This window comes from Watersipora subatra, chromosome 4 (genome assembly GCF_963576615.1).
Source record: "Watersipora subatra chromosome 4, tzWatSuba1.1, whole genome shotgun sequence".
In the NCBI taxonomy this organism is placed as follows: domain Eukaryota; kingdom Metazoa; phylum Bryozoa; class Gymnolaemata; order Cheilostomatida; family Watersiporidae; genus Watersipora; species Watersipora subatra.
Window position 1 is genome coordinate 10,245,259 of NC_088711.1, and position 144,179 is coordinate 10,389,437.

Genomic DNA, 144,179 nt, shown 5'->3' on the forward strand with positions numbered 1-144,179 from the left:
AATATAAATGATATATTACATCATATATTAAATGTTTTACAATATTGTTTGTATTGATAGACAGCAACTTGAATGCTTTAGCAATATGTTATCGAAAAGTTGGGTGCGATAACAAATAACCATTTTTATGGTAGGACTAGTTCTTATTATGTGTATTAGGCTATATTAAATAAAGTTTTACAAAACCTGGTGGCGAAAGCAAATGACATGGTAATAATGTGTAGCCCAGAGTATTATGTTATGTTAGTTGACAGTGTAAGTAGTTGGCTTTATAACATCAACAATACTTTGTGTTTGTCAGTGACTTGTGCCAAGGCATGATGAACGATTACAAAATGTTTTATGAGGAAAAATAGTCCTTGTTAGAGTAAAGCTGTCGGTCTACCCGGTAGTCAGTTTCACAAACTGCAAAGAATGCTGCTGTTACACCTCTTTTAACCCCGCGGTATCTAGACTCTGTAAATTAAAGAGAATCTTCAATGTTTTACTTCAATTTACATCAATTTTCACCGGTGTTTAATAATATAAAAACAAAAGCTGCAATTTCATATTTTTAGACGAGTTTTTATGTGCAATATAGTGACATATTACAATGTTTTAAGCTTGCTAGCTCTGGTGATCTTTACAAGTTACCACTTCAAATTTGAAGGAAACTAAATAAAAATGACTCCCAGGTCACATGACTTGTTGCTAACCAATCAAATTTACTATCATTGTGTAGCTAACAGATAACTCTTTCTGCTCTATGTGAAAGTTTTCCACATGAATGCATATTTATGGTAGGGCAACTCTACCAAACTTGTTATGTATGCGGTACATGGCGTACTGCCGGGTCAAGGTCGTGGGTTTAGATAGTCGTCTCATCTATTGGTATTGCGAGCCCAAGTTTAATTGTGAAATATTGTCAACAATAGCCAAAATATATTTCCTTCTTAAATATCATATTATTGACATTGTTTGTCAAGCACTCACTAAAATTTAAAAACTTGTGGCTAGGAAAATGATTAGCAACATGCACGAGTTTGAACCTTAGAATTGTGCTGCGCAGGCTTCCAAGATCACTGGAGTTCCTATCGGAGTACATTGCGACCGACTTACCTGTATCTATGGACCATCCAGCCTTGAGGGGCTCATTAGTGATGTTGCCAGGTCTGTGTGACACGTACGGCCACAATCTGCCTACAGTTCCACCAAAGCATAACCTTTCAGAACATTATCCTTACACTCATGACGTTCCTGCTGCCTACATACACGTAGGTTCCACTTATCCTAGCTTATTTTGTACAAACAGCGTAAGATTAGATAACGAGAATTTTATTGTGTTTCATGAAAGTTTGAAATAAATGGTTCTTAGAGCTATGTATTTGAACGAGCGTTCACGTAAGTTCACCAAACAGTGATAAAATACAATTGCTGTAAATCCTCGTGTATAACCGTACCTGTGAACTTAAAATTCTGTTCAGAAGTTTGGGGTGCGGCTTATACACAAAGTCTAAAAATGATATTTATAAACTTCTCACTTTGTTTGGGGTTAAGGTACTGTCATGCAAGAAATGTGATGGTACATATAATAAAATAATAATAACATCTCCAGCACTTGTACTGACGTAATGAGGTCACTAGTCATGGTTTCTGTCATGTGACATCTCCAGCACTGGTCATGGTCTCTGTCTTGGGACATCTCCAGCACTGGTCATGGTGTCTGTCATGTGACATCTCCAGCACTGGTCATGGTGTCTGTCATGTGACATCTCCAGCACTGGTCATGGTCTCTGTCATGTGACATCTCCAGCACTGGTCATGGTCACTGTCATGTGACATCTCCAGCACTGGTCATGGTGTCTGTCATGTGACATCTCCAGCACTGGTCAGGGTCTCTGTCATGTGACATCTCTAGCACTGGTCATGGTGTCTGTCATGTGACATCTCCAGCACTGGTCATGGTCTCTGTCATGTGACATCTCTAGCACTGGTCATGGTCTCAGTCATGTGACATCTCTAGCACTGGTCATGGTGTCTGTCATGTGACATCTCCAGCACTGGTCAGGGTCTCTGTCATGTGACATCTCCAGCACTGGTCATGGTCTCTGTCCTGTGACATCTCCAGCACTGGTCAGGGTCTCTGTCATGTGGCATCTCCAGCACTGGTCATGGTCACTGTCATGTGACATCCCTAGCACTGGTCATGGTCTCTGTCATGTGACATCTCTAGCACTGGTCATGGTCACTGTCATGTGACATCCCTAGCACTGGTCATGGTCTCTGTCATGTGACATCTCTAGCACTGGTCATGGTCACTGTCATGTGACATCTCTAGCACTGGTCATGGTCACTGTCATGTGTCATCCCTAGCACTGGTCATGGTCTCTGTCATGTGACATCTCTAGCACTGGTCATGGTCTCTGTCCCGTGACATCTCCAGCACTGGTCATGGTGTTTGTCATGTGACATCTCCAGCACTGGTCATGGTGTCTGTCATGTGACATCTCCAGCACTGGTCATGGTCTCTGTCATGTGACATCTCTAGCGCTGGATTCCATTCCTTGGATTGCTTTTCATCAATGAAAAAATTGCAGCAGCATTTCGGTCGGTAGTTTCCAAAGCTACATTCACAACTTTAAATTTAAATGCGCCATCGTATTGTGCCCTTCTCAATGACGTGTGTTATAAAATGTGCTCACTGATTTGGTAATTTTTGCTGTAGAGTAATTTGCTGAAGGTGTACTGCATCCCCCGCAAAAGTGAGAACACTCATTGGTCGATTGCCACTTAAACCAGCCAATGCAAACGCGTGACGATCGACAAACAGAGAGTAGATTTGGCGAATAACTCAAGTGGCTAGGTTAAATTAAATGTGTTAAATAAATGGAAAAATGGCGGGTACAGCTTATACACACTGTACACACGTACATGTAATAGACAAAACAACCTTCAAAGTTCAGGGTGAGGGTTATACATGGTAGCCTATATGTGATGATTTACGCTATGTGATACACAAAGCTGTCTGCTCTTTTCTTAATGTTGTTTCATTTGTATGAGTAAACAACTCTTTATTTTGTGGATAGTGCTGAACAATCGCTCATGATATAGTGGTTACATTAGTTAACTGAACAGTTACCTAAATCTGTTGGAAATGGTTCACGGTAAAGTTTAACATTATTAGTTTTCTATTCTATACTGTATTATAACTAATCCATTTAATCCATTATGTTGTTTTTATCAATACACCATGTAACATAACCACTTATTCAGCGACTCCTACAGCTAACCAACTAATGTATGTATTGAAGCCGATTGAAGTTGACATACGACTCTCAGATTCATTATAAGCTGTGACACAACTCGTTCTTCTGCCTTATGGCCGTTCCTTATTGATTTTATGCCTGCTTGTAGAAACCAAAGAAGTACACTCATCCATATTATGTGAGTAACCATCTAAACTTTTATAGTGAATACTGGTCGAAAACTTCAAATTAAACGCCATGGCGCTCTATTTTTCAACTCTCATTCTCTAGTGGTGGTCAATTTGAGATGGCGTTCAAATAAAGGCTGGCATTGCATTTTTCAAAAATCATCTAAACTTTAATAAGTGAATGTTAGTCTAAACTAATTATGTGATAATATTACTTGCAGTCTCTCCAGTGTAGTCGCTTTCATTTTGCTAAAATTGATTTCCAACCTGAAGTATTCTAGCAGTAGTCGTGTGCCTGCCAGGAACGATTAAAGAGGATGTCAGGGTGGACGTGCAACCATACGGGTACAGAAGTGCGTGTCGGCTGCAGATCTGGAGAGACTGTGCATAGATATACAATCAGCAAGCAAAGAAACAAAGGTGACATAAGAGATGAGATCGTAGAGTTGGAAAGACTAATTAAAGGTCAGTTACCTAATTTGATAGAGCCATCGGTTTTTCAGCCTTGTTAGTGCAGTACAGAAACCTCAGCGAGCAGCAATATTATTTTAATTGCTTTTTAATAAGACAGTTGCTGCAGAAGTTAAGTAATGGCCTTGGCCTCAAAGTACTATTTGAATCAACTAAACTAATAGCCATTAAGATGGAGTGAATCAGGGTCTACTAATTATGTCCTTAATCTAAATATATGGTATGCCGTAACAATTTACACAAATATAAATCCATTTGTGAGTTTTTCCTGAGACCACTAACAGCGCTGAACTTTGAGTAACAAAGTCTCACAATGACTTCTAGCTACTTCTTAAAACGGAAGTCATGCTCCTAATTCAAACACTAAATTGGAGGGCGTTTAAATGTAAATGTATTGCTCAGTTGTTTAAGATTCCCACTTTATCATTTGCAAAAAAATTTAAATTTAGTTTGTTTGATCAGTTAGTAAATTTGATTAACAATAATTGCTGCCAGGTATCTAGTTATGTGATTAGTCCAATAACACACTGCTAGCTGACAGTGAGTTGTGTTTGTCACTTCTTATGCATCACGTTGTCCTTTCAGGACTCTCTACGGACTGGAGCACCAACAGTGTGGCGCTCTATCAAAATGAAATAAATGATTTACAGCGAAAGGTTAAATACACCTTATCTCTAACCTCTCCGCTACCGGGCGAGTCGGAAGTATTTGATCCGGTTAGTTATTCTCTGCTTTAATGGAACAACTGCCCTTTGAATTTTAACACTTTGCTATAATCGGGTTTTATAATAAGCTAAGCTATTTGAGCATATATTTATTTTAGTGAGCTTGTCCTCATGTGGATGTATTGTTAGGCTGGAATAGTTGTGTTGTTAGACTGGGCTGAGGGAGTTCTGCAAGGAGTATGATACGGCACTGCAGGCTCTTGTTGAAAGACACCGTCAGTGCATGGTGGAGCTGGATAAACTCGAAGAAATGCAAGCACTACATGACACTGCCAAACAGCATTGAGGTAATAAATAGCTCTATGAATAGCTTTATGGTGAGTTGTGACTGGTCAGTAAACCTATCGCAATATTTCCTGGAACCATATTTGTTCAGAGTGGAGCGAGTAATCGCAACCTCTTACTCAGGAAAGAACCCAACTTCAGTGTTTTTGTGTTACGCTAGGATTTAGCACAGAAGATTAGCTGTCAATTATGTTTGGTTGTCACAACTGAGTTATGGTAGTTGATAGAAACAGTATGTGTTGCTGACATAGAGTTTTTTGTTATGAGCTTTTGCTATTCATTATTAAAAGTCTTTGTTATACTAAAATATCAGTGACAGACATGTGTCTTATTAATGGCTTACACTTGAATAGTAGCATAGGTACAGGAGAAGCTAGCTCATTATGTGGTGCATTCAGATAGTTCAAAGACTCAATGCTCATCTGTATAGACAGATACTTTGCACACCCTTCACCATAATTCTCTCTTCTCAACACTTTATTTCATTAATTATTTTAATTTCATTATCAAGGTTTATTCCCTCTCGGCTGCATTTAAGGCACTTTATCAAGGGCACTTCATCTAGGGCACTACATCTAGGGCACTTCATCTAGGGCACTACATCTAGGGCACTACATCTAGGGCACTTCATCGCGGGCACTTCATCTAGGGCACTTCATCTAGGGCACTTTATCTAGGGCACTTCATCTAGGGCACTTCATCTAGGGCACTACATCTAGGGTACTTCATCTAGGGCACTTTATTCAGAGCATTTCATCCAAGGCACTTCATCTAGGGCACTTCATCTAGGGCACTTCTTCTAGGGCACTTCATTTAGGGCACTTCATTTAGGGCACTACATCTAGGGCACTTCATCTTGGGCACTTCATCTAGGGCACTTCATCTAGGGCACTACATCTAGGGCACTTCATCTAGGGCACTTCATTTAGGGCACTTCATCTAAGGCACTTCATCTTAAGCAGTTCACCTAGGGCACTTCATCTCAGGCACTTCATCTTAGGCACTTCATCCATATTACTACTGGGCACCCTCAGGATGCGATACTCTGATATATGATTTTCTCACCTTACGTTGTGGAACGTAATGACTTTTTTCATCTCACCATATGAATCTTTTTTTACTATACGAATTCAACAAAATTTTCGCTCGAGTTTAAAATTGTCAGTCAGTGGGCTTATTATGTACATCAAAATAGCAAAGAAACCGAAAAGCTGTTTGCCAAAAATATTTTCGCAACGCCTGAAGGAGACACGATGACCGATTTCTTTCAGTTCAGCAATTCTCGTGCGTAAGATAGTAATATTTCCCTTCAAAACCAGTAGCAAAGTTGGAGTTGCAATCCCTTGGTACCTAAGGTTTAGTGGTCAGACAACTTCCTTTAACCTGCTAACAAAAATCCACTTCATTACGAAAACGGCAACGTTTAAAGGTTGACTTGCAAAAAAATTCGCATTACAGTTATTTGGTATCAACAGATTCACTATGTTTTACTTTGCTGTGTTGCCGGTGCCAAATATGTAGAAGTGTGATTACAAGCTTTTAAAAGCTAAAAAATGAACAGTTAATCGCAACCACACGAGACCGCCGTAGTTTTCAATCTCTTTCCAAAACGGCTCAAATGGGGCGTAGTTGTACAAGATGGCTTCTGTTTACACTTTTACGCAACCTCGTTCGTAGAAATATTTTCACAAATATTCTTCACGCATTCAATAAAACCGTCTATTGTACTTACGCGTCTGTTTTATCGTCATTGTAATGTTGTCTTTGTTATTATACGTACATGTATGTCTGTCTTGAAGGTAAGAACTTTTTATGGTACGTAGTACTAATCATAGACATTGTAACGTTACGTTTTAATGCAGATCATAACCAATATAATAGGCAACTATAGTTACTAAGGTTAACACACTATTTTGTTACTATTTTTCAGTATGTACAGCACTTACATAAAATTTTGCCGATTTTCACCAAAGGATGTTTGCATTCTTTAGTTACTGTGGTTTCTATAGCTCTACTTACGGTTTTTTTACCATACGATGCCAACTCTGGAGCGGATCAATATCGTATACTGAGGGTGCACTGTATATACTATACTTGCCCTTCACCTCCACCATAACTTTCTCTCCTACTCACCACTCTCATCTATGTTGATATATGTTCATTATGTTGAATAAAACAAATGTATAAAGTTCGAGGCCATTGTAGCATGAGTACAAGGACAATGCTGTACACAATGTCACCATGCATAATATATTTGCAGATAATTGTACAAAAATAACATTAGCACCAACTGTGGCAATTGCACAGTAAAATATAGTGTATAGTTGAGACTTGAGGAGTGGAAGTGGAGCATAAGGTACTCAGTAGATTTGCAGATGCTGTCATATACTCGATACCTACAGCATAAAACAGTATATAACAGCATATAACAGTATATAACAGCGTAAAACAGCATATAACAGCGTATAACAGACATTTAGTTTTTTGTACAGACAAGTCTGACATGTTTAGATGACAACACCATTTCTACAGGTAGGAAAATACAATTACCTGTTGTTCCCAATATAACTTTATTTTCTGCGCAGTTATACAGTTTACCCTAACTCTTTTATACTAATTGCTGGCTGACAGTACTGTACAGATCTCAGAGCTACCTACCTTTAATGGTGATTTACCACCAGAAGACTTGCTTCTAGATGTCGTGTTGGCTCTAGCTGTCGAGTCGGTTTTCCTCTTGGAATATTCGGCGTAGAATGAATTGTTTACCGGACTAGACTTGGGAGGTGAAAGTTTATCATGCGTAGAGAAACCGTTAACTAAAGGAGAATCGTTATTTGCAAAGCTTAACTGCGACTTTGCTGAGTGGGTTTTGTCGACAACAGCATTTCTTTGCCAAGTGTTGACAATTCTAGCAGGAGGTCGTTGATCCATACGCTTATATACTGCTGCAGCCTTAACCCAAGGGTCTTGACTGTTTGTATTCTGATCACTACTGTTACTAATGTCAGTGTTTGCCTTAGTCAGAGAATTTGTATTTCGGGAAGAATGTCGGTTGGGCGGCATTGCCTTGTTTGACGGTCTACCCGGTGCTGCAATCGTACCATAGTCTGAGTAGTGGTTCGTCTCATTGCCATGAACAAAGTGTGCATTACCGGACTGGTCATAGAGGATGTTCTCATAGCTGCAGCTCAAAAGTTTCTGGGCTCTTTCCAGACGTGTCGGTGCTGCGGTTTGTTTATGCCTACATATATTAACATCTTTATTAAGGTTTTCATTTAACTATAAAAAGACTAAAGTCTCTGCAATTTTTAGACCTCAAAAAACATCCATAGAATGAGCATCTAATTAAAGGGATAATTAGTTTCTAGATGAAGGTTTCTAAATGCACCTTTATCAAGTCGTGGTTGATGTTCTAAAAGTAAACATCTGGTATGTCGTGTTAGAGATTTAAATGCTTTTATTAATTTGTATGAAGCATTTGAGGCAAGCGCAGCAGTCTGGCAAAGCCAAGGGAAAGATCTGAGATAATACAACAGCTTAACACTAAGATCTAGGGATACGCACATCTACATCACTGCTATGCAAGATAGCGTCTCTATTTGGTTTAAAAAATTGCATGTTGTCTTGTAAGTATATCTTTATATCATCAACTTGTATTTTTTATAATATTTTATAATTCAACGTAACACAAACAAATGCATAAGTTTCAAGAAGCAGTGTTGCTAAAATCGACAACTTCATGATAATTCAGTGTATGCAGATAACTTACCCAGCTGACTTGAAATGACTGGAAATTGTCTTCTCATACGTGTCACCGGGAGAAATCCTCTCTTCATCGTTTGCCTTCAACCTGTTGAAAATATTAGTACAGTAGTAGTATTACTAGCCCACTCACTACGCTGGCTCCAAACACGATGCATAAGCTGAAATAAGAGTGCGTATCGAGAATTATTAGTTTAGTATGTTCTGCGCTCACCCATCTTATTCAGCTGACCTCTAAGGTGTACGCCTTTTACATTAGTAGCACCATCAGTCGTACAGAAGACAAGAAACTAAATATTATAAATAAACTGTATTTAAATTTCAACCCTTACACTATTCGCCATAGCTACAGCAGACAACATACAACCAGCACCAACTATAATTTCAGCAACAGCAAATAAAAACATTTATGTGTCCAGCAAGTTTAATAGGGGAATTCATTTCATAAACAACCGTTATGTCTTTTTACATCAAAACATAAATGTACTGGCTAGCATGCCATGCTCGGTTGGAAAGTTGTACCTCAAGTCCCAATGAGCTGTTTAACCAGTTTTTACTGAGATATTTAAGTCATCATGGGATTTGGTATGGGCGACAGTTGAGTATACACAATAATAGATGATGGCTGCAGAAACATGTAGATATACCTGATTGTTGTGTAACCAATTTGTCGAAGCTGCTTATTGGAGAGACCGTTGGTGTCTATCAGGCCAAAGTTAATATGTGATGCCATGTCATGTGAAATATTCCTTTTTGCAAAATTGTCTCTATAATCATAAAGGTGTAAGCAGTTAGCTTTTTCTCCCATCCCCTTCATTATTAAGTGTAGCTCTAATGTTAAGGTTGTAACATTGTTTTAAACAAATTTATGTCAACATTTGTAAGTAACAGTACTTCAACAAGAGAGAATCAACAAGGAAAAGTACTTATCCAATTTGATTATCGAGTTTAGTTTTGCAAGCATGCAATTCCAGATAGAAAGGTGCAAAAGAGCTACTGTGAGACCAATGCCGATGTATTATTGCACCATCATATGCCTCAGTGAGCACATGCACTATAAATAATTAAATGTCTGCAATTGTAAAGTACAAGTTAGCTTTTTCTCTGACATTTATTTCAAATAAAGTTGTAAGGTGAAGGTAGAAGCCGATGCAATATCATGTACAGTCGACACAATTTAGTATCGCAGTCAAAAGTCAGGTCTTATGATTAGTGAAACTTCATAAGGGAAGATAACTTCCTCTAAATTTAATCCTTTTTCCTACATATTACTGTATTAGCTGTTAATTAATATCTAGTTCAATAGCTTACTATGTTATCATGGGACAATATAGGTATACAGTGACATTCAATGCAAACAGATAGCCTATGCGCTCATCAACAATGAAAGGAATTGTTAACCGATAAGTTATATTCTAGTAACATCTTACAATTGATGCCAACTGTTTAACCATGATGAATTCATAACATGCTTTGATTGTCAAAACTAAATTGGATGCTCAATGTACTTGCCATAAAAATATGAGGAGGAAGAGCGGAACTAGGATTTATACACCAATAACTTTCTGCCAAACTATGGACAGAAAATTATTGTCTCAAAGTAAGCCGTGACAGCACGAAAGTGCCCTTACATCATAAAGCAATTGCTAATTACCTAAACTATACAAAAAGTAGTTTTTATAAGGGGTATGTTTAATAACATGTGCGCCTCTCACTAAATACCGGAATTAAAAATACCAGATTAGATTCAAATGTTCCTTAATTCTATGACATTAATTAGCTGTTGTATCTCATAATCGGGATATTTGCAAATTGAGGGTGGTTCCCATATCAGCCATGGCAACCCTGTAAAATTTGCACAGCAAAACAACGTAGCAAGAGGCTCGACAGCTTGCATTCCACTTAACGGCGATTAAATGGTTGAACTGCTATGGAAAGTCAAGATTGCTTCAAATATTGCGATTCTCAACAGAAGACAGAAGTCGATGTGTAGTTACCATATCGCCTGAGATAACCCAGTTCAGAGGATTTCGAAAAGACTTTGTCTGTGGTTCACTTGCAAAAATTAAGCTGCTATCAACTGTTGCAATCACTGCCAGCAGTTAACATCGGTATCCTGAGGGAAAGTTCCCCTTTCATCAGGATAGCTCGATGTTGCTTGCGGCTGATTTGGGAACCAGCCTTTATCGTGCTACAGCAGCTGTGATATAGCATGGAATACAAGTGTGGCCTTGCATATAGTGCAAGCGATGGTATTGTGCATTACATGATCACAATAAGCATGTTTATGCTCTGTTCTAACCTAATCTGCCTACTAGTTAGAGATCTTTGATTAGGAAAGGCAAATAGAAGTACTTACCGATAGCGTCTGTGCATACCAGAAGGAAGTACATCACTTAGAGGAGTAGAGACCTCAGAGCAGACTGACCTACAACAAGTGTCAAAAGCTTCAGCCATTTCTACCATCACTACAAAGGATTGGCTGTATTGCCAATAAACAAACCGAAATTCAAAAACAGGAAATACTCTCAATGACTTTAGATGAAGTAAGCTAACAATTGATTGGCTGTCAAACTATCAAACTGCTGATTAGATCCTTAGTCATGCCAAGCTCAGGTTTTATGCTAGCAGTTTAGTGGTTAATAGTTCAGAATATACTTACTTTTTAATGACTATATAGAGGTGATTTGCCAAAATGAGCTTGAACGTACATTTAAGCCTGATTTACACTTTTGTCACATTCATAAATAAATCATTTATTTATGAATGTGCCTTATGGTGCCTTTTAACACATCAGCGATGAAAAATGATAAGCATCATCTCAAATGCTTGAACGACAGCAAGAGAGATGGTAGGTGTAGGATAGGAATATGGACCGAGTTACGCTGAATGGTAAGACGCGTTCGTCACTCACCCTTCTCTCAAGGTCATGTCGTATCGGTTTCCCCTCCTCCTCCTGTGTGACACAGATTCTCCATCACTCGCGCTATCATAGCCCCTCTGATACCTGGTAATTAAACTTAGGATATAAGCAGACAACCTTTGCTTATCTTTTAAAGTAGACAATAGGTCTACAGAAAAAGAGGAGTCTTACCGGCGACGCCTTCTCCTAGACATTCCAGAACGTTCACTTTCATTGTCCGACTCTCTTCTATTGTACCTGTAACCAAGCAAATACTCAGCAACAGCATTTCAAGTCAGCCTCAAGCTTGCAAACCATTATATGATGATGTAACACATTCAGTTTCCAAATGTAAAGTTGGATTCTGACAACTGATGTAAGCTCTTGTACCACAGACAAATCTCTTGTAAGGTTCACCTTGATAGACATGTATTAGCTGGCTGCTGATGCATATTTGCTGAGGGACAACTTTACTGTTTTTAAACAAACATGAGTATTCTTGGTAGCTATCAGCTGCTTGCAGACTATTTTAGTCGTTCATGTCCGAAAGTACAGGTTTAAAATAAGTTAGTTTAAACATAAATTTAAAATAAGTTTTATTAAGTCTTATTCAAGCAGGTGTAGAGGAAATAAAAACTTAGCTTTTTATTGTTTGATATTAAATTATTACCAATAAAGTAATTACAAAAAACCATTAGGCAAACCTTTTCAAAGCTTAAAACAAAATGGCAATTTTTAAATTAATGGTCTGTAACGAAATCTATGCGAATTGTGTGTGCATCAACAATATTGAAAACCAAGTTAGTTAGAAGTGTGACACAGCATGACGAGCAGAGAGCTTAAGAGTCGTTTCCTCTTTCACAGAACAAAATGACTTCAGCTTGTGATGCACATATATGTGTAATAAATGCTTGAGCACAAATACTGCAAACCGATCATAGTGTATAACAATACTTTGATAGCTTGGAGCAATGTGATGAACAAAGACCACGCAGCATAATATAACCAGCCATGTTTCTAGCAATATATTACCCGTAGTAGTGAGACGGCTCATGGGAATCTTCATTCTCTACTGCTTTGTTGCTGTATAAAAATAATGCGCCTTGCACACTTATACTAATAATGGATATCTACTAATGCTTCGAAGAAATTGTCTTCTCATTTTGTGTGATAAGTGTCTTCCTTTTTCCTGAGTGGTAGCGAGTTTGTCATAAAATTAATGTATCTTCTGCGTCCTTCTCTATACCGTACACGCAAGATCAAAACTGTGAACACCAAATTCTGCGCACTAACTACCTACTCTGCACAACTACTCGACATTCAACAGCCTCTCATCATTTCTCAGCTGTCCAGGCACAAAAGCATATCTATAGACCCACATTAATGAACATTAATACTCAAACAAGAGGTGAAATTATGTCATCCTGCCTTAAACTATCGCTTGAACAGACACCAAAAACAGTAAGCCACAGGAGTTATAAAAATGTGAACAATTATTCGAAATAAAAAATTGTCAATAATCGTGCGCATCTGCTCCGTCTGAATAACAGTGACAAACAAAGGCAACGAATTACAATGAGGGGTGATGCACCCGATGATCAGTTTTGACGATGGGAAGTTCAATGGATGTATAGTCGGCATGTAGCACTTGATTACACCCACAGCTAAGCTGTTCAACAACAAAAACATGGCTTGAATATAGACAATGACAGGTTAATCTTTGCTTTGTCACCATAGTCCTATATTCCGCATAACTGTTGACAAACATATTGTCAAATTTAAGGATTAGAGATAATTAGGGTCTTTAGATTAAAACAACTCAGGTATTAGCGGAAGAACAAAAAACCAGGTAAAAACAGAAGTGATGTGTAAAGTTAAAAGTTAAATAATCAAGACTGTTTGACCTTGAAATGAAAAGAAAGTCTGGAAGGAGAGCAAGTGTTAGAGTCATGCAGAAAGCATTACAAGGAGCGCCATTAGCTAACATAAAGAAGGTGTGTATCTGCCTACCTCCTTTTTGTGTATAAGCTCTCTACTTCACTTCCGCTATCATTCCAGCCCATCTTTGATGGAAATTTCATCTTTTCACTTCTGACAGATCTGGGAGAATCTTTACCAGATGTGTACAAGCCTCTGCCAAATACAAACAGCTGATTGTGTCAGAGCAGAGGCTAAAAACTTATGCTGCACCAACTTATGATATAGCCTGTAATTCCACATGTGTGTGGAATTTTACGTAAGCATAGGTTTCCACCTGACTATACTTCTATTGCATAATTCCACATGCGTGTGACAATAGTGACATACGACAAGGTTTTGACTGACAAGTATTTCACTATTGCAATGTTGAAAACTTATTTCTCAGTTGAAGAAGTACATGATAAGATGACCATAATCTAGTTGATATTTCCACGCCTAGTGTGATACATGCAGATGCTAGCACTAAAAATTAAATAAAAAGTAAACAATTTCTTTCTTTCATCTTTATAAATTTTTTAATAGCTGCCTACCAACTAGTCAAAATCTGTAAAAATTTCAACTGATCATTAGACATAATCAATTGATTAAATTAGCTTTTTATTTCTCTTTACAAATGTGTTTCCTTAGTGAATCAATATATTTACCTACCGTATAACATGTGTCATGATCATTATTAAACGTCAATATTTCTCCAATTTCATATTGCTTAAGCGTATGTACAAGTTGTAGACTAATACATAGTAAATGAGCTAATTTAGTCAGGTTTCAACTCTTGACAATGTCTCTCACTGATACAATGCAGACATATGTCACCGTGATATACAAACCATCATGCAACTTTTACCAATCAATAAATTTATTGGATTTGGAGTTAAATGAGACATCTTAGATCAAATTCTTAGGAATTCATTTAGACAGTCACCCGATATGGGATACACACATCAAATAAGCAATGTATAGTATCTATGTCAGGCCTGATTTGTAGACAATCTAAATTTTTACCCAGAAGTATTATGAAACTAATATACATGTCCAACGCATTTATTAACTCTAAAATTAGTTACTAGAGTCATGAGGAAATGCTCCATTTTGTTATTTAAAAAAATACTAATATCACAAAAACGTCTGATACACATATTTAATAAACCACCAGTGACTTCATCTCGGTCCCTGTTTGTTCAGCTGTCTGTGTTGCCTGTTAATAAACTTTATTAGTATAAAATTCTCTTAATAGCTCATTCAAAGTTTTACTCAAGTGATGACAAAACAAAAAAAGATTTACACTTTAACACCAGATTTTTAGAAACCAGTTTACCTTTACCATTATTTTATACTGCTTCAGCGCAAAAAAATCGAATACAGAGTACCATCACAATGAAACAGTCTTACAATAGACCTATGCAAAACCTCTGCATTTACTAGTTTTAGAGTTAATGTTAAAAGCCATTTATTTGTCAAGCCTAGATTAATCTAGACCTGCTGTTTGAGTGTGCCAATTCCTGTGGATCCAGCGCCTCGACTAGTTGCAGTGCTACTGCGCACACGGGCCTCATCATGCCTTAACAAGTAGGAACTAAGCTTTCATTTATTTTGTTTAACTTAATCAATATTATAACTATATCTTCATTTTGATTAATGTTATATTTCTACCGATTGATGAAATAAAATACACACACACACCACACAAACCAATTAATTAATATAAAATATAGCCTAAGCTATGCAAACGTATTAGCCTACCTTTGAGATAGCCAAGACGGGTCAGCCTCAGGCACATATTCTAGCCCAAAGCTATTTGATAAACTTTTTAAATGACTAGATTGGGTCTGACTGATGGAATGTTCAGAGATCGTCTGTTGGCGTTTACTACTTGCTGACAGAAGCGCTGTCATCGATGCCGGGAGGCTATCACTTGCAGCACAGGTAGGCTGAGTAGGAAGAGGTGTGACAACTATCAAATACATAGCAAGCACTAAGCATCATTTTTTTCAATTTTTAATGGTCAGCCACAAAGAGTTCAGGTCAGTAGAATAACGTTTCACGCTCAGATCAATAGAGCTAAATTTAATTTCGTACAAGTACAGTCAAACCTTGATTTTACATACAAAATTTTCAACATTTGACATAAAATTGAAGCAAATATTAGACTCAACTATGCAATATCATCTGTTAGATTCTACGCTGTTCATATAATATTAATCAGCGAGTTATACCTTTTTTTTATAATTTTAAAACCAAGGGTCCCAGAAAAACTATTGCCACTAGTATTCGTGGTAAAAAAAGAAGTAATAAGACTTTTTTGAGATTAAAACAAAAAGCTACAGACAACCTTTTGGTTTTAATTCTTGAGAAAAAAGTGAAAGTGCTGCGAAGCAAAGAAAGCGAACAAAAATAATTAAATTAAATAAACCAAAAACATCAAATATAAAAAAAACTAGAAATAAGTTACCAAACAAAGTTTATGTAGTTTTAATTCGTTTTTTATTTCTATCAACACCTCTACCTAAGCACAGTTCATCCCCTGTATCATCAAGGCTAACGGAGAGATGACAATAAAAACCTTTTTATAGATTATTATGTTATCAGTTTAATTTTTACATACAATTTTATTTTCTAGCAGTTCTGCATAATGCATTATTGTAATGTTATATACAATATATCTGAAGAATTTATTATCAAGTTTTTGGATTGTAGAACGAATAAAATAGTATACAGTGTATTTATAAAAGAATATCTGTTTATACAACTAGCAAGTTTTGTCATCCAAAAAACCTTGAAATGCCATATGTCAAGGTTAGATTCTATTTAAAGAAAGACCGACTATCAGGTCAATTAGAAGTTACATTGTTACAAAGTATTATATTTACTGTGTAGTTGTTCTAGTTTGTCTATATCTACTACTAGCAATAACCAGGATTTCTTTCAGAGGCTGATTCTCAGGAACCGAATGGAGTTTGGAAACTAAATATTGTAGAGAACTATGGGAAGGCTCAGAGGACATGGGTGTGAAGTTTGCATGAAATCAGCCAAAAAATGTGAAAACGTATATTGTTTCCACAGACTAACAGACAGACACACACAATTACGAAGGGGATTTATTAATATTGATTACATTGACTGTGATAGTAAACCAATTCACTTACTAATAAGTAAATCCTTATTATAATAAGAGCCGTGTCCATCCACCTGTTTGATGCCACACTTAGAGGTAAGGAAAAAATAGCGCATCACATGGGAATCAAACTCGTATTTTCAACTTCATGGACCAACACACTAGCCACTGCCCCGCGCAGCCACTTGGCAACATTTTGGAATAATTATGTATACGTATTAATAATAGTCATTAGACTCATTGCACATCATGATCTCTGAAGATGCACAGGACAGAAAGCGCGCGCTGATGTTAATTTAAAGAAGATACATGTAAATATCTATTAAGATCTCAAGGCTGGTTGGCTTCAGTACTTTTTAAGTTAGCCTACAGTTTCCAGAATTTGTTCATGTTCACCATCATCTGACGCAGATATAGTATCCATCAGCCCGAACATTTTGCAACTTTTTTCCTACTAGCTTTTTCTAATCTTTATGCCTGTAAAAGCCCACCATCTTCGTTGCAATGCTAGTGCGCGACATCGAGGCAATGTTATCCAAGGTGAGCGAGCGAGCTCACCTGCGATATGATTGGGCACAGAAGGGGAAGTACTGATATCGGTAGCTTTGCTTCGTCTCCGCTCTTGTCGCTGACTTCTAGTGCGCGTGACGGTCTGAGAAGTGCTTTCAGGAGCGGAGAGAGCCAACTCCTTTTCCGTCCTGCCACTGTCATGACATTATAAAACAGGCATTATGTCTTAGATTATACTGTTGCAGCAATGACAATGGTGACAATGAAAAGATGTTTCTCCTAACAGCACGCATGAATGTGAGAAAGCATGACATTCATGGATTAGAGAAATGCTTATAGAATCAATTAAAATACATTCGTGACAGAAACCATTGCTTCTGCGCGCGAGCAAACAAACATCCAAACAGACAGTATTTATGAGTTTGCTCTATGTTAACAGTTTTGCATCTGCAAGAAGAAGAATAAAAGAATGCCGAATCCTCCGTGAAATGAAAAGCGGTTGATTAGAAATGCTTTCCACCAAGTAAGTGAACAGCAAACCTTGCTTCAGTCTCCCAGCTAGCTAAATAGATATACAAACTAACTCAGTAAGTGCACAACCACAGAGTGGACTCAAGAAATATTTGTATTTTTTTATATATATTTATATATTATTTACATATTCTATATAACATTATCTTTACTATAATTTTTACTATAATAAGAGCCGTGCTCATCCGTCTGTCCAAAGCCAGTCTAAGAGCATTAGGAAAAAAGATTGCATTGCATGTGAATTGAACATGCATCTTTGGATTCACAGCCAAGTGCACTACCATCTGCACCACTCAAACACCTTTTCTACACCCAACAATAATTGTGGACATAGTTATTACACATGACGATATCTCCCCCTCCCAATCATGATACTGGTATAATAATTATGCAGGTAAAAGTCAAGTATGTTGTTGCTTATAGCTAAACATGTGAACACTGGTACGAAGAAACAATCTTACATGCTACTGACTGGGCACTTATCGAGCAAGCTGGCCAAATTTCTGTGTCCATGAGGTTTACCAGAAACTTTTAGCTGATTACTACCAGCTATTGCTTAATATTACATTCTTGAAATACAAAGAAAAGAAACTGGTATATGTATCCTTACCTGTATCTGAACTTGGAACCAAAGTGGAACAAATCACTGAAGACTTTGCTAGTTAGCTCCACCTGCGCAAGACGGAAAAATGCGTGGTGCTCGATACAGCACTTCCAGAAGCTCTTACACGACTCCTTCGTCTCAAAGAAAAAGTAATAGCTCATCTCATTCCCCTGCAATACCATGATATCTCTGGATCAAAATTGTATACCCAATACATATGTCGGTTTGTCTATGTGTTGCAACATACCAACATTAAATGTATGAACAATGGACAACACAGAGAGATTAGTGCACCCGGGTCAGTGATCCACAGGCTAGGGTTCATGTCTCGTAACATGTGACAGTAAGAGCATCGAAACATCACTCCTGTGCTACATTTGTACCTTGCCATGCTGTGAGCATGGCAAGTAGGCATTTTTCTTTTCTGATGCTGCTAATACTAAGTGTTAGGCCTGTATAAAACAGTTGACCAGTTCTCCAAAGATTGCAATGCAATGGGCCATACTAGAATGTTTAATAAAAAGCATTATGGTCTAATTAAATAAACTAAATTTGCCTAAGAATTATGCGCTAGCACAAAATATTTGAACACACTGCATAAAAAAGTGACAAAACAAATCAAGATAAAGCATTGATGGAGTGATTAAATTCAGATAGAATATTTAAATTCTCTTTTAAAATTACTAGCAGCATACTGTCTTAGTCTAATGACTGGTGTGACGTTAGATGCAGCGACAGTGCAAACTTAATAACAAATATATTAAAATATTGTTAATAAAATTAAATACTTATCTTTGAGGGAATATGAAGACTACAATGCAATTATATTCATCAGAAGTTTGTGTACTTACCTTTTTATCTTGAACTTTTAAGGTAATTCTTTTGCCTTTAAATGTGATGTCATTTATCCTTGGCCTAAAGTATATACATTGTAATTGTGTATAAATTGGCTAAGAACAGAAGTGAATCAAATAATAAACATACTACAGATAGCTGATCTTAGAGCATCAATTATAAAGGGTAGACAGAGAGTCAGGAAGTCAACATATAACTAGTAATACCTACCAGAAATAGAGGTTGACTTTAGCCTTCTGTCTATAAATAACCACACCGGATGGAGTGAGACCTATGTAATATTCTGCATCTCCCGCACCCTGTAATCGTCAGGAAATGGTCATGAATTTATTCTATCTTTTTAAGCTATACATAAGGTTTTACTAAAGGCAGTTAGCCTCTAACTGGTAGTAAATGGTAAGCCTCGAGTCTCTCTATGATTCAAGTAAGTAGTACACCTCAAGTCTTTCTAAGATTCAAGTAAGTGGTACACATCAAGTCTCTCTAAGAGTTAAGTGGTACACACCAAGTCTCTATAAGACTCATGTTAAGGAGTTCTATAAGAGGATTGGGTATTTCTTAAGCACCAACTATACCATAATATCATAGAAATTCAGGTAACCTATTTATAGAATAAACCACATCAGCATCCATACTAGTGAATGCTAAAAACAAAGTGCTGTCTGGATAGTCCATTTAAATTGCTACAGAACTTAAGGCAGCACAATTGTGGTTGCGTCAAATTTGAGTTGATTTTAAAAGAAAGTCTTTTTTTGTCTATCAGTTGATATGTTGTTTGTTGTGTTAGGCGATCTCATTGTCAAGATATTTGAAAGTTAAAATGCCTTTACAGAGCATTCATTGATGTTTTGTGTGATGGAACTTCGCCAGTAAAAATGTGGTACCGTGACTGGGTGGAGGTCGACTCCATACATTTCCTGCCACTTCATCTTATCCAAGTACATGTACTCGCATGTCGAGGGATGCAGGCCTCTACAACAGAACACCTCTGTGTTTATTATGATGCAGACTTATATGGTGAAATGTATGTAGTATGGTGTTATCCAATAGGCTTGTATTTACTCACATATTGTGCAAATATGTATCTAACCATACAAAGTTGAGCAGACGCATACAAATGTGTTTGTAGGGAACTATTACAGGCATTTAATACCGGAGTTTGCTCCTAATTTCACATTAGCAACTTGGATGTTTGTAGAAAAGTTTGCTGCATGGACTGAGTCAGTTACCACCAACATTGGTATGGGCAGGCCATATGCATGTACTAATATTTCTGAAAATTATGGTTTATAAATAAATTTCATCTTTTTTGTATTAATAGGCTAATCATGACAACAGAATTTCATGGTCTTATTGCTTGATAAAATAAAATAAAAATTATTTAAGAAGTGATGCCTTCCTGACACCACCAATTGACTTAATATTCAGCCTGATGAATGCTGGTCAGGGACTTGTTCCTATCAGGTACATAAGAGGTACAAGAGGTACTTTTTTCAAATGAAACCAAAGACTTCTAACCATGAATGGTTAAGTATTCTCACAGCATGCATCTGGTACTGTTAGTACTCACATCAACTTCTGGTGATTCAAAGCAATCGCTTGCTCCAGCTCCTCAGACTGATGTGGGACTAGCCTTAGTTCTGATACATACCCTAATGTGTGAGCCTCGGGGCTGTAGTCACCCAACTCGGCTGCAATCCATACAAAATATTAGCTAATCAGAGGCCATTTAAATTAAGAACCATGCAGCGTATTCAGATCTTTTTATAGATAGTAGGATGAATAATGAAGCAGCTAAGACTCACACTGAATGACAAGAGAGCAGAGTTCTACCAGGTGATCAAATGCCAGTGTAATCCTTCCATTTAGCACGTCGCGTTTAAGTTGAAGGAAGAACTGGTACCTGCAGAACAAGAGATTAGATCTTGCCAAAACTTTAACATTACGAATTTATGTCATGCAGTCTTCACAGTATGCACTAGAGAAGTATTCCTGCAAGGATCAGGTGTTAGCATCGTAGAGACAAAACCATGAGCAGGTTTTAGTAGCTGTAGATGTTTTAGCAGTTGTTGATATGTTTAGTACAGACAACCAATAGCAGTATAGAAAGATTGTATGAACCTGCATTCATAGCCCTAGTCCCTTTTCGTGTGCCATGTTCATGGCTTGTTGAAAAAGAGAAAGTAAGCGTTACAACTGGAGCGTGTTTTGATTTAAAAAAAACCTCATTTTCCAAATTACAATTTCTATAGATGACTACATTACCACATTGAAAATATTTGATCGCGCTATACATGATTTGCTGTGTATGTTGTAGATGTTTGTACCAACAAATACTAGTATATCTTTGATGGGCTACTACACTAACACAATTCTGTACTCACATACTTTTATCAACTAACCTTGGCTGACAGCAAGTAATAAGATTGGCCATGATCAAAAGTCAAAACATATTACCTTGTAATTTCCTCTTTAAGTTTGCAAGGGTCTGTGGCATAGAACTTGACACCGAAGTAAAGCTTCACTGGATTGGTATGAAGGCCGTAGCCTGTAAGACAGCATGCAGTCAGTTTGAATGGATTTAGACCAAGTTTACAGGATGCATGATAATTCACTAATATTATTGGGAAATACTTGAGTGATCCCTTAGCGAAGGTCACGGCTGTGAGGCTAAATCATTGAGGTAGTGAATAGACTAACGACGTGAAGGAAGACGCTTGTGAATGAATAGATATCAACTTACGCTTTATTTCTCTCATCAACGCTTTCTGTAAATCCAACCAATGCTGCAACAATAGACAAAAATAGATTTCTATTAATTGTAATTGTTTGCAGGAAATGAGCGATTAGCAGTGGTGATGATTCGGTATGAGACCTCCTACGGGCCACTTCATAAAGTCCTTATATAAAGTTCTAAAGATTAACTAGCATAAAAACAATTCTCAGCCAATAGCGACAGACGACATGCATTCTTCTTGAAACAAGATACATTCAGGCATAACAGCATATTTAACAACTAAATAATAATATTACTTATACTAGTAGGCAGTAGGTAGCCCGGCGATGCCTGGGATTTCTTTCATTATCAATCAGATAGTTTGCAGGTAGGTTTTTAAGCGGCTGGTTCATAGGAACTAGATGGAGTTTAGAAACCAAATATTTTAACAGCCTGGCAGAAGAGACAGATGATATGCATGTGAAGTTTGGTAGAGATCGGCCAAAAATGTGAAAACGCTATGCGTTTTCACATTTTTGGCCGATCTCCACATAAACCATGGAGTTTATTAATATAGATGAGCAAATAAAAATTTTACCCTCATAATTCCTCCTAGTAAATTAAGCGATAAGAAAATGTTTTAAAGCTGTTTTTCATTCTCATCAGATTAAGAAAATGATTTGAATGCACAGTAAGAACTCATGAGTTCCCCCTTGCTTTAATGGCCTTCTACGATACTAGATATCTTCAGGTCAGCTGACCTCCTAGGCCAACATTTAGTATGCTTTATCGAATATATTGCGGCATGGTGCAACCAGGTGCTGTGTGACACATCGCCATCATTACTAGAGCTTTAAACGCTGCACACTGGTTCACAGCGAGGCAGCGTAAGCAATAAACGAGTGGCACATTTCCCAATACTTTGCATCAACACGCAGTCTATGGAAAGGCTCTCCATACTGAGGGCTGATTTATTGATTATTTTGATGAGCTGTAAAACTTGCACCAAGATAGCTAAAACATTTAGCTTTACACCCCAATTTACTATGACCATGCACTCTCGTAAGGGTTTACTCATAATACACAAACACAGGCACATCAAACTAGTGACCACTCAAATTAGCAGTGCTGCAGGTGTTAATCTGGTGATGTCATCGGGTCAAAAACTGCAGGTGTTAAACTGGTGATGTCATCGGGTCAAAAACTCACCGATATCTTGGTCTGTCCCAAGAGCCTTAGCCCGAAATAATCTGTCTCTGAGATGTTAAGATATTTGCAAACCTCATCCAACAGTACTTGACCTTTGCTGTGTTTCTGCAATGCCAGAAAATATATATTTAGGAAACACATCTAATCATTGTATTAGAACAGAGTTGTTCGACCAGGTAAGTCGATTAGCCTGTGAACTCTTTATTCCGCTGCCTTGAAAGATTAACATCAAAGCTCACCAATTATAGGTATTTGGCAGTATTTTAGACACTATTGACTTTTGCCTTAGTGTAAAAAGTTTGTGAAAAAAACTTAAAACATATGAACACTACAACTAGAACTAGATGATTAAAAGGAGGCAGCAGACCTACAATGTGCCATAATATTATTACAGGATCCTATATGCTACATTTTGTTACATAAAACACGAGAAGTCACGAATGGTACAACAAAATGCTAATTAGAAATTGTTTCTCCTGCCAACCTTGACTCGTATATTGTAAGACGTGTCATCCAGCAGAGCCACTTGGCAGGATATGGTTCCTTTTTTCCCAGTTCCTTCTTGGCTGAAACAGCTCAGAGTTACCATGATAACGTGTGTGCCCACTAGATGTTGAATTCTCTTCGCTAGACAATCTGTAGCAACCAATCATAAACCCTCTAAGCTAATGCGTAGGCCAAACACTGTTTATGGCTTTCATATGCAGCGCATACATGTATAAATCAGCACCTAGCCCGAGGACAATATTAGCTATGCTATTCTCTAATGATATAAATTTCTTTAAATTCAAAAGGAGAAGATAGTAGAGGGCGAGGAAGCATTAAATATTTATGTAGGTGTTTGCAGGTTAATGACTATATTTAAAATAGCTATAATAAGCACACAAAATTTAGAACTCATATCTATATGTAATCAAAGCAAACTTGGCACTAAGGCTAGGTTAAAGAAACACAGCTACACCTGAAGTATTATCAGATGGTTGAGTGCAAAGAGCATGTCTTTACCCGAGGGAACACAGTAGTGGGCCAAAGCTATGACCAACTGCTAGGTTTGATGAGTAGCTATTGTGTCTACACTAAGCTAGGAGAAGATCGTAATTATCTCCCAGTTTGTTCCAACAGCACCACCTGAGAAGTTGTTATCGGACTTTAACAGAGGTACTCGCATGTGACAAGGATATTGAATGACAGGCGACAATATTCTAACAGAATTGAAAAATCAAAAAAATCAATTTTTGTGCTATGGCCAAGCTCTGCTAGAGGTATTGCAACAATAAAGCATTAATGATAAAATATCACATTATGTATGAATGACTAAAAACGACTTGGCTCAATCAAGCCAGAAGTGACAATACAAGCAGGTACTTGTGTAAAATGTCAAGTAGGTAATATAAACATCAGCGAAAGAAGGAGCTCACAAATACCACTCGAGGTAAGATTATGTCAGCACTTTAGGCTGACAAGCAAGTCAAAAAGTGTCAGAATGGTTAGCGATACTCGAGGTCTGCGCAGGCAAGATAGTATACCATTACTCACCTGTTCTACAACTTAGACAGGCGCAGCAGGTAAAACTACACTCGAGGTAGAGCTGAACTTGAATTGAACTTGCAGGTAGAACTGCACTCTTTTCAGCTTTATAATGATGACCAATTTCGATTACCCCAAACACTACCTCAACCCGCTAATGGACTGTTAATTTTAGTGGAGAGGATAGCGGATAATACACCGACATTAGCAGCTAGCTGTTTGTCACAAGATTGAGCTTTGGTAAACATAATTAACATCAACAAAAGTGGTTTTATTTGAACAGCACCGCAGTCAAAACATCACATTTGTGATGCTCAATTAAACCTACCTGCATGCATTTGTATTGTTTATTACCAAACTGATGTGAGCATTCTAAACATGACTTTACCAAAGAGCATACTTTTAAATAAGTTGGCAGTTGCTAGCTCGGATCTGCTAAGTTCGCACCTTTTTAAATAATGAACGGATTCAAATGGTTACACATTAATTCTCAAGTCTCAGCTGTGACCACACAGGCTACTCATAATGTTATCATTTTGGTTTCGAACTTTTTGTCGTGGGTAAAGCTGTAGACAGCTAGATTTCGTACACTTTACTTAACAAGATGATGGCAATGCTTAACAGGCTCAGTAAACTTCACACGAATGTCCAACATTACACAGAGCTATTTGAACAGCCCAATTCAATATAACTTACCTTCAAATATGGATGAACATTTGCAAACTTGCTACCAGTTGGGCTGCATGCAACAGCAAACCTTTGCATCCATGTCCATATTTTCAGCAAGCGTGAAACAATCACTCTGTAAACTGCATGCGTTGGCACAAGCTGGATAATTAATGGAAGCAAAAAATACAATAGCTCGCATTCACCTCGCGTATCAATAATTCACACATTGAACAAAAGAGCACAACTACCTATTTCTTTTGTGATGTTTTAGATTGGTGTTGTTTATAGGATTAAGGCAGCTGATATGCACTAGCTTTTACTATTCGCTAAGCCTTGATAAAGTTTCAGCGGAATTATTGCTGCTACTCCAAAACTACTGGATGATCTTTGAAGTTGTCCCTTCAATTAATACTTCATAACCATTCAAGAACAACGAATCTTATTGTCCACCTCACATCACACTATTCCACAGTCTGATTTTCATAAAGATATCATTTAGAAGAATATCATGATATCTACACTGTAACTCAGAAAACTATGTCAAATCTTTCAGCTGTTCATTACTCTTGTTACAGTCTGTACTGCTTGGATCAATGTTAGATCAATCATAGGTTAAAATAAACGTTATAAACGTTAGACCCTATATCTTAAAGTTCAATAAATCCTATTATTCCATTGCTTACAATGTAAGCAAACACCCTTTTCATTTTCCATTATCTATATATATGTTTGACTCTGATTACCCGTGAGTATGTATGCCCTCTATAGAAACTAATTTCTTGATAATAGAATGATCTGAAATTCTGCTTATGGTTTTTTTATACTCCCTAAGGTTTTACGTACAAGATAATTTTGAGTTCACCACCCGTAAGAGATGTTAATACCGAAAAAGACATTTTTGGAAATGAAAATGATGATAAGTACGATTTCATGAAGAGATGACTAAAATGTTAACCAATATGGGATTTGAATACATAACACTCACCTTATTAAAGTGATACTCTAACCGACCGAGCTAATCAGCCAGCATCTGAGGCTTCAAAATCATTCTACCAATCAGAGATGAAAATTATCTATTTATATCTTTGCTTATTGTATTTGTTTCAAGAATAAAATAGAATAAAAGAATAAAATTCAATGTATATTTTTCCTCCCTGGCAATGCTGGGCAGGTCTGTTTGTTATTATTACATTAGTCTAATGAGAATCTAGCAGCAGATGCAAAAAGCTATAACTCAGGGTTTAAAATGAACACATTGAAATGTTATGTTAGTTACACAGAACATACAAGAAATATTCTTTAGATACAAACAGAAAACAACTCCCAATATTGGTGCCAGTGCCCAGTTCACTTTTAAAATCACTGTCGTCACCTTTTTTCAAGTTGATAACCAAAACAACCTCTTTCTTCACATTCTTTATTTTAATACGAACATCTATTCTGGCGGCACTTGGTTGCGTTAAAAACCTGAAACTTGCTCAGCTTGAACTTCTGCTAATCAAAGGCATGACTCAACCAGCGACCTTCACAAACTTGTTAAGTTATTAGTGATGTTTGGGAGCATTGCTGATTACTACGCGAGGAGTGACAGGCGTCTTAAGTTTTTAGGGCTACACTTCTTTAACTGAAAATAGACCGAGATTGTTTTTAACAATCTCTGTCAGTCACAGACTTGGAAACTGATTTGCTGTCAGTGTGTCATGGCATTTGATTGCTGTTTTTCATGTTGTCATATCTTCAATAATTAGCAAGTTTATAAGGTCTCAAGGCATATCTAAAACTTTCAACAACAAGCATAAGATTTGCATTTTTGTGTTGAATGCTATTGCTAATCCATGGTAGGAGTTGTCTACACAACAATCATAACCTCAACAAATACATTCGCCTTTTTAACACATATTTATTGGGTATGTTACATACAATTAATTAAATGTGTATCGCTATTTATTCCTGGTTCATACGATGAAGATGAAAGCCAAGCAATGTTTAAATGTCTTATTACACAGTGAACTCAGGAAAGAATAATCTTATTTCATATTATATACTATATTCCCGTAGATGAATATAAAACTACATATCATTACCTAATAGTAAATGTGAGGAATGTATATCAATATCTTTAACCAGTTTTAGTCACTTGATGACACTATAAAGGAGTGTGTGAGATGCTCAAGGCTAAATGTGCATCCATGAGAGAATGAAATTTGTGAGTATTAGTTCTATGGGTTCCGCACAAGGTCAAGGCAGTCAACAACATCTCTAGACGTGTAAATGCTACTCATCAGAGATTACTTGCATTGCTCCCACGTAATTGATAATATAGTATACATGACAACTCAAAGATTATCCATTCAATTCTAGCATTAGTAGTATAAACCAACTTTCATTATGAAGACTGAGCAATCAAAAGGTAGCCACTATCAGTATTTGTCATCTGTGATCATCAAACAGTGCTTAAATATCTCAGATGCCTATTGGTAGCAGAAATAGCAAAACAAGCTGCAGGTAGAGTCAAAAAGAATATTTTTGTATAGCTAGTCATTTGAGATTCCATCCACATCCATTTTTACCCTTTTTGTTTTCGGCGCCTCCGGTAGATCTTGCTCATGTTTCAAATCAAATACTTCAAATTCGCTCTCATCTTTAGGCATGAGAGCGGAAAGGTAGGACAAAGCTGATGGCTTGCAAGCTATCAGAGGAAATGCTGCATTGATGGGATTATCCCTGTCATCGCAGTAGTAATCAGTGTCTCCTGTTTTAGCTACAAACTTAGTCAAAGCATTTTCTGTATTTTTCCGCTGCGCAGACGCCTTTTCCCTGACTAACTGGTAGTCGGTGGTCGGGTGTCGCTGGGCAACTGTCTGAATGTAAGTGTGCTTATCGGGAAAACTAGGAAGATTTTCATGAACATACGTCGGCTGAACAGTGCTGCTGTTTACCGCTAGAGGTTTTAACCTCTGAGTGTCGGTCTCGTTAGCAGGCGTCTGCACGGGATAACTTCTCCGTAAAACTGAATCAGCGAATGGCCGAAGACCTTGTAATGATATTCCTGAATCTATGAGAGCCAGACTCAGGTCACAAACCATAACCTGCAGAAAAAAACAACCTCGTGATAATTGATTGATTCCAAATAATGATATATACATTATTAAATCTTAAGCCATCTTTATTTTGTATTTCATACACATTCATCCGTAGTGAATAAGTCATCGACTGCAATCTTTTTACTCGAGTGCAGATTGCCAATCATAAAGCATGGCAATCTTAGAAAATTTTACTTGCACTCATAGCCAATGAATTTTGTTGCCAACAAAAACCAGTGTTTTCAAACATTTACTGTAAAACACCAGCACAATGATCACTAATCATCTGTCTTCTATGAGAGAAACTTGGCGTTTATAAAATGGTCAAACCTCAACATGAGATGTTAATTTAATTCGTACCTTCTACAGTATTACATGTAGCATAATACAAATATATTATATAAAAATGTGTGAGAAAAACTAAACACAAAAACCTAAATTATATGTAAAGCTAAATTAATTGAAAACTAATAAAATGCATTTATTGTTACTCTATCTTAGAGACATCTGAGTGGAAGTGTAGGCTCAGCACACCTAGGGTCAGCGGTAGAGTGATAAAAATATGACGTGTGACTTACTTGAACTATATATAATTTAAATAACCATAATTATTATATTTTAACATTTCTCCTAGTTTTTACCAATGTTCACCTGTTTAGAGATTTTGGCCCTTGTATGTTAAAAACCATTTTATAACTATGTCGAGTAGAATATTTGCCCAAATTTTACGTTATGTCGAAAAATTTCATCTGTAGAGGTGATACAAGCGGAGGATTGACTCTACAAGACTGGTGACTCACATAGTACATTCCCCATAATGAGTAACATCTACCGTAGCATCAAACATTTGTAGGCACAGCAGTCTTGATTAAAGACCACTGCCTCTTCTCACTAGACATGTGATTAATTTTTGCCTAACTACACAAGCTGAGATTCAGGCAATCCAGACAGTTTGGAGTTGTGGTATCAAGCTTTCAATTCATAGGTAAATTATTAGAGCACGAAAAGAAATGATGGTGATAGCTCCACACCTGAATAGATTCAAGACCAACATGATGCAAATAGTCAAATTAGTAATGCACCGATTATGAGCAAATTATTACAGGAGGCTTTTCAATAAATGTAGATGTACAATTGCAGACAAGTTGGAGGGTTTATTATAGCTGCGTCAAACCATCATAACTTTATACCACAGAGACACAGATTGCTTAAATGAGTTAGCCCTAATGGTGCTGGTTGTGTTATGTTGCAGCGCAAGTGAATATTATGATATTGATAGAGTAAATATTTCACTGCAATGTAGAACATAATTAATGAGGTTAAAATAACAATTAACTACTTTATTAGTTTTTGAACAAACCAATGCTTTTTGTTAGGATGCTAGTAGGATGTTACAACCCTACTAATAGGCTACAGCAGTTAAGTGCTAAAATACACAGGCTAATTATCTTCATCTTATGTCTGAGAAGGTAACTCCAAATTGAATGATTGGCCTGACATATCAAACAGTTTTACAATGTGTCACAAATAGCGTTAACTTCGATGATAAAAAATTCCACTAAAAAGCAGCATGCTCTCATTATGCCTTGCTGTCCTGCGCATACACCACCTGTTATACTGTTCAAAAAATGACTAAAAACATGAAAATACTAAATAGAGCCACATTCAATGCATGACAAGCTTTAAAACCTGACGACGCTGTAAAATCTATAGATATTACACAATGCCTCACATGTCAAACATTAAATCTTGCACTCATAACAGCATCACATTGATTATTGACCTTCTGTGGGAGACAGAATGTACGAATCACAGCATTGTACAAACAAGTTTCGTTTAAATGTTACGCAGGTAGAAATCCCAAAAAAAAACTTTTGTTGTGGCACGAAAAAACCAAGAGCTAATACTTATAACAAGTAGTCATCCCATCTAAGACTATCACTGAAATGATGCTGAATTTTTTAGAGGTTGACACCTAAGCGCTTACTAACCTGTGATCTGTTTGCCACCTCTGAATGGTGTTTGGCAGATTTACCAATTTGAGAAATGAAGCTCTGAACCATCTCAAGGAGTGACTCCAGCGCGAGAGGATCTACTGCTGAGTAGCCGCCAGCACGGATAATAGCAGCTACCGAACTGCTCATTGCTACTCGATAAGGACTTGTATCCTTGGATCCCATGATAATCTGCTCACCTCACCACCTACACGAAATGGCCAGCGTTTACAATTGAGCCTGTTGTTGCACTTTTTACATATTGCTAAGTCTTTGTATAATTAGTTTAGTTACTTCGGAACTGGTGATAACATTCACTAAGATATCAGCACTGAAACCAGCTCCCGGAAGCTGGGGTGATACTTAATACACAATCATCGGTTAGCAATTTTTCTCTTTTAGTTTTACTTTTAAACAGCAATAGTACTATTATTGTATTATTTGTATAGTATTTGTGCAATCCTTTTCGTCATAATTGACTAACTCTGATAGATGAGAGAAGGCCAAGATATTATACAGGTTACAAAAAGACAAAAACCTGTTTTGTTAGTATCGAACTCTCAATTTTGCTATTACTGTTAAAAAAACTACTACAAACATGCATTTCGTTCCTATTGCTGCTGATAAATAAGGTACTGTAGTTTTTTTTCGTCTTACACCAATATTCCAAACACTTTAGCTAAAAAAAGTAGCATCGGAAGGCTTGGATATATCTTAAGAATACGACGGCTCCAAATGAAAGAATGATAGTCAAATACTCTTTGCAGAGATGTTAGAAGTTTAATGATTAAGTACAGATCAACATTTCCCAAAAAAAAAGCTTTAAAAATGTATGGACAACTACGTCACTGTTTGTCAATATTTACAAAATTAATAGACTGCTTTTCAAGCAAGTAATGATTACATACATGAAGTCAAATTTAAGAACATATCAAGTCTGAAATAAGACATTAAACCAGTTGTCTTCCATAAAAAACCGTGCATGAAAGCCTGCAAGTTTGAATGAGGAAGTTCTAAAGTTACACACAATAGTAAGAATAAAACCGATGAAAGCCTGGCCACCTGTTGGCCACCAGATGTGGCCACCTGTTAAGCATCATAGAAGTTGGAAGAGGCTGGAGAGGCTAATGCATTATGAAATAGAAAGCTGAAATGATACATGATTCAAAGCAAAGTGAAGAATGATAAATATTGAGGAAGAAATATGGCCGAAGTTTGGAAGAATCCTGCAAGCAGAGGACACTTACATTGCATTCTCATCAGCTTACGACGAGATAGTAGATGATTGTACAAGGACAACAATGACCACAAAATCAGCAGCTTGTGATAAGCCGACATCAATTTTTGCGAACTCCAGAAGCTACCACCAAAGTTTTCTACCAAGGATCATATGCAAAATGAGGAGCTGCTCAGCTGAGAGCTAAACATGATCAGCGGTATTGCTGAACCTCAGGCCAAACATATCATAGTGCACTATTAAACATATGAAACACTATTATTACACTAACGGTGACAAAGAGTGTTTTACAAGGTCAGAGGTAATTCAGGGGTCATACTGATCAGTATATAAATAAGGAATATGTATGTTAATTTTAGGGTACTGTAACATTCGATGTATATTCTACGCATCGGCGCCTTCCAATTCTACTAATCACGTGGCTCTCATTATAATATTATGTGTTAGCTTTATCAGCTTTGTATAATATTATGTGTTAGCTTTATCAGCTTTGTATAATATTATGTGTTAGCTTTATCAGCTTTTGTTATGTGTTAGCTTTATCAGCTTTGTTATAAGTTAGCTTTATCAACTTTGTTCAAAACTACGTGTCTTATACTAAAACTTTCTTTTCTGGTCCAGACCTGCGAACAATACACTGCGTTTCAATTCTCCAAACAATATTCCTTACTTGAGCAACTTATAACCAACATATTACACGGTGTCAGGAGTGGGATGTTTCACTGAGCTGGCGATCCCATATCCTTTCTCAATGTGTTGCGTTGGTTAAGTAGAGCCATGTAGATGTCTCCAACCGCCTTGGACGTCTTCTCATGCAGGCGTTTGGCTGTCTGAACAGATTTCTCTGCAAGTCCATTGCTGGATGCGTGGTAAGGGCTAGCTAGATCTTATGTGTTCAATATTCCATGCTCGCATGAACTTTCTGAGCTCCTCTGAACTGTACGGCTGACCACAATCTGATATTAGAGTCACTGGTCTACCAAATCTTGCGAAATGGGCTTTCAGTTTCTTAATCAGGGTCGCTGCAGAGGTGTCGCGAAGTGTGTCAATTTAATACCAGCCTGAGAATGAGTCTACAGTCACCAAATACGTAATCGATCTCCAGTAGAACATGTCAGTGGCTACGATGCTCCACGGTTGCGACGGTACAGGATACGATAGTAACGGTTCTCTCGGCTGGTGATTTCTGGATGTCTGACATATACTGCAGAGAGCTAGTGCTTTGTCGATGTCACTACTCCTGCCTGGCCAGAATACTATGTCGTTGGCACGTCGCTTGATTGCTTCGATGCCAATATGTCCTCGATGGAGCTGCTGGATATAGTCGCCTTTAAGCAATTGAGGTACATTAGCACGATCACCTCTGTAAACTACACCATTCTCAACAACGAGTTCATCACGAAATGCGAAATACGGCTTGATATCTTTGGCTACACTGGCCTCCTTTCTGGGCCATCCAGTCAGTATGAGTTCACTTATCATACTGAATACGGGACCACTGGTTGTGGCTTGCTGTAGCTCTAGATACTTCTGGTCGGTTATCGGCGTTACGGCGAGTACGTCAAAGTCTATGTGTTCGTTATTGTCATTGTCCGGTAAATAGGCGCGAGACATTGTATCAGCGAGGTATTGTGTCTTGCTCTTCCTGTATATGATGTTTAGATGATACGGCTTCAGCTGTAGTAACATACTCTGAAGTCTCCTAGGTGCTGCGGATGACAGCTTATTCATAATCGATACGAGCGGCTGATGGTCGGTTTCTACGTAAAGTCTCTGAACACATATTCTCTGAATCGGTAACAGGCGAATCTTATGGCCAGCAGTTCTTATTCTATCTGAAAGTAGTGTTTCTCGGTATCCGTCATAGCTCGGGAGGCAAAACTGAAAACTCTGTTGTCCTAAAGGCAGGCTGCCCCCAGCCCAGATTGCGAGGCATCGCAGATAAGTGTTACTGGCTTATTGACGTCGTAATAGGTAGGAGTCGTTGCGTTAGCGATCTCGTCTTTTATGGCTTTCAGCGCTTGTGCCTGCTGTGCCTCCCAGGTCCATGCTGTGTCTTTACGGGGTAGGTCGTTTAGTACGACAGTCTTCTCGCTCAGGTGCGGTATAAACTTGGCGAGATACTTGACCATGCCTATGAATCTCTGTAGTTCTTCTACATTAGTTGGGCTTGGCATGTCGGTGATTGCCTTGACCTTAGCAGGGTCAGGTTTCAGTCCCTGATCGGTTAGTACGTGCCCTACATATCGGACTTCTGTCGTTTTATACTTGCATTTACACGGCGACAGTTTGAGGTTTATCTCCTGCAGTCGTGGCATTACTCTCCTGACGTTGGAGTCGTGTTCATCCTCAGTCTTACCAGCTATAAGAATATCATCCATTATTATTTGGCACGGATAGTCGGTCAGCGGCTGTTCTATAGCGCGCTGATATACGTCTGAGGACAAGCAGAGTCCCATCGGCATACACAGATATCGGTATCTGCCAAACGGTGTACCAAACGTGGTAAGGTATGACGAGCTCTCTTCTAGTGGTATATGGTAGAAAGCTTCTTTCGCGTCGACTACAGTAAAGTGCTTAGCTCCAGATATGTTTGCTGCTACCTGTTCGATTGTCTTAAGTGGGTGATGAGGTCGTTTGATAGCCTTGTTCAGGTCACCCGGGTCGATACAGATATGTACGTCGTTACTGTCCTTGCCGGTTACTTCGAGTGCGGATACCCAGTCGGTAGGTTCGGTTACCTTGGTGATAATACCGCGATCCTCTAGTCGGTTTAGAGCTGCTTCTACTTTGTCACGTAGAGGCGCTGGTACAGAGTAGACAGGTCAAATGACTGGTGCTACTTCTAGATCTATCGTTATCTTGTAGTTACATGGCAGTGTACCTAGTTTGCCATCAAACAACTCTGGATAGTCTTCTAGTAGCTTGGCTGGAGCCTGCGGCTTTTGCTCTACTTCGAATACTTCCTGACTAAGTGTTACAAGTCCTAATCGTATACTATCACTAAGTCTTAGTAGGCATCTGGGGTCGCTATCGACTAGTTTGAATCGCAATTTCGACTGAGGGTGCGGTATAACTACGGATCCTACAGTCACTGTCTGAGCACCTCTAAAGCCTAATAGCGTGCTAGTACGTGATCGGTCGATTTTACTGTGTAGTCCTATACGGCGTACTTGATCGAGCGAAATTACATTTACTTTTGCACCTGTGTCAATCTTAACCTCTAGCGAGGTGTCATTGACAGTAAAATGAGTTTGTATGTCTCCACGATTGTTACACGGCAGTGATACTGTTTCGATACGGAAATCTTCGTGATACGATTCTGTGAGTTAATCTACAGTTCCTGGCTGCTTTGCACCTGACCTGCACAGTTTTGCATAGTGATTGAGTTTACCACAATTGTTACATTTATGACCATACGCTGGACACTGTTTCGGTGAGTGCCGTTTCCCACAGTTACGGCATGACGATGTGCTATGACTACTTGCAGTTCTGGGTCGTGTTGACGATTTAGCATGATTACTACTACAGCTAGTGTTACTGTTACTCAGTCATTGCGTATACAATTTGCGTTTTACTACGTCTACGATCGATTTACTGAATTCGGCTGCATTCTGCTCTGAAAACTCGTATATCTGACAAGTTTGTATAGATTTGGCTAGTGTTAGGTCACTGTTTCTGAGTAGTTGCTTACGTACATTATCATTACGGATACCGGATACAATTCTGTCGCGTAATAACTCATCTTGCAAGTCTCCAGAATCACATTGCGCAGCTTTAGTTCTAATGTCTGCTAAGAAAGTTTGGAACGGCTCACCTTCTTTTTGGCTGCGTGCATTGAATCAATAGCCTTCTAAAATGACATTGGTGATCGGCCTGCAGATCTCTCTCAACTTTCGCTTTAAAGTTGCTACCTGCTCCCTGGTTTCTTGAGGTACAGCTACAATGCCATGCTCCGCATCTTCTGCTATTGCTTCATTGTACGTGAATGACCGTTTTCTTTCTATCGCTTCTGGCCCTGCCAGGTTAAGCAGCATATACGCCCTGGCAGCCTCTGGTTTGTCACTATATATGGCATTGGCATAAATGTCATATTCTTGCTCAAATATCCTCCAGTTTTCGAACACATTTCCCTCGAACGATAGGGGCTGTGGCCTCCTCAGTCCACTGTCCATAACTGACTAGTAGGCAGACTCTTGACACCATGTAATGAAGACGTCCAAGGCGGTTGGAGACATCTACATGGCTCTACTTAACCAACACAACACGTCGAGAAAGGATATGGGCTCGCCAGCTCAGAGAAACATATCCCGCCCAACTCGCATACCGATACCGACCGCGAGACGCTCCTACGACCCACAATCATGGACTCTGAGGCAGTGCAACATAAGCTGTCACAAGAGCGTGCTCGTCAGAAACCATACGCTGATCACTCTGTTGTTACACTCCTGACACTCACACCAGGTGATACCATGCGTATGCAGACCGACCAAGGCTTCTGTGACACCACCGCGACTATCGTTGAAACAGCCAATCCCCGATCGTATGTTGTGCAGCAGAACGACAAAACATACAGACGTAACCGTTGCCACCTGCTACACGTACCGACTCCTGCTGACAACCATGTTGCTGATACTGTGGTTCCGCCACCACCTACTATGTCTACCACCTCAGATTACAAGCCAGGTGACTCGCCAGCTCGCTCGACACCCGCCGCCGCAACTTACACTCCTGTGACAGTGACTAGATCAGGACGTGCAGTTGTTAAACCAATTCAATATCACGACTAGGGAAATGATGTAACATTCGATGTATATTCTACGCATCAGCACCTTCTAACTTTACTAATCACGTGGCTCTCATTATAATATTATGTGTTAGCTTTATCAGCTTTGTATAATATTATGTGTTAGTTTTAACAGCTTTGTTATGTGTTAGCTTTATCAGCTTTGTTCAAAACTACGTGTCTTATACTAAAACTTTCTTTTCTGGTCCAGACCTGCGAACAATACACTGCGTTTCAATTCTCCAAACAATATTCCTTACTTGAGCAACTTATAACCAACATATTACAGGTACTGAAATATTAACATTATTTTATTTTAAAAAATAAAACCATTCACATCTTCAAGTGCAAGACTAACAACAAGCTCCAAAACGTCTCATCTCGTTGCACATCACCCTACATGCTATACGTGTATTTTTTTACAGCAAAATGCATATTTGTTCAGACCATGTCTATTGATCTTGTATCATTTAATAATCTATACCCATAAAACTTCCGAGTTGAATACTTTCAAAGACTGCAAACTCTCCAATAAAGTTGGGTCACGCTTTATTGTAATTTTGCGAATTGATGTGTCCCTAAACCTGCACAACTTCACCTTTTGTCCGTACATACATACAATAAAGCAATTTTTAAAAAATTTTCAGATGGATTCAAGAAGAGCCGTATAGCTTCACAAACTAGGTTCGTAAAACTATACGGCTATGGGTTCAAGAAGTATAGACGAATCATGTAATCACGGTAGTCAATAATGTTTTGGTGATAACTTTGGCAACATTGCGAATGCTAAAAAGATAAAACCGAAAGCTACCTATTGTACATTTTTTGTTAGGAAAGTCGCCGCCAAAAATCGTTTAGAAGACAACAAGTAAAACAAGCGTAAAATTAACGCCCACAGAATAATTAACCATCATTTGATCAAACACGTGACCCGAGTAAACCTCAGTCAGTTCGATCTGCGCAGGGGTCCAGGCTTCATTTGTTGTATAACATCTCAACATCGAATAACATCTAAACATCAACGAAATACCAAGTGCCGGAACTTTGAACTAGTAAGCACAATATTGTTAAATATCAGAGTTAGTGTAATATTTAGAAGAAAGGTAGGATCTCACGCAAACTTTTGCTTGCGTTTTCGTAATTCATTTCCTCGAGAACAGCTGAGTGTTACTCTATTAGGCTAGTATTAGCTTGCTTAGTTTGCAAGTTTCTCACACCGGCTTTTTCTCAGCCAAAATCCATAGGGACAAAAGCTAATGGAACTCAACAAAACTATATTTTGAAGAAGTTTAAAAGAAAAATTTTCTTCCCTATCCTTGGTAATCTTTAGTTAAGTGTCGGACTGGTTAACTTTAATCTCGTGTGTTCATCATTTTTTAGGACTTAATTTAATAAGCCAATGAAGCTTAAGTTAACTTGTTTAAAGTAAGAGCGTACGTAATCTTTAAAATGGCTAGCTAGGTAAAATAATTCATGATTAGTCAAGCAACTGTGGTTAATGCCCAGACGGCTTCTTGTCAATGTAGAATGTATTGCCTATATAGAATGTACAGCCTATTTCAATGCTTACATTACGTCAAGCTTGATGCAATGACTTTGTGTTAGACTATGTACATGGACTATTGAGTTGCGTTTCGATTTGAATAAAAGTACTAGTACTACTTTATGCCTGTCAGGTATGGTCACCGCACGCAAAAGGCTTAACTGACAAATTAGAAACAATTCAAAGACGGGGGGTTCGATGGATTTTCAGACTCGGACCTATGGATAGTGTCACAGAGTGCATGCGTGTAAATAACATCCAGGAACTAAAAGATAGAAGAGAAGATTTGGATTTGAAATTTTTAAAAAGAATTGAGTTTGGTCTATACGAACTAGACCTCAATAACTATATCTCTTTTAACCCATCCCACCAAACCCGTCATGGAGTAGTCCACCCACATTTTAGGATAGACCAATATAAGCACTCTTTTTATAATAGAATGGCACCGAATGTTGTGGGTCAGGGCGTTGACGACTCCCTCAGTTTTTAATACGATCTTGGTGTTGCAACAAATTAGGTTTTAGCGTTCTTATCAATCATTTTATCTCAAATTTTATGTTCATATAATGCCCTCGGGCGTATTGGACAGATTCGAATATATATATATATATATATATATACTAGTGATCTGTTGCTTACTGAGTGTTTGATAAACATACCACAGTCAAGTGTTTTCAACCGGTACTCCTGGATTTGTGTTGGCACCTTTACGTCTACCGTTCTTTTATGCGTATAATTTGTCAGCTCGTTCTACCTTTAAATGTTGTCCGCAAACAAAAATGCTCTACAACACTGGTGGTAAGGTAGCCATACCAGAAGATTACCTCACTAATTTCAAGCTTTTGGCTAAGTAGAGCATTAATTCACAGAAGTTATAGAAAGAGGGTAGAAACACTACTTTATGTATTATTAACTATTACTTCAGCTGAAGATTTTAGTAGGAATAATAGAGAATTGTGTTCGTGGTTTAAGAAAACTCCATTGGAAAATAGTCGTCGCCTTAGCACACATTTTAACATAGAAATTAAATGACATATTTTATTGCTATAGCTATTATATTTTCAAAATTTTACTCATACAAATGCGTTACTGGCTCTATACCTGTTCTTAAGTCTAGATCAAAAACCGTCAATCAGCATGTATATATATATATATAAATAATAGTTTTTTTAAAGTTATTGGGAATGTAAATATCTGGCTAAAATATAAATTTTTTGAGCCCGTGGAGGGATATATGACGGGGTGCTTAGGGAAACATAAAATAACACTTTTTAAAGGTCTTTTTTCGTACTCTGATATATGCCAAACTAAAGTTAGCTGTGTATTTTATAGCCTGGCTCATGTGTGGTGGGACATTTCATTCGAGTTGACTGCCATTTTTGTGGCTGCCTATACAGCAACTTAAATAAGTTCTGGGCCTATATAGAAAAGTATAAAAAATTGTTTTGCTTTGCTATTGTCAAGCCCCAACCAAGGAAATTCTATTTTTCGTTGTCACAGTATTTAAGTAGGCCTACTGTATGTCTGATGAAAACTGCTATTGAATAGTAGAAAGCTTTTGTCCAAATTTCAAATATATTGAATTAATACGATATGGCTTATTGCAACAAGCAATGGCAAAGTTTAGACATGGAAACAATTTGGTTTGGGTGAGAAATCCATAGCTGTTTAATCAGTAATGCATGTGGTTTTCTTGACTAATATCTAGTTATTTTGAAACTTGGGTTTATTCTGATTTACAATGCCTTGTAGCCATGTTGTTTAGGTCTTCAAGTTTGTTATGCTTTTCAATAATTGAAGTATTGTTTGTTTTAGGCCTCATGTTGTTGCTGTTAATGCTGTGCGCTGCTGCAAGCGCGAGTAGCAATGTAACATTGAGTTTAGAGGGTACTCTTGTTAAAGCAGAACTCGCTCCTCATTCACCCACAGACCTTTTCATACAGCACACTAATACTAACTACTCGGACTTCTATGTTCCTCAGTGTCACGCTAGAAAGTACAACTTCACTTTAGCCACTGGATCTACTAAAGAGACAAGTTCTTCAGTTGGTAATGACATCTTTAACAGCGACTCCTCGATGACACTCATCAATGATGTGAATAATGAATCTATTCCTGTCTACTGCGTATACACGTCGTATAACATCTCAGGTATGGCTTCACTGAATAGATGTTATACTAACTAACCTTTGGTTTGCGAAGTTTTACGTTTGTTGTCTACTGATGACTGCAGGTTTTTTGTCTTTTGCTATTCATAGATATTATAAGCCACACAACACGGACACTTGAACATTGCTTGTTCATGGCCTGTACGACCTTTATTGTGGTAATCCAATGAAATGCCTCGATATCATTACAAGGCAAATGTTTTCCATTGTATAGGAATTCTGATGGTATTTTGCAGCTCCTGTCCCTGGAGGCTGCAACCTAGAGTTTAACTTTGAAAATGATCCAAACATACATAGTTGGTATGATGGCTTCCGTTTGTGGCTGGAATTTCAATACGCTAGTGTGAAAAGGCTCGAGTGTGATGACCAAAAGGGATGGGATTACCTGACTTATTCCGTCTATGCTATATACCTTCAGGTTAGTATTGCGACATACATCTACGGATTAGTCGTGTAAATGTTGGTTGGTATGAGATAACATAATGTAAATGATATATTGATATGAAAATCCAAGCTGAGCTTAGGTTGGTCTGAGCTCGCTATCAACTTGAAAAAATGTTTCTATCTTTCTATGTTTCTATGTTTCTAAATCTTGAAAAAACTATTTACTGTACATTTCTATTTTGGATATTTTTGATAAAATGACAAGTCATTGCTAAAATACTCTTCGTTGTTGCTTCATTATGTTGGAAATAATAATTTGCTATATTATACACATTAATTGCTCCTGAGGCTTTCTCAAATATATATCTGTTGGTCAATTCTTTGGAATGAGCTGAATAGTTGCTGGAGCTCTTTACATATGTTAGAGTGAACTTTTCCTTTTTTAGGTTGCTGGCGACCAGGATACAAATTTTTCAGATATGCTCAGGGATGTCATCACACCTGCTGGTATCGAGAGCAAAGGAACTAAGGTACACACACGCCAGTATATTAGAGATCATTTACACACTAAGACATAAGCATTTGATTGCTAGCCAGTTAGCAGATCTGTGGATAAGCTTTTGACTAAATAAATATTGTGTGCTAAGGAGCCATTCTTAAACTTCGAGTATACTAAATGACTGACACTGAGTTATTCTCACTGTAAATTGCCGAACCATACGCTTGATGTTGTTTTCTATCACATAGTAGTGTCGCTGAGTTTGCTGTTTTCTCATGCCTCTATAATCATATGCCTTCAACCATGATAATAGATAACAATGGCTTGTGACACGAGTGCGTTTTGGAACTGTCATGTAATTGTCTTGGGCAATATCGTAGTCTCTGTTAGTACCAATATCACTATTGTGCCTATGAATGATGAGGCAGTCTGTATTAGAGGATCTGATCCTAGTATCCGTATTAACACTGAGATTGATTATTTGGATGGGTGTCGGCTGAGCATTTTTAAATCGATCTGAAACCTCCGATAATTTCTGAGCTATTTAACAAATCCTCTATTATTCAGGGTAACATTATCCTAGCTGACCACACTAAGAAATGTAATACATTGAGAGCTATTTATTATCTCTCAAATGTCAATATTGAATGAATAACAAACATGCCGACAAATTTCGCGAAGAATTTTTACGTTTCAGTCAGAATGGAAATAACAGGTATTGCAGTTGTCTCTTGCAATGATAAAATTCATTGCAATCGATAATGGACTGTTATGGACTATGAATGCATTGTTATATTTCTTTTTATTCACATGCATCACAAAGTTAAATTACCTTTATATATTATATTTCTTTTGAATTTCAACAAATATATACATATTTCATTTTTTTATTCTGTAATAATAGAAGCATACAACGATGCAACACAAAAGGGTGGGATCAATACTGAAGGCAAAAAACTTAGAGAGAATTGATAGATTGGATTGGTATCCGGATCAGCTCTTGCATTTCAAATTGTGGCATATCTAGTTAAAATACCATGAATAATTTAGTTCATCTAAAGCCTAAACAGCAGTTGGCCTCTTTCAATTTTTTATTTTTATAGAATAGTCACCCATCTCATTGTTTCGTTTTCATTGCTTTCCAATACAATGTAAAAAAAGTGGAACAGCCTGCCAGCCTTTTACATTTATCCTATGGTGTTATTGCGTTGTCAATACTGGCTATTTTCGGTCTATATCTAGATAATAGAACACACCCAGGCACAGTCGAACAAGCCCGCCCTTGTGGTCACCTCCTACCCAGACCAGGGTGTCTTTATAGCAGTTATCGTCGAAGATAAGTTGACCGGTCACAAGTCAGCCTATGTTCCACGAGTCTCATATGGCTGTGACATTGATAGACACACTTCAGGGCATCCGTGTCAAGGTATAGCCAACATACCAGTTTCCAGTCATGACATAAGATCATGTGGTGACATATTATTGTAGCGAATCATGCGTGTAGGAAATGAAAATATTTGTGAGTCATGAATATATATTAGTAATGCTCCGGCTGTGCCCTTTGTGTCCCTGTTATTCAGATTTAGCTTGGCTGTAAATATCGTCGCTTGTTGCTGAGGAAGTTTTTGACTCGTTTATTGGTTATCTTTTTATTGTGTGTTTCTAATAGACCTGACATCATGTGGAAAATATAGCCCTAATTCCGGTAGATAGACCATAAAAAGTTTATTGGTACAATGGCAGTGCAATGACTGAGTGACAGCCCAAATACCACAAAATCTCTATTTGAACGCCATGGCTCTCGATTTTCCAATCCTTCTCTTATAGTGGCTTTCAAATTAAGGTGGCTTTCAAATTAAGGTGGCTTTCAAATAAAGGTGGCTTTCAAATAAAGATGGCTTTCAAATAAAGGTGGCTTTCATTTAGAGATTTTACAGTATCTCTTTCATGTAATTGAAGGCCAGATAGGTCATTTTAAAATCATCCTTCTGCCAAAACTTTCCGATTGCCTCGTCGGTTTGAACCCATATTTATGTCAATGTTACCTGCTATGGCACTTCATTCTTAGTAAGCTTTCAGTCTACTATTGTAGTTCAGTGGTACTACTACTTGCTGGCAGCCGTGATCACTGTTGCTGGCCTTTTCATCACCTTCCTTGGACACAGATTCTTCGCATATGAACTTTTTATAATGGGATTTCTAACTGGACTGCTTTGCGGCTTTATAGGACTGCTTGCTGCTCGGGTGTCAGTCATAGGTAAGAAGTGTCTGTTTGTGTCAGTCATAGGTAGAAAGGGTCTGTTTATGTCAGTCATAGGTAAGAAGTGTCTGTTTGTGTCAGTCATAGGTAAGAAGTGTCTGTTTGTATCAGTCATAGGTAAGAAGTGTCTGTTTGTGTCAGTCATAGGTAAGAAGTGTCTGTTTGTGTCAGTCATATGTAAGAAGTGTCTGTTCGTGTCAGTCATAGGTAAGAAGTGTCTGTTTGTGTCAGTCATAGGTAAGAAGTGTCTGTTTGTGTCAGTCATAGGTTAGAAGTGTCTGTTTGTGTCAGTCATAGGTAGGAAGGGTCTGTTTATGTCAGTCATAGGTAAGAAGTGTCTGTTTGTGTCAGTCATAGGTAAGAAGTGTCTGTTTGTATCAGTGATAGGTAGGAAGTGTCTGTTTGTGTCGGTCATAGATAAGTGTCTGTTTGTGTCAGTCATAGGTAGGAAGTGTCTGTTTGTGTCAGTTATAGGTAGGAAGTGTCTGTTTGTGTCAGTGATAGATAGGAAGTGTCTGTTTGTATCGGTCATAGGTAAGAAGTGTCTGTTTGTGTCAGTCATAGGTAAGAAGTGTCTGTTTGTGTCAGTCATAGGTAGGAAGGGTCTGTTTATGTCAGTCATAGGTAAGAAGTGTCTGTTTGTGTCAGTCATAGGTAGGAAGTGTCTGTTTGTGTCAGTCATAGGTAGGAAGTGTCTGTTTTTATCGGTCATAGATAAGAAGTCTCTCTTTATGTCAGTCATAGGTAAGAAATGTCTGTTTATGTCAGTCATAGGTAAGAAGTGTCTGTTTGTGTCAGTCACAGTTAGGAAGTGTCTGTTTGTGTCAGTCATAGGTAAGAAGTGGCTGTTTGTGTCAGTCATAGGTAGGAAGTGTCTGTTTGTGTCAGTTATAGGTAGGTAGTGTCTGTTTGTTTCGGTGATAGGTAGGTAGTGTCTGTTTGTGTCAGTCATAGGTAAGAAGTGTCTGTTTGTGTCAGTCATAGGTAAGAAGTGTCTGTTTGTGTCGGTCATAGGTAGGAAGTGTCTGTTTGTATCGGTCATAGGTAAGAAGTGTCTGTTTGTATCGGTCATAGGTAAGAAGTGTCTGTCTGTGTCAGTCATAGGTAGGAAGTGTCTGTTTGTGTCAGTCATAGGTAAGAAGTGTCTGTTTGTATCGGTCATAGGTAAGAAGTGTCTGTCTGTGTCAGTCATAGGTAGGAAGTGTCTGTTTGTATAGGTCATAGGTAAGAAGTGTCTGTTTGTGTCAGTCATAGGTAAGAAGTGTCTGTTTATGTCAGTCATAGGTAAGAAGTGTCTGTTTGTGTCAGTCATATGTAGGAAGTATCTGTTTGTTTCAGTCATAGGTAGGAAGCGTCTGTTTTTATCGGTCATAGATAAGAAGTCTCTCTTTATGTCAGTCATAGGTAAGAAATGTCTGTTTATGTCAGTCATAGGTAAGAAGTGTCTGTTTGTGTCAGTCACAGGTAAGAAGTGTCTTTTTGTGTCAGTCATAGGTAAGAAGTGTCTGTTTGTGTCGGTCATAGGTAGGAAGTGTCTGTATGTATCGGTCATAGGTAAGAAGTGTCTGTTTGTGTCAGTCATAGGTAGGAAGTGTCTGTTTGTGTCAGTCATAGGTAAGAAGTGTATGTTTGTGTCAGTCATAGGTAGGAAGTGTCTGTTTGTGTCAGTCATAGGTAAGAAGTGGCTGTTTGTGTCAGTCATAGGTAGGAAGTGTCTGTTTGTGTCAGTTATAGGCAGGTAGTGTCTGTTTGTTTCGGTGATAGGTAGGTAGTGTCTGTTTGTGTCAGTCATAGGTAAGAAGTGTCTGTTTGTGTCAGTCATAGGTAGGAAGTGTCTGTTTTTATCGGTCATAGATAAGAAGTCTCTCTTTATGTCAGTCATAGGTAAGAAATGTCTGTTTATGTCAGTCATAGGTAAGAAGTCTCTGTTTGTGTCAGTCATAGGTAAGAAGTGTCTGTTTGTGTCGGTCATAGGTAGGAAGTGTCTGTTTGTATCGGTCATAGGTAAGAAGTTTCTGTTTGTATCGGTCATAGGTAAGAAGTGTCTGTTTGTGTCAGTCATAGGTAGGAAGTGTCTGTTTGTGTCAGTCATAGGTTAGAAGTGTACCTCTACACTTGAAGTTGCACTACCATCCCTCACTTTGTTTTACAAGGTTTGAAGTTAATTCAAACAAAATTACTTCGATATGATTTTTCAACCACCTAATTGTAATTGTCAGCTATGGCTAACTAAAATTTATTGTGGTAAGTTAATAACATTATTCCTCAAGTTTTCGTTCCATTGTTTATTACATGTTCATTCTTCTTTGTGAGAAAGTCATATTCTTTGCTATGTGCACGGAGTTCTTTCGATCAAGCTCGGAAAAGGCTTAGTGTGGCTGACATCGTTTTTTGTTATAAACTTAACAGGTTTGGCCGGTGGTTCCACACTAATTGGTCTAGCTTTTGGACTTTTGTGGGCTCTGCTTTGGCAGTGTGCTGGTGTGGTGCTTCTTTGTCTGATACTGCCAGCAGCCAATGGTGGATTCCTGATCGCCTCAATAATCACTTATTCTCCACTTGGTGAGTCACTTACATTATTAGCTTTAATAATACACCTATTTATCACTGAGTGTGCAAGTATTATTCACTAGCTAATCCTCCATTGAAGGTTGGAGATGACACGTTGAGTTCGCTTCAATCTTTTTTGTTTGAAAGATTCGTTATTCAACTAAATAGCTGATCAAAATGAATAATTTTTGAAGTTATTAGCTGATGACTGAAAATTTGGAGTTTTTGATTAATGACCGCTGGTTATAGCTTTCTGGAGATAAAGATATTGTTACCTCTATTTATTGTAGCATTACTTCTTACCTTCTCCATTGTTAGTGGTAATGCTACGTCATATATAGGAACCAGAGGTACTCGCTGCTTGACCTGTGCATAACTGTAATAGTCACTGTCACACAGTACTACCACATTTAATCATTGATGTCATCGTCATTCCATCCAGTTCTTCGCTTGAGTAGTGTTTGAGTAGCGCCTATTGTTCGTAATAACTTATCTATACATATGTATTTGGCTTCATTTGTTTGCTTGTATGTCCTCTATAGAAACCAAGTTTGTAACAGAATGGTCTGAAGTTTTGCATGTGGTTTTCTTTGATACTCCCGTCAGTTTGACGTTGCCCCCAAACGATTTTGGGTCGTTAGGACCATGAAGATGTTTTTGTGAATGAAAATGATGTTAAGAACCATTTCGTAAAGACTCAACTAAAAAGTTGGGCCAATTCAGGGTTTAGGTCCATGATTCTCAGCTTATTAAACTCGGGCTTTAACCGACTGAGCTGATTGGCCACCTTCCAAAGCTTCAGATTAATTGTGCCAATCAAAGGTAAAGATTACGTATTTATATCTTTGTTTTGTTTATTTGGTTGAAAATTACTAGAATGAAAATTAAATATTCGAGTTGTATTTTTCATCCGGGTATGTCTGCTTGTAAGCATTATGCGACCATTTATAGATGTACTAACCGAATGACCGGCGTTGCACGGGAAATAAAATAATTACCCAATGAATTCGAGTAACTTATCTCATAAGCTAGTAGATGAAATCTTTATTAAAACAATAGCCATGTTTGGAGACATCTTAACTATCGTTGCGTTACGTAAGGCGAAACGATCAAACGAGCTAGTTGAATATCTCAAGCGCATTAAGCATGGGTATTTTAACCGAAGTAATGAATGTTTTCGCTATTATTGATTGCTAACTATTATTGATGGGCAAACTTGCCCCTGCCAGAATTGAAGGTTCTGAGATCAAATCCTAAGTAGAGCGGATTTTTTTTCTCTAAAACTTTATTGTTGTAACTGGACACATGAACAGACTAACAAACAAAAGACAAATATTGAGATTTATATATAGATTGTTCACAACCTCATGCCAGCTACAATGTTATTCACAACCAGCTTCAGGTTGTGTCAGAAACTTCAATGTTTTATAGATAAATAATTCTCTGTTGCAGTGAATATTAAGATGTTCGACAGCTGGGAGTTATGGCTCATAGGCGCAGCTATTATGGTTTTTACATTTCTGGCCATAGTGATCTGGAGTAAAAAGGTATCTTCGTCAGCTTAAGACCTTTTTTCTAGGTTCTGTCTATTGCTGTAGGCAAATGATCATAATTAGGAGTAACTTATGTCACTTCTGATAAATTGGTCTCACGACCTTGACTTTTTAATTGGCAGGTAAATATTGTAATCTGTTCATTCCTGGGAGCATACGCCATAATAGCTACAATATCGGTGTACTGTGGGGCCTCCTTGCACCATATTGTAATAGAAACAGTGAGGAGAGCTTCTGTCAAAGAGTACAGTGACAGTGTCTTCTCAGCCCCCTTCAGTGTGGTTGGTGAGTTGAATATGTATGTCAAAGACCTTTTCACAGACTGATTCGATATGTTACACCACTGCAAGCTTATCTGTGAGCATAAGACATAACATTCAAGCGGTAGCTGTGCATCATATCTTAGTACATATACAAATTGTGCTTTCTGGAGATATGAGGGTCACAATTTCAGTATCATTTAATTAACTTAATCTTTCTTAAATTTACTGCCAGATATTGTGGAACTGCGTTGCATTAGTTAAAATAAATTGTGCCTGGATGTCTGATGGAATTCTAAGAAGAAATTGAAGGCAGCATGAAATAAATGCAGGGCAGCATCAGTGGCAGATTTTGCAATGTTCAAAAACTTCATGTATGCTTTTTCATTGACCTCTTAACAAGCAATATTGTTCTTGTACAGTGAGCACCAGCAGCAAATTTCGAGTGCCAGTAGTCTAAATATAGAGTAACAAATGGTATAAGAAAGTTTCGAAATAAAGTTGCATCCTCGAGTTACGATGTCCCTGTTATACGATTTTTTTACCTTATGCAATGGAACACGATGTTTTTTTCGTTCCCTTAATATGAAATTTTTTCTCCATACGACATCAACCAAAATTTCTCTCGACATCTAAAGTTGGCAGTTGGTGTGCTGATTATGTCGGAACAACGAAGATGCTGATATGCTATTTGCTTACTTCCCTCCTACAACGCCTAAAAGCGATATAATGCTCGCTCTCTCTCTCTCTCTCAGTTCACTGTTATTCATTACAAGTTGTAGTGGGAATAAAACCGGAAACAGATAGGTGTTGAAATTTTAAACAATGACAAAATTAATGTTTAGTGTAGTAACATACATACTGAAACTTACCTTCACGTGTGTGTTTAATAAGTTAAGTTAATAGAAATCATTTAAATTAAACTCAAAGTTAATGTTATACATCAGTATGTCCCTATGGTACATACTGCACATAGTACATTGTGATGGTACATTTTATTGCAGATCTTAACCACTAAAAACCCTAAAGTAACTGTAATTATAGTTAGTAAGGTTAACATACTATTTTGCTACTAATTTTTAATATGTACAGTACGTATATAATATTGTGATGTTTTTGACCAGGGGGTGTTTGCATTAGATAATTACTTATGAGATACTATACCCCTCTATACGACATTTTTACCTTGCGATACCAACATCAAAACGAATCAATATCATAGGGTCCACTGTATGTAGAAGTATTGCTGCAGCAGTCTTTAATAATATATATATCTTCAAGATGGGGACACGTTATTCAATACCAAATCATCAGAGATATAATTGAACTGATTCAGTGATCAGAATGTTGCATTGTAGTAGTTCGCGCACCATATGCGAGTTTAAGATTTTAACAGTATTGATCAGATTTGAGCTGATAGATGTCACAATGCAAAAACAGCAGTGTATTATCAATTCTCAATGGATGGATGTTGAGAACTAAGCACTTAAGCAATGAGTTAAGGAGAACATAAATGTTATTCATACATTTCATAATTAAAATTCCAACTCCTAGTTATTTGTAATGCATGGTGTTATACTATTTTGTTAGGATGAAACCCTACTCCAGTAGACAAAATATCTTACTGCTCTTTTTAGATGGCGTGTTGGTTGGATTATGGGCCACTCTAACTGTTGTTGGCTATGCAGTACAGTTCTACACCGAAAAGAGTAAGCCAGATTTTCCAGTATCACCAAGAAAAAAGAGGCTCTCTCGAAAACTCAATGGTGAGCAGCAACTAATGCTTCTCCGTTTGTTGCTGATGATTGTTGGCAATCATCTGCATGTCACTGAATAACAGTTGTGTATGTTCTGAATTGGAAATACCAGCACAAAAGCAGTTAACTAAAACACGTTTTTACTACACATTCATATTCATTTGTAGCGGAACTGGAAGAACGTGAAAGGCTGCTGAATGACCCAAATATAAGAAACGCCGATGAATATGGGACACTGCACACTTGACTCAATGACTATCATACTCTAACCATTTTCTTTGTGCATTTATAAACTCTCTACTCGTTACTGTCTAAAATCTCAGTTGTTATTAACAAAACTTTGTTGTCTGTTTTCAAAAGCAATGATATTATTATTACAAATAACACAAATGAAATGATACACCACAACTGTTTGATGAACATAATGCTGTATGAATTCAATGACTGTAAAATGATCTTGCAATGTGGAAACCACTCCACGACTCAATATCTGCCAGAACGGCCTCTTCTGTCCCGATCGCGAGACCTTGATCGTCGTCGATGGCTCCTGTCTCTTGATCTCGATCTTGAACGTGATCTGCAAGAGTCAAAACAGGCTATTTGAGAGTGAATAAACATTGTTCCTTGACAGTAAATAAACAAGCAAGACGCATTATGCACTACTGAAACAAAACAACTAGTTTTAAATTTCAATTTGTCAAAATTTGTCAGCTATTTGCTCCAGCAAAATCTTTTCTCAAGCCACTAACACCATAAGTGACATGATAGAAAAATGTTGATACAAACTCTTTCACATTCTTTAAACAACAGCCCTTTCATATTATAAAATACTTGGAGATTATCTCCTCAAAAATTTCTCATAGCATAACAGCTCTGCAAGTGAAAGTAAAGAAGCCAGTACAAACTAAAACTATTAAAAAATGTATAAACTAGGTTACCCAAGTGTAGCACATCTAGCTAATAACTTCATATCTATAAGTAAATATGTGTAATGTCACACATTTTTATTACTCGCTCTTCTACTAAACTATATATTAAACTGATGTATTAAACCCCCATTCACATGATTCTCACTAAGGCAATGAAAAAAACTTTGTTACTGACTATTACTATCAATTTAGTTTTTACATACATTAGTTACATAATACATATGATTTTTGCTTTAATACTACATGAGATTATTTCAAGTATTTGCCGTTGTTTTTGAGTCTGGAACAAACTAATCAACAATGCAAGACTATATATTACTTCATGAATATCTGCTCCACAATGTGACGGTTTTGACATACGAAACAAATATCAGATTGGAGCAACTTTGAACTGAACAGTCAGACATCTACTTTTGACCACTTTTCTAAAACAATATGAGCAAATATTTAATTTTACAGCAGAAGTAATATCTGACATACAGGACTCAATTAATCTCAGAACAAGTCATTTATATAATCAGAACAAATGCATGTAGTTTTCTTTGACTAGTTTAGCTTCTTGGTGTTCAAAAACATCAAACAGTACTTCACTATCTTCCTTTTTGCTTTAAAATAATGGACTTCGCAGACGGGAACCAATGGTCGCAGTGGTTAAAAAAGGATAAACGCAACGCTTTTCTTTGAATTAAAGCAAGGAAATATAAAAACGCGCATCACCACATTTGGATAAATTCTTTAACAAAAACTGCATCAGTCTAGGAATTATCGCAAAAATGAATAAAAAGTTGAAAATACCTTAAAATTAGTAAAAATTAGAGAGGCTGGAGATGATAATCCAAACTAGTGTATCAAAAAATTTAAAAACATGGAAAAAGGCTAAATAGACCAAGTTAATTTAAAGTTTACCTAGTCTAAATGAGACTAACTTTGTTCCGTTATCTTTACCTACGTACACACCACCTTTACATCTCTATTCGCATGTCTCTAATGCTATAGCAAAGTGACTGCTACTTCATTTAGTTTCTTGAATATGAATTTTTTGATGAGTTTTCCACCCTAGCTTTACATAACACAATTGTTTCACAGCTCTGTCTAATTACCACAAGTATTTGTCACCAACGTTTTCAGCTGTAGAACTATTAGATGCTCCAGCATACAACACTTTATAGAGATACATCTTAAAAGAAAACATCAGAACATGTTCACTTGGTATGTTGACACTGTAAACTATATATATCAGAAGGGCCCAGTTTGATACCATCAAATACTACTCTCGTAAGTGTTCACACACGAGCATAGAAGGAGACTAAGAGCCCACTCCGCTTAATAATGCCTCTCAGACCATCGATAACAAACCTTTTGTACAAACTTCATAAGTTTTATCCGTGCAACCATAGAGACCGCATATTAAGAGAACTCACCTTTTCTTTGATCGGCCGTACAGCCTCTTTCTTAAGTCTCTAGAGATTGGCTTGAGATGCATGAAATTGCAGAACCCTCCTCGAGTACACTCTCTGTAAAAACAGAGAATCATGAAAAAAGTACATTTGACAGACGTACAATGAACTTAATACATTGAGACAGTAACAAAACTAAAACGCACCCAAGTTCATATTGCCTGCAACAAGCTTCCCTAAAGTCAGTCACCGGTGACAAGTCACAAGTAAGAGGACGTCCATTAAACCATCGCTGGTTCAAAGCATTCATAGCCTTCTCCGCATCCTCTTCCCGACGAAACTGTGCAAAAGAGACAATAAAGCACGCATATGTAGAGTTTTCCTATAAATATGCCAGTCTTGCCTGCACAAGTTATTCAGGTTGAAAAATACCATGTTTATTAGTCTTTAAAAATAAGAAAAATCGAACTTGAAATCATATGATGATCATTCAGTATTGTCTACACATATCTTGTCTACACAGACTAGAGACAGTTGCAACATTATATCTCTGTGTACAGAAAAGCTCTGCAACCTTATTAGATTTTTGCGCTCTCTCTTTCCCAAATTGTCTGGACAATACAAGCAATACACTTCATGGAAGTCATTAGAATTTCTTATCAGTCTTTTTGCTCAAACTTCCTGGATATGTAAATACCTGCACCAAGCTGAGGTAAAGAGTATTACCCTCATTTGCAAACCCTACAAGTACCATTTGTCCAACACAAGATTTAGGCACTTGATATTCGCAAAAAGCCTGCAACTGGAACCAGGTTCATGAGTTTGTAAAGGCTGAATATTGTACTTTATACAAGCCACACATTGAAATATTTTATAAAGTGTGATTTCATAATATTACAGGATATTACTCATGTTTTGTGGGCAGTGTACATCTATGAAACTGGGTTGTTACGCAATGCTATTTACTATGCTCTACTACATGAGTTGCCTTCTCATGCTAATAATAAAATTGTCGCATTGAACACGAAAGGAAGGGAGGCATTTTACTACATGTAATTGACCAACTCAATAGGGAATTCTTTGCGATTGTCCCTGTCAGGTTGTTCAAAAGATGTCAAGTTTCTCTTGAAGCAACTGTGTGTAATGGATAATGAAACTCCAATCGAAAATCTCCTAATCTGGGACTGCCGTGATGACATTTAATTTGACAGCAACATTAAACAAGACACTGAATTTTGTTTACACTTGTCTCATTTGGAAGGAACCATGGTTTTATTGATTATAGGATAATTCATGGACTAACCTTGACATAGACATTGCCCACAAGATGGTCACCGAGGTTGTCACAAACATTCATTTCCTCAATCTCACCGTACTACAAGATAAACTATAAATTGTTTGAAAACTGCAAAAGGTTGTAGGTTACAAAAAAGCAAGATAGTGCATCGACCTAAAACAAGATGTATAAACAAGCTATTTATGCGAGCATAAATTCCTCTGAAATCACATGATGACAATAATAGTAGTGTGATAATATGATAGAGCTATAATAATTTGGCCAAATAATCAAAGATTAAAGGTTCATTCTACAATATGTGCATCTGCAGTAAATTTTGTTCTGGAAAAATCCTGACGTGAACAGCACCTAACCTACAAACTGAATTGGAAACCTGTGTGTGGCATACTAAACCTGCGTCATTCATCGTCTTGCAACCTAGATTCTACAACGAATCAGTTACATTTGGAAAGAAAGACATCTATAGTCTGTAGCCGTTCTGCATCGTTACCTTATCCTCCATCTCTACAAAGATCTCTTCAAAAAATTCATCAAAGTGGAGCTGAACTTCAGCATCGCTAATCACCGCTGAAATGAAACGAACAAACATAGCAAACAACCTACAAAGACAGCAACTGCAGCACAGTACCAGCTGTATTGCAGACAATCAATATTCAGTGCAAGCGATTCGTCTTCACTAAAAATAACATCCACCCATCGTCGAGACTGATGTTAAAGCATCTAGACACTAATTGAACTAATATAAACAGGTATCTTTTTTAAAAATACAATGAAAAATGTTATGAAGCAATTTATCATTTATGCCTAAAGCTGACATGGCAGCATAGTATTAACATTAGCTAAACCAAGACAGAAGAACGCCAACTAAATAACAGAATTACATTCTATTCAACAGTCACAACAATGCGCAGAGCCGTCATCAGAGAAAATGGGATGACCAATATAAATGTGAGTCATATTCTTGAATATTTAAACCATAACTGCCACATACAACTTTTATCTTATTTTCTAGGTAAATCAGACACGCTGATTCCGATTTTGTACTAAAAATAAAGCTTGATCCCCAACTTTCCAAGTCATGAAGGCTTTTTCAAGCGTTTCAACATCCGTCTCGAAAACAACACAATCAGCATAACAAGCTCCGCCGATAAATATGTGACGTATACTAGCTTTTTATGAACAGAAGTTATGGATGTTTAGTCCGGTTTAGAATGATAGAGATGGGCGTCTTAAAAACCATTATTATCTAAATTCAGTCTTCAAAATAATCTCAGTCTTTTATGAAAGGTAGATAAAGCTATTTAATATTGTATATTTAAAAATGTGCTAAAAAAATGCGATAATAACGCTAGCTTGTGATAAAATCGCGCTTTAAGAGCTCATTTTTTTCGGCGTTCAGCCTATTAAACATCCTGTAACAAACTACGAGCATTTTTAAATAGTTTATCTACCTTTCATAAAAGACAGAAGATTTTGCAGGCTGAATTTAGATAATAGTGGGTTTTAAGTGAAGGTAAAAACCTTTATCATTGATTATTACTTTTTTAATTTAGCATTTTATTCATAAGTTTATCTTTTTGCATTTAATTTTTGTCACATAATTCATAGGCATTGTTTTAATGCTATGTGTAATTACCTGCAGAATTCACTAAGCTCATAGGGTTTTGAGATGTGGAACAAATTAGACAGATCACAGTGTATTCATATAAGAATATTTGCTTCAACGATTTTAACACCTAAGAATGCAAGTAAGTAGATGTTTGAATGATTACATCTAGCTTTAAACAAAGCCTATCAACTATGTCAGTACAATTGACACCCATTAACAAACTTTCACACTCACATTCCCTTGTTAGAATCTAGATCAAACCTGATACTCAATCAAAAGGATTTAGACGCTATTAATTGGCGCATTGCTCTGCCTATTCAACCTCTAAAATGTGATACTTGAAGACATAGATATAATAAACCCTCATATTATTTATTATATCTATGGTTGAAGACTACAAACAACACTATTACGCTGGAAGCCCCTAGAAACAACTGTTGTATTCTTATACCTCTATACAAGTTCTCCAATTACAACCATCAGCCTTTTATAATAGATTGTGTCACAATTTTATTTGCCCATTTAATAGGTAAATAAACATAAAATCTTTCTTGATCAGGGAAGTTGTATTTTTCAAATTTGAATGCAAATATGTGTGAATTTCAACGACCAAAGTATGAATTGTAACTATGTATTTTTATATTTTCACCCTGACTATCCTGTGCACGCAACCTTCAGATGACGTTAGAGCCAACATATACCACTATCAAGCATGAAAAATTTGAGTATGCTGGGGTTCAAAGTTCTGATGCTAATGGGAATAGAAAATCATGATTTGTTCGATAGACAATGACAACTAGTTCAATGAAATACATATATAATTAGAATGGATAACTGGATGTTTAAAAATTATCTAGGATGAAATATTCACATGCTCGAGCCACAATTTTTCAATCACTTCACACAAAGCATACAATAAACATTGCGCTCACACGAATGTGTTGATGCTAGCAATACTTACATTCTGTTTGGTTGTGCTGAGGGTTGGAATAGACATTGGGCATCACAATTGTCTACATGAAACATACAAATGTTGTAAAATATGTTTTCAACAAAATCATGTTTCCAATTATCACCAATAATGTAAAATAACCATCTAAAGCAACTCATGTCAAATTGAAAAACATGCTGGCTAAACGCAAAAATAAGGAGGTAACTCCGCAAATGGTCTACCTTATACTCACTCAACTTTTAAGCTACATCTCAGTAGATCAATCCAAAAGCTACAAAATTTATCAATCTATACATGATCTGTAACTATGATAATTCCATTATTGACAGTAAATCGTCAGATACTTTTAACGGAACATGTGATAAAGAAGTGGCACTATATGTTGCGGCCATTTGCTTATCCCTGATATCCCTAAGAAATGGTTCTCGAGTCGACTTTCGATCAGCTGTTGTGCAAACAGAGCCTACCTACATTAAAGAAGAATATCCTGCCTAAGTTGTAATAATAACGCCAATTCAACTTTCAATGCCTCGATACATCGTTCAATATACAGTGCGTATTTCAATTAACTCATGTCGACGGACTCTACACAATTATACTCTGAAAACTAAAAACATATCCAAATGTAAATAATGTAGCGAGTACCTCACCTGACTGAAGGTTGGCTTGTTATGTAATCTTGAACACTTGTCCCCATGACGGCAAGCGCCAATTTTGAAATAAAACGAACAGTTTACCCTGAAAACAAAGCAACGTATGATATTTGACACAATAATAATATAGCACAAATAGACAGTGCTTATTTCTTTTGTTGATGTTTATATAATGCAAACCAACATACTTATCTTTTTCAGTTCCAAAAATTGACGCGAGATATTCCGCCATACTGGTTTTGGTTGAACGCAGCCGAATGGAGGGAAACTACGATGCCGCTACAAAATCTGCATAAAAGTAGTCTGTCGTAAAACATATTCGTAAGATATATAAATGTCGCGATATTCCTGATGTCGCATAAACATATTTCTATTTTCGTACAAAATGAGTCGAAAGTGGTAATTAAATTGTGACCTTAGCTTGACATTGGAAAGATATACGAGTTTAGCTCAACGTATAGCTGTCTTATCGCAGGCTGCTCTCATTTTTAGACTGAATGGTTCCTTAAAACGCTAGCACTTCATCGCATTAAGTGTTTGTGTCTTCAATTTCATGTGGGAAGAAGTGTTTTTAAAATTTAAGTAAGTGTACGATTAAAATGTTAGAATGAGCATTTAAAATAAGAGGTAAATCACATTTCTATCTATCTATCTATCTATCTCTGTAAAATATCTCAAGTGGCCGCTAGGCCTGTAGAAATAAAATGGAGCATTAGGCATAAAAATAAGATCACAAATAAGCATAGACTTATTTATCTAAGTCTGAAGGATAAAAGTATAAGATCGCTTGGTCTAGTTATAAGAGAATCAGATGTTAAAATTTCATCGCACGGTTAAAAAAAGAGTGTTTCATTGCACTTGTATTGATTGTGTGTCTGATATTGGAGCCTCGAGTAAAATAGGATGAGTTCTTAATTACAAATCTATTAAAATCGACCATTAGGTCTTGGCTTAAAATTTTTTGCAGTGTGCTTTCGTCCTTGATGCGTCTTCTCTCTGCAAGTGTTTGCCATCCCATTTTCACCATTTCTGATGATATACTATCAAATTTTCTTAAATTGTTGGCCCACCTAAAAGCTTTTCGGTTAATGGATTCTAAATCTTGTATACTATAATCAAAATGTGGACTCCAGATTTCCGAAGCGTACTCTAGCAGTGGACGACACACACTATAGTATGCTGTCCTTTTGACATTAGGAGATGTTTTCTTAAGGGTCCGCATAAGCATAAAAAGAGTGCCGTTAGCATTTGATAGCATCATAACACATTTTACATCTTTGTTGCTTATTTTGGTATCATTTAATCGTGAAGTATTAAAACTTGATTTATATTTTTGTTTTTTTGTTATTTGAATAATAGTCGATGGCAATCTAGTGGAAAGGAGTACTTTATTTTTCTTGATAATGTTTTTTGTTGATTACATTGGCTTCCTACTGTGTTTTCTTTACTGTAACCTATGAAGAAGGCTTTATGGGACATTAATAAAAGCATAAAGTGTTTTTGAAATCATAAAATATCACAAAGTGCTTAGGCAAATGCTTTGTATTTGCGTAAATACCTTGTATACACTTTATGAGCCCAATCATCAGTCAACATACATTTGATATCAGTCAACGCACAATATTCGTTCGCATTATTTAAGGCCTACACGTTCCATCAAGATACTAGTACTGATTAGGATTAGGCACAATATATAACGAATATGGATATTTCATATTCACAGCTATGTTACAATTTCTCATCTAGCTCAAAAGTTGTTACATTTTAAACTTAGTGTTCCGTTTAGAACTCGGAATTCTACCTTTCCATAGAACAGATGAAAAGCGACAAAATGTTTATATTTGTATTGTACTTTCTTTATTTATTAATTTAATTTTAAAGAGTGGTTGAAAAACCCATTTCTTTCAAGAATAGTTTACTAATTTGATGTTGGTCATGTTCGGATTAAGCAAGTGTTTATGTTAAGCTGTTAATAAGTACATGTAGGCTACATGTATCTAATTATGTACATACATCTGTTAGTATGTTCATAGACTATTTTGGCAAAGTGGTCAAACACTCATCTAAATTCAATAGCCCAGTGTAAAAAAACATGTATTTAAACCTATTCACAAGGAGTTTAGCTATTTTGAGTCGGGAAAATATTTCATTTTTGACCATCCTCAAGGTGTGGCTAGTTGTTATTGTCCTTAAAGGTTGACTTGCAACAAAATTCACATTACAGTTATTTGGTATCAAAAGATTCACCATGTCTTACTCTGCTGTGTTGTAGGTGCAAAATATGTGGAAATTTGATTACCAGCTCTTAAAAGCTCAAAAACGAACAGTTAATCGCTGCCATCACGAAACTGCTGTAGATTAGAATCCCTTTCCAAAACGGCTCAAATGATATGTAGGCTGAACAAGATGGCTTCTGTTTACACTTTCATGCAACCTCATTTGTCGAAATATTTTCACAAATATACTTCACGCATTCAATAAAACCATATCTATTGTCCTTACGCGTCTATTTCATCATCATTGTAAATGCTCTTACTTTGAGTACTGATATTTTAAAACCTACCATAAAAATTTCTTAATCTTAGCTCGAAGGAGTGCATATCATCCTCTGATTAACATGCCGAGCCTGTTGGTCACCTGTGATAGTCGAAAAATGCTGTATAAATTATTCGTGCTGTTTGTCAAGAAGTATGGGTCACATGATCAGATTGCGATTAGACCAAGCCGAAACAAAAGGTGAAATTTATAAACAATCTATTTCGGCATAGATGACATTTAGACCGCCTATTATTAAACCGGAAACAATCATGTTTTGATACAAGATTCCCAGAAATTTTGATGGGAGATATTGTGAAAAAATGTTCGCAGTTCATCTTCTTTAGTGTTCTTAGTTGTCTAGAGTTTCTAACTCGTTTCTAAGCGATCTTATACAACCTCCCAGGTCGTAACTAGAATCGGGTTTGCATCATAAAATTAAATATGTAAATGGTATGATCAATGAGATGTCAGTAAGATTATTTAGACAGGTAAATGATTCGAGGAGTAGCTGCCAAGCAAGACTAATACTGACATGATGTTTTTTTCTTGGTTTCTTTAAGCCTTTAAGGTATAGAACTCCAACCAAGAATTCTTGCCTTAACATTGACCTACATACCACCAAATACTAGTGTCCGAGAACGTTTGCTCGTAGCTCATCTTTTTTTATAAAGCTGTTGGCCTCTTCCAATGAAGATAAGAACAGTGCTGACATTTTTTCACAATACCTCCTATAAAAATTCCCGAGAATCTTGTATCAAAACATGACTGTTTCCGGTTTAATAATAAGCGGTCTAAACGTCATCTATGCTGAAAGATTGTTTATAAATTTCACTGAAACAAAACTGTAAAGTAGCGAGCATCTATATTTGATACTGGCTTTTTGGTAGAACCCGAAGTGTTTGTCATAAACTTGTGCTACGAGACGTTTTATATTGAACCTTTTATTGGCCTTTCAATTCGCCTGAGAACATCACGTGTCAAAACAATAACCAAATCGTTTGAGTACGTCAGAGAAATAAATTGATTCCAATCTATGGCGGTTTTGTGAGGGCTGTGATTAACTGTTCGTTTTTGAGCTTTTAAGAGCTTGTAATCACATTTCCACATATTTTGCACCTACAACGCAGCTGTGTAAGACATGGTGAATCTGTTGATACCAAATAACTGCAATGTGAATTTCGTTGCAAGTCAACCTTTAAGGACAATAACAACTAGCCACACCTTGAGGATGGTCAAAAATGAAATATTTTTTGACTCCTAAATGTATTTCGGGTACAATATGTGCATTTGTATAAAGTTATAGAACTTTTTATTTATGAAAACATCGCTATCGGCTTTCATTGTAGTGGATTTATCTAGAGCATCCAATGAAGAGAAGCTGAATATCTGCCGAAAGTACTATTTGGGTAAGTATTTGGGATGTTCTGTGATGTTGGTGGCTCAATATTCATATTTTACATATATGCATCTGTATATATATACAGGTCCGTGAAAATAATTCTTAAACTATTGCATGGATCTGAAACTAGCTTGCCCATTACAAGCTTGGCTGACAAAAAAGTTTTAGTTACCATAAAATAAACAATCGTCAACTTGGTATTTGAAGTTTTATGACGAGCTATGGTTTCTAGTCGGCTCAACTGATGTCTAGAAACTGGCATAAAATCACTTTCATTTCCTTTAGCAATTCGTAAGGTTTTTGATTAGACATCAGTTTACAACACGAGTCCTAAGTGTTTGGTTTTATTCGTTAGTGCAAAAATAAATTCAGAATAGGGTTCCATCTGTCTGGAGCAGAAATAGAATGAAGTCAGCTATGTTGAGCAACGATCGGTTTTCAATGTACCATATGGCATATTTGTGTTTCCTCTTTATCCTGTTGCACCGTAGTTGTTTCAGTCTGGTTTTTTATATAAGACTGGCATTTGACTGAGTTTGTTTTTTATCAGACTTATACGACCTCCTTGCAAGCTACTTGTCCATGTGGCTGCATCTATATTACTGAATTCCACTTTTTCATTGCACGTGTGCGTTTGTTAGTCTTTGTAAACGCTATGCAATTTCACATTTTTGGCTGATTTCATCCAAACTTTACACACATGTGCCCTGTGCCCTCCACCAGTTCACTAAAAATATTTAGCCTCAAAACTCTGTCTGGTTCCTGTGAACCAGCCTTTCAAACACCCACCTGCTGGCTGTCTGATTGAGAAGGAAATCCTGAGCATCGCCCTGCTTACTGGTAGCATATAATAAAAGTGATAGGTATTGCTTTTATTATAAAGTATATACGTAAATATGTTATATGGACAAACATGTTTAGAAGTACAAATATATTATAAATATTTATATATATAATATAGGTATATGTATCTATATACACAGTACATATCTACGTATATGAATACAGATATACACACCCATGTGCGTATCTATATATAATCTATCTTACTCAGATATTTCAATAAAAAAAAACTTGCTCTATGCTTTTTTTGGTTGACCGTTTGTAGCTGGATTTGCTTTTCTTCCTTTTCTTTGGGCAGTGAATGCCGTGTGGTTCTTCAAATATGCTTTCAAGACTACAGAATTTCCGCAACAAAAAAAGATCAGATCATGTAAGTTATCTATGATCGACTATTTGTCAATTAATCTGTTTTATTATCTGTTAACTGGAAGCTCAGATAGCAACATTTATATTTTGACTAACTGCAACGTAAGGCCGTACTACATTTATCTTAAGTGTTGTAGATTCTTCTCTTGCTTACGTTGTCTTAACACTTCCTAACATGTTTCTTTATGGCATATAGTTAGAGTAAAGAAGATGCATTGTCCACTTGTTGGGGCCTTTCAGCACCTGACTACAGTAGTTAATAAGTTATTTATCGTCACTAATCACGTAGGATGGTTCTATTTGCAGATGTTATACAGTCATTTGTTGGAAGTCTGATATGGTTGATAGCGTTGATTATATGGATCTCTCTATACCAGCTCAACAGAGTATCATGGGGCATCATTGGTGATCAGATTTCCTTTATAATGCCAATTAACAAAGTCTAGTGACAATAGACTCAGTTTGTTTCAAGTAACTCATACTATTTATCTAATGTTATAATAATCAAATTTGACCTTATTAAGTTCCAATATTCAAAGAGCCAATCACCATATAATGTTCTTATGACTAACCTGTTTCATTTTCTCATTGATTATAACACAACCTGTATTTATCACTGAACCAAACTCACTTTACTGGTACAACTAATCGAGAGTGAGAACTTAACTCTTCATTGGTGGTTTAATTGAAAGATGCTGAAGTACTCTATCAGGGTCGTGGATGATTTCTATCAGTGTTTCATTTAAGAGCTCAGCTTGTCTATATTTTGCGGCACTGGTATGTAACAGCATTGAATAACACATGGCAAATGTAGTACAATTGTTTTTAAATCTTGACAGGTTTACCTGAAATATGGAAAAGCTGCATATGTTACTTGTGCTACATATTCTAAAGTGGTGGCAACGAAACTAGCCAATCATCTGAACTTGCCGGCAAATAAACTCCAAACAAAGTTTTATCTTATCATGCAGCTAAACCTCTTATCTACTCCAATACCATGTTTTTTTGTTTAAGTAGGTGCCATACTACAGTGAAATTGTGATGTTTCCAGTTCACCAAATCGGTAGAAGCAATAGTATTAGTTACCGTATTCAGATTAGAGCGGAACTCGCTCATTGGTGTTGTTGAAAATTTAGCTACATGTATAGATAGCTGATAGAGTAAACGAGATTGATTAATGGAAACGATCAACTTTTTGATAAAGTGGGTGGCCCTAAAGTGCATCGTTAGGTGAAGCAAGAAACCAAAATTCAAGAATGCTTATCAGGATAAAATTGGCATTGGCTAGTGTCAACTACCACCACAAAATGAAATAATTTCTGCTCGTTTGATTGCAGAATTCGCTGTTAGATGGGCCATGGCATAAGGCTATTGCAAAATTCCTTACTAGCTCCAAACTTGGTCAGTTTTTCGTAACCGACTCTGAGGTGCGGTAACTTGGGCTAAAAGAGCTCAAATAAGTGGCATATATGTCTGTGCATTTTAAAGGTGTTGATCCCAAATAAGGACTACCAATAGTTCAAGCAGGAGCATTCCCAAATCATTTCCGATGCTAACACTGCGCCGAATGAGCAAGTGATCATAGTGTAGTTCACTTTCACTGTTTTAAAAACAATTGTTTTATTATCGAAAAATAGAATTGGTCGACTTAGAGTTCATAAATCAAGTTGATTATATTTATAGAAGCCAATTATGAGATGAAAAAGAAACTGATCCAATGCAAACTGATGCAACTGTATCTGCTATTCAAACTATGCTCCTGGACCATAGAACAGTTTTCAAGGCGTGTGTTAAAAATGATTTCGTGCAATATACACGAAGTGGTAGGTTCTGATATGTAACTGTGGAAGTTAAAGGCTGTTTTTGGTATAAATTTTATTAATTATTTTGTTAAGTGAAGAAAAAATCAAGTAGCTTGTTTATAGATATGGCAGAATGCTAAAAAAGTCATTCAATTTGATAAATTTCTGCATTGCATGATCAAATTAGCGAAAGGAAAACAAGTGATCTCATTTCTCTAATTATCTAGGCAGATATACATTATCCAAAAGCTTCACAAATATATGTATAAACAACTAATAGCAAATGCAATACAAAATTGAAAATCTACAAAACTAGCGTTATTTAACAAAGCTAAAATTTTATAAAATATATGAATTTTGCTACAAAACTAATATTTATTCGCGCATGGGTTGCTAGCTATTGCTACATATCAAGGTCAGCATTATTGCTTGGAATTTCTTGGTCCATAGGCAGAGGACAGTCTCATCAGCAAGTCACGCTTATCCTCATCAGAAAGGAATGCATTCTCAGCTCCATCAAATATCTTGAAAGCAAATTGAGCTTCACTACGTAGACAGTATTTGCACGCTTTAAACACCATATAGTAGTTCACATGATGATATTAAGCAACTCCATCGAACTCTTATCCTCGGTAACCGTAATTGAAATAATTCAGACTCAAGGCTTGGCCAAAATTGCTGGGATTTGCACTGACACAAATGATATACCAAATAGTTTCTTAGTTTATTGTTAATGAGGCCTGTCACTCCAAAAGACTCTCTCACCACACTATTAGCTATTATTACTTTGGCCAAATAAAGTAAGATCAACTGTAACATTATGGTTGACATTATTAAATTGGTTAATCTACTTGCTATAATAGATATTTGTGTTTAACACATCAGCATAGCCTGGGTTCACAAACATCAAATACACTAAAGGGCTAGTCAGTGGCAGTCTACTAGCCAAAAGTGTATAAGTCACACTCTAAGGAAATAAGTAGCGAAATGTAAACCGAGGTCTAATTAATTGGTATTTGATAACACAATTTTTCTAAAATGTGAGTCAAAACACCTTTAGCGCATGGCTCAATTGTATATAATTATAATCACTCAGTACGCAACAGAGTCTTGCATTTATAATAGTACAATTTCTATCAATGGCTGAAGGAGCATCGTAATGATTTTAAAACCACTTTTTGTTCTTGCTTTGGTTTACATTTGGACACATCTTACTGTAGTATTAGACTACAGGCTACACAGAAGACTAAACTCTTAGTACAATTTATCAACTTTTTACCACAAATATGAGAAGACAACTCCACTTACGGTCTGTATCAGCCGCTCTTTATTGACCCCTATTTTAGTTTCCACGATGGCGAACTCATCATTAAGCGTTGTGCCTGTAACTATTGTATCATCCGTATTGATGGAGAAGCTGAAGCCATCCTTTGCAAACCTGAATCGAACGTAGCTAGCTATTCATTGCAGAGACTGAGTTGGAAACGAATCACGCTCAATATTTTACTAATGTGAGTTGCAGAATATTTATTGCTAATCAACGTTTGAAGTAAATTGGCAAGTGAGAGTATCCCAGCTTGTTAAAATAGTTATGAACATCTGAACAGGCATTAAATGATGTGAAAGCTAAGGTAAATAATAAATTTAGTCTGATATCTGTGACAACTGATGATTTATAGGTTACTTATCCCAAGCGGCCCTGACAAGAATAACAGTTTACTGGAGTTCAGGTGAAATAAACTAGAAAAATTAACAGCAACTCAGCTTCACATTTATTTATCCAAATTCTAGGTTACATCCCCAAACTGCCTCTACCACTTACACAAACTTACGTTTTAATAGGGTGCTTTGAGAAGTCAGGTTCACAGGCTCCAGTAAAGACACTAGAACAAGGACAGCACTCAAAGTGCATTCGTTCAGCTTTTAACCTATCATAGAGTTCTTTATCTGGCAGCACGCGATATCCATGACCTATTCTATTGGCAAACAGCTTATCAACTGCCTGTAACATATTATGTCAGCATCGTATCGCACAGTGTGTAAGAGATAAACCTTTTGGAGTATTCATGCAATTAACAAGTTCCTTCATCCCTGCAAAACAGTGTATTTTGTACATGATCACTCAACCACAAGCTGGTATCTTCAGTCTCCCTAAAAAACAAGATCTTAAACATACCTCTTTGATGACTGCGGCTGAGCCATTCTCCCCTGCATGCACAGTTCGATATATATTCTTTTCTTTGGCAAGCTAGAAAAAATGGTTACACACCTGCCATTGAGTGTCACAATAAATCCTACCATTTCAATCCTATACTAAAATGAAGGCTACAACCTTCCGTTGTGTAAATTGCAAGATTGGCACAAAATGATCCTATTTCAGAAACTGCTAAGCTTTTAAATGAATAAAAATTGGCAAATGCTTCAATACTGAAAAATACTCATAATGATAAGACTTGAAAAACACGTAAAAACTTAATTCTTCGTCATAAGTAATTTGTTGTCAGTAGTAAGCGTAGATTATAGATTGTGTTTGTCTACCTCAAAATACCACCAAAATACCAGGAAAAAGGACACCGAAATAACAGAAAAAAGATTAACCAAGTGGAAACTTTGAAAAAAAGTTGCCAAGATCATATAGTCTACTAAAAAGACAAACTTTAGACAATGTCAACCAGAACAGATAGAGTCTTATACAGTATATAAACATGGGTAAAAAACTACACATAAAACCAAATTACACGAAAGAGACTAAATAAATAAAACAATAAATATAGATGATTAAATTAAGGTGATATACATTAAGGAGATAAGGTAGATGGACTGCGTATAGGTGAAGATGCTAAGAGAGAACATGAACTTTAAATTTGTAACATAATTCATATATTTTTACTGGTATATTTGACAGTTCTCTTTTTAGTAGTATTATTAATTATCATGGCTGGCCATAATAATTTCCCTGATTGCAGTCTTTTTGTTCAGTTTCATTTATTTCCTCTGAACAACTACTGGACAGCTTATAAACTTCAGATGTCACATGTAGGAAATTACTTTGTAGATCGTGACAAATATTTGCTTTTTCAATTTCATGTCAAAAGAGTTGTATGCTCAAGTAATCAAAAGTCGAGGTTTGACTGAATAGGCAATATTATAAAGTGATATGAGGACAACTGTAATTCCAGTAGCCATTGGGGCATTCGGTGCGATACTACACCTACACATCAAATGCCAGTAACAAAAATCAGCCGTTGAGGCAGCTCAAACTCGCAGGTCTTTGATAGAAGACCCAGCTTGAGTGGCCATTACCACCCCACTCGCGTTACGAAGAGTGAGGAAATAATTTTTTAGATATTTATATACAGCAGACGTACAACCTATATAATCCGTTTTGGGAACGTTTATGTTATAAGGATTTTGCATTAGCAACAGTAAATTATGTGTAAACTGCCTAGTCCATTCTAAGATCTTCCCAAACTCACCCCTTTGACACTTAAAAAAGAAAAACAAAAGTAAAGACTTTTTAATTTAATGACAGTTCAGTAGCTGCTTATTCTCTGTGCATTATCGACACACCTGACGATCTCTCATGGCGAACTAAACTGCTAGGGCACTCGCATAGGCTACATATAAATAATAGAGATAATCCTATACATCGTTAAAAAAGCGGTGATTTTACGTCTAACTACGAAGTTCTCATTATTCCAATAAAATTTGAAAACTTGCACCAACTTGACACTTTCATTCAGTTATACGAAATCTTTTACGCAGTACGAAGCAAAACTTTACATAAATTCTTTACAGTATGTGAAATTTACGTTATATGGAAAAAAACGTTATAGAAGCATAAACTGTATATACAATATTGCCCATACAGTCAAACCTCAAGTTGAGATCACTTCAACATACAAATCTTTCAATATATATATATATATACATTTATATATATATACATTTATAGCTTGAAAGTTAAATTTGATTTTGTTTGAATTTTCATTGTGTTCTAGTTAAACATGTTGAAATATTACAAAAAACAGCAAATTAAAAATCTATCATTTCATTTTTAACTGCACTAGAAATACAAAAACACTATATTTTTTACTATGTATGAGATATTGCGGAAGCAATAGCATAAATGTATAATCGACAGCATTTAAAAGCACTGACGTATGAAGGGCAGACTGAGGACAAGAAATCTAAAATTTGATTTGAACATAAATACAATCTCAAGTCTGTGTAAAGTTTGTAAAATTTGTGTGTCATGCCTCCTTCAAGGGCGGACTTCACAACTTCCTTAAGTTCCAATGTTTTACCTTAAAGGCTTTAAAATGAAGATCATCAGTTGGGGCTCCATTCTCCGTTTGATTTTCGTCACCAGCAATGTCAATGGCCACCACACCTTTGTCTTTAAACTTTTCACAAAGTCGCACGATATCGAGGGAAATGTCTGTAAAATAGAAAAGTTCTGCATTAAAATTGAATAAGCTTTTAAGATGGACTTACAGACAATTTCTTTGTAGATTTTACCAAACAGTATCGGTATTTTTCTATCATTTGTGAATGTTTTGATGTTTGAGGTGATCTGATTGCCAGGTTGTTTTAAGATTAAAATCGATGAAACTTGATCGAAATTAGAACCTCAAATGAACTCAAATAGAAAGTGCGATTATGTCTATAATTGTAAAGAGACCGACAGAAAGAGACACAGAACGCTTCGACTTGCATGCAATAGCCGACATCAACTATCGCAATGATAGCAACTACGCATGTATCCTTCTTCTGAGCATTTTAATCGCAATCAAGGTTTATTGCTTTTAATCTAAAAACGTCTTGGCAATCACATTACTTTAAATATCGCAAATGGAAAAAAATACTGATACTTCCTGATAAAATCTACAAATTTTTTGTGAAAGGTCATCTTTAATTATGGACTAATGACAGGAAAGAGGCATGGTTGAACTGGATTGGTCAGATGCCTTGCAAAAATAAATAACAAGAGCAGCTAGTAGTCCTATATAAATACTTCCAGAATTGGTCAATGCAAGACCAATTTAGCTGCTATCTTAAAAAAGATAACCTCAAATAGTTAAACCTGGAACAGGTTACGCAATTACATGTTTGACACCAACATTAGATATTAGATTCAGCAGTAACACTGCGATTAAATAAGTAATATTAAGTATTAACTCTAAACAACTTACATTTTTATTTGAATATACAGTGCAACCTCAGGATACGATTTTGATCTATTCCAGAGTCGGCATCATCGCATGGTGAATAAATCGTAGGTAGGGGTATAAAAACCTCAGTAATTATATAATGCAAACACCTCCTGGTAAAAATTGTCAAAATTTTATGTAAGTGCTGTACATATTAAAATTTAGTAACAAAATAATAAGTTAACCATAGTAACTATAGTTACCCACAGTAACTTTATTGTATTTAGTGTATGTAGTGGTTATGATCTGCAATAAAATGTAACATTATAATGTACCGTTTGCAGTATGTACCGTAGGCAGTTCTTACCTTCAAGACAGACGTACGTATAACATAAACTTGGAATTCATCCCAAATAAGTTCAGCTTACTAAACACACAAACTTGAAGCTAAGTTTTAGTATGTATTTTTCAATATTTTACTGAATTTCAACTTTTTATCATTTATAGTTTTCTGTCTTCACTTTCGCTAAAACCAGTAGCAGAGTTGGAGTTGCGATCCCTTCAAACATAAGGTTTGTGGTCAGGCAACTTGTGGTCAGGCAAACAAAAATCCACTTCATTACAAAAATGGCATCATTCGAGCTTTCTTGCCAAATTAGGTTGAAAAAGATTTTAAATTAAAAGTTTGCTAAAAATTATAAAGGAAAGATTTAATATATTTAATATATTAAATATATTACATAATATAATAATATAATTAATATATAATATAATTATAATTAAATATAAGTAATATATAATATAATTATGTAATAATATATATTACATAATTATAATACAAAATATAATAATTTAGGAAATACATGTACAACGCACCCTCAGGGTACGATTACCCTGATGTGCCATTTTTTCACCCAACGAAGGAAAACATGATGATTTTTTCACCTCACCATATGGATCTCATCTCACCATACAAATTCAACAAAATTTTCGCCCGAGTTCAATATGACAGTCGGTATGCTTATTACATACGCCAAAATAACAAAGACACCGAAATGCTGTTCGCCGAAAATATTTTCACAACGCCCGAAAGAGACACGATGACCGATTTCTCTAAGTTCAGTAATTCTCGTGTATAAAATGGTATTATTTCCCATTAAAACCAGTAGCGAAGTTGGAGTGAAAATCCTTCAAACAGAAGGGCAGTGATAAGACAAATTCTCTTAACCTGCTAACAAAAAATTAACTTCATTACAAAAACAGCATCGTTCGAGCTTTTTGCCGAATTAGGTTGAAAAATGTTTTAAACGGGTCCGTTAAAAGTTATAGTGAAAGCGAAAATAGAAACTGATAAGCGATAAAATTTTAGTGATAAAAAATTGAAATTCAGTAAAGTAGATAAAAATACATACTGAAACTTAGCTAAGTGTGTGTGTTTAGTAAGCTAAACCTATTTGAGGTGAACTCAAAGTTTATGTTATACGTACGTCTGTCTTGAAGGTAAGAACTTTCAACGGCACGTACTGCACATGGTACATTATAATGTTATATTTTATTGCAGATTATAACCACTAAATACAATAGAGTTACTGTAGGTAACTATAATTACTAAGGTTAACATATTATTTTGTTGCCAATTGTTAATATGTACAGCATTCCATAAAATTTTTGACGATTTTTACCGAGTGATGTTTGCGTTATATAATTACTATGGTTTCTATACCCTCTACATACAATTTTTTCATCATACGATGCTCAACTCTAGAGCGGATCAAAATCGTATTCTGAAGGTGTACTGTAATAAAATAAAACGTAATCTTTAAAAAGTCTGCTAAGGTTTTCATTTTATTCTTGCCACAGTCAAAATCTGCACTGTTCTATTGAGAGCAGACAATTCCGTGCGTGGCCTTGCAGTGTGTCAAGTAAAATGAGAGTTGTTCAATGCACCTGGCATAGAGCGAATGCAGCACAGAATTGACCGAAGTTTTATATTAAACTTTTTCTCCGCTTTACCAAACTCGTCACACACAGCTTCCACAATTTCATCCGGTGTAAGTTCGGAATCACCGATCTACAAAAGACCAAATTCTCTTTCACCTCAATCAACATAACATTACCAATACAAATATAAGTCCTAGTAGTATTAGGACATAGTAGTACTAGTAGGTTATAGTAATAGTAGGTCATAGTAATAGTAAGTCATAGTAATAGTAGGTCATAGTAAGAGTAGGTCATAGTAATAGCAGGTCATAGTAATCGTATGTGCTAGTAATATCAAGTCATAGTAATAGTAGGTCACAGTAATAGTAGGTCATAGTTATAGTAGGCCATAGTAATAATAGGTCATAATAATAGTAGGTTATAGTAATAGTAGGTCATAGTAATAGTAGGTTATAGTAATAGTAGGTCATAGTAATAGAAAATGAAACTAACAACAGAATTAGTCCAAAGGTTGTAATCAAAATGCTGTAAAACCTCTATTTGAATGCCATGGCGCTCTATTTTTCTACTCTTCCCTATAGTGGCCTTTAATAATTATAGGTGACATTCAAATAGAGGGTGGCGCTGAAATTTTCAAATAGCTTGTCACAATTTTGGGAAGATAAATCTAACCCTTTTACAAGTGAAGCGAATGTCACCTATATTTTTTCACTCTCCTTCCGGCGGAGCGACATTAATCCTTTTAAATGCAGGAAATCTGGTAACTTACCTACAACTTGTCGTAGATCTCTATATGCACATACATTGGGAAGCTAAGAAATAACTCTACCAGTTGATATCTATTGCTTACAATTAGCCTGCGATGATATTATAGCCTGCGTCCTGCGTTGCAATTTGTCGGAGCTATCAATTTTTATTTTATTTTAAATTTAAAGGCATAGGTTTGTTTCATAACTATATTTACCAATGCTGCATAAAGGCTCATTGCACTCATTGCTATGTTTGCAACAGTTGGCAGCCACAACTGGCTTTTTATGTGCAATAGAAGAGGGAGTTAAGAGCGTCGATCCACTGTAAGCCGAGTTTAGATAACTGCAATGATGCTATCAAATAATATGCTACAAATCTGCAAATTTATAAGTTATATAACAATAAGCAATCAAACGCTACAATATACATTTAAGAAAAAGTGACATAAACAAACGATGTTTATAATATTTTTGAAACAAAAACTGAAATTTTTGAAACAAAAATATTTGCATTGTTTGCTCGGTCAGTTGCTTTATGATCGTTACTTTCGTTTGAAACCATTTCATCTTTTCTGGCTGTTCAATACCTTCCACAGTATCTTTTGACCTCAACTCTTCTTCTGCACTACTGAACTAGTCGATATTAGCGTCCAAACAATTTTTGTAGCAGAGCAAAACTTTTATGCGTTGCTTTTCATACAAATAATGAGAAACCTTTAGCCGCATGCACGCTTAGCACAAATTTTAGCTTGAAATAGTAGTATAGATTCCATCATTGTTGCTCATCGTTGTCCACATACGTCAAAGTTTCAAGACCACGTTAAACAAGGCACTACTATTAGTCTGATACAGTAATTGATTATTTCTATGGTGCTGCTTTTAAAGTTTTAACGAAAAAACCAAAAAGCTTTGGGGTTAGAAAACGGACTTCGATATGAACAGAGACAACGAAAGAATTGTTATTGAATTTATTGTTATTAATGCAACCGAGTCATTATTAGTAAGATTTGTAGACACTTTTCTACTGATCACTTGCTATTATGGGTTCGTAAAGATCTAGGAATGTCAGAATGGCGGTCAAATAGAGGTGGCGTTCAATTAAAGGGTGGCGTTTATTTTTCAACCCTTCTCTTAGAATGTCAGTCAAATAGGGGTAGCTTTCAAACAAAGGTGTTGTTCAAATATAGGTTTTACAGCAATATCCAAGAACATAAACTGATACCACTATAAAGTGAAGAGGGTGTACTACACTTACCAGTAGGTGTGGACAGAATCTAGCTTCAGTGTATATTATATTATCAGCAGCGATGTCTTCTGCAAACTCTGCAGCAAGTTGTCGAACTGCATCTAAACACCCTCTACATAACATATTCGCCTTGACATCACAAATTATGTACAATAACATATAATAAGATAGGAAAATATTGAGCTTGTAGCACTAAGAAAGTTTTAGCTTCCACAGCTTCAGTACTTTGCAGGATAAAAATATTCATTAAAAGTCAAAGAAAATAGATAAAAGTAAAAAAAACTAGAAGACATAAAATACATAAATCTCTCTCATATTCTGACCCAGTGGGAGCTCTCTGCTAGCATTATTGTGATAGCAGTCGTTGTGGTTCACTGTTCTCTTGTTATAATTTGTGGTGTAAAAGTGCAAAGTCCTGGTGACATCTTTGATCATGCCTCTTAAACACCCGTAACACTCAAACACATCTAATGAACCAAAGAAAAAGAGGAAAATACTTACGATTAGCGAAAAACTGACTTAATTAAATATGAGTTTATTAGTTTATAATTTCGCAGATTTTCTCTTTCCAAGGGTGCAGGTTTCAATTAACTGTGACAAATGAAAGATTACTGTATATTATTACAAATTCCATGAGAAGAACTCTACGTTGAATCCATCCATATGCCTAAATTATGATGCATGTTACTTTTCAACAGCGACTAAAACCAAATTTTAGAGCTGATATGTTATTTACAATGTACAAGCAACATGAAATGAAATACATAAAATGAATATATGAAGTAAGAAAAAACTAATTTAATAAATATGGCTAGTAGGGAAAAGTGAGAAAGCAAATTATTTGAGCAGTTGGCAGTAGATGTTTCCTTGTAATCATTAATAACTGACAGTGAGCCTGGTGATACCTGAGATTTCTTCCATATTCAATAAGACATCCAGCAGGTGGGTGTTTATTAGGCTGGTTCTCAGAAACCAGATGGAGTTTTGAAACCAAATGTTTTAGCAGCCTGGCGGATGGTACGGAGCATTTGTGTGCGAAGTGTAAATGAAATCGGCCAAAATTGGAAGTGAAAATGCATAATATTTACGTAGATTAACTGACATACAGACGGACATCGCATAAACACTATGACAAAATGAGATTTATTAACCATTAATGATAATGACAAGCGACGACCTGTAATCACGCTCAGTGATGAAATGTTTGATAGCATCTCGCATGCTAAATAAATATTTCTAGGCTAAGGTTGAACCAGATGGCTCATATAGCGTAAGCACAGTATCAGATCACCGGTGAAAAAAATGTACGATTGTAGTCTGAAGCAAACGAGAATGTTTGACCTGGTCAAAGTTTTCTGCTTTGCTTGTACACCTTGGTGGTATCAGATGGTATCTCTGTAGATGAAGTTACACAATGTTAGGTATAAACAAGAAAGGGACATCACCTAATATTTCGTACAAATTATTGTAACACAGTCTACTCATTACTTGAGGGTCTGATATGAATGAAAGAGAGAACAACAAGCCTGTTGTACTTCATTGTAATTATCTCATGACAACATGTAATTGTAACATCTCTCCTTGTAACCATCAACAAAATTAAGCTTGTGGTGATTATCACCATTTTTATCATCTTTAGAATAGACTTCAAGGACTTGGATCTACCCTAGGACACTTATATTTCGCTAGTATTTAGTTTCGTGAGTAGCATACAGAGTAAAATTTCGCTGGAACTTAATTTCGCAGCTCTGATGAGTGCGAAAATATAGTGATGTGAAAATAAATGCAGTGGAACAAACATTAGATTCCTCAGGTCCAGTTCAATGGTACGAAATATTTTTTCAATTTGGGACTATCGTACTGTTTGGACTATAAATCGCACCTCTATATAAGCTACATGTGCTTTATTTTCCAAAAAACGATAATAAAACAATACATAAGCCGCACCTTACTATAGGCCGCAGAACTAAGGACTGTGCTTTTTAACGCCATTTAAAACGGAACAGTGCAGAACGGCACAGTTTCGTATTATCCGACGCTTTTTAACTTAGTGCCTAACGGGACAGTACCGTGAGGCATTGTTTCGTATTTTCTTTCACAGCTAAAAGTGCACTAATTGGAGATTCCCGTTAGTGCGCCCTAGCGGTGAAAGAAAAAGCCACAGTAATTAGCCGCACCCTTGTAGGCCTACCTATGAGCCGCATGGCTCAAATCATCAGAAAAAAGTAGCTGCTAATTGTCCGAAAAGTACGGTAGTTTGTATTTGTGAACCGCAGGTAGAAATGTGTAGGCTAGATCAATAATGTAATTTGATCGCTTGCTGCCATTTGTTTCCTAGACTATCAATGGCGTCAAAGCCGCAGTGACTGATTGGTACCAATATTAGAATTCAAGTATTTATAGCACGCAGTGCCGCGGTGGCCATGGCACCGGTTGTTATTGCTTTTGGTTGGTAATAAAATTCATCACCACAATAATAATTATTCAATTTTATGACTTTTCCTACCAGACTGTCATCCTCATCAGTTACAAATTCAATGACTAAACTAATATCATCATCTTCTTCATTTGTCTAGGCTTTTCCAAAAAAAATTTATTATCTTAATTTGTTTTGCCAAGCTGCTCAGTCGGTGTATTAGCTATAATGAGTTTAGCAAAACTTGCCCAATGAGCCAACCACACACGAAAATTGCCTGCATTTCTAATATGACGATTTTATTGTGAATATCCATAGATATATATACCTATATATCTATGTGAATATATATGTATGTGGTATATATATCTATGTGAATATCAATGAAGAAAGCCATTTATTTTCGCGTTTTCGCTCGTTCGTTATTATAGTTCAGTTTCGCTCATGAAATTTTCGCGAGAGGCTGTTGCCGCGAAAACGCGAAAGTTAGATGCCGCGAATACATAAGTGTCCTAGGATATGTAACATGCATTCTCTGATAATTAGCAGGAAATCAATAATTCAATTTGTAACTCCATATATGGTTACACAGACAGTATGAGCAAGGTCTCTACCTCCCTCTCTCTCTCTCTACCTCCCTCTCTCTCCCTCCCTTTCCATCCCTCTCTCTCCATCTCTCCCTGTCCTCTCTCTCTTCCTCTCTCTCTCCCTCCTCTCTCTCTCCCCTCAACTTACGTATACGCTGGAAGAGCATAGGTTGTGAGTTTCTTGAGAAATGTAGTTAGAGTTTCAGGGTTCGTCATAACTACCGCCTTCTTTAGCTCCTCCTCGGTGGAAACAGGAAAGTTAATACCTCGCTTCCTGTTTGAAGTGTACAACATACGATCAGTTCAGTGATCTCAACTACCGGATACAGCCAAGTGAGTGGATTAAAAACTACAAAAATGTTCATATAGCGACACACAGAAGCAGATATGAGGGAAAGCGAGATTAGATCAGAAGTTCAGACTGAAGCAACAGGTGACAGGCATGTACATGTAGATACCATGACACAAATACCATAAATTTGTTAATAAACGCTATAGATGGTCAGCAAATAGATGCAAATAGTCTCCTTCAAGACTGATCTAACCTGACCAATGGAAGTATCGAGGATAGCCTTGGAGATCCATCCAGGTGAACATGCAACTGTACCTAGAGAATACAAAGTCTAGCATTATCAACCATAAGCAATGGCCTTGGAAACACAATTCTTGCTGTTACATAGCATAATGGATCTTAAATGGGATACGCATGACTAATTAAAATTTGCACATCGCTAAGTAAAATTTATTTTCATTGAAAATATAAAGTTTAAGTAGGCATGGCAGTAACCAAGTTTCAGCATTTTAGGAAAATTACTACGAGATAAAAACTTTGTTATAGTTTAAAGTAATGTTATTATAAAAAAATGTAAACACTGCCTTGCTATTTCGTATACAGATAAATATAATAAGCTGAGAAGACAACTCTGTATTCAATCAAATACTTCAGGCCTGTTATCCTATGCTACAAAATGAGTAATGCATTGCAACACTCTAAATATTTCGAGAGTCAGTAAGATCTAAAACTAATAGAACTACTTTTAGCTTTTAATTAGACATGTAAAATGTTATGGAAATAAAATGTATAAGCTCTCTTTTTAGATAATTTGGCAATATAATAACAAAGCGACTTTTTAATTCCTTGCTACACTTGTGACTTACTGTGTAGGCAACTCTACATATGTGTAAAAAGCAGAAAACCCTAAATTTAGTTTTAGCTTCAATCAGAAAATAAAAAATTGGTTGCTTGGTGAAAATTACAAGTGTTTTGTCACATTTTCTTTAATGCCTTTGCAATACACTTCCAATGCTAAACCAAAATAATGAGAGCTTGATGAAAACTAAGAAATAAAAATCCGCTAAACAGAAAAATTTCACAATGACCAGTTGTCATAAAATAATATATTTGTGAAATCCGTGTGAATCTTCGTTCGATAAAAATAGTTCAAATATCTAGACTACAAAAATTGTATGAAGCAGGCCACGCAGAAAACTGCTGCTATTAACCACTGGCCTTCACCAAATTGTTCATCAACATTGCATTATGCATGATCAGATGACTTTGCTATTCATTGCTCACTAACTATTTAAAGGAAAGGTCACTCACTTTAACAGTTATATCTGGAGACTCACTCTGGCTCATTGTAATACTTTATATTGACAGTCCAGCAGCCTGCAATATTATCCAGACCTGGCTTCGACCCTTCTCTGCTGTACGATAAAAATGAAGTAAACAGCCTTGACCTTAAAACATACACTAGGATCATAAGCTGCTTCGGAACTAAACCAGTAGTATCAGTAGGCCAAAGTGTTGGAGCAGCAATTTGACAGGTGCTAAGACTTTGAAACAAAGTAATTTTCCATGCAACAGATGTGGCTATTTGAACATACAAGAAGAACATGCCCTAATAAGGATACCAAGGATAGGTCTCGAGGAAAAGTTGGTCGCTTTACAAAGATGTGTAGATCGAAGCCCAAGCCTAGTGTAGAAGACCCTGAACAAATATTTTTTGGAGAGCTGAAAACATTGTGGGTGTATGTACAAAAACTTATCTGTTGAAAAGATGTTTTCATACAACCAAGTGTCTTCTGCAGACATGTAGCTTTTCATGAAACAAACAAACGTTTTGTAGGTCCAGGTCACACTAAAATAGCTGTATTTCGACCATTCAAGGCTTTCCTTTTTGTCAATGTTTTTCTCGCTGAAACCTCGTATGTAGTGGATCAAACTAAAGCCATAATCAGTTAATGAGCATGTGGCAAACTAGGATTAATATTTTGTGAATGTGATTTAGATTCTGTTTTTGATACCACTGAACCTTCTTTACTTCGCAGAGAATTTCGTAAACTCTTTCATGGTCTAGCTAAAATGAATCAAGTAGGCATAGAGTTGTGTCCTGACTGCAAGCCCTTTGCCATCAATACAAGTTCGTGCCCTATTCTCCTCCCCATTGCCTAGTGCTAAAAGTGAGTTAAATGGTATGGTTTTTAAAGGTGCTGTATTGCCTGTAACTGATCCTACTGATTGGTGTGCCCCGATGTTAGTTGTTGCCAAAGCTAACAGACGCGCCCACATTTGTGTCGATTATACTGAATTAAATTAAGTCGCTCGATGAGAAGTTCACCCAATGGCTAATGTTAAGTGAAGTTTTGCTAAACTTAGGAATGGCATAGATTTTACAATCTCTGATGCAAATTCTATTTTGTACCAAAATCTTTTGTCCCCTAACACAAAACTGTTAATCGTTTATTAAAATTGTTAAAACAAATGCGTTTAAGCGTTTGCCCTTTGGGTTTTACTTTAGTCCAGTTTTGAATTCCAAGATCGCATCCTGAGTTCTTAAAGGTCTCAATAGTATAATAGTTCACATAGATGAATGTATGCATATGGAGAACGTCTATTGCTGAGCATGATGTAGAGTTTGTGCTTTTCTGAGTCGGATGAACAAGGTTGGTATGACTCTAAATGTTGATTAACAATTGCAAACTTTTTTGCAACAGCATAAAATTTTTGAGCCGTGTCAAATCTGCCTTTGGTATTTATACTAACCCCGAGGTTGTTCAGGCATAGAGAGTTTTGCAACACCAAAGTGTGTTAAAAGTCGTTTGTAGTTTTTTAGGTTTAGTCAATCAACTTAACAAGTGTACTACAAAGCTTGATGAACTTTGTGCTGCATTGTGTGAAGTGTGGCACAAAAATTCTGTGTGGCTTAAGGATAAAACGCAAAAGCGAGCGTTCAATAATATCGAGGAAGAGCTAAAGCACTTGGTTGAGCTTGTACCACATACCACTTGCCGTGAAACAGTGATTCACACAGATGCCGCTCGAGGGGGCATTGGTGCTACCTTGTTTCAAATGCAAGATAGTAATGATCTATATTCAGCCTGTTCGGCTTCTCAAGTAGTTGATAAAGCTGAACAGCTGAAAACTGAAAAAAGGAACCAGGCCCATAGTTGTACCTAATGGCACACAGATTTTTCCCTCTAGAGAATGGTCTCTTTACCCGTACAGCAATGCTGTCCTTGCCCTCTGTTCTCACACCCAAAAAGCCTGATTTGGACAATGTCACGGCAAGAGTTCTTTCGTCGAATTCACAGTAAGGCAAATATTGATGAGAGACACCGCATTGCAACTCCACTATGTCCTAGTCCAGAATCTAATGTACGCATTCGAGAATTGAAGCAATTGTGCTCTCTCTCTCGCTACCCCCCCCCTCTCATTGAGTTTTGGCTGAATGATTAGGTCGTATAAACTTTGGAATTTGTAGAAGACTCGATATTTATTTCCATGTAACACCTCTCGTTCTTGATAACCCTGTAAGCATTTTTATTTTGACTAATGGTTTTGCCACTTTATGTAATTGTAGTAGTTTTATTCATATAGTGTTTAACGCTTTCTTTTGACGCTGTTTTTTGAATAACCTTCCGCAAAAAAGGAGATGATGTATACATATCGTAATACGTTTTTAAAGACTTTTATGTGTTGCTACTGTTTAGCCGTGCTCATGCTATTGAGATTTGTTCTCGGACAAGTTGAATTTCGTTCTGAAATAAATGATAATAGGATGATTACAAACGTTTGTAACGAGCCACCTCTTTTTCATTGTTGGCGTCTGCAAGCAATTACATAATAAAAGCGAATGTCTATTTTACTATCAACAAGTCTACATCACGAGTCACGGCATGAAACAGCAAAATTACAAAAACTGCAAAAATGACGCATTTTAAAAGGTTAAACCATAAATGCATTGTTTTGTCATATAGGGCATTTCCTTCACATTCCGGGTTTGAAGCCTTCAAAGGCTTCTAAAGTACAGTATTGACTAGCTTTGTCGCGGTCAAACCTATGGAGTACATATACTGTAGTTGAAACGACAGCACGTGATTGGCGGAGAGGGCGTTTTGCCGGAAATACAAAAACTATTTCAGAAAATTCAGTACGGTCCGAAAGATATTCATACCGCAGGCGCCTAATGAATTTTGCGCTTGCGGTGTGAAAATAAATTCCGCCCTAATATAACAGATTCCGCTATAACAGATTCCTAGCTAATCAAACGCTGAACTCGCGGAGTCTCCCGTACATAGTTACATCCTTTGCGCTCTAAAATGGCCCCAACTTTTGCAGCCCATTGACTGGTGTTACCAACGTCATCCTCAGCTTGTTATCGTGAAAACAACTCCAACATTGTAACATGAATCTACATGTATTAGTGCAGATGTAGATCCGTCACTATATAATATTACTGGCCATTACTGGCATTACTAGACTTGTGCCACCCACATAATTTGTTTAAAGTCTAATACTTATTGAAGCTGAATGCTAAAGGGAGTCTAAAGCTTTCTACCATTGTCACATGGGCAAGCCAGAGGAGTACCAAAGACCAGATCTTTAGTGAACCACTGCTATACTATACTATTGCAGCTATAGTACAGTACTAGCTGTGCTTCCCGGCATTGCCCGGGTATTAAAAATTATCTTATAAACAATTAGAAGTAATGAAAGTTGCCCGCCACTTGCTATTAGCTTGGCACATTGCCAATGGAAAATTTGATTAAGCTTACTAATAAGAGCTATTCGTCTCTGTTCACAATTCGTTACGCAATACCCTATGTAGTACGCAAAGCCGTTGGGTATTTGCTCTTATATAGCGACATATATCTGCTAGCGAACATATCAATCTTTATGGCCTAATAGGTACAGCGTTGGACTAGTGAACGATAAGGTCTGAGATCAAATCTTTTTTGGTACGGGTTATTTATTCCAAGATTCTAATAATAGCTATTGTTGGACATACTGAAAATAGAAAACAGATGACAAACAACAAACTTTGAGAAATATAGCTATAGACTAGCGTAATGTCTGGCATTGCACAGGTATTAAAAACAGCTTGTAAAACAGTGACAGATGATGTATTTGCCTGCCACTTGCCATTAGCCTGGCACATTGCCAATGGCTAATTTGAGTAGACTAGTAATGTACTAATAAAAGCCATTAGAGCAAGCTTTAATCACGCTGCATAACACATAGCCGTATTTTCACCCAGATATTCACTCAGGTCGCCCAATGAATCTATCAATCTCGCGTAGCTCAATGATTTAGTGAGTCATCTGGCAAAAGGAAGGTTCCAAGATCAAATCTGCAATACGGATTCTTCATTCCAATATTTTAATAGGTATAGCCGGACATATCGAAGGACATATACACACACAAACTTTGAGATTTATAAATATAGACTAGACCATCAACTCACACTCTAACTCAGATCAAAAGGGTTTTGTGATATCGTTAACGTTGTTGGTATGAAACTCGAGAGACAGATTATTGCTGGGTTTGCATTATTTAATTAGTATTTCTAACAGAAGCCCATCACACAATCAGGTAATAGCAAACCTAAAGAACACAAACAAAAAAGTGTTGAGTGTGAGCAGTGAAACAACATAGACAAATGCAATGTTATATATACATGGCATAAACAGTATTAGTAAACACGATGATGGACTCTATTGATAATTTCCCATCTCTCCCTTTTTAGTTGTAAGCCCACGGATTATTCGGATTGCCTTTGGGGTGACGCATGAGTTGGCTAGAACGCGTGGTCATTTTAGGCTCTCCGTCAAAAGTGTTGCTGAAATTACTTCACGACACTCCTGACAGATGACAGTGTCAGACTCATCAGCAATATTCGGTGGAGTTTCGGCTGGCTCGGATGGCTATCGAGCTGTTGGTGTGTGAACCTCCGGTGGTCGAGGAGAAGGAGGACTCTCGATATCTCATGCTTGTGAGTTTTCATTTGATTTAGTAGTCTGGAGAAGGTGTTCTCTTGTTCTTCTGTAGGAAGTCCCAGCAGCGTCCTGCACAATATATGAGCTATTGGTGGGACCTTGGGAGATTACATGTGCTTGTTTTCCATAGCCCTGGTAATTCTGGCTGCTGAAGGAAGCCCGTTTCTGTCTACCCTCAGCAAGCTTGTTCTGGATATGTTCGTTGTTGACTGCAATAAGGAGGGGTAGTTTAGCTCTTTGACTGATGTTGCGTTGTGCAGGTGATCCTAGTTCACTCTTAGAATTGTTGCGAAAGTTAAGGAGTGCCAGGTATAAATCTCCCTCTTTTTGATAAGTCTTCTCTATGATTTTCTTGGCTGTCTGAACAGCTCTTTCTGCAAGGCCATTAGGTTGACTGTGCTTGGAAGAGCGAGTGGTGTGTTCGATGTCCAAGACTGAGTAAACTGCTTGAATTCTCAAAATGAGAATTGTGGGCCGTTGTCTGAGATGAGTTGCACAGGACTCCAAATCTTGCAAAATGTGCCTCGGTCTAATTGGAGAAAGAATCCACGGTAACAAGGTAAAACTTGTTTTGCCATTCAAACAGATCTGAGGCATCAATCGCAAAAGGTTGGCTTGGGATGGGTAGTGGTGTACTGAACTCTTCTGCTGATGACTTCTTGTTTGTTGGCAAATCCCCACACTGTCAAACTTAACTCTCAATATCAGAAGACATGTTAGGCTAGTACATTATCTCTCGAGCTCTACTTCTTGTGGCTTCTATACCAGAGTGTCCTTGGTAAAGGATGGATAAGTAATTCTCTCTCAGATTATCTGGAACTATGATGCGCATACCTCTGTAAAGTACTCCTCTGGCTTGTCCCATTTCCGTAATGGAAAGTATAGTTATGAAAACTCATGAAGCGATGCATCAGACTTTGGCTACCCTCGAATGCACAGTTCCATGAGATTCCGCAGTGTAGCATCTGATGAAGAGGCTCTCTGTAGTTCAACCTATTTAGAGTCTGTGATTGACACTGAAGATAGGACAACACAGTCATCAGCTTCTAGCTCTGATACATAATCTCTGGTAAGTGGGCCTGAGAAAGTGTGTCAGCGATGAGCACATCTTTGACCTTTTTATAGACTAGGTATATAACGCACCCGTGGAGAAGGAGAATCATCCTCTGCAATCTAACAGGAGCTGCAGATAGTGGTTTCTTCATGATAGAGATGAGTGGAAGGTGGTCAGTCTTCACCGTTACTTGAGGGTTGCCGATGATGAAATCACGGAATCTGTAGCAGGCAAAGAAAACAGCGAGCATTTATTTCTCTATTTGAGAGCAGTGAGTCAGATTTTTTTTGCCTTACGATAAATAACACGATGTTTTTTTGTTCCCGCCGTTGTAGGGAATTGCACAGCATCAATGCCTAGTGGCCTTCCCCATCAGCCTGTTTTTTGCTGTGACTGTTTTGATTGTGGTTGTGTCAGCAATGAAGGGATGTTCATAGGTTAATTACTTTATGATAAATGCAACTTGTCTTTTGTTTTGTAAGCAAGTAAATCAGTTCTTAGCATACAGCTACGCTAGTAACATCAGAAAATGTAACTTTGATTTCTTGTTATTATGCTACATACATATAGCCAACAGATCACTGATATAGAAATATTACAGAATAAACTGAAACACTAACTACTCTCTAGAAGACCACAATAAGGTATGATTTGTGCTATTCATCCACTTTATAATGCCTATTGTTTTATTTTGAATTTGAGCTTGAATTTATTGCACTGCATGCTGTCACTTTCTATTTTATGCTCGGTGCACATATTATTTCGTATTGCCTTTAATTATAGTGTCACGGTTGGTTGGAACAATAAACAGGTATATAAGACTACTCATCCATCTAATCAGTCTACACTGTCAAAATTCAGAGGGATAGTTACAGTGACACTTATTTGGAGAAGGCGCGACGGTGTACCATCGACATTTATTTGGAGAAGACGGCGAGCCAGTACCGTATATTCAACATAACTCCAAACAAGCTACATATACACCATTAACACTCCATGCAAGTAAACTCTACGCCAGTGGCAGCAGCTGACCTAGAAAGTTAGTACAACACAAGATTGATACGTTGGCAAATTTCCAACCTCACACTACCTTTGATGAGTCTAACAGATCACAACTACTACTCAACCAGAGAAACGCAGACCAGATAAGTCTCCAAGGCTCTATGTTGCGAGTGTTTAATTGTGATAACCATTGACACTGAATCTGGTATTAGTGAGCTTACATCTGAAACACACTCAACTAATCTAATAACTGCTAATATTTTTTGCTACCGCTGCGCTGCTAGCTACGAAGGCCCAAATTCTAAACAAGCATTCACATTCAAAGACTTTTAATATTTTAACATCGGTGATTGATAAAATTGGTTATTTCCTATTCTATTTTATCTCAGAGAATTGATGTAAACATCTTAGCCATTACTGACCACAATCGTACTCAGTTGATCAAAACAAAGGGCTGGTGTTATAAAATAGCCATAAGCTTGTTTCCAAAATTGGAGGGGTGGCTGGTATTTGACTTGTTTGTGTATTCCTTATGGTTAACCCTGGGGCTTGATCACCTGAGGCTACATACAGATTTCTGAAGTTAACACAGCAATCAAAATATTTCCTTTCAAAGAACATTGCTGACTGCTGCCAAACATTTTTGGTGAAAACAAATTATGGAAGATATTTTTGAGACTACAAAAGGTAGGTGCTCAAAACGAGTACAGAATTTAGAAAATACTAAAGCTCTGAATGAAAACATAGAGTCTATTAGCCATTCTATCAAGCATTACAGATCAGAGCTGACTAATATCATTACCCCTCCTAGAAATGATAGACTAAGACAGATCTATGTTGAACTAAGTCAAATGCTCTCAAACCTAAACGAAATCTATGAGCAGGTAAGGAAAACAACTCCAGATATTGATAGGGCTATAGTGAGAGATGTAGATGCTATATCTGAGGAAATTAGAGCATTGCAAGGCCTTGTTTTTGATAGACAAACCAAAAGGCCAGCAAATGTGGAAAAAATCTTTTCAGCCACATTGTTGACAGATATTGGCCATGCTGCCATCACTGGTGAGACAGATGAACCTGCTGCACTGGTAACTAATAAAAACTTTGGTGCTGCATCTGTCCACTCAAGCAGAACACCTCGCAGTGTTACATCGCGCAAGTCATCAACCTCCCGTGACACCAGTAAATCATCTACCAGCTCTGCCCTTCGATTTCAAGCATCTATGGCCAGAGCCAACATGGAGGCAAAGAGAACACAACTCCAAGCCTTGCAGGAAGAAGAACATCAAGAAGATGAATTAGAAAACTTAAACCAAGAAATGCAGGCAAGAATAGCAGAAATGAACCGCGAAGTTCAGAGAGAAAGGAAGGAAATGGAGATGACAAAACTTCGAGCTGAAATAGCTGCTGATGAGCGACGACAGCAAATGCTGGAACAAGCCGCAGCAGAAGAAGATTTACCGCCAGTTCTAAAACCACCGACAGTAGTCCAAAGGTACATTACACAAAATGCTAACACCACACAATTACCAGCCTCATCTTTTGAACAACTGCGAGAGGGACAATTTACAGAACTGCAAAGATCACAACTATCAACAAATAGACAAGGTAAGACACAATCTATACACGAAAACGCCCATGAAACCAATCAAGCGTTAAATAGGCCAGTTATCACAACCACTCCCATCAACCTTGATCAGTATTCAGACCGCACTGAATACCAAGCTCCAACTAGCACACCACAACCGCCCAAATCACATCAAGAGCCAAATGTCTCTGATACTCCCGTAAAAATGTCCCGCAACACATTGTCTCGAGTTTCAGATGAAGCAAGTTTGGCCAATGCCATATTGGAAGCCATAAACCAATCGAAGCTGCCACCTCCTCAGCCATTTACTTTCGACGGTGACCTTCTACAATACACCGATTAGAAAACCTCATTCATCGAACTTGTAGACAGAAGGCCTGGTGGAGCAGCAGAAAAACTCGCGCTGCTAAAGAGCTACTTGTGCCTCGACATACAAAAGCAGATCAGCGGGTACTGCACCCTATGAACCACAGATGCTTATTGAGAAGCCTTGAACATGCTCGATGAGCAGTTTGGAGATCTCTTTCTCATTGGAGCTGCATTTGGATGAAAGCTGGAAAACTTGCCAAGGATACCAAACCAAGACGGAGCAGCTTGGCGTAATTATGTTGCATTTCTCAAACAATGCGTTGCCTCGATGGAAAAGATACACACACTCCAATATCTCAACACTGTTAAAGAAATAAAGAAAATCATCGAAAGGCTGCCAAATTATCTTGAAAGGAAATGGATCCGGGAGTCGACCAAATACCAAGAAAAACATGGTAAGTTTCCTAAACCTCAAGACCTTTGTGACTTTCTCAGACTTGAAGTCAAAGTTGCATGCAATCCTTTGAACAACCTGAAACACTATGATAAACCCCAAACAAACAGTAAAACCTCGCTTGAAACCAAAAGGCCTGCTTTACCTAGAAGATCCCATGCATACAACATCACTGCTAGCAACAGTCAACCATCACTCCCAACTCAGCCTTGTCAAAATAGACAAACAAACCCGAAACCAATGTATTGTGGTTACTGTAAAAAGGAAAACCACGAAACAAAAGACTGCTTTCATGAAGGAAAACTATCTGTAGCAGAAATAGAAAAGTTCTTCACAGACAATAATCTTTGTTTTAAATGCGCAAGAGGCAGACACAGCTCAAAACAATGCAGAAGCAATCTTGGGTGCAAAGTCAAAGGCTGTGAACAAGCTCATGCTACAATCAACCACCAAAGGTATACCAACAAACCAAAAACAAACCAAAACAATGCGCTCAAAAATAAACCATCTGCAAATGCAATCACACCTGAAAAATCACTCTACTGCAAACCAGCAAGTTAAACAAACAACAAATGCAATTATGACAGAACAGGAAACTTCGTACCAACAGCAACAAAGAGTTGAACCGAAGAATCAATCTATTCAACTCCAACCAACTGTAGAACCACGGGAAACGCCAGCCATCCCAGGAGCACTGCCAAACACAAATCCAACCGATACATCTAAAGGTGTGTCTGGACAGTGCTACAGTATCCGCAGCATAAAATCAAATCTCAGCTTGATGGTTATGCCAGTCTATGTATCATACAATGGCGAGGAGAAACTCACTTATGCCTTAGTAGACTCTATGTCTGACAGCTCATACATAAGTGAAGGACTGTTCAGATCGCTAAATATCCCACGGAGTGCTGTCAAACCGAAGCAGCTTACGCTTACAACCATGAACCACATATCTACAGATACTCGGCTAGCCATACGAGGACTCAAACTGAGAGGATATGGTGAAAGCTATGTGGTTAAGTTGCCAACAATGATAACCACTCTAGAAAAGATGGAAATCAACAAAAGCTACATCCCAACTGCACAACGAATATCAAGCTGGCCACACTTGAGAGATGTTGCAAAGAAGCTACCACCAGAACTCAATCTCAACATCGATATCCTATTAGGAGGAGACTGCAATGCTGTACATCTTCCACTCGAAGTAGTAGCATCTTTGCCAGAGCAGCCACATGCTAGACGCACTGTTCTAGGTTGGACAGTCATGGGTAGCCATCACGAAAATAGCGACAAACAGGTATACAGTTACAAAATGTTAGCAAAGAAAGTAAACAGTGGTGCCGCTAACTCACGATGCTCCGTGCCTTTTGAATGCAATGTGGAACCAGAGCCACAACTACCCACACCTGAATCCATAGTCAGGATATTGGAATCCGATTTCACAGCCACAAGAGAAGAACCAGGACTTTCCATCGAAGATCACCATTTCATCGCAAAACTTGAAAACAAAATCAAGAAAGATGAGGGAGGTTACATAAGCATGCCACTACCATTTCGCACCAGACCAACAGGAATGGGATGGAAAACAAAACGAATGGCAACTCATCGACTAAACATGCTCTTAACCATGAAGTCTCATGTGGTTTTGCCACCTCCAGGTGAATTTGATGATACAGATGTATATGCCCGCAAAAGATGGCGTCAAGTGCAGGGTCTCGCAGATGCCTTCTGGCAAAGGTGAAGAAAAGAGCATATACAAAGCTTACAGAGCCGACAGAAATGGATAGAGAAAAGAACTCCACCTCAGATAGATGACATAGTCTTACTTAAGGACGACGTTAAACGCATGAATGACTGGCAAATGGGAAGAATCACACAACTTCTCCCAAGCAAGGACAAACAAGTTAGAAGGGTGCAACTTGTGTTAGCCACTGATAAACTCCACATAAATGGTAAGCCTGTTGATCAGCGAACTACTTTTGAAAGGCCAGTTTATAAATTGATTACCATGTACAGACCAGAGAAAGAGTTAAGTAATAGCTAAGATATGTCAAGGATACGTTAGAGATCTCCGCACCAAGGTAAGTAAGTATACTCTTGATGAAACTACCCACACTGACATACATAACCATAGCCATTATGCCTTATCCACCACTAGTAGTAGTAGCTTTGTACCATTTATTGCTATAATAAAACAACAACAACAAAAAAAGGAAATAAAATAAGGGAAACAACAACAAAAGGGTAAACAAACTATTAATACCCACATTATAGTAATAATCTTAGAACTAAGACCGTGACAACAATCTTTAGCATGGTAAGTATGTGGCAGCATAAGACAATATTCAGTGCTTTAATTCAATGTAGATACAACTTCAGGAGTTAATTTGCCTGTGTCAGGTGGTCAAATTAAAAGGGGGAGTGTAGGGAATTGCACAGCATCAATGCCTAGTGGCCTTCCCCATCAGCCTGTTTTTGCTGTGACTGTTTTGATTGTGGTTGTGTCAGCAATGAAGGGATGTTCATAGGTTAATTACTTTATGATAAATGCAACTTGTCTTTTGTTTTGTAACCCAGTAAATCAGTTCTTAGCATACAGCTACGCTAGTAACATCAGAAAATGTAGCTTTGATTTCTTGTTATTATGCTACATACATATAGCCAACATATCACTAATATATAAATATTACAGAATAAACTGAAACACTAACTACTCTCTGGAAGACCACAATAAGGTATGATTTGTGCTATTCATCCACTTTATAATGCCTATTGTTTTATTTTGAATTTGAGCTTGAATTTATTGCACTGCATGCTGTCACTTTCTATTTTATGCTCAGTGCACATATTATTTCATATTGCCTTTAATTATAGTGTCACGGTTGGTTGGAACAATAAACAGGTATATAAGACTACTCATCCATCTAATCAGTCTACACTGTCAAAATTCAGAGGGATAGTTACATTTAGATTACAGATTAGTTACATTTACATAGGATACCACATTTTTCTCACCATATGACATCAAAAAATTTTTCTCGAAATTTAGATTTAGTAGTCGGTGTGCTGATTATGTCGGAATAACGAAAATGCTGTATGCATTGATGCCGTATACATTTAAGAAATATGCTATTTGCCTACATCCCTCCTACAACGCCTGAAAGAGATACAATGCTCTCAGTTCAGCGTTATTCCTTGTAGTGAAAACCAAACTGGAAACAGATAATGGTTTAAATTTTAGACGATGACAAATTAGTTTTTAGTAAAGTACATACTGAAATGTAGCTTCAAGTGTGTGTTTAGTAAGCTAAATTCACTTCTTCATTCAGTTAAATTAAACAGATATGTTATACGCCTGTTCCGAAAGTAAGAACTCACTACTGTATGTAGTGCACAAAGTCCATTGTAATGTTACATTTTGTTGCAGATCATAACCACTATATACACTAAAGTTACCGTAGGTGATTATAGTTACCAAGGTTAACATATTATTTTGTTTCTATCTTGTAATGTGTGCAGTACGTATTCAATATTTTAATGATTATTACCAGGGGGTGTTTGCATTACATAATTACTATGGTTTCTATATCCCTCTGTGTCATTTTTTACTGTACCATATATAGAAGTATTGCTGCAGCAGTCTTTAATAATACATGTTTCTTCAAGACGAGGACACGTTATTCAATATCAAATCATCAGAGATATAATTGAACTGATTCTGTCATCAGAATGATGTTGTAGTTTGAGCATTACGTGCGAGTTTGAGCTTTTGATAGTATTGATAAAATTTGAGCTGATAGATGTCACAATGCAAAAACGGCTGTGTATTATCAATTCTCAATGGATGGATGTTGAGAACTAAGCACTTAAGCAATGAGTTAAGGAGAACATAAATGTTATTCATACATTTCATAATTAAAATTCAAACTCTTAGTTATTTGTAATGCATGGTGTTATACTATTTTGTTTGGATGAAACCCTACTCCACTAGACAGAATATCTTACTCCTCTTTTTAGATGGCATTTGATTGGCTTACGGGCCACTCTAACTGTTGTTGGCTATGCAGTACAGCTCTACACCAAAAAGAATAAGCCAGATTTTCCAGTATCACCAAGGAAAAAGAGGCTCTCTCGAAAACTCAATGGTGAGCAGCACCTAACGCTTCTCCAATTAATTCCCGCATTGATATAGCTATGATGCCTGTTGCTGATGAGAATTGGCGATCATCTGCATGTCACTGAATAACAGTTGTTGTGTATGTTCTGAATTGGAAATACCAGCACAAAAGCAGTTAACTAAAACACGTTTTTACTACACATCCATATTCATTTGTAGCGGAACTGGAAGAACGTGAAAGGCTGCTGAATGACCCAAATATAAGAAACGCCGATGAATATGGGACACTGCACACTTGACTCAACGACTATCATACTCTAACCATTTTCTTTGTGCATTTATAAACTCTCTACTTGTTACTGTCTAAAATCTCAGTTGTTATTAACAAAACTTTGTTGTCTGTTTTTTAAAAGCAATGATATTATTATTACAAATAACACAAATGAAATGATACACCACAACTGTTTGAGAAACATAATGTTGTATGAATTCAATGACTGTAAAATGATCTCGCAATGTGGAAACCACTCCACTACTCAATATCTGCCAGAACGGCCTCTTCTGTGCCTCTTCTTCCTGTCTTAACACTTCCTAACAAGTTTCTTTTTTGCTATGTATTTAGAGTGAAGAAGATGCATTGTCCACTTGTTTGGGCCTTTCAGCACTTGACTACAGTAGTTAATAAGTTATCTATTGTCACTAATCATGTAAGATGGTTCTATTTGCAGATGTTATACAGTCATTTGTTGGAAGTCTGAAATGGTTGATCATTGATTATATGGATCTCTCTATACCAGCTTAACAGAGTATCATGGGGCATCGTTAGGGATCAGATTTCCCTTATCATGCTAACAAGGTCTAGTGACAATAGGCTCAGGTTGTTTCAAGTAACTCATACTATTTATGTAATGATATTATAGTCAATATTAACCTTGTTAAATATCAATATTCAAACCTGTATCATTTTCTCATTGATTAATAGCAAGCACGCATTTTCAGAGGATGTGACTCCCTTCAATGGTACAACTAACTGAGAGTGATAATTTAACTTTTCTTTAGGAGCTCAGCTTGTCTATATTTTGTGGCACTGGTAAGTAGATGTTATTGAATAACACATGGCAAATGTAGAACAATTTTTTTTAAATCTTGACAGGTTTACCTGAAATATGGGAAAGCTGCATATGTTACTTGTGCTACATATTCTAAAGTGGTGGCAACGAAAATAGCCAATCATCTGAACTTGCCGGGAAACAAACTTCAAACTAAGTTTTATCTTATCATGAAACTTTCATCTACTCCGATACCATGTTTTTTTGTTTAGTAGGTACCATACTACAAAGGAATTGTGATGTTTCCAGTTCACCAAATTGGTAGAAGCAATAGTATTAGTTATTCAGGTTAGAGCGAAACTCACTTATTGGTGTTGTGGAAAATTTAGCTATAGAGAGCTGACAAAGTAAATGAAATTGATTAATGAAACAGAACTCCTGTTTGATAGAGTTGGTAGTCCTAAAGTGCACTGTTAGAGGCAAGAAGAAGGGCAAATTCAATAATGCTTATCTGGATAAAATCGCCATTGGCTGGTTCAACTACCACATAATGAAAATATTCTCGTCTTGCAAGATATGTTGGAGTATTTGCAGAATGTGATGTCAAACAAACCACGGCACACGGACGGCTATAGCGAAATTCCTTATTAGCTCTAAGCTTAGATGGTTTTAGGTTACCAACCCTGAGATGCGATAACCGTGAGGTACCATAGGGCATGGTAAGGTGGCATCAGTGTGTCGATGCCGTCCATGGTTGCTGATCCCCAAGTAAGGGCTACCAATATTTTCAGCAGTAACATCACAAATAGGAGCATTACCATACCCAAATCATTTCTGAAGCTAACATTCTGCTGATAGTGTAGTTTCCTTTCATGTTAAAAAACATATGCGTCATTAATTTTATCTTAGGAAAATAGAATTGGCAGACTTAGTGTTCATAAATGAAGTTGAGTATTTATAGAAACAAATACTTTCCAATTGTTAGTTGAAAATGAAACTGATCCAATGTGAATTGATGCAGCTTTTGTTTGCGGAATGCGTCTTTTTCTGGTATCTACTATTCAAGCTATTCTCCTGAACCATAGAACAGTTTCCAAGGCGTGTGTTAGCAATGATTTTGTGCAACAGGCGCAAAGTTATAGGTTCTGATATGCATCGCTGGAAGTTAAATGCTGTTTTTGATATAAAATTTATCAATTTTTTTTGTTAGGTGAAGACAAAATTAAATAGCTTGTCTTTAAATATGGCAGAATGCTAAATAAAGGTTGTCATTCAATTTGATAAATTTCTGCATTGCGTGATAAATTTAGCGAAAGAAAAGCAAGTGATCTCATTTCTCTAATTATCTAGGCAGATATACATTCTCCAAGAGCTTCACAAATATATGTATATAACAACTTATAGCAAATGCAATACACAATTTAAAACAACGAAACATGCATTATTTAACAAGGTGAAAATTTTATACATGTAAGATATATGAATTTTACTACAAGACTAATATTTATCCGCGCATGGGTTGCTAGCTATTGCTACGTATCAAGGTCAGCATTATTGCTTGGAATTTCTTGGTCCATAGGCAGAGGACAGTCTCATCAGCAAGTCACGCTTATCCTCGTCAGAAAGGAATGCATTCTCAGCTCCATCAAATATCTTAAAAGCAAATTGAGCTTCAGTAGAGAATATTTGCACGCTTTGAACACCATATAGTCGTTCACATGGTGATATTCAGCAACTCCATTGAACACTTGTCCTTTGTGACCATAATTAAAATAATTCAGACTCAAGGCTTGGCTAAAATGGCTAAAATTTACACTAACACAAATGATAAACGAAATAGTTTCTTGGTTTATCGTTAACTAGATGAATGCCAGGCGTTGTTCAGGTAATAAAAAATCTTTGCACAAAACATTTATTTTTATTTAACATATAACAACAGTTACCATTCTAACCATTTAACTCCATATCATGAAAAAAGTGTTTTGTGCACTTCAAATAAATTAGGAGAAAAAAATAAAACAACTAAAGGTTTTTAAACTTTTTCAAACAACTGTAACTCCTAAACTTCATATCATGAAAAATGGTTTTCTACAGTTGAAATTAATTAAGAAAAAAGTAAAACAACTGTTAAGGTGTTTAAATGTAAATGTGAAATAATTAGCAAATAATGGCAAAATAAAGTCTGTTTTGTTAGAACTACAATAAAAATGAGTTGGTAATGATACAAATAATACAAACTGAGAAAACAAAATAAAAAGCATGAATTTGTTGAGCTAACTAATAATAACAATTAATGCATAGAAGTGTGTGCATATAAAAGTTACTATACAGTAACTTCAGTGTATTTAGCGGTTATGATGTGCAATAAATTATAACATTACAATGTACGACGTGCAGTACGTCCCATAGGGAGTTATTACCTTCAAGACAGAAGTATAACATAAATGTTGAATTTAACTTAAATGAATTTAGCTTACTGAACACACTTGAAGCTAGGTTTTAGTAGTGTATTTTCTAAACCAAACTAACTTTGTCATCATCTACAACTTTATCACCGTCTACAATTTTATCAACTGTTTTCTGTTTCGTTTTCATTATAATTTACAACGAATAACGCTGAAATGAGAGAGAGCGAGCATCGCATCCAATCTGGTGTTGTGAGAGAAATTTCAGCAATTAGCGTATCCGCATTTTCATTATTTCAACATAATCAAAACACCAACTGCCAAATTTTATTTTCATGAGAAATTTTTGTTGATATCGTATGGTAGAAAAAAGTCGAAAACATTTGTTTTGCTCATATGGCAAGGACGGAAAAACATCATGTTCCATATTGTATGGCGACAAAAATCTTCTAACAGAGGCATCGTAACCCGAGGGTCCCCTGCATTAATCAATAATTTAGCATGTCGTGTACAACCGTAAAAAGGATATACGGTATATAATAAGAGCGATGGGTGTGAAAAGAATGGCTTAGCCTTGTGGTTACTTGCAGTTGCAATCTTCATGAGTACAAATCCAGTTGGAAGCGCATTTTTTGTTTCTGAAACTATCAATATAACTAGACAGAAGAACAACAAACTTTGACATTTATATATACGTATAGATGAATATAGATAAGGCCTGTCACTCCAAAAGACTCTCTCACCACACTATTAGCTATTATTACTTTGGTCAAATAAAGTAAGATCAACTGTAACATTATGGTTGACATTATTAAATTGGTTAATCTACTTGCTATAATAGGTATTTGTGTTTAACACATCAGCATAGCCTGGGTTCACAAACATCAAATACACTAACGGGCTAGTCGGTGGCAGTCTACTAGCCAAAAGTGTCGAAGTCACACTCTCTAAGGAAATAAGTAGCGAAATGGAAACCGAGGTCTAATTAATTGGTATTTGATAAGACAATTTTTCTAAAATGCGACTAAAACACCTTTAACACATGACTCAATTGTATATAATTATACTCCCTCAGTACGCAACGTAGGCTTGCATTTACCATGCTACAATTTCTAGCAAGAAATGTCAAGCAAGATAGGAAATCAACAGAAAGTTCACTCTTTTATATCACCAAATATTGTTTGCTGTAATGCCGATAGTCGAAGCGTTTCACTGCGACTTGAACACCATTTCAATTAACATTGAAGACAGCCATAGCTTGTTCACAGACGCATTTCTTTTGTTGAATCCAAGGACCATTATGTAGATATTTTGTTGTAAGGAATAGATTTTTGTTGTCTCGCACAAAACGTTCCTATAAAAAATTATTTTGCTGTCCTTTAATAATGATACACACATCAAATTAAAAGTGGCTTGCGCAATCGTTACCAGCTTGTCTACATGTACAACTACTGGTTAAAGGGATCTACATGTATAAGTACATGGATATTCAGTAAAACTACTAGTCTCTGAATGTGTCTGTTGTGAACGTTAGTTCGGGGATACGATGCGTTCACAAGCTTACCATTTAATCCTGGTATAAAAATGTTTTAAAAATAAAATTTTAAGAATGTTTCACATGATAAACCGAGTAGTGAGTTATATTGTTGCAAGAAATATATGGTAGACACACAATCCATCATAATCTATTCGCAAAACATGAAGTCATATATAAAATGACTAAACTATAAATGTCTATCAATACAACCACATAAGCCTACGATGTAAAAAAGGTAACTAATAAAAATAGTTCATCGGATCTATTAAGATTGTCAGAGAGAGAGGGAGAGATTGCTCAGTCTCGTAAGAAAGTTATCATAGTTATACAACAAAGCCATTCAACAACAGCGAAAAACTAACATTACAGAAAACAGAGATATAGATTTATGTCATAGCCTGAGCTCCAAAAAATATAGGACTCCGTTGTGGCCTGAGTTCCAAGAAATATTTACTGATGACAATGTTGTCCAGTTTCATAAATGGCACTGAGGTGTTTCTGTAACTCACTTTTTTCATGCGGCAAAAGAAATGCATTTTCAGCTCCATCTAATATCTAAAAAAGAAAGAGACAGGTTATAACAGAGGATATTTTTAGTAATTAAATTTTATTGTTATGAATTCAAAGACATTTAATTCCTGACCCAAAGTTGCCACAAGATATTTTCTAGTTCAAGTTTACTACACAAGAAAAATATGTTAGATATTATCCAAAATCACTGTCTTTTAATATTCAATGTACCGATAAAAAAATAAAAAGCGTTCTCAAAGAATTAGGTAAAATAAATACAGAAAACAGTGCTATACTGGTCAAATAGACCACTGCAGAACAACATGAGAACCAGGTGACTGAACAGAACCAGACCATTGCCGAAGAGAGCTTTCTCTCACTAACGAGCAAGGCAAGTGTGAATGTTTCTACTACAAAAATACTCGGTTTTCAAGTGTGCTAACTCGATGATCTAAACTCACATCAGTTAAAGACCCATTCCCTCGTCCTACACTAACACTGCCAAACTCCACCTCATCTGACCCACTTTATCTATACACACCGAGTCAGTTATTTTTAGCAAATCTGCTTCGCACAGTTCATATTAGCTTTAACGCGAAACATCCTGATTAACTAGTCACACTTAAGGCCACGGCTTCCTCTCAAACGTAATATTTTTAAAAAGCTTTAAAGTTTCTTTAAGAAGTGGGGTGAGAACTTCGGACTTGATGAGAACAGTTCGATGATGCAACTAAGATGTGGTTGAGATTGTTAAAAGGTCACCCAATGTTCAAATTAACTCCGTATGAATAACATAGGAGGTCATTTGTACACACTGGAACCACAGAGCGCTTCAAGTCACACTAGGGAAATAATTTAACAGACAGATATCCCTAATGTGTACTACCTGCTCCAGCAATATAATACAATATAAAAGTTTTACAGAAAAATTTGATCTCCACAAACTAGTACTAGCAATAGTGCAACTACATGCACAGACAATTCCACTTACGGTTTGTATCAGCCGCTCCCTCGCGATGCCTACTTTAGTTTCGGCGACGACAAACTCATCACTGAGTGTTGTGCCAGTAACTACTGGATCATCTGTGTTGAGGGAGAAACTGACGCCATCGTTCGCAAACCTATAAAAAGGGAAGATAACTATCACAAAGAAAGTTGCTTAATATGTCTTAATCCAAGCAAGGAGATTAAGGAAATCTCAAAAAACTAGCTATGACTTAGTTTTATTGAAATGAGAGTATATATGCTGAAGATCATATGCAGAGAATGTTTTTAGTCTCAAAATTTATTAGGTTGTAAATCTGAGGTGCCTAAACATTGAGCAATTGGAAAGTGATGAGAGGTAATATCGACAGACCAGTAGGAACCTTCATAAAGATTCGTCACGGCAAGCTTACAAAAATATGAACAATTAATGACGCGTAAGCCACCTATTACAAACTTACCGACAAGATCCACAAATGGTACAGCTAACTAATAATAACTTCTAACGAGCCAGGTTATTTATCAGAGACTTCCTACACAGAGTGTATGTTACCTATGGTCAACAGCCTTATCAAACATTAAACAATATAAAGGTAGCGTAACCTTGTCTGATATCAATGACAACTGATGATTTATAGGTTACTTATCACCAGTAGCCCTGACCAGGATAACAGTTTACTGAAGTTCAGATGAAACAAACTAGAAGAAGTAACAGTAACTTAGCTTCACATTTATTTATCCAAATTCTAGGTTACATCCCCAAACTGCCTCTACCACTTACACAAACTTACGTTTTAATAGGGTGCTTAGAGAAGTCGGGTCCACAGGCTCCAGTAAAGACACTAGAACAAGGACAGCACTCAAAGTGCATTCGTTCAGCTTTTAACCTATCATAGAGTTCTTTATCTGGCAGCACCCGATATCCATGGCCTATTCTATTGGCAAACAGCTTATCAACTGCCTGTAAAAGAAACACCACAATGTATAACAGGCTATTTAAGAAAGAACCTTTTTGGATTCTCTGTATTGTTACAACGCCTATGTCTAACTGTGTACAATATAGTATCACATTCCTTTTGGACATACAAACCTCCTCGACGACTGCCGCAGAGCCATTCTCCCCCGCATGTACAGTTCGATATATATTTTTCTCTTTGGCAAGCTATAAAACAAAACTATACATTAACATTTGACAAAGGTATAAATTCAGCAATCATTAACCCTTTGACCGGGTATAAGCCCCCCCAAAAACAACCGAGACTCGTGTAATTTATTTTCGAAAATTCAAAAAAATCGATATTTTATGAACATGCATAGCTCAAATCTTAAATTTAGTTCAATGAACAAAATTTTTTGTACATATACATTCATTCACATATCTACTACTCAAAAAAAATTACAACCATGTGCAATTGTCCCTTTATGAAATGCTTGGAAGCATCTTTTTCGGTAGAGTCAAACGCTATAACGTAGCCCTGCGAGCCACCATAACGATCGTTTTCTCTGAATATTCCAAGTATATTAAAAGTCGAAAAAAGTTTACATCACTTTTATCATTTGAATTAATTTTATTCTGATCAGACAAAAAATCACTAACGATCGCAGGATAAAATAATCTTTTATTTTACCGTTTTGAAAGTCGAGCCGACGTTGACTGGTTTTTCCAACTTTTAATCTTTTCCAAGGAATCGCGATTTGTTTAGCTTTTAGCACAAAGCAACGCCTCTCAGATAATCGTTTCATATTGTAAATCATCGACTGATATCTTGTTGATGATATTTAAAACTTACTAGTGTTCATATCCTTTGTTTAACGTTACTATACGACAGCTTTATAAACGTCTACCGAAATAGACATAAATGTCGTTTCCCCACGCAACCGGTAAACGACATTCTGGTCGTTTCCCCTGTCAAAGGGTTAATAACACATTATTATAAAGCTAGTCAAGAATTACTCAGTTGAGGAAAGATAACTCCATGATTGTTCGAGATTGCCAACCTAATGGTTAAAAGAACACAATTGAAAAATGAACTGATTATATGAATATATAACTACAGTAGACCCCTGCATAAGAGTTAGTGCAGTGGAACCCGCCATCGAGATTAATTCTTTCTGGTGCTGGCATAGTGAAGCGAAAATTTCGTAGGGGTTATAAAAACCAATAGTAACTATCTAATGCAAACATCCCTGGTAGGAAAACAGCAAAATTTGATATACGTACTGTACATACTAAAAATTAGTAACAAAATAGTATATTAACCTTAGTAACTATAGTAATATTAGTGTATTTAGTGATTTTATGATCTGCTTACAATTATTGTTATGATTTTTACTTTTTCCTTCAACGCCGTTATCAATCTTAGGACACTTGCCTAATGACTTAGCGTTATTTATGTAGTTATATACGTATAATAAATTAAAGTTCATAGTAAATATTATAATAAACACTAAAATGCATAATAAATTTTCACTTTCACTAATTTTCGTTTCACTCACGAAATATCAAACATTTACGAAACACGAATAATGCTGAAATGAAAGAGGGAGCATCACTTTCAGGCATTGTAGGAAGAAATTCCTGCGAATAGCATATCAACTTATTCGTTAATCCGCCATATGCAGCACACAGACCGCCAAATTTGAATTTCGAGAAACACTTTTATTCATGTCGTATTGCGAAAAAATCTCGTAAGGGACAAAAAACATAGTGTTCCACACCGTAAAGCGAAAAAACCGTAACGCAGAGTCATCGTAACTCAAGGATGCGCTGTAATGCATTTTGTTCTTTTAACAGTTCCTGGATAGGCAATCAAGAATAAGATATACTTATGTCATCAAGGTATAAAACTAGCCACACAGTATCGCGATGATTTGCACTCTTGTTTCCTTAATAAGACCGAATAATGGACAAACTTGAGCGGGGAAGGGAAGTTCAAGGCATCACCACTAGTTTGGAGTACTGTAAAACCTCTAATAATCTAATTGAACACCACATTCATTTGGATGCCGCCTCCATTTAACCGCCACTCTAGGAGAAGGGTCGAAAAATAAAGCGCCATGGCGTTCAAATAGAGGTTTTACGGTATATATATTTATGGAGCCTTTAAAATGGTTTGTATATAGAAGAGTCCGTTTTTTAAAATTATTTATCCGCTATCATTTCATCTTGAACAGAAATGGTTTCCAAACTATGTCATACAAGCTTACAGTTGTAGATTGGCCTACGTCATATCCATGTCTGTGTAGGAATCAAGCTTGTCATTCATCGTGTCCCCTACCTTGAATGCTTTGAAATGTCGCGGATCTGTTGGATGTCCATGCTCTACAGCGTTTTCATCACCAGCAAGATCAATACCAACAACTCCACGATCTCTGAATTTTTCACACAGTCGCACCATATCAATAGAAATCTCTGCAACATTTCAATAGTGTCATTGACCATTAAAAGAAGATAATCCTCCAAAAAATGGAAACAGCTAGCAGTTGATAACACCAATGCAGGCTCCCTAAACTAACGATCTCATGGCTACAGTTGTGATGATGAAGGTTTCGGTGAGAAGAGAGCAGATAACTTCACCTGGCATAGAGCGCATACAGCACAAGATTAATCTTAGTCTTATGTTCAACATTTTCTCTGCTTTACTGAACTCGTCACAAACAACCTCAACAATGTCATCAGGAGTGAGTCGTGCTCCACCAACCTGCAAAATATCAAATCTTCTACTTTAATGCACAGCATATAACGACTCTATACTCTGTAATAAATTTCAATACATTATTATATATTTACCCAAATTTGATACAAATTTCATGCTGTGTTGTCATATATTTTACCGAGTTACTGTCATTAGCTAATGCTGAAGCTAAATACTCATAAATAGACCATGAATATGGTGAAGACTTACCCCATCAGATAGCTTACAGACCGTGTGTGGTCTTGCAACAGTACTAGCATATCAACTGATTGGCAATTAGATGAAAATTATCTACTTGCTATGTAGAATGCTGGAATGCTCACCGCACGTGAAAGCTTGAGCTTTTAAAAATTAAAAGCACCTGTATTGTAGTAGGTCATAGTAATATCAGGTTATAATAGTACAGTCATACCTCTACATACGAGCTTAATGCGTTCTGAGACTGAGCTCGTATGTCAATTTACTCGTTTCTCAAAGGTTGACTTGCAACAAAATTCACATGACAGTTATTTGGTATCAAAAGATTCACCATGTCTTACTCTGCTGTGTTGTAAGTGCAAAATATGTGAAAATGTGATTACAAGCTCTTAAAAGCTAAAAAAACGAACAGTTAATCGCAGCCATCACGAGACTGCCGTAGGTTAGAATCTCTTTCCAAAACGGCTCAAATGGGACGTAGTTGTACAAGATGGCTTCTGTTTACACTTTCAAGCAATCTCATTCGTCGAAATATTTTCACAAATATACTTCACACATTCAATAAAACCATGTCTATTGTTCTTACGTGTCTATTTTATCGTCACCGTAATGCTGTCACTTTCAGCACTGATATCTTATAAACTACCATGAAAATTCGTTTAATATTTTAACCATAGCTCGAAGGAGTACATATCATTGTCTAATAAACATGACGAGCCTGTTGGTCACCTGTGATAATCGAAAAATGCTGCAGGAATTATTTGCGAAGTATTGGGTCACATGATCAGATTACAACTAGACGATTAGACCAAGCCGAAACAAAACTGTCAAGTAGCGAGCATCTATATTTGATACGGGCTCTTTGATAAAACCCGAAGTGTTTGTCATAAACTAGTGCTACGAGAAGGTTTATATTGAGCCTTTTATTGGCCTTTCAATTCACGTCAGAACATCACGTGACAAAACAATAACCAAATTTAATGACAACATCAGAGAAATAAACTGATTCCAATCTACGGCGTCTTTTCGTTTTTGAGCTTTTAAGAGCTTGTAATCACATTTCCACATATTTTGCACCAACAACACAACAGTGTAAGACATGGTGAATCTTTTGATACCAAATAACTGTAATGTGAATTTTGCTGCAAGTCAACCTTTAAGGTACTATTTCTTATATAAAACAACTAAATACAAATTGATCCGTTACTATACTATGAAAAACCCAACATTAAACAAGATATTATGGAGGAAAAACGTTCTTTAGTTGTTGTAATTTAGTGCCTACGCTGAAAAAATGTAACAAGTACGTAGAAAAACTTTGAATTTAACCTAAATTAATTTAGCTCACTAAACACACACTTGAACCTAAGTTTCAATCTTTCACTAAACTCACTCTAAGTTTGTCGTCTAAATTTTCTATTGTTTCCGGTATTGCGCCACTAGCGAAAAATATAAGGTAAGGCGACTGCCTAGCTAGTAGGCTGCTCATTACTCTGTAATGATGAGTTATAAAAACCAACTCCTGGACAACGCATACCATCGCTCAGGGTCATACATACTTAGACCACATATAACGAGTGGCCAGCTCGAATGCTCGTATCTCAAGGAATAAATTTGCTCAAAAGTCAGCTCATATCTCAAGTTTCTCGCAAGGTGGGCACTCGTATGTAGAGGTCTGACTGTAGTAGGTCATAATAATAGTAGGTCATAATAATAGTAGGTCATAATAATAGTAGGTCATAATAATAGTAGGTCATGGTATTAGTAGGTCATAGTAATAGTAGGTCATAATAATATTAGGTTATAGTAGTATTAGGTTATAGTATAGTAGGTCACAGTAATAGTAGGTCACAGTAATATTAGGTCACAGTAATATTAGGTAGCAGTAATAAAATATGAAACTACAAACAGATTCAGTCTTAAAATTGTAATCTAATTAATATTCAAGAACATAAACTGATACCAGTATGAAGTGAAGAGGGTGTATGATAAACTTGCCAGTAGATGTGGACAGAATCTAGCTTCAGTGTATATTATATTATCAGCAGCCATGTCTTCTGCAAACTCTGCAGCAAGTTGTCGAACTGCATCCAAACACCCCCTACAATAACATAGTCGCCTTGACATTACAAATGTACAATAACATATTGAAGGTTCGCTTTTAAAACCAGATAGTTGTGAAAATGATAGCATAGAATGGTTCTACACAACTAGACAGTTTGGTATATCATAGAGTGTACTTCTTAAAGAATAGTCTATAAATAAGCATAGTACTTCAAATAATAAAGTTACCCTACGATTGATCGAAGGCGAAAAACACATCTAATGTCAAGGAATCTAAACTAATTTTCCAAAGTTATGCAAATCACAGCTGTGTGCACCTGTGCATAATCGATAATTCTCATAAGGTCATAATTGGGATAACTGATTACAAAAGGCAATTGTAAAACATTTTCGTTTTTCAAAGACAAAAACAATGAAATCTGAAGAGAATTTTCAAACCATGATGCATCATAATAAGGTTTCACTGGCTTGCTAGCAGTGTTGGCATTTGTAAATTAGGAGCTATCGAGTATTAATGATACACAATGGATATTTAATATGCTGATAATGCAGCATATCGCTCAGGAGCATTCATGTGTGTGTAGCTACAGCGGAGGTCTACGCTATCAGTAGCATAATGATTCATGCATGTAGCTACAGCCGAGGTCGACGCTATGATGCATTCAGTCAGTGTGGGCCGAAAGAACATGAGTGGGACACATTAACGATTTTTCTAAAAACCATATAAATGTTGAGCACATGACGATAGCATCGGTCAACGCTGTTGAACTTTAAAGAATACACAATTCTACTCACTAGTTGAAATTACACCATCCGCTGCTAAAGATCAGAGACAATTGGAGTGCCATATATGGCTGCGCTATTTAAAATATGACTACATCTCACGATTTTATGCCAAGCAGTTGAGAAACTACTCTCAAGTACTTGTATTATGCTGTACCCCAGTCTTCTCCATGGAAAGTGAATGTTTGTCTCACCTTACAATATAATGAACGAAAAACTTTTGAAGTAAAATAACTTCAGCTTGACTCACACCTGACCTTAAAAGGTTTGTTTCACATTCCAATATTATCAACTCTTGTAAAACTTGATAGTCCTTAACAGGGTCAGAGAGGTGAAAGTAATGATCAAGGGATTATGAGAGAGTGAGTGAAGTACAAGAGAAAATTAAGCTAAATGATAGCGAAGCTGAGAAGATCAGGTGATTGCAAATCGGTAGAAGGTAACAACAGTCATTAAGCTACGCAGGTCGGAGGCTTTGGCTGACTGGATGCACTTTCTATGCACTCAATGATAAATATGCTGCCAAACAATAAGGCAGAAGTAAAACTTTAGTGATAACAGGCAAAGCCTATGTTGAAAATGGAGAGCTGCTGAAGTGAAAATCTGATAAGGCCGCACTGGGCGGGTGTCATAACCCAGACAAGAAGATGATTAGAAAGTAGAAAAAAAGGAAGAGGCCTTAATAGGAAAAGCGTGATTGAAATTCCCCAAGAACTAAGGCAGCTAGCCTGCAGGGAATATCTTTAGCACATGTTTAATGATGGTCACGTAATGAGTGAAGCTACATTGTCATCAACAGAAGACTTTGATGAGTCATTGTAGTCAAAGGTGAAAGGCTGAATAAAAAAGAACAGCATAGGTTGTGGTAAGCTTAGTTGAGTCATAAACAATCAAATCTTGATTTTAGTTAAACAATTTTTAATTAAAAAAATACCATTTTTGTTTAATGTTTTTAATTGCTATAAGTGAAATTGCGGGAAAATGGAATTTAATAACTTAAACAAACGATATTACATGATTTATTATTAAAAACCAAATTTTCCCTAATTTTTCTCTTACGCTTTATTGACGTTGTGTATATGCTATGCAAGCATTCAAGTGTGGGATTGTCTCAAAATTTATTGCAATACTGGTTGGCTGCCAAATCTTTATTTTTAAAACAGGAAGTACTAAAGATCTCTCTTGACTTCTGTTATAGCAACATCAGTTCAACAGAACAAGCAATGATCACAAGTTTCAGATATTGAATTTACATTAAAGTGATCAGGGAAGGACAATGTTTGTTATAGACATGAGGGAAGGTAAAGATAGAGAGGAGAAACGAAAAGGAGGAATAGATAAAGAGAGTGAGATAGAAAGAATAGGCGGAGAGGAATGAAGAGAGGGGAATAGAGGCAAAAGGGAGGAAAATAGGTACCAATGGTAGGGCAGGGAAAAAAGAAGAGAGAAAATTGTTTGCTTAATAAAAATGAATACACTTGCTATACGGCTCGGCGTACGAGTCGAGGTCTAAAGTTTGGTTTAAAAATCCTGGTTTTACATGTACCAGCCATATAGTCCCGATTCTCTAGCTCAAAATCATTTAATCGCTAATAGTTCAATAGGCATCAGAGGCGTGTGATGCATAGCTGAAAATGTGGCATTCAAAAACGCCATTAGCAAAATGCCGATGCTTTTGTGCCGCCAGCAATGCGTACAACTAAAAAAAGAACAACTGTACAACAACTAAAAAAGGAACGAGAGCCGACAGTTCTAGTGAAGATTACAAAGCACGAAAAACAATACTTGACCACCCTATCAGCTTGCCTCACCAATAGAATGAAATTGCCACCTTTAATAATTATGTAAGTTTTCAACAGAAAAGCCATGCCGCAAATCGTGATTCATGCACAAGAAAAAGGATGGATAGACGATAGTGGATGTGTGAAATGGATTACCAAAGTGTGGGTATGTAGGCAGTTACAACGAAAAAAAGTATTAAATTTGAAAAAACTACAGCATTCCAGAAGAGAATCCTAGTGATGACAATTTGAATTGTAAAGAATGAGACTTCGAGTTCGATCCATCTCATGTTGAGTAAGATTACTAGTATTTCACTATTTTACAATAACTCCCTATATGTCATATCATTAATTTTGATTTACGATGGTTTTTTGAAGTTGCACTTTACTAGAATTCGTGTCATGAAAAACACGACCCCGTTTAAGTCAAGGATGGATTTTTAAGCTTGAGATTTAATGTCAAATTTTTGACTAAAACGGCGGAACTTACGGTATTCACTCTACATACGGATTGGCTCTTATGACTAACTCTGTCTTCCAAGCTATCAGCCGTACACCAGAGGTAAATGCTTTATATCGTTTACCACATGATGAGATTTTTGAGTTGCGTTCTCTACAAAAAGTGCCTATAGAGTTAAATTATAAGCTATAGGCTAGTTACCCACACGGGACTAGCTACCCCATAATAGACACCTAAGGTCACTCTAGTTTAACGGGGTCCATAAAAATTAACAATTGCAAACTTACTTATACACTGGAAGCACATAGGTAGTGAGTCTGTCAAGAAATGTTGTTAGAGTTTCAGGTTTGGTCATAACTACCGCCTTCTTGAGCTCCTCCTCGGTGGAAACATTTAAGTTAATACCTCGCTTCCTGTTTGAAGTGTACAACATACGATCAGTTCAGTGATCTCAACTACCGGATACAGCTAAGCGAATAGTTTAAAAACTGTACAAATGTTCATATAGAGGAAATCAGATACAGATGTCAGGGAAAACAAGATTAGATCCAAAGATGGGACTGAAGCAACAGTTGACAGGTATGTAGATACCATGACACAAATACCATAAACTTGTTAATAAGCACTATAGATTAGTGCTGGGCACGAGTACTTCTTGGCCAACGGGTTTTTCGGGTATCGGGTTTGTTGATACAGGTTTTATGTCTAAAATTTCTAACAGACAGATCTTAAAATTTACAATGCAATTACAATTCTATTCAATTTATTTATTATTTTTTACTATTTTCTATCGACCAATATTCATGCTCGCAGCGTTAGCAGGTGGGTTGTTAAACAGTGCTTAGAGCGCATTAGACTGAGTTTTTGTCCACTCTACTCGATGAATTCGTGTACCAAAACCCGAACTCGCAAGTCCAAACTCGATTCCGCAAGATCGAAATGCTCAAAATTTCTATTACCTGAGACTCGAGAGAACATAAACCCGGGAGTTCAACGAGTTGTATTACCCTTGCCCAGCACTATTATAGATGGTCAGCAAATGGAGTCACAAATAGTCTCCTTCAAGACTGATCTAACCTGGCCAATGGGAGTATAGAAGATAGCCTTGGAGACCCATCAAGGTGAACATGCAACTGCACCTAAAAAGTACAAAGGCTAGCATTATCAACTTAGAAAGATGCTGGTTACTGTCTACTCATTACCATACTGGTGCCTGGTAATGACCTTCAAATGAGCTTTTTTACCCTTGGTGTATTTGCAGGGAAATATTTTATGATAGATGATCCGTATGATTGGTAAATGATTAATATTCTGGAATGGACTAGTTAAGTAACAATGCTATGGAAGTTTTTACCGTCAGCAGGGACACCAAAGCTACTGAATAATTGAAACTCATTTTCACTGATTGGTTATATAATGCAAGTACTTGTGAACATGAATACTAGAGGTGGAACGAGACAGGTTTTTTAAGCTCGAGACGAGACTCGAGACACTGTCTTGTAAAAATTCGAGACTCGAGACACGAGACAGTAAAATAATAAGCATTTGGTGATGATTTCACTACACAAGTACTAGCTACTTGGTATATATAAAATTAATAAAATTCTTTTTAAATTGAATTTTCACCTGGTGTAAACGATTTAAATACAACATTTTAATAGTGATATGCATGTAGTTTTTGTAAACAAAAGTGACACAAACAGCTCTAAAATACTGAAGTTATATATTCTAAGAATTTTGAGCTTGATTGATCATAATTATTATAAACATATTGCTTTGTACATGTATATTTTTACCATCTATTGAATAGTTCTTACTTTTTAATGTAATGTGTAATGAAACCGATAGCCGTCGATCTACAAAGAAATACCGCAACTAAAAGAACACACGATAACACTTTCATTCTTATCGTTTCATTAATGTTAAGTTTTGTTTGTGTATTAGCCGTAGTATGTGAATTATATTTAAATTGTACTCATGAAATTATATTAATTACTGTATACATGCACATGTATATTCTTATATTGAGCTAACAAAACGTCATTGTTAACCGAACACGGACTATGGTCGACACGGCCTTTCGTTCGTTTCTCCGTGTCCGGTCAAGTTTTACCCGCGATTAGTAGTATATACGTAAAAGAGGCCCGAACTTCATGAAGGTCGGTTGGTGTTTAGACACGATACGATAAAATACAGACATTTTACCCGTTATTTATTAAATTGGATTATCCGAAGAGTAATTAGATACGACCCGGTATCTGTTTTAAGGACACAGAACCGAACTAAAATATAACAGGGCCGTTGTCCGGACTACATGATTAGACTGTGGACAACATAATCAATAGCAACAGGTAGTAACGGACCGTGTGTAACTTTAAAGGCAGTCGCCCGCAATCCATTACAATATATGGAGTTGTTGCTACCGCAAGAAGCCATGTTTTAACAACCGTGCGCAGGCGCTTTAGTTCTATTTCCTGTCTCGAGTTTGGCAATAGTTAAGTCGAGACGAGACCGATACGAGACGAGACAGGTCGATACTCGAGACGTCTCGTGTCTCGTTCCACCTCTAATGAATACTCTGTTTGGTTTAAGAGTTACGAATGTTAGCAAAGATATTCCAAGTGAATAACAGTTTCAATTCTGAAATAGAAATATCTCAAGGGTTATAGATACACTAACTTCTAATGTTATTGTGACCTCAAAATCATTACACAATATTTTACTAATATTTCAACACCAAGTTAATACCTATAGAAGACATAATGCCAAAGATACGCAAGGCAGGTTAATATCAATGTGTCAGTGAATCTATCTACATTAGTTATAGTGATGGTCCAATTTTTTTAAATCTCACGCATCAGTACATATTGATCTTGGTCAACTGCGGTCTTAATCATTTTTTTTAAGGTAGGCCAACGGATACACATTACCACATCAGGTTTTTAGTGTCGAAAGATTTTGCGCGGCATTGTTTAGGAGAGCCCAATATTGATCACAAGAGTGAATCCTACTACAACAATTATAGTTGTTCATGCATTGTTGTTGTACTTAGCCAAGAAATAAAATGACGCTACATGAAATTTTGTTTTCAAGCAACTTGTTAAAAAATTACAAAGATAACACATCAAAAATCTTCCAATTTAAGCTACTCTAGACAAATGAAAACAGGATTTGTTTTCAAAGTTTTGTTATATATGGTGAGACGAAGTATTCCGTAAACGATAGCTAAAATGCATGTTAGCAGCATTTAAACTCACCACGACGTAAAGGGCTGACTAAGGAGGGCAAACCTGAAATTGGTTTTGACGTGAATCAAAACATTAAACCATAACTGTCACGAACAACTTTTATCGTATTTACTAGGTAAATCAGACACGCTGATTCCGATTTTGTACTCAAAATAAAGATTAGTCCACTAACCTTCAAAGTCATTTAGGCTTTTTTAAAGCGTTTCAATGTCCGTTTCGAAAACAACACAATCGGCATTACAAGCTCCGCCCATAAATATGTGACGAAACCTAGCTTTTTCAGAAACGGAAGTTCGGAATGTTTAGTCCGATTTAGAAGAATAGAGATGGGTGTCTTAAAGCCCATTATTATCTAAATCCAGCCTGTAAAATAATTTCAGTTTTTTATGAAAGGGATATAAACTATTTAAAATTGCTTGCAGCTTGCTACATGACGTTTAAATGGGCTGGACGCCGAGAAAAATTAGCTCAAAAAGCACGGTTTTATCACAAGCTAGCGTTGTTATCGCGCTTTTTAAATATGCAATGCTAAATAGCTTATCTACCTTTCAGAAAAGACTGATATTATTTTTAAGGCTGAATTTAGATATTAATGGATTTTAAAACACCCATCTCTATTATTCTAAATCGGTCTAAACATCCCTACGTAACTTCTGTTCCTAAAAAGCTAGGTTACGTCACGTATTTATGGGCGGAGCTTGTTATGTCGATCGTGTTGTTTTCGAGACCGATATTAAAACGCTATAAAAAATCCTTCATTACTCTTAAAGTTAGTGGCCTAATCTTTATTTTGATTACAAAATCGGAATCAGCGTGTCTGATTTACCTAGTAAATATGATAAAAGTTGTTCGTGACAGTTATGGTCTAAGTTATCAATGTATAAAGTTTGTGAAGCTATCATTTCATGTCATACCTTCAATATAGCAGAGTAGCTCTGCATTGTACTAAAAAAGTGAAACCTTAGATGGGAAGAGCTTCACAGACAGTTGACTGCGAATAAAAATTGATAAAAACTGAGAGGGTATCTTATTCTACATACATCGCCTACACATCGTACCACCAGAGTCCTGGGTTTCAACTGTACACTAATCTATATAACAAACATTTTCTAGTTTATTTTGCCCGTAATGGACAATTTAAACATACCTTATACAAATAAAGTTCAATAAAAGATGACTCACTTTTGCAGTAATTGTTGGAACTTCACTCTGATACATGATATAACGCTTGAAAAACCTTAGCCCAGTTCTTTTTAAAGCTGTTCCACACCAGCTGAAAGTTAGTCACATAAAGGCTGCACATAGAACTTGGTAAAAATATACTTCATTGAGTAACAAATGAGCTAGAAAAGGCCTGATGGCTAAGGGAAGGCAGATACATGGTCAGCTATAAAAAATAAAGAGTAGCAAATGCCAAGCTCTAATGAGAACTGACCTAATCTCAAGCTTTGTTTAAAGCTAATGTTTAACCTAATCTCAATCTAATGTTAAAATATTTGCAAAGCAAAACAAGTTGAATATATTGCTTTCCCTTAGCACCTATTTGCTTAAACTGCTATACTTAACTATTAGAATATGTGAGACCTTATTTTCGGCCCTGAATTAAGCAAAGCATAACAGTAACTTTATTAAAAAGCTGCTAGCTTTAAAACATCAAATGAAAAGCACAAGAGCTACAGAATGATTGAGAAAACGATGACCACTAATAAAAACAAATAAATAGGAGTATACCCTACAGGATGAAGATATTCGTTGGCTATAAAAATTCGCGATTTCGCGAACAGTCAATTCCGCAAATTATTAAATTCCGTGAATAATTAGTTCTATTTTTAATCGCAAGGGAGAATAACTACTGCATCAAATTAAAAACTAGCCGCTAAGCATAAATACTAAACGTAATTGAGTTCTAAAACATTTTTAAAATCATTGCCTGGGCTTTGAGCTAACACCATTGCCAATGCATCACATTTCTTTACAAAATTATTCAAGGTTGCCACAAGATATGCAGAATGGCGTCATCGCAAAAATAGCCGCTAAGCAGAAGTACTAAACGTAGCCGAGTTCCAAAACTTCTTTAAAATCATCGCCGGTGCTTCGAGTTTTATTGCCATTGCATCAAACTTTACAAAATTATTCAAGGTTTTCACAAGTTATTCGGCATGGCTTTGTCATCGCAAAAAAATCTCTCCTGGTCTTTTACATTGAAATCAACTCCATCAATCTCTAATACCGAAGTTGAGGACGATCATGATTCTGATCTGGACATTATGGTATGTATTTGATTTGCAGTGCAGATACGTTTTTCCATAATTAACTGCATTAGTTAAGTCTTTTGTTTAAAAACTGATCGCTTTTATTAAATACTTCAGCTATTGTTTTTGCACTTATTAATATGTTTTCTTCTTTGTGTTTACTGCAGATTGAGAATGAAACAACCTACTCCGATTACGAAAACTAGAGACAAGTAGTAATATTCATCAAGGCAGGAATATTGGCAGAGAAGCAACCAGTCAACCTAGATCGACAACCCCTTCATCGATAACAACTCCTTGATATCGCTGCAACAAACATGATTATATTATATATTTTATTTTGTGTATAGATATATTATAATTTATTACAAACTTGAGTGTACAAATAAAATATTTCAAATACAAATAAAATTTTACAAACGATGAATGGAGTAAATATAAACAGTTTAGTCCATATGGCGGTTGTCTAGGAATAAAATTAAACTGGTACTCTTGATAAGTGAAGACTAGCGTGTAATAGTGCTCTCTGACTAGTTATTTTAATAATAGCAGCTCTATGTCACTGCTATGCTCGCTGTCACTGTCTTGGGTAGATGTTAAAGGCGATTCTATCGCTACTGCATGACTGGTAAGGAAGTTATCATCAGAACTCTCCTCGTGGCTTACTATTGCAAAGTTGGGTTGGCCAAAAGCCGGTTGGCCAAAAATTTGTGCTCGTAAAGGCGTTTTTGTTCCTTTTTTAAAACAAATATATTCTTCTCGTTAGCAGCTGCAGTCACTTCTACCTAATTTCAAGACCTCCCTGAATGAATGGTGATCTAAGAATGACATCTACCACCCTTGTAGTCATGGTGCCTCCGTGTATGATGAAAAATCTCTCTCACACTAAAACAAATAACGAAGCGGTAGGGATGGAAAAAATAAATATTGCGTTTTACTGAAGAACCAAAGTAAAATTTAACTAATTTAGTAAACGGTTTTGAAAAAACTCATTGCTTACCACAAATCGTTGGTTCATCAAAGGCCTCTAAATCGATGAATATTCATGAAAACCTCTGAGCGCAGCAAAAAACTTATAGCTTAGCATGATCGACTCGTAGTTGCAAGCTGTGGTGTATACCGCATTACGGTGTATGCGCACACCGAAACACGCAATGTGCCTATGCGTAGGGTTAACTCTATTGCAAAACGCAATAGAGTTAACTCTTCATAGAGAGTGACAGTTTTCAGCCGCGAATAAATTAATCCGCAAATATGCATGAAATGGCAATTTTCGCGAAATATAACTACGCGAATAAATTAATCCTGTAGGGTATTAGTAATACAGGGGAACAGGCAAAACTAATTCGCTTTCTTAACAAAATCTAGTGTCACAGTCGTGTGTAGAAAAGCCTGCTTGGTAATGTTCATTGATCAAGCGAATGGATGTGTGTCAAGCACTTATCAGGCCTAATATTCATGGTTGGGTAACACTAATTATACATGCAAGGCCTTAGTTTTCTCTAGTCATTTAAAAGGCCTTTAGAAGTTTAGTCAATGACTAATGAACTTCTAAAATAGAGTCGTAAGATTCAATTGTTTATAACATTCTAGTTCCTTTTAGCCTGCTTATAAAAATACATAGGCTTGGCATGCAGACTTGTAGTAATTTGATTAGAGAAATAGTTATAAAATCCTCATCTGTTCATACCATTTTAAAATTTAAGGTTGTTAATTCAGACAATATAGTCGCCAATGTTTGCAAGTAACCTTTAAAAATCAAGCAGGACTCCTATAAGGAAATTATTGTAATAATAGCAACAATTGATTTTATCACTGCAATTTTATGATCACTGCTTTCTTTGTCCCTTCTCACTCCATGGTTAACATCTAACGTTCAAGTTGGGACTATTTATTAAGATTGCCAGTTACTGTAAAACCTCTATTTGAATGCCATAGTGCTGTAATTTTCCACCTTTCCCTTAGAGTGGAGTTTTATTAGAGGTGACGTTCAAATAGAGGGTGACGCTGTATTTTTCGACTAGCTCGTCAGAGTTTTGAAAGGAAAAATTCAACCCTTTAACGGGCAAAATTATGCTAATTTTGCTTATATTTTGCACTCTCCTTCGGGGATTCAACATTGATGCCATCGGTCTCAGCATTTTTGTCAAACCATCTTTCACATTCGCTGAAGTATCAGACCAAGTTGAACAAGGAATTACTTTGAGTAGTTTAGCCAGGTACAGCTATTATTATTTTGTACTTCTACTTATCACTTTCTATTATGGATTCGTAAAGGTCTAACAATGGCAAGGTGGTGGTCAAATAAATAGAGGTAGCGTTCAATTAAAGGTTGACTTGCAACAAAATTCACATTACAGTTATTTGGTATCAAAAGATTCACCATGTCTTACTCTGTTGTGTTGTAGGTGCCAAATATGTGAAAAGGTGATTACAAGCTCTTAAAAGCTTAAAAACGAAAAGCCGCCATAGATTGGAATCTCTTTATTTCTCTGACGTATTCATTACAGTTTGGTTATCGTCTTGTCACGTGATGTTCTGACGTGAATTGAAATGCCAATCAAAAGCTCAATATAAAACTTATCGTAGCACTAGTTTATGACAAACACTTCGGTTTTACCAAAGACCCCGTATCAAATATAGATGCTCGCTACTTGAAAGTTTTGTTTCAGCATTATTCAATCGTCAAGTTGTAATCTGATCATGTGACTCAATACTTCACAAATAATTTTTGCAGCACTTTTCGATTATCAACAGGTGACCAACAGGCTTGTCATGATTATCAGACAATGATATGTACTCCTTCGAGCTAAGGTTAAAAAGTTTAACGATTTTTTACGGTAAGTTATAAGATATCAATGCTAAAAGTGACAGCATTACAATGACGATAAAACAGATGCGTAAGAACAATAGACATAGTTTTATTGAATGCGTGAAGTATATTTGTGAAAATATTTCGGCGAATGAGGTTGCATGAAAGTGTAACCAGAAACCATCTTGTAACAACTACGTCCCATTTGAGCCGTTTTGAAAAGCGAATCCAAACTACGGCGGTCTCATGTGGCTGCGATTAAATGTTCGTTTTTTTGCTTTTAAAAGCTTGTAATCACATTCCCACATATTTTGCACATACAATACAACAGAGTAAGACATGGTGAATCTTATGATACCAAATAACTGTAATGTGCATTTTGTTGCAAGTCAACCTTTAAAGGGTGGAGCTGTATTTTTCAACCTTTCTCCTATTATAGTGGTGTTCTATTCGAGGTGGCATTCAAATAAAAGCAGCACTCAAATAGAGGTTTTACGGTATGTTGAATAATAGCATGTATCTTATTATTATAATTAAATTGTGGTAACTGAATAAGTATTTACTGTGGTTCAGATGGTTTGAACAATTAAGGAGCAGCTACCGTATGTTTCAGTGGTTCGTGGTTAGGGCGCCGGCTTACGATCAGTAAGCCGGTTGTTTGAGTGACCCAAAGTCCATTGGCTATAGCGGATTAGAGTACCTCGAGTTTGCAACTCGAGTTGATAAGCCAAGTTATATTTACAAACTCGAGTTTGTAAAAGTAAGGTGCAATATATTGGTATTACGATAGCATAACCGTAGATTTAATTATATTAACAATGGTACATCAATAGGCACCCGTTAGCTAATAGAAATTAAACTATGTATGTATGTACTGTATAAATAAAACATATTGCTTTTGCCACAAACTCGAGTTTACAACGCACAAGTTATAAACCAATTTTTAAGAACTCGGCTTATGTAAACCGAAAAAATCTACTCAAAAGCGAGTTGAAAAACCTGAGTTACTGTTTCTGAGTTGGCAATGATTCAACTCGAGTTATTAAATATAACTCGGTTTATCAACTCGGGTTGCAAACCCGGGACACTCTAATTTGCCATAAATTCTAATTTACAGTACATACATAAATAGTTTAATTTCTATTAGCTAATGGGTGCCTGTCGGTGTACCATCATTAATATAACCAGATCTACGGTTATGCTACCGTAATACCAGTATATTGCACCTATTTTTACCATCTCGAGTTTGTAAATATAAGTTGAGTTGTATAACTCGAGTTCACCAAAACCAGTTCTCTCAACAGCAACTCAAGTTCAACAACTCGGCTTGAGAACATGGAACGCGAGGCACTGTAAATTGCTCCTATGCTAAATCTCATGAACAAATGGTCACAATAAACCCTATACAGGAAGGAAGACCATTAGCGGTAGCAACTCCTTATGGAAATTAGGAGTTGCTACCGCTAATGGTCGCAACTCTAAATGGGAAAACCGAAAGAGGAAAAACGGTTATGCACTTCACTCCAAAAAGGTAAATTCTATAACATTCGATATGAATGACTTGATGAGCCATCATTCCGTTTGAAGTGAATAACATACATAATGTTGTTGCTAATATTTCCTAGAATGTTCAGTTCTACAAAAGTCTGTCTTTTGGGGATGACTTTTGCGACTAATTTAGGTATGACCAAAAAAAATTTGCTGAGAGTTTCTCTATTCTGAAAAACAAACAAGCATATAAACTGACATGATTAGTTTACACTAAGCATTTTGAAGTACGACGCATTTGGTGGTGGTTAAAAAGTCTGGTTAAAATTTAATAGTTCAATTGAAAAACGTATTTTTCATGAGTTGGGATTAATGATGAGCCTAATATTAGACCCTCATGTGTTGTACAATTTATGAGCAATGGAAATTTTTATAGTCGACTTCAAGTTCTCCAGAAAAGACTTCGTTTAGGGTAGAGATGTTCTTATCTTCTCTTCTCGAAATCAGTGTGTGTCACTGTCGCGCCAAAGCGCTGCCAAGTCAAAGTGATATTTTAGCCAATATAATAAACCGTCTGATACATATGTGACAGCGCGTATCATTTTCAATACAAACGCGGCATTTCATATAACGCACAATAGGCTCTCAAAGTGAAACTTGTCCATGCGGCTTAGACTTTTGTAATTTGAGGTCATGACTTTTCTAGGGCGAATCATATGTCAGGAATCAATTTCTGAGGTGTTTGATTAGCTAGGATGCTTTATTAGACTGTTTTGCAGACTTTAAAGTCGTTGCTAAGGACGACAAAAATGGCGATATTTTATTTCCGGTTATTCAGTCTACGTATCGCGATTTAAAATGTCTCAATGCGATATCGGTAGTGGTGACTTTTGGAAAGAAATTGCGGAGGTCGATGTGGATTATTTAGTTTGCAGTGTAAAGAAGCAATTAATAGTGTTTCTCGAAGCAGTAAGATCGATTTAGATCTTTAGAATGATGGATTAGATTGAGAGTTTCAGCCAAGTTTTACTGATAACAGTCGTAGTTTAGGGATCCTGTCGTCACGGCAATATTTAACAGAAGGTTCGAAGCTTGGTACCAACACTCCTCTGACTGGATCTTCTGTTGCTCACTATGGATTTGATTATGCACAGCAGGTAGGTCAAAAACATTTCTTGTTGCTTGTTACAGAACGCAAATCTTATTTTATATTTTCGTCAAAAACGCACACGCAGCCCAAAATATGACAATAATTACTCGACTATTACAAGGTATAAGGCTATGAATGTAGTGTATTAAGTTGAAACATTGCTGAGTTTTAACAATTTGCAATTATCAATTGCAAATGCTAATTAAGAATTATAAAAACCATCAAATTTATAAATAAAAATGTATATTTAAAAATTAAAATATAAATAGTAAATGTACAATGTACTTGCATGTCTATAGCAAACAACAAATGTTTGTTTTGTTTAATTCTTAGGTCCACTACCCTGCCAACCCACAGCAACTTGAGCCACTCTATTTCAGAACCCCTCGGATGTGTGCGCTATTTGGAGTGGCCTGTGACACCTTTCCTGCACAAGTGAACTATCTGATTGATGAGACTGCCTGTGCGACAAAAGGAGCCAACAGCGTCGTATCCTATTATCATCACTATCTAGAGACCTATGGCCTTAGTGAAGAGAAAGCTTTGTTCCACGCTGACAACTGTTGGTATGCAAGCAACAACCAATGTTTTGAAGTTTCATGTTTGTATTAAAAATGTATTGATAAAATTATGTATACATATCAAACCCTTTTTAGTGGCCAGAATAAAAACAACGCAGTAATACAGTACATGGCTTGGCGCGTTGCAAACGGGCTGCACAAGGAGATTGAGCTGAATTTTCTCGTCGCAGGTCACACGAAGTTCAGCTGTGATTACTGCTTTGGCCTGCTAAAAAGGAAATACAGAACTAACAGAGTTCCTCTCTTTCTGATATAGCTGAGGTATGTTTCTCGTTTTGTCAATTAGTGAAATAAGAATTTGCAATTCTTGCATGCGCTATTTATACACAAACTATCTAAAGGTTCTTGGTTACTTAATCTGAGTTGAAAGTACAACATAGGGAAATTTGATAATTTTGTACAATAATTGTAACACTAATAGACAGTGTGTGCAGTAATCGTTGTTTTGCTGCAGGCAGTGTCCAAGTGAAAAGCATGCCAATAGCGGGGAGAGTGAAGATATACAGTTTATGTCTGCAGAGTCAGCCAGGTCAGGGCGGCCTGAAATCATTCCGCCACCTTGTCAGAGTGTTGAACGTCAGCAATATCTTTTCAAAGAAATCAGAGAGTTATGTGATGAGAGCAAAAGAAATCTTGTGTGCCCAGCGCCCATTCAACAGCCATCACAGCTCAATACGTCTGCTGCAATGACTGCAGAATCCAAAAAGACTACTAAAAAGTCTACTAAGGCTAGCTGTATCGCCCTGATACAGAAATGTAAATGTCAATCATAGACAGTAGCAGCAGTGCTATTAATTTATTTTTTTATTTATATTATATTCATGTTATTTTAATAATGTTTTAATCAATTTTAACTTGCTTTAACTTAAACCTAATTTATCTACTAAACAGGTAACATTAATCTCAAATTGTCTCCCCGGGCTCAGAAGCCTTGGATCGTCTACCCTAAAGACGCTAACTTATTCATCTCAGTAAAAGTTCTGTGAGTGCATTGAGTATATATTCTAACACTGATACATTGCATCAATTTTATGCTCAAAATAATCAATTCAATGTGCAACACAATTTGGTAGTAACTCCTTTACTGTGTAATAATGTCTTCCTTTCCAACGACACAACATGTGACCTTGACCTCACTGTTTTTATGTATTCGAGTTGAAGTGACATCATCGGAACCCATTTCATATCGTTCGCCATGTTCTCTTCCCTATAGAACTCAACATTCATGAAAATATAATGTCTGTAGCGTGCGGTTGCTATGACATTCCAAAACGTCAACAAATAATCCTGTTTAAAATTCAATCCATCAACTTTAAAGGCGAATTTCTCAGTTTGTGGTGGCGACCATATTGACCAACACCTTCTTCGATAAAAACCTGTATCTCAGGTTAAGTTGCTTCGATTTCAATTCCGAAAACAGTTTTGAAAAGCTGAGAAATTTCTCTATTACATTGGGCTAAAAATCAATTTTGTGATCTGACCTCGTTTGTATTGAAAATGACACGACCTGTCACATATTATAGATACACAAGTACATTATATTCTTTACTAGGCCCAAATATTGAGCTACGAACTTCTAGCATTTCAGGCTTAAGATATTTTGCATTATACAGGCAATATGAAGTGCCAACTTGGCGAAGAAGAAATACCTTGCTACTTACACACGACCTGGCACAGCAACTGTTATCATTTTATAGCACTCGCCAGTATTTCCAATAGGCGCTTACATATATTATAGGTGTCTAATGTATGTACAGACGCGCAAGCTTTATTAATATAAACGAGATTGCACACGTGCACAGTGTATCATGTATATCAAACAGTTGACAAAAGTCCGCGGACAACTGCCAAGCCTAGATGAGCTTACGTCGGAAATTCCTAGCCACGGAGAAAATCCGTACCTCCATCCTATCGAAAAAATATTCACTAATACAGCGACTACGGCTCTTACAGTTTACGATGGTGCACAAACGAAGTACCGTGTAAATTCAATTGATAAATTGCATTTTACTAGGAATTACGTCATTAAGACTGATGACTAACAATGAATATTTACAGCTGTAACAACTTGATATACATGTAATATACGTACGGTAATGCGAAGCGGTTGATCGTTGAACCTGAAATAAAAGGCTGTTATACAGCGCGCGCGCCAATCTCGGTAAGCTCTGCAACGTGATCGTCGAATAGGATTGATCCCGCGCTCACCTAGAAATTTGCTACGTACTACGTACTGTTACCGTACATCCAGGTAGGAAATGTATACCTAGACTATAGCGTGCCCACACGCAACGCTCATTTGTTCGCCACTCGAGAGGTGGGCGCGTTCATTATGTTAGTTATGATGTCGAGTCTGGCGTTACGAAATACACTATGTTAAGTGCATCAACTGAATCATAACCAATGAAACAAAAATATTTCCTTGTACATATTGTATAAATCTACTATATAAACGGCAATCGTTGTCTGTCTGTCTATCTGTCTGTCCGCCTTATAGAGCGGTCTTTTCTTTTATCGTCGTACGAATTTCGGTCGTACGAAGCGAACTGAAGTAATATGTGTAGTAACGGTAAATAAATTATAGAGCGGTCTTTCTTTTTCCATTCGGTCGAACGAAGCCAACCGAATTAATATGAGTACTAATTATCGTAATTTCGTAATATGGACTATTAACCGCTACTTTTCTCTGACGATTTGAGCCAAGCGGCTTATATAAAGGTGTGGCGATTCTGTTGTTTTTCTTTCACCGCTCGAGCGCATTAACCGAAATCCCCTGTTAGCACGCTTTTTAAACGGCAAATTTTCTGCCGTGTTAAAAAGCACCTTTCCTGAGTTCTGCGGCCTATACAAAGGTGTCTATACAGCTATACAAATATACTATTCATTAAATAAAATAAATTAATAAGTAGTTATTTACATGCAATTAATATTTACTGCCAATGTGTACCGAGAAGGTCACGTAAACGTTTGTTTCTTGGAGCCACTGGAAAAACGCATTTCTCACCTACTAAATTTCCACATCAAAAAGGTAAGTGTTTCTTATACGATGTTGTATTGTCTATGAATTGCCACATATCCACTACTTAATAACGTTGGATTTGCCGCTGTTCGTGATAGTGGGTCATGTTCATTTCCTTCAGCAGCCGAGTTACTAATTTTTTTCCAGCTCTGAGTAGGCCTACTGTAACTTACTATTACAGAACTTTCACGAGTACTCCGAGGGTTGCGATACGCTATTGTGAAAAGAAAGAGAGCAGCTGCTATCGACTTACTGTCACCCTGCATCAGCCATGACCAGCTATACGTCGTCTGCTCAAAAGTAGGCACACGCCGAAAACTGTTTCTTCATACGCCCGACAGAAAAACCAAAAATGTTGTCTATCCGCATGTGTTGCGTTGAACTAAGGGAGAGAGAGAGAGAGGGAGAAAGAAAGGGAGAGAGGGAGAGGGAGAGCGAGGAGGAGAGGGGGGAGAGAGGGAGAGGGAGAGAAGGGGAGAGAGAGGGAGAGCGAGGAGGAGAGGGGGGAGAGAGAGAGGGGGAAGAGGGAGGGAGAGAGAGGGAAGAGACGGAGAGAGGGAGAGAGAGGGAAGAGACGGAGAGAGGGAGAGAGGGGAAAGAGGGAGAGAAGGAGAGAGAGAGGGAGAGCGAGGAGGAGAGGGGGGGAGAGAGAGGGAGAGAAAGAGGGAGGGAGAGAGAGAGGGGAGAGAGAGAGAGGGGAGAGACGGAGAGAGGGAGATGTAACTGCATAGTTGGCGTTGTTTTACAGTATGAAAGACAACTCTCAATAAACCTCTTGCTGTACAAGAATCTGATCCCGTTGACGGGTAATGCAGCTAGTATAATATAAATACCACGATAAGTTAGGAAATGCCAGAACATGTATCGAAACTTGATAACTAAGCTCTGCAACAATGTCAGTGTTTTCATCAATGTTCAGTGCCAAATATAATGATCTACAGTGCTGACAGTTCTGCTATATGGTACTAAGACATGGACTCCCCACAGACTGCAAACTGATGACTGCAATTATATGTGCTAAGACAGTGTCTCATCAATGATATACAGCCCCCCATGGGGGCTGCATATCATTGGTCTCATAGAGAGTTCAGGCCACTAATACTGAAGTATTGCACAGAGCAGAAATACCATTTCTCATAAATATACCTGCATTTTATAAATTTGAGATTGCTCGGATGCGTTAAAAGGATTGATCGTGATCTCCTGCTCCAAGAAGTGTTAAAAGAAGAAAATCTCAATCAGGGGAAAAAGCAGATCAATGTTTAAAGACATAGTAAAAAGAAATATGATAATAGGGGATGTGGACGGTAATGAGTGGCAAAGGACTGGTCTGGTAACAAATGAAACTTCGGAGTTATCTGTTCTAACAAAGCCACTGTTGCCAAAACTATTGCACAAACTCTTTAAATAACTTTAAAATACATTTTCAATAGTCGCTGCTTTCTGCTCAGCGACTATGCGCTGTTATAAGTATCGCTAAATTTTATATCTGCAGCTTTTGAAATCTCTCATGTGCAGAACCTTGCAAATCTGTGCAACAAATTATTAGTACAGACTCAACATTGCCTTGGTCTAAATATAGACCAGGAAAATTACATCTGTGATATGATTACCGTAACCTACCAAATCTCTCTTCAGCTTCTTTTAACTCATTACCATTTCATTTTGCTAAAATGGTATAAAACCATTTTACGCATTTACTGCAAACTTTGGAAATGTTTGAAAGTCAGCGAAGCTGTAAATAGATTGGTTTTTCATAAGTTGTAATATAGTATATTAAAATGTTACGAATGGCTAATGAAGCTTTTGTTCAACGGCGTCTAGAAACTGTTTTGCATACTATAGTGTGCTTCTTTTAAGTTTTCGAGACAGCTTCTACACTTAACAAATGTTTTCTACATTTATATCTCCGCTAAAGAACTACATAATTTACTATTTTTAGAGGGTGGAGCAAAATTGTACATTTTGATAGTTTATTATATTTGTTAGTTAAGACAACATCTGAGTCACTGGCGTCATGTAAAGGAAGTAATGACCTATTTACATATTTCTCTGCTCCTGTTGTTAGCCTTGTTTTTCTTCCAAAATATACTTGAAAATAAATTGACAGCCCGATTGAGATGAAAATAAACTGCTGCTACCATGAACAATAGTTAAGGCATGTACCAAAATTGCCCGACAGAAGACAAAATGACTTCGACAAATGACCAAGCTAGATTATTCAATCTGAAACATATTTTACTAATTTTCGTGACGCGAATAGCATTTGATATTTGCTTTCTATTCGCTACTCTTGACACCTACTCTTACCGAGTTCTAAAACAAATTTGGTCACTGACACTTGTGAATGAAACTGTACATGCACTAGTAAATGGGCGTAAGAACGTAACCTAACATATTTGTATAATCTTCACCCTGCAGTTTCACCAACACTGCCTGAGACAGCTAATGTAAAAAAAGTTTCTATAGGCAGCTAGCTCTTTCATATTTGAACACATTGCAGAGTCTATTAAATTTATAATTTCATCATTACACCTTTAAAAAAAAATTCATACGGTATTTTTTAAATCGGCCCAAAGCATGTAATGTGCTTTGAGATTTCAAGAACTTTGTAAATCTCTTTTCCAGCTAGCTTGTTTAGCATCGTAATGGTACTTAATCGGAAAATGATTTTGCCCTGGGTGACAAGTTGTTCAGGGCTCATCACTCAAAGTATTCACCTGAGAATTATGGTCAGATCTCACTTAGACACGCAACTCTGTATTTTCCTACCTCACCCATAAAATATCACTGTCCAAAATAATCTCCTCTCACACAATTGCCCAGCAGCAACTTTAGCTTACAGCAATAGTTGTTTACACAATGAAAGAGCTTGATAAAAGAAGACAACCCGTTGATGAAGATAAAAACTAGAGGTCCTATCACGCTAACTTATTATTTGTACCTGTTGCAAGCTAGTAAATACCATTTTGCCTTTCAGTAGTGTGCTAGTTTCAGGACCAACGCTCAGGCTAAACTAGTAAACCAGCTTTTGCCAAGATACTTGTTAAAAAGATTCCTATTCACTCTCTAGCAGCCTGATAATCAAAATCAAGGCGGGCTCTGTTACAGTCAACTCACTGGAATGATTTGCCTCTGGTGCTTGGCTATGAAAAGTCTGCTGCCTTATTACACACCTTTGATATTGCATAACCCTATTGCTAATCTAGTTATGTAAAAATGTGGTCCTTAGTGAGTACATATCACATAACTAGATTGGTTATGCTACCCTGTTCACTACAAACCTTCTTTACCAGTTATTTATGTCTATTCAATATCGACTTACTCATAAAATGTCTTGTATCAGATGCTTCCAAATTGTCTTTTTAAATCCATTAAAAGGATTGAATTGAAATGCGCATGAAGAATTGTAATTTTTATTAGGTGTCCTTCACAATTTAAAGAAAACTTGCAGTTTTTTTATAGGAGTATATGGTAGTCCATGATAATCAAGTGTCATTGTAAAACTGCAATCCGCTATTTACACCAAGTGTATATACTCTGAACAGGAAGGTTTCACCGGCGACCATACGGTTTCTTTAAAATATGCTTACATATGAATAGGAAATCAGAGCAAGTGTTTGTTTGATAGTGTCTAAATCAGTTAAAAACTGAGGAGATTCTTCAAGCTGTTCTCATTTGATTTACTTTTTTGAAAGTATTTAAGAATTGGAATGCTACAAGCTTTGCATTTGTAAATGTGAATAATATATTTAGATAGTTGTAATAATAAATAATAGATAAATAAATAGATAATAGATAGTATTTAATTCAAACAACTGGCAATGTTAGTTATTAGTTTGAACAATAGCGGCAAGGATTTTGAGACTATCAAGTTAAGAGTTTATTTGAAATGATAACTAGTAAGGCTTTCAACGAAGTGTAAAAGCAAACAATAGTGATACAAACATAATATTTTGCATACAAATCAAAGGTCTGATTGCACAATAACAACAGTTATTACATTATGACAACATGGCATGTTAAAATATGAGGATCATGGTATAATAATCCCAACGACAAACATGCACTGAAACTAAGTCATAAGTTATCTTTCTTCGGAACTTTTATATTACTACCTGGGAATATTACATTGTATAGCCTTTGACAACTGCTACAAGTAGTGATTTAGGTATAAGAAACAGGTATACATACCAGTGGTATGTATACCTGTTTTTAATTCTGGCCAGCCAGTTTCTAGAGACACTCATGATCACAATTCTCTTTAGCCTTCCAAAAAAAATGTACTTTCGCTATAATCAACTAGATGAAACGATTTACCAACCTGCAGCAGACAGCACCACTGGTACAGAGTTCTAGCAAATAGGACCAAAAAACGAATTGAGAAAACGATCATGGACCAGCCACCACAACTAGCACAAGTACTCAACATAATGGCCAAAAAAAGAGAATAACACAAAAGAAATTCACCAGACGCAACCATAACTAGAGATCAGAATACTGGAAACTAAAAAAAGTGATCATTTGCATTAAAAGCCTCTACAGACCAATAAGCACAACATATGAGACAAAAGAAAATAGGTATTAGTACTACACACATGTGCCAGGCACCACCTCAGATGCTGAAGTGGTACAGAAGGTTGAGATATTAAACTAAAGAAGAAGTAATGCAAGAACTTGCACCATGTGCCACCACTGATACAGGAGCTCGGCATAATAAAAAAAAAATAAACTAATGCAACAGACAAGCATCTAAAATTACCACTGGAACAGGGAATGAGCATATTGGAAAAGGAGACAAAGCATGATGACGGACATACTCCAGGAACTAGCACTGGCACAAGTGTCTAACGTACTAGGCAAAAAAAGAGTGTTGTGATGAACATGAATTGAACACAAATAAATACACAAAAGTGGGATATACGGCACTAATACAACAGTAATGCAATGTGCATAGACTAGCCATCCAACTGGCACAATAGTTAGCCATACCAGACAATAAGAAAGAGTAAAACAGCCAACATGCACTAAACGCCAACACTGAGACAGGGGTCCAGCCCATTTGACAAAAAGGAAGTAACTCAATGGAAACAATGTGCATGGGCCAATCAGCTCAATATTAAAACACAATATGCAACAAGCACCAGATTAAAACTTATTTTTATTCTTTTCAAGTGTGTCTGTGTATTAAGCTAAATTCATTTAAATGAACTTAGCTTACTATTATACACACTATACTCCTTCCTCCTACATGGAATGTAGGAGGAAGGAGTAACAAGTCTAAGTCAGTAGGAATGTAGAAGGAGTAACAAGTCTAAGTCAGTAGGGATGTAGAAGGAAGGAGTAACAAGTCTAAGTCAGTAGGGATGTAGAAGGAAGGAGTAACAAGTCTAAGTCAGTAGGGATGTAGAAGGAAGGAGTAACAAGTCTAAGTCAGTAGAAATGTAGAAGGAAGGAGTAACAAGTCTAAGTCAGTAGAAATGTAGAAGGAAGGAGTAACAAGTCTAAGTCAGTAGGGATGTAGAAGGAAGGAGTAACAAGTCTAAATCAGTAGGGATTTAGAAGGAAGGAGCAACAAGTCTAAGTCAGTAGGGATGTAGAAGGAAGGAGTAACAAGTCTAAGTCAGTAGAAATGTAGAAGGAAGGAGTAACAAGTCTAAGTCAGTAGGGATGTAGAAGGAAGGAGTAACAAGTCTAAGTCAGTAGGGATTTAGAAGGAAGGAGCAACAAGTCTAAGTCAGTAGGGATGTAGAAGGAAGGAGTAACAAGTCTAAGTCAGTAGGGATGTAGAAGGAGTAACAAGTCTAAGTCAGAACTATACATAATTATGTTACATTTTATTACAGATCATAACCACTAAACACACTCAAGTTACTGTAGGTTACTATAGTTGCTAAGGTTAATATACTACTTGGTTACTAGTTTTTAAGGCATTGTATTATATGTTATTTAATTGTAGTTTGGGGTGGTTTCATATTGTTGGAACATATTACATTATTTTAAGTGGTAAAATTTGCTTTGAGACACGATTTCTTTTACATACAATGATGGTTATAGAACAAAGTAAATTCGTATCTGAAGGTACCCATGTATTTGGTTACGAAAGTTTCTACGGTTTATGTTTTTGAACTTGAACCAATAAAAAAGTTGACAGAAATTTAGAGTTTTCCACCCACTGCTCACTGTTCCAGTCAGTGTTCAACTAATGGTTCACAGTTATTAATACTTTTGTTGTAGCATATGTTGAATAGTAAAATAACTAAATACAATAGACTTAACTAGTCTCTGTTATTTTGACTAACAGCACAGAATAAGAGACATAATCCATAACTACCCTATGTAGAGGTCAGTTCTGCTAGCTTCTAATTACCTAGAAACTAGGTACGACATCAGTCTTTGTCACTAGTGCATTCCCTTCTTTTATGTACTTATAAATGAATATTCTCGACTTACATGTACATCTAGTGATCCTTCTTTAAATAAGTAGCAAGCTCTGTACCTTGTGTCCAGCAGCCATTCAAGCCAGTGAAATAAAGCCATCATCATTATACACATTCCTTGGATTGTTACATGTAGAGCTTTGATTGGCCGTTGGCTATTGTTTTCTATTGGTTGGTCAATTATGAGGATATATAACCTAATACATGTATATGATATATTACTTTTGAATACTGAGTTAAAATTCTTTCTTTTTTCACTGTATAAATAGCTTGCAATATAGCTATGACTGCCTTTACAAGCCACATCTGTTATATTATATCAATCAGTAATCGTTGGTGAATTTGGGCAGGTCTTGTTTTAAATTGATGTCTATAATAGAAAAGGCATTTCTAATTGGCACTGGCAGTATATTGAGAAAAAAGAGAATTTCTTTGCTCTTACCTATATATACTTGGTCTACTTCTGTTCATAAAATGCAAGTGAGGATGATATTCTATCACCAGAATTATGTTTTTTTAAACATCTTAGTCATTATTCATAGTTGTAGCAGACTGTTTAGAATAGAATGTGTTTTTTTCTAGATTGGATGTAGATTTAAAACTACATGACATAATAAACTTGAAATAAACAAAATATTTATTAGATGTTAGTGTTGTTTCCAATTGCTAGTTTAGTTTCTCATCTTTGCCATAAAGAATATTTCTATTTTATTAATCTGCAAGCGGTTTGAGGTGGTCCAACTGACGATGGACAAACTAGCAACCCCTGAGTTCAATTTGGTTCAGCTGGCTGCTCGTTACAAATCTTGGGTTGCTTCAGCTGAGATTAGTGCACATCAAGAACTTTGCCTCGGTTGGTGTGACAACGAGTTTAGCTTGTTTTCCGCTGTGATAGCGTAACATCATAATTTTTGCTACTTCTTTCTGCTAGTAAAAATTTAGTTTCTTAGTCATAATCACAAAAGTGACCAACCCCAAACTAGTTTGTGGCTTGCTACTTTTGTACCCCTCTATCTCTTTTCACCTCCCATCGTTTCTGTTATATCGAGAGTTATCTTCTCTTGTCAATCAATTACATGATGTTAATGTTCCAAAGTTTCTCTTGATAATGTATGACTGTGTAAAGAGATTGAAGGCCATAGAAATACTGTTATTGATACTTGCTGATAATAAAAGCATTGTGGATCTATAACAATCTTCACCCTTTTAAGTTTTCTGAAGTTGGAGACGTGAACACAGAATGGTTTCAATTTTATGCTGCTAGTTCTGTGGTTTAGTTACTTAGATCTCAATACTTTTTGATTGCATGAAAGTTACTCTTCTGTTGTTAAAATGGCCACATAACAAAAAGAATGCGTTACGGCAGTGCGCCGTGACCAGAGCTGCCGAGTCTGACCTCACGATCGCTGACATAGCCAAGCCGAGTCTCCCTATCATGGGAGGAGGCTCTGTCGCCGGTGAGCCGACTCTGCAGGCCGAGGGAAGACAAAGGAAGATAGTGGAAACAGATAAGAAAAGAGGCGGTGCCTATCGTTAAAAGTCGATATAAAAGTAGCCTGCCTAGATCGGTACAGCAGAGTGGTACAGCGCGCACACACTCTGCATGCATGCTCATTTGTTAATGGCATTGACATATATGTATATTTGTATATATACAGTCAAACATGGATAACTCAAACTTCACAGGACCTAGCGAAAGTGTTCGAGTTATCAGAGCGTTCAAGTTATCAGAGCACTGTCACAAGTCCATGTATTTATTTATTTATTAGTAGATACATGTACATATACAAACTATAATATATATCAAAAGCATAAATGGCTTGTTTCAAATTAAATGCTTTTAATGTGAAGTTTAAAACTTTTTTTATCAAAAAGTATAAAGATTTTTCTATCACTTGAGATTGGTTTGTTGTTTGAGGTGATGTTATTGCCAGGACGTTTTTTAGATTAAAATTGACAAAACTTGATCGTTGTTGAAATGCTCAGAAGAAAATACATCTTTTTCTTTTGAGGGTTTTAACCAAGATCAATTTTGCCAATTTTTCTTGAAGTTTAGACAAAGGTTACCTCACTTTTCTTTGCTTCTGAAGGGCCATCGCTAGGCGGATGTTTGATAAAAGTCAAATTTCACCAAACCTTTAGAAAAGTCGTTGACAACAATATTTTGCCGATGGTGGTAATAACGACGCCTATGAATTACTAAAAGTTGAGGTTTACTTCTATGGCTTGGAAAAAAGTGATTTTCTAAAGCAATAACAACCGTCTCAGTAGCCGTTGGGCAAAAAACTGTTCAAGTTAACAGAGTTGAGGTCGAGTTATCTAAAGCAATTTATCATTACGTGGGAACGGACCAAAGAAACCGTTCGAGTTAACCATGTGTTCGAGCTATCCGAGGACGAGTTATTCATGTTTGACTGTATATATGTATATATTGCTATGCTTTGATATTAAAATGGGCTTTGCAAATGCTTCTGATATTAAATATTACATAGTTTTGTTGGAGTTGTCTCCTCTTTTCCATATACAGTCAAACATGGATAACTCGAACTTCAAGGGACCGAGCAAAAGTGTTCGAATTATCAGAGCGTTCAAGTTATCAGAGCACTGTCACAAGTCCATATATTTACTTATTTATTAGTAGATACATGTACATATACAAACTATAATATAAATCAAAAGCACAAACGGCTTGTTTCAAATTAAATGCTTCTAATGTAAAGTTTAAAACGTTTTCATGAAAAAGTATAGAGATTTTTCTATCACTTGAGATTGGTTTGTTGTTTGAGGTGATGTTATTGCCAGGACGTTTTTTTAGATTAACATTGGAAAAACTTGATCGTTGTTGAAATGCTCAAAAGAAAAGACATCTTTTTTTTGAGCGTTTTACCCACGATCAATTTTGCCAATTTTTCTTGAAGTTTATGCAACTTCAAGAAAAAGTTACCAAAGAAAAATCCCTTACTTTACCTGGGATTCGTTAAGAGCAACACTCCGAGGCAGTTCAATTAAAAGTTTTACTAGGTTAAACGGTACATTGTATATCACTCACGCTTTTTGAATGGATACTTATTGAATGTACACACGTATTCTGTGTTTAGGTCAAACGATGAATAGTTTTTTTAGCTAAGACACGTATACGTTTAATAAAAACAATTTTTAAGACGTTTTAAACATTCAACATTCCGACGTTGATTCAACACGGAATCAACTTCGGAAAACTATTCGTCACGGGCTAGCCGGGTCACGCGCTCAAGGATTTTCGCCACGCACATACAAAACAATATGCTGTTTTTGTTTTGTATGTGCGTGGCGAAAATCCTTGCGCACGTGACCCGGCAAGCCCGTGCTATTAATCGTATAGCAGTATAAATCAAATTTTACCAAACCTTTAGAAAAGTCGTTGACAAAATTATTTTGCCGATGGTGGTAATAACAACGCTTATGAATTACGAAAAGATGAGGTTTACCTCTATGGCTTTGAATAAAGTGATTTTCTAAAGCGATAACAACCGTTTCGGTAGCCGTTGGGCAAAAAACAGTTCGAATTAACAGTGTTGAGTTCGAGTTATCTATAGCAATTTATCATTACATGGGAACGGACCAAAGAAACCGTTCGAATTAACCATGTTTTCGCGCTATCCGTGGCCGAGTTATCCATGTTTGACTGTATATGAATATACAGTAGATATATAAGGCAATTATGGGAATCATGTTTAAGATACTTCTATAGGGCTGTTAAGCACTATAATCACTGCTAGAATTAGGAGGCTCCCTAGATTTTCAGAGGCTTTCAGAGATTTTCAGAATTAGGAGGCCCTCCTAATTTTTCAGAGCCTCCTAACATGGATTATATATTGATAGAAGCCTCCTAGTTGGAATAAAAAAAAATATATATATATATGTATATATATGTATATATTGCTATGCTTTGATATTAAAATGCTATGCTTTGTTAATATGCGAGTTTAAAACTCATTTTACTTAATATAAAGCCAGCACTTTGATCGAGCATTTGTCAAAGAATTATGACTAATGTGAAAGTTGAAGAGAGCCAAACTTGTGCTATGCTCATTTGGGAAAGCAACTTCAAAACTAGAGTTGGAGAGCTATGTAAGTGATTTGTAATTACTAATAACTGGTTTATTTTAAGTTCAAATCAAAAGAAGACGCTCTCTTAACCTAAAATTTTATGTAATTAACTCAATTATGTAAATACTTTCCACAAAATATTTAAATTTTTTCAGTGCTTCCAACATGAGAATTTTCAAGTGCAAGCATACTTTTTCACCTTATTTAGTGTGAGATGTTGCTTTATATTTGTTTTAAACTTTCAGAAATTTGGCATAAAATTTGGCTAAAAAAGGCAAATGCTTTAGTGATGCCAGTAGCTTTATGAAAGGATCTACAGTTTCGCACATTCATAATACGTGAAACAAATATATAAAAAGCATTATACATCCTTGCTGGTTTTTGCATCATCATACAGAAACAAAGTTTGCTTAGTTGGTGGAACATTGCTTTAGCGATGTGATAAGTTGCTCGAGTTAGTGCAATCAATTTTTTTGACATTCGTATTATATAACTACAATTAAGTTAGTTAACACCAATTGGCGTATCTAACCCATTCTTTGCAAAAACATCGCAAAGCTGAAATATATTTAATTTCTTCTCTGAAAACCAAAATTCGAAACAAACTTTCTTTTCAGTTTAGTGTAATGAATTTTTATATAAAAACTAGTACTCTGGCAGTTCAGTGTGATGTGGGAGATCATCAAGTGGCACTATAAAATACTATCTGTGCAATCTTTCTGAAGCATCGGAAATTGGCTAGTTAGTACAGATGTTAGAGTGTCAGTCTACCAATCTAAAGGTCAATAGTTCAAGCCTTGTGGACAGAGGTCTTTCATCCCAGCCTCTGACCCCTACCCCTTGCGGGAGTGTTAAGTCTAACAATTAGAAGTACATTTATCCTTCATTAAATGTCACTGGAATCGGTGTTTTATGTTTGGTAGGATTTTTAATTGGTGGTTTAGCCACAGATTTACTCCTAAGGATTACCTTGTACAAACAGTACTAGCTTCTCACGTTTGTTGGGTACCTTTGGGGTGTAGCTATGGTTACATGCCTTAACATGGTAACATGCATCTTACTAGATCGGGTGAAGCATTTCAATTATTTACCTTTTTACATCGATAGTGGCCATTTACAGTTACTTTGGATATCATTTCATATATCACAAATACATTATGGTTTGTGTTGATACCATATATTTGTGTAATAAGAGGTTTGTAGGCTATAAGTTGATTGTTCCAGCGTAGTTTCAGGAAATAACCTCCATACTGCGTATGCAAGTCACGACACTACATCAACATCAAGCCTTCTCAAACTTCTGGAGAGCTGCAATTTCAGAATCCTCTGTAGCTTCTTTCCTTTGATGCAAAATTTCATCACCCTGCAAAGCACACGCTGCCTTTGTAACAAAAATACATGCGCATTAAAATCCTCAGATCCTATGGGTGTGTGTTCAGGTAAATCTAATGCATTTGCATTTCCAAGAAAAACTGTAGCTGATGCAAGGATAGTTGCGAAGCAAGCATCCTAGGCTTGGAGTATTCTAGAATTTCCACACAAAAAGGCTTAAATATTGGCACAATTTAATAGTGTAATAATAATAATTTGTAGCAATAGATTCTGCTTACCTGGGTAACACCCCATGCATCAGACTTTGAGTAGGCAGAGCAATATGGCCGACCAGAAGCGGGTTTTAACGTCTCCCAGTATTCACGTGATGCTCTGCAATATCAAGAACAAGGTTTGTGCAACAGCGGGAAATAGTTGGTGCGTTGCTTCTGTGTCACACTTTATGTAATTCCATGCAACATCTACAAAAAATTACCTGGCTCGAACCCATGGCTTGGTGTGCATTTTTAATCCATCTCCCCACATGTCATGCTTATTATGACCTTCCGGGAGTTTGCCTCTCTCTTCCGCTAGCTCTTCAGCAACAGCTCGTATGTGGTATGGTTCAAATCCACAGCATCCTCCAATATACCGAATTCCCATGTCATAGGCTCGACGGGCGTAGGCATGGCAGTCCCACCTTGTCAATATTCTTGGTTCCAAACCTATAGCGTAAACATATCGATAGTTGTGTTACCAGACAAATACTAACCCGACGTAAAAATTTTTGCCTACTACAACGGAAAGACCATGGAGCCATTGCCATGACAAATCACGCTTAGAAACAATTTTGGTAGGTTTTAGTACAATTTCTCCAAACAACTGTTGGGTTCTGGGAAAATGAGCATGAATTGTTTGTAGTACCCTGACGTTTAATTAATGACATATAGAGTTAACAATATACTTTGACCAATTTAGTAACTACTTTCTGAGCTGCATTTGGGGACTACATTTTATGACTCACTGAAGGGAAATTCGGGTAGGTCAATGAATCCTTGCTTGCTTGCATCGGGTGTGAGGTAGGCCAGAGGTTGCACCATCATGTGCACATTTAGATTGGCTTTTGCTAAACCTTCTTTTACCAGCTGCATGGCGTCCAGAAGAGTCATGGGGTCAAAATGGCAGTGAACTCCCACAATTTTAGAACCTGGCAGAGTAAAAAATGGGATTAATAATTGCAACAAGTTAATAAGCCAATCAAATGATATTTTCTCCAGATCAAACATAGAATCCTAAATCCATAACATTAATAAAGTTGAATTGAACAAAATGTTTAGATTATGTCGTTTCTACTTGGAATGGACATTTATTTATGTATTGCACCAGATATTGTGCTGTTCCAGACAAAAAAATTAAAAACTCCTTCAAAACAATTCCTCTATTCTATCAAACAATTTATATAAGATATAAAAATCATTAATATTTTCTCAACTGCGCTAGGTTATTTATCACATGAATTCTAAAGTATCTTGCCTGCGTTAGCCATGCGCACAGCGCAATCTCCTGTGCTCACTCCATGGAGATCTCCCTCTGGACCGATACACATGGTTGATCCAACTGGGAGACCAGTTTTGCATGCTTCTTCAATGGCCCATTCCATTTCTTCAATGTGTTCAAAGTACTACAAAAACAAAACCTATGTGAATGGGAAATGGTGGCCTATTGAACTAACATATCTCCAAACATTTCAAGTTTACTGCTTGTTATTTCAAGTACACGCTCGCTTACCTCACAGACAAGAAAGTCTACTTTGTTTTTGACAAACTCGTCAAGCTGTGTTTTAAACTGGGCCTGTACAGCCTCCTTGCCGGCACCGCTGAGGTAACTCGGTGTCTGACTGATGCCTCCAGCAACCAGAGCATCTCCTTCAGCTGCTACTTCGTGCGCCAATGCACAAGACGCGCTATTAATACCGGCACACTAAAACAAAGTTTTATGTAATAGTAATAATAATATTGTGTAGTAATAGCAGAATTAGCAGACACAGAAGTACAGAAGTCGGCAATTCTAGGAACAGCACAGATTTGTGAGAACAAGACGTTGATAACTCCATGGTCTTTAGATAACTCACTTACATTCGATCCTTAAGGTTGTGATAAAAACCTCCCAAAATAATAGTACTTCATGGTATGTGCAGCCGTAGTCTAGACCACCCGATTTGCAAACAGCTTGGAGTTCAAATCCCAATAAAGGCCACCGGTGGTGACTAGAATGACATCCAACCTTACATTGCTCTCTGCAACTAGGCATGTCTCCAGTTGTCGCGATTTCCTTGCCACCGGACTCAGACATGTCCAGCCAAGATTATAGAGCCATTGTTTGTGCAACATTGCTCTTCAAAAAGAACATACAGCTTTTGCAGTCTCGGCTGACATCGTACTCGTTCTTCAAGAGATTGCTTCACAGCCATCATAATTCATAATGATAATAATAGTGTTTATAATTAGAAATTAATATTAAACATTCAGAACATACACTTAGTTTAACCCTTTCGGTGCCATAGACGCATAAATGCATTTTCTATGGTCGAGTGCCGTAGACGCATAATTGCAACTTCCCAGCAATTGCGTAGTAATTTCAGTTTATTATTCGTTGACAACATAACCCACGGTCTTTAGGACTTTCATGATATTGACAACATTGTCCGAAAATATCTCTGTAAAATTAGCCTAAAATAACGAAGCAATTATGAACTTTTGTTTGAGAACTACTAACCTAAAAACAAACATTTTTGTGTAAGTTTCGCTAAGTACCGCGCAAGTCAGAAAACAGGTAATTACTTATGTCGATGACGTTATAGCCAATTCAGATTTAGATTCGTGATTATACAGATAATTAAAGTAGCAGCAGTGACTCTGATAGCGGTGAAAGTAATGGTTTTGTAAGAGTAAGGAACATTGTGGAGGATCGTCTTAGCTTCGTAGCGATCGCTTCACATAGCTTTATCATCGCACAATGTATAGATACATTGAATTTTTTGCATAGCAGTGTTAGTTAAAATGTTGGCAAAATAAAATATGTTACAAAAAATGATCTAGATAAAGTTTGACATTGAAAAAATATTGTACACATATCATGAAGCAATATTGGCAATTCAGTAAAATGGCTGGCACTAGGCTGATAGCTAAATTTGTACATGGATGGCACTGAAAGGGTTAAAGTAAATACTCTGACAGACAGCATGAAATATGCTGACCTCAACTTTAGCTTGTAGAAGTTAGACATAGTAATCATGAGAATTGTTAAAACCATCAGACTTCAAAACATAAACTTACAGTTAGTTTCTCTGATGCATAGTTTCCCCTGTTAGCTAGCTTGTCATCACTAGCGTAGAACGTAAATGCCTGCATGACATCAGATCCTGCCCTCAGGAACTCTCTGTGAAGTTGACGCACTACAACCCAGAAGTAGGTAATCAGTAAGCCTGACTTTCCGCACTCCAATTCTGATGTGAATTTTCTAGTTTTACCATCTAGTTGAAAATTCTTTGTAACGATCTAATGCATTGTTTGTTAATATTGTATTACCTGCTTCAGGGTTTTCAACACTAGCTTCTGGCGTCCATGGTCCTGCCTTGACATAGCCTCGTTTCTCCAAGGCGAACACGAAACCACCGTCACCAATCACAACTCCCTCATCCAGACGTTCAAGAATACCCTACAAGATACAAACGATGGTAACACAATCTAATGCTTAGTGCTGGCAATTACCTATAGCCACATAACCAACTCCAAACTACTGTCACAGCATGGTAACTTACCTTCTTTCCAGACATTGTTGTGAATCTGTGACTCAAATTGGCACAATCCTACCAGTTGCAACTTACTTGCACAGCAGTGAACCTGAGACAATTTCACGCTGGTGCTCTGCCAGTATTTATAGTCTAGCGTAGGGGCCAGGAGTGTAGTAGTACCCCCCTTTAAATTCTTACATCTAATGCATAACGGCTTAAGAAAACAATAGGAATCATATAACTATGAAATTTCTCCACCCTTTCCAAAAATACATCAGAGCTTTATGCAGTAATTGGCCAATATCTCAACAGCCTAACTAATAGCTTTAAAGCTTTCTAGCTAATAACTAATCCTTCAATTGTTGAAGCGGGCTGTCAGAGCATGGCAATACTGAGGAGTAGTTTGATGATATGAACTCCGCCACCTCTTGGCAGACGATACTCGCTGTTTATTTTTATATATCAAATTACAACAACAGAGAGTGAACACAGATACTTGTGGTCACTCTCTGTCATGCCAATCTCCAGTTAAAACTACACGCGATGAAGAGCTGAAGGAACGCTCTTGGCCGCATCTATCGTAATGAGAATAACTGCTTCACTAATATTGTTAGTATGTCACCTCTTATGATGCTGGGGCAGGTCTCTTAGTTTTTACATAGAACTCCATTTTTTAGCTGTTTCTATGAGCCACTGCTTTCGAAATTTTGTGATTTCACAACACTGTTGTCTATGGAAACAGCTGATAGATATCAGTTGTGAGTATAAATAATTTAAAGAACATAATAAAAATTATAAAAAAATTTACACATATTGGTAGCCCATATGTACGTATGTTGAATAAAAACTTATACTCCAAAATGTCTGAGTCATAGGACTACCTTATTCCAAAATAGTTTAGTAAGAAAATGGCATCACTCTCAGCGTTTGTTCAAATAAAGCGTTAATAGAGTAAAGCTAGACTACATATTTATATACCGGGGCCATGAAATTTTGGAAAATTGATGTCTCAATCATGCACTTTTAGAAGTTACACATTTAAAAACAGTAAATATATTCTTCAGAAGAACAGAAACTTCATTTTTAAGAATACTACGATATAAAACTGCTGCCTAATCAAGATTTGTTACAACACAAAATAAGATATGCAGATATGAACTCACGTGTTTTACACTCAATCACAAAACTGTTTTGTGATTACAAGTGACTATTCGGTATTTACCGACTTTAATAGTTGTCTCCTCTACGTGCACAGTAAAACAGTTGTCCCTGTAAATAGTAAATGGTTGTCCTACTACTAGACTGCATCCAGCTGCTCAGCAGCATACAGCCTGTAGCATCAAGATAATTCAATGACTAAAAACAGGAGACAGGCGGTGAAGCACAGAGCCCTGTTTGAGAATCCTTACTAAAGTGTAGTAAGCGTTGGTAGACCACAGGCTAGGTTACTACTCACAATATTGACAGCTTCGTAATTATGCAGTCACACAGCTTGATCAACATTAATATAGAAAGATGGGGTAAAATGTTGAGTATGTTAAACGACCCCATTGATGACAGCGTACTGATGTGAAGGCGGATTGGGTGTCCAACTTTTCAGACAAGTTTAAATCAGTTAACATTTGAAGATTGTAATTTTTGGCTACTAATGATGAGTCAATCTGAAGTGACAGTAAAGTATTTTTTTAGTTATTCTACCTGCTTGAGTCACTACACAACTCTAACATGTAAACAGTAAAATGTGAATTACATCAGCTGGTCAAAAACAGTTCCTAAAATCTATTCGTGCTGAGTTAAAGCGGTGTGATGGAGTCGTGTCCACAATTATCTTTGCATTGTCAACTAAGTAATATGTATTGGAAAAGTTATAGTATTTTTCAAGCAGTACTAGTTTCTTCTTATCATTGGCTGTTCCATATTGAATTATGTTGCAACCAGACACATCATTTGTCAACTTTTGTTATGATTCTTTTAAGGGCTTTGAGTTCACCTTTAAATCACCTTGCATTAACCATCTCAGGTCACTTTTGTTTACTAACTGTTTATCAGCCAGTGCTAAACCTGGAGAGGGCCGACAGGTGCACGTGCAAGTAGCGGGTGTTCGCTGTGCAACAAGAAATGAATGTCAATTGCAAAGCTGTATAGTCGAAATTGCTAAAGTATGATTTCTTATTTGCATTTAGACTGCACAGCATGATAACAGTTATCATAATAACAATTCATTATAAAATATATGAGTGGCAATGAATAAACTTGCTTATAACTTGTTGTTACAAAAATTTGTGAAGTCGAAACCTGAACGACGTTCAGTGTCTTAAAATGAACTAACACAAAATATTGTAGATTTTATCAAAAAGTATCGATATTTTTCTATCACTCGAGAATGTTTTTGATGTTTGAAGTGATAGAACTGCCAAAATGTTTCAAGAGTAAAATCGGCATGGTTAAAATGCTCAAATTCAAGTGAATGTGCGGCTGTGTCGTCTATAGTTGAACTTTTGCAAACAGACTGACAGAATAGAGACGCATAATACTGCAGCTTGAACACAATAGCCGATATCAACAATGAGAAATACGGGCAGCCTTGCGACTAGTGACATCATTACGACAGTATTTTATTTTGAGTGTTTTAACTGCGATGAAGTTTTGTCGATTTTAGTTTTAAAACATCCTGGAAGTCAGATCACCTCGAACATCAAGAACAATCGCAAATATTAGAAAAATATCGGAGCTTTCTAATAAAATCTTCGAGAATTTTGCATCTTTAAGTTCATCCTTAGTAAATCTTTAATAGAATGTTAAAGATTTTTAGATTTTAATTTAATAATTTGACACAAGTAAAGATTACAAGTTATCACGAATAAGCCTTGACCTAGCAGAAACTACAAATCAGCTTTAGCAAACTGCAGCTTTAGCTGCAGTAGAAAGCCCAGCGTCCTGTTATCCTTATATCCAGATACGTTGGCTATCAAGGCTACCCTGACCAGCGGTTTGGGTATGTACACATAAAATAACAAACAACAAGATATGTGTAGATTAGGTTTCAGCCCAGTATAAACTTGGAATTTCTAGTTACAGCTGGAAATAGCTCCAGCGTTTAGCCGGCTGACCTCATTTCTAATGACTGGTGATGACATATGTGCCAAAGTCCAATTTGTGTATCTGTAAACAAAAGTCGCTACTTGACAGACTGTCTAAATGGGTCAGCGCAGGGCTGTGGTAAACTTAGTTTCAAGCATGACATAAGTTAGGAATGTTATACACGCTGCCTCCTTATACGCCCTGCTATTGTTATGTAATGCCTTAACTGAGCTGCCTACACATAGTCCAAAACGCATTCTCGATAAAGGAAAGTTCATTGTTCATGTGTCGGCTGGCAATACAATGTTTATAATTGATACTTTTAATTTGAATCAAATTTTACTTGAATCACCACTTTGTAATCCATTGTTGAAGGGCACTAACCTAAAATGGCCAGTCATTCAGCTACACACTGCTTATTTTGGCCTTGAGCTTTGAATTTTAAAACTTTGTTGTTGTTAGAAGTTCTAGCCACAAAAACCAGCGACATCAAAGGTCTAACTGGAGCTTATCTAGTAAGTCTTGACAAAACCTCTTCTTTGGGTTTTTCATTGCTGACGCAACAGCGTAGATCTCTCATAAATCTCTTCTGATCAATCGGCTGGAATGACAAGCTAGAGGTCGAGGAGAAGAAAGCTCATAAACACGAACTCTTGGATGCTTTTCTTACACCGCTGTCTGTTTTACGGACAACTAGTGAGGTCTCTGCTAAACACTGAGGGTGAGCCAGCATGGCGAAGTGTTACTGTAGCCAGTTGTCTGCTAAAAGTTGTGCTCCACTCTCCCCCTGGGACGACTTCGATGCAGCTGGTACTAATGAAGCAAAACCAAAAGAAAACAATTTGAAGGGACGAAAGCAATCCGTGACCCGAAGTCGTTATGGTTATGAGACACTTGAAGACAGGTATAAGTTTTGCCATCATGAAGAAATTGAGAAATATATAGAGGATTATAGATATATTTTCACGGTATCCAATAGAGCCAATAAGAAGCCATGGAAATCTCATGGTATGCCGTATAACCTGCTACGCATGGCACCACCTGTCAGGTATGTACATTATTCATGAGCCACTGGTTGAAATAATATGTTACTGAATTATTATTCTGCCCATAGAAAAGGGTCACAAATGGTAACTATTGCCTCTGCCATTAGCTGCCCAAACCTAAGATATCGATCTACATTGGAGAATTTTGTAACTTGTTTCCACGAGATATCATACGTGTAAATTGGCCATACCTAACAGCGATAAGCAGGACCTCATCAATATACAGTCGACAATCGCTTCTTTGGACTTCATTTTCACAGACTTTCAATTGCCTGGACAATCGCCTGGAGCGACTGTGTCTATTCGAAGAATAATAAACTTTTACCGATAGGTGTATCTCGACGCATACACATGAGTTTCCCACCAAAGTGTTGTACAGTGGAATTTCGATTCTCGAAGCTTCAGTTATTGACAAATTCGGTTTTCGACCAAAAAAATTTAGATTTGTTCGTTTCGGACCTCAAACATGAATTTGGTTCTCGACCAGATCGGAGCAGGCGCATTAGACTTAAACGTTCGAAACAGCTCCAGAAACAGCATGGAAACATTTGTTAAAGCACATAAATTGCATAATTTTTTATATATTTCAATACATCAGAGTCTTCGCTTTCGAATGAGCCATTGTTTGACATGGTGTGACAAACAATGGTTGGTGTTTATAGGATTTCCCCAGAGCTCAACCGCAAAAATGTTCAATGGTATAAGCTCGAAAATTGTGACGTCACAATTTTCATACTCAGTGTTGTGTGCTCTTACCGCTTATTTTAATGCTTACCGCTTATATTTATCAACTACGATAATGACGCTAGTGGCAGGCAAAGGTAGGACAACTCCAGAGAACCAATGAAGATGACAAAGGAATTAGTATCATTAGCTCTCCGTGTACAGATTATTTTTATGATAAGTAACTCAGATTCCAAGCACCATACTATGTTTTCCCGATGATATTATGCACTAACCCTCTCTTTTTATTGTGATGTTGAGGGGCACGACTGAGACTAATTCATTTCAAGCATTGCCTGATCTCGCGAATGTGCGATTGACATATAGTCCTAGGGCCACGCAACTGCAGGTCACAATTTAATCGATGTGATTTCATTACCTTTATCAACGACAGTATATTTATTGAAGCATAATTAATAACCCAGAACATGTGTTTGTATTGGTCGGGCGTTAGCCCGATCCCGGGCATTGTTGATTATCTAGAATCTTAGTCTATTATCAGCGCTCTCTGGACTTAACAGCACCGATTATCACAGAAAAGCGCAGCCTCAATGGCAGCGAAAGGGATTGACTACCTAAGGCTAAATAATAATTATGACATCACATTGTGGTAACCGCAACCAAGTGTTTTTTTATTGCAGGACATACTTTTGACACCCTGTTTTTCATAGTTCTATTATTCTTTGTATATTGAATATAAGCTCATTCGAAAGCCAAGACTCCGATGTATTGAACTATATAATAAAAAAATTATATAGTTTATGTGCTTTAACAAAGGGAGAAGCAAGTTACGCTTCGTAAATTCTTTACAAAAAGGAAAAACCATCTGAGGCGACGTCCTTCTACCGAAGAGATTTGCTAGAGACAACTCCCCCAGTCGAGCTACCCTAAATTGTTTTGGAGGATTCTCCTTCAAAGATGTCAAGTAAACCTGCCATTGCCGTCTATATTTTCTTTTTCACACGATTTTTAATGTAATTGATCTGTTGTATTTTTCGCTGTTTCGCTATCAATTTCTGCAATTTTTGGTATTTTATTTTAACCTAGAATGTTTTCGATGTGTTGAAAGCAAAACATACAAAATGTTTACTTTTTGTTTTCTGTTTTCATCATCATAGACAGAAAATTATTTATTAAAAATAAACACGATCTGTATCTACCAGTATGCAGTATACAGTACAGTGTATGGTATGAAATGTTAAAAAAATACTTTACCGGAGTTGTTATCTCGGCTTGGAACGGATTAAACTTTACATATATCACTTCTAATGAGAATAATTGATTCGGATCTCGAACAACTCGGTTTTCGAACAACCTTCTGCAACGGATTATGTTCGAGAACCGAGGTTCCACTGTACTGTAATCTTCATTTGTTATAATTACTGTTATTAATATTAGGCCTATATTGTACTCTATTGTAGGTATAACCATATTTTACTCTCTCATATATATTGTATATACATATTGTACCATATTGTAACCTAGGAGTATGTCTACAAGGTAATATAGGCTGTGTAATGGACAGTGCTATACAGTACTCAATTGCCAACGTTCGAACATGGCCGACCTGTATTAGTCTGGACAAGTCTGAGGGTCAACTCTGTCAAGACCTGTATTAGTCTGAGGGTTGTCTGTATGTCATTTCAGAGTTTAAGATCTTTATTCCAATGCAATGATTAGGGTGATATATCAGATCATAAGATTTTAATGAACTTGATAAACCAACTCAAATGTCCTCTAGTCTTCATCGGAAACCTTCGGGTCAAATGAGCTCACAAGATATATTGGTGAAGCAATATTTTGTTTACATTTGTTTATATTGTATTAGCAATCAATTCAAGTTTCTATATTCTAAAACTCCACAAATCACTTTTCTACATTTTGTCAAACAGATTGCGTGGCAGGACACAATGACAAATTAATGCTATTGATATTTTTGTCGTGTCACTGGCAGTAGCTGTTGTCTGAAGGGTTATATTAGTAACCGCAGTAGCGGGTAATTAATTCGAGGTTAACCTAGAAATAACAATAAACTCGTTTATAAGGGACGGTTGAAACTCTCATCAGATTAGCCCCACTCCGCATGTTTGACAAGTTGCCGCGGAAAGCAAACTTTGAATACCGCAATGTTTGAGCAAGGATAACTACTTTGACCTTGTTATGCAATTTTGTCTAATCTAGGTCACAGAAGCTGAGCTTCAGTCTGTCGCCATACTTGGAAAACATAATTCCAAACATGGCGGTTAAAGAAATTAGAATTAAGGACTGTTGCTTTGAAAATTATTATAAAAATATGTGTCCGATGGCAGGGATAAATTTCCTTTCTTTGTAAAATGGTAGGCCTATATGCCGTTCTTCCAAACTTGACTATACATAATTGAGTTCGTTGTGATGACTATGCAAAAATCCTGTTCGAGCTTCATTCAGTTTTTGTAATTTATAGTAATTTTATTGTCAATAGTCAGCTCTATTGGTAATATTTATGCTGCCAAGTGTTCAGACATATAACTAACTTCTAAAAAGGAAAAGATACACTAACATTAGCTCTTCATTCCTATTGGCTCTTTTATATAGTTTTCTGCTGATCAACTAAAAAAGTCAGCAGACAGCACCTTACTAGTTAATCATGTGAACAACTAAATGACATATTAACTGTATTGTGATTTTTTAAGACATTTGATTTCAAAAGCCCTCTAAATATTCTAGTTTGATCCTGTCTCGAGAATGGAGACCGCATTATTGGTATTTGTCTGTACATTGTTTCACTTTCTTTCTGAACGCTTGCAAATATACTCTATATGAAAATATGAAAAGCTCTATTGATGCTTTAACATTTAGTTTAGAAATATAAACATACTCTAGAAATCTCGATTCAATTTCACAATCAAAGCGGTTGATTTGTTATCTTGTTTCGCATCTTCACCAATTGATGAAACTATGGACTGTTAAACTCAAAGATTTTCTCAGATACATAATTATTATTGCGCAAGTGTACAGTTTCATATGTTCCTTAAAATACTTTCTGATTTTAATAACTGTGTTCTAAACATTGCATGGGCTACAAAAGACTGGCTCAACTTTGTCACCTAAAGTTCCATCTATACTTAACCGGTCTCTTGCCAGTCGCCAACTGAGCTTGTCGCCAGTAAACAACAACAAACATTATACAAACAAGCCAAAGACAGGTGCCTGGCTACAACAGGCGAAACAGTTAAAAATTTCACCCCCCCCTCAACTGTTACTGATTACAGTAGAAGCCTACATAGCAAAGTGAAAATCAAATAATCTTTTAATTTCTTATATTTTATTTGCGTAAGCAAATGTTTTCTATCTGTTGTATTTTAAAATGTGTTAAGTTATTGTATAACATATAAGTATTATGCATTTCTTGTAAAAGTTGACTGAAGCTATTAATTGCTTTTGCATTCCATTTGCATCTCTATTCTGAAAACAGCCTAGATATTGACTCTTGACTAGCCTCAGGTCAGTTGCAGCCAACCAGTGAACTAAAGGTGAACTAGAGGTCATTGGCATACGTTGCAAGTAAAGCATTTGTTGGCTCCACCAAATAGCTTGCAATATGTTGCACATCTACACTATGCCAAGACTCTGTACCACCAATCACATATTCCAGCTCACCACATTCGCACCAATCA

The 144,179-nt window shown here is 36.7% G+C and overlaps 10 protein-coding genes and 1 long non-coding RNA gene across 14 annotated transcripts in view; 4 read left to right on the plus strand and 7 right to left on the minus strand.

Annotated features, from left to right (window-relative positions):
- Window positions 1-5,213, plus strand: part of LOC137394825 (uncharacterized) — a 5,801-nt gene extending 588 nt beyond the window's left edge. Inside the window, exons 2-6 of the mRNA XM_068081595.1 lie at window positions 1,049-1,253; window positions 3,394-3,423; window positions 3,715-3,877; window positions 4,469-4,599; window positions 4,760-5,213. Of these exons, the coding sequence (XP_067937696.1) occupies window positions 1,049-1,253; window positions 3,394-3,423; window positions 3,715-3,877; window positions 4,469-4,599; window positions 4,760-4,894 (664 nt within the window). The 3' untranslated portion in view covers window positions 4,895-5,213. The remainder of the gene's footprint in view (window positions 1-1,048; window positions 1,254-3,393; window positions 3,424-3,714; window positions 3,878-4,468; window positions 4,600-4,759) is intronic.
- Window positions 5,214-7,274: 2,061 nt separating this feature from the next.
- LOC137393900 (band 4.1-like protein 4) lies at window positions 7,275-20,078 on the minus strand. The gene is made up of 14 exons (XM_068080613.1): window positions 20,034-20,078; window positions 19,360-19,448; window positions 19,146-19,209; window positions 18,301-18,464; window positions 17,208-17,353; window positions 15,278-15,488; window positions 13,568-13,690; window positions 12,871-12,924; window positions 11,750-11,815; window positions 11,570-11,662; window positions 11,015-11,083; window positions 8,663-8,743; window positions 7,552-8,134; window positions 7,275-7,289 (listed from the first exon to the last, which is right to left on the minus strand). The coding sequence occupies exons 1-14, from the start codon at window positions 20,076-20,078 to the stop codon at window positions 7,275-7,277; spliced, it is 1,803 nt and encodes a 600-aa protein (XP_067936714.1).
- Window positions 20,079-20,715: 637 nt separating this feature from the next.
- Window positions 20,716-23,673, minus strand: LOC137393901 (band 4.1-like protein 4A). Its single transcript, XM_068080614.1, has 6 exons — window positions 23,559-23,673; window positions 23,075-23,179; window positions 21,893-21,935; window positions 21,607-21,697; window positions 20,955-21,052; window positions 20,716-20,840 (listed from the first exon to the last, which is right to left on the minus strand). The coding sequence occupies exons 1-6, from the start codon at window positions 23,661-23,663 to the stop codon at window positions 20,716-20,718; spliced, it is 567 nt and encodes a 188-aa protein (XP_067936715.1). The 5' UTR covers window positions 23,664-23,673.
- Window positions 23,674-27,181: 3,508 nt separating this feature from the next.
- Window positions 27,182-30,550, minus strand: LOC137393739 (transcription initiation factor TFIID subunit 8-like). Its single transcript, XM_068080422.1, has 2 exons — window positions 30,345-30,550; window positions 27,182-28,359 (listed from the first exon to the last, which is right to left on the minus strand). Exons 1-2 carry the CDS (start codon window positions 30,531-30,533, stop codon window positions 27,805-27,807), a joined length of 744 nt encoding a protein of 247 aa, XP_067936523.1. The 5' UTR covers window positions 30,534-30,550; the 3' UTR covers window positions 27,182-27,804.
- Window positions 30,551-37,271: 6,721 nt separating this feature from the next.
- LOC137394876 (transmembrane 7 superfamily member 3-like) lies at window positions 37,272-49,738 on the plus strand. Its single transcript, XM_068081648.1, has 11 exons — window positions 37,272-37,422; window positions 39,729-40,064; window positions 40,318-40,499; window positions 40,912-40,995; window positions 42,207-42,390; window positions 43,057-43,221; window positions 45,634-45,786; window positions 47,227-47,321; window positions 47,450-47,612; window positions 49,225-49,353; window positions 49,512-49,738. The coding sequence occupies exons 2-11, from the start codon at window positions 39,734-39,736 to the stop codon at window positions 49,589-49,591; spliced, it is 1,566 nt and encodes a 521-aa protein (XP_067937749.1). The 5' UTR covers window positions 37,272-37,422; window positions 39,729-39,733; the 3' UTR covers window positions 49,592-49,738.
- Window positions 49,695-56,438, minus strand: LOC137394877 (splicing factor U2AF 35 kDa subunit-like). Its single transcript, XM_068081651.1, has 8 exons — window positions 56,370-56,438; window positions 56,179-56,266; window positions 55,538-55,589; window positions 53,458-53,534; window positions 52,974-53,045; window positions 51,877-52,010; window positions 51,695-51,787; window positions 49,695-49,921 (listed from the first exon to the last, which is right to left on the minus strand). The coding sequence occupies exons 1-8, from the start codon at window positions 56,411-56,413 to the stop codon at window positions 49,828-49,830; spliced, it is 654 nt and encodes a 217-aa protein (XP_067937752.1). The 5' UTR covers window positions 56,414-56,438; the 3' UTR covers window positions 49,695-49,827.
- A 171-nt stretch (window positions 56,439-56,609) lies between these two features.
- Window positions 56,610-61,943, plus strand: LOC137394748 (gamma-secretase subunit PEN-2-like). Its single transcript, XM_068081511.1, has 4 exons — window positions 56,610-56,763; window positions 60,066-60,125; window positions 61,227-61,331; window positions 61,634-61,943. Coding segments are annotated over exons 1-4 (306 nt in total). The 5' UTR covers window positions 56,610-56,762; the 3' UTR covers window positions 61,774-61,943.
- Window positions 61,944-63,194: 1,251 nt separating this feature from the next.
- On the minus strand, window positions 63,195-77,408 carry LOC137394580 (adenosine deaminase-like). The gene is made up of 10 exons (XM_068081313.1): window positions 76,825-77,408; window positions 75,767-75,828; window positions 75,370-75,495; window positions 72,228-72,330; window positions 70,230-70,353; window positions 67,437-67,570; window positions 65,306-65,377; window positions 64,962-65,131; window positions 64,438-64,567; window positions 63,195-63,653 (listed from the first exon to the last, which is right to left on the minus strand). The coding sequence occupies exons 1-10, from the start codon at window positions 76,858-76,860 to the stop codon at window positions 63,552-63,554; spliced, it is 1,059 nt and encodes a 352-aa protein (XP_067937414.1). The 5' UTR covers window positions 76,861-77,408; the 3' UTR covers window positions 63,195-63,551.
- A 10,838-nt stretch (window positions 77,409-88,246) lies between these two features.
- Window positions 88,247-90,485, plus strand: LOC137394907 (uncharacterized). Its single transcript, XR_010978404.1, has 3 exons — window positions 88,247-88,642; window positions 89,925-90,052; window positions 90,244-90,485. It is a non-coding gene; the product is annotated as an uncharacterized lncRNA (long non-coding RNA).
- A 4,612-nt stretch (window positions 90,486-95,097) lies between these two features.
- On the minus strand, window positions 95,098-119,164 carry LOC137393695 (adenosine deaminase-like). Of its 4 annotated transcripts, none has more exons than XM_068080343.1 (11): window positions 119,114-119,164; window positions 109,921-110,011; window positions 106,568-106,629; window positions 105,778-105,903; window positions 102,401-102,503; window positions 100,087-100,210; window positions 99,788-99,921; window positions 97,600-97,671; window positions 97,301-97,470; window positions 96,517-96,646; window positions 95,098-95,570 (listed from the first exon to the last, which is right to left on the minus strand). In XM_068080343.1, exons 2-11 carry the CDS (start codon window positions 109,954-109,956, stop codon window positions 95,466-95,468), a joined length of 1,062 nt encoding a protein of 353 aa, XP_067936444.1. In that variant the 5' UTR covers window positions 109,957-110,011; window positions 119,114-119,164; the 3' UTR covers window positions 95,098-95,465. The 4 variants fall into 4 exon arrangements, with proteins under 4 accessions (XP_067936444.1, XP_067936446.1, XP_067936443.1 ...); XM_068080345.1 differs by lacking the exon at window positions 119,114-119,164 and adding an exon at window positions 118,889-118,906; XM_068080342.1 differs by lacking the exon at window positions 119,114-119,164 and adding an exon at window positions 118,683-118,879.
- A 12,560-nt stretch (window positions 119,165-131,724) lies between these two features.
- LOC137395009 (betaine--homocysteine S-methyltransferase 1-like) lies at window positions 131,725-135,846 on the minus strand. Its single transcript, XM_068081790.1, has 9 exons — window positions 135,701-135,846; window positions 135,468-135,597; window positions 135,216-135,334; window positions 133,669-133,860; window positions 133,414-133,561; window positions 132,905-133,087; window positions 132,377-132,605; window positions 132,180-132,273; window positions 131,725-131,932 (listed from the first exon to the last, which is right to left on the minus strand). Exons 1-9 carry the CDS (start codon window positions 135,713-135,715, stop codon window positions 131,852-131,854), a joined length of 1,191 nt encoding a protein of 396 aa, XP_067937891.1. The 5' UTR covers window positions 135,716-135,846; the 3' UTR covers window positions 131,725-131,851.
- Window positions 135,847-144,179: the final 8,333 nt, after the last annotated feature.

Bases quoted from the DNA above. Each gene is read 5' to 3' on its own strand.
- LOC137393900 (XM_068080613.1), bottom strand. From the start codon at position 20,078: ATGAAGTGGCAGGAAATGTATGGAGTCGACCTCCACCCAGTCACG. The intron at 15,489-17,207 runs GTGAGCTCGCTC...TGTATTTGATAG, and splicing joins TGTGCCCAATCATATCGCAG to TTGTCACACCTCTTCCTACT. The intron at 13,691-15,277 runs GTAGGCTAATAC...TGTATTTGGCAG, and splicing joins CCGTCTTGGCTATCTCAAAG to AGGCTTGTACACATCTGGTA.
- LOC137393901 (XM_068080614.1), bottom strand. From the start codon at position 23,663: ATGGTAACTCTGAGCTGTTTCAGCCAAGAAGGAACTGGGAAAAAAGGA. The intron at 23,180-23,558 runs GTTGGCAGGAGA...CTGGCATTGCAG, and splicing joins CTTACAATATACGAGTCAAG to AAACACAGCAAAGGTCAAGT. The intron at 20,841-20,954 runs GTGAGTCTTAGC...TATGGATTGCAG, and splicing joins CTGCTCTCTTGTCATTCAGT to CCGAGTTGGGTGACTACAGC.
- LOC137393739 (XM_068080422.1), bottom strand. From the start codon at position 30,533: ATGGGATCCAAGGATACAAGTCCTTATCGAGTAGCAATGAGCAGTTCG. The intron at 28,360-30,344 runs GTTAGTAAGCGC...TTTTTTCTGCAG, and splicing joins AGGTGGCAAACAGATCACAG to GTTATGGTTTGTGACCTGAG.
- LOC137394876 (XM_068081648.1), top strand. From the start codon at position 39,734: ATGTTGTTGCTGTTAATGCTGTGCGCTGCTGCAAGCGCGAGTAGCAAT. The intron at 47,322-47,449 runs GTATCTTCGTCA...TTTAATTGGCAG, and splicing joins TAGTGATCTGGAGTAAAAAG to GTAAATATTGTAATCTGTTC. The intron at 47,613-49,224 runs GTGAGTTGAATA...TGCTCTTTTTAG, and splicing joins AGCCCCCTTCAGTGTGGTTG to ATGGCGTGTTGGTTGGATTA.
- LOC137394877 (XM_068081651.1), bottom strand. From the start codon at position 56,413: ATGGCGGAATATCTCGCGTCAATTTTTGGAACTGAAAAAGATAA. The intron at 55,590-56,178 runs GTGAGGTACTCG...TGTTTCATGTAG, and splicing joins ACAAGCCAACCTTCAGTCAG to ACAATTGTGATGCCCAATGT. The intron at 49,922-51,694 runs GTGAGTTCTCTT...TGACTCTTGCAG, and splicing joins TACGGCCGATCAAAGAAAAG to ATCACGTTCAAGATCGAGAT.
- LOC137394748 (XM_068081511.1), top strand. The intron at 60,126-61,226 runs GTAAGTATTTGG...GACCGTTTGTAG, and splicing joins CTGCCGAAAGTACTATTTGG to CTGGATTTGCTTTTCTTCCT. The intron at 61,332-61,633 runs GTAAGTTATCTA...TTCTATTTGCAG, and splicing joins ACAAAAAAAGATCAGATCAT to ATGTTATACAGTCATTTGTT.
- LOC137394580 (XM_068081313.1), bottom strand. From the start codon at position 76,860: ATGAGCCAGAGTGAGTCTCCAGATATAACTGTTAAA. The intron at 70,354-72,227 runs GTAAGTGTAGTA...GGTCTTTTGTAG, and splicing joins GATTCTGTCCACACCTACTG to ATCGGTGATTCCGAACTTAC. The intron at 67,571-70,229 runs GTGCATTGAACA...TCTATTTTACAG, and splicing joins CTGCATTCGCTCTATGCCAG to ACATTTCCCTCGATATCGTG.
- LOC137393695 (XM_068080342.1), bottom strand. From the start codon at position 118,711: ATGATAACAGTTGCTGTGCCAGGTCGTGT. The intron at 110,012-118,682 runs GTAAGTAGCAAG...ACTAACTTTCAG, and splicing joins GTTGCTGTGCCAGGTCGTGT to CTGGTGTGGAACAGCTTTAA. The intron at 100,211-102,400 runs GCAAGTTTATCA...GATATTTTGCAG, and splicing joins GATTCTGTCCACATCTACTG to GTTGGTGGAGCACGACTCAC.
- LOC137395009 (XM_068081790.1), bottom strand. The intron at 133,088-133,413 runs GCAAGATACTTT...TTACTCTGCCAG, and splicing joins TGTGCGCATGGCTAACGCAG to GTTCTAAAATTGTGGGAGTT. The intron at 132,274-132,376 runs GTAATTTTTTGT...TTGATATTGCAG, and splicing joins AAGCCATGGGTTCGAGCCAG to AGCATCACGTGAATACTGGG.